The sequence below is a fragment of the Botrytis porri genome (genome assembly GCF_014898465.1).
Source record: "Botrytis porri strain MUCL 3234 chromosome Unknown BPOR_027, whole genome shotgun sequence".
Classification (NCBI taxonomy): Eukaryota; Fungi; Ascomycota; class Leotiomycetes; order Helotiales; family Sclerotiniaceae; genus Botrytis; species Botrytis porri.
In genome coordinates, this window is record NW_024066101.1 from 11,214 (window position 1) to 148,434 (window position 137,221).

Consider the following 137,221-nt stretch of genomic DNA (forward strand, 5'->3'; position numbering starts at 1 on the left):
AAAGCCTTTGATTGTCGCGTTTGAGCACTTACTGATACCATACAGTGGCGGAAATTGGTAATGCGGACCGTAAGGCAGGCCGTAGAGCTAGTGATTCAACAACACAACAATTGCATGATCTTACGCTCGGTACCGGCCCACTTACAGGCCCACATAGTCCAACCAAGCCAGCTCATCGTCCTGCACCACCTACTCCGGTTCAAACGACTCACCCGAGACAGGAGGAATCGGAGGACGAAGAGGAAGAGGAGGATGAAAATGACCCTTTTGCTGATCGCAATGCTCTTGATTGAGCGTAGGTTTTGGATACCCTGTTAGATCGGAAGACTACCATCTGGGGTAGAGGATTGTTGTAGATTGTTGTGAATTGGTCGAAGTGGATTGGTTGATTTAGATTGGCCGTTTTGAAAGCAGATGGGAGTTGTTGTATTGGCAAATCATAGCGTGGATGGAGGAATATCTTTTGGTGCGGTGCCGTGCCGTGCAGTGAGGTGTGAATCTTGGCGATGATGGACTGAGGCTGAAGAAATCATGGATAATGAATGAACGGATGGGCGATAGAATAATTAAGTACGAAAGTTTACCAATTGCATAGTTTAGAACCATGATTACGTTTTAGTACTCTGCAAATTGAATCTCTTCCTTTGATGGCTGTAAGGCTCACGGATAAGTCTCGAAATCTACGGAAGACTCTGGATTTTGTGCATGGAGACTTTGGGATGAACGGGGTGCATACTCAACCGAGGACATTTAAGTTCTCATCAAGAGAGAATATGATAGCATATACTAGGTATGCACTTCAAAAGTTATAAATGGAATTCCATATTCATTATTGTAGATGGAGTTGAGACGAAAGAGAAGAAGTGGGGTCGTGCTATACGGTATTCATTATCCAACATGTAGGTGAAATGTGTGATGAACACTTTATGACTTTCGGTGGAACTTGTACTATACTGCTCCCCTCCAGGTCATCTGCAGCTAAAGTAGCCATGTATAATCTAGTTTAACTCGCCGCTGTGTCTTTGGATAGATTCTGAAAATTAAATTCCGGTCGCAGCTTATATAGCGTGTAAATTCGATGTGAGAGGATTAGGGTATGTTATTTCATTTGTTCGGGACTCGCGAGCACCTATCTCTTCTGGGGTTTGATGAAAGAGCGTATTCTTATAGGACATAAATGCAAGACATGAGTATGATATTTATTATCTACAGTATATACAGTAAAATGAGTATCGGCCTCTCCATGATGTTCAAAGTTATGGATTCCTCATTGAGCTTTCTCGTTGCTCTCTATCTCATACTTATGACTTTTCAATGGCGAATGGTATGGAGATTGGCTGGAATAATCAATAATGTGAACAGTGTGAGGTTTGCAGATGTGATAGCCGTGACCTAAGGGCATTCACTTCGTTCCTTTTGGCATCTTCCCCCCTCAGGGTTATCTCGCTATAACTAAGCCATAGCGATGTTTAAATGAATCTCCATGACTATTAGACTCTAACGACCTTGAATTCTTCCGGATGATGCCCCTTCACTGTCGAGACTCGATGTTGAAGAAACGCTTCTGTCAATCGCTTTCTTCGTATACTGAGCTCACTCATTCTCATACTCAGATCTGTCGCTTGAAAGATTCATTTTGACCAATCCCCCCAAAAACAAAGAAGCGTGTGTTCTAGTGGTGCATTGGCAGACCATTTCATACCTTCACATAATTGGGCATAGAAATGAGGTATTTCACACCCAAAATACCGCGTTCCAATGGCTACTGCCTAAGAATACTTGTAGCAACTAAATATCTCAGACCCTTCTTCGCCAACAGCCCCTTGTCAATTTCATCCCGTGATACTATTTCCAACCCGATCAATCGCTCTTCCCTCCATCAAACTTATTGAAAGAACAAAGTTGGTTCCTGAGACGCATGATAGAGGAACAAGTGTACGTCACACTCATCCAGCCCTTTCTCCACCAACATACACAATCGGCACGGGACTTCCACCTAAGCCGGAATCCGGATAAGTTACCCAATCAAATGTTACAGGGTTGTGGAAATACCTTGTATTCGATGCATATAGGGTCAGCCTTATAGGTTGGACTTACGACTTGGGATGCCGTTCGAGCCTTTTTTGAAGGTAGGATATTCGCCGAGTAGGTAATCATGGTACAAGATTCCTCAGTGGGAAATGATTAAATACTTCGATGCTCGCCGCGAAGAATGAAGGTGGAATCTGTATAATCTTACTTGTGTTCATTCTAAGTAACTTCAAGGGACGAAACCTGTCAGATTTTGAGAACGATAATATATAGATAACGATATCTACAGGAATTTAAGAAGAAGACTTCTGACATTACTTCTTGTATACTTATTCGTTTTGAGGTGTGGTGGGACCTGAGTAAACGCCTGTATCGAAAAGTGACCTATCAATTGTTCCAATCCGAGTGAGCAACCCAACCACACATAAGCCGATATTTCTTCGTTAGCAATCTGCAAATATGAAAAGATCACCACCATCGTTGTCGGCGTCATCGACATCAACAGGAAGAGAAATGGCAATGGATGATTACGAGAGTTTAAAGTCTATCACCACGTTGGATACCCAAAGCAGCGATTCTTCCGATGTCAGAGTTGCAGAGAAAGGGAAAGGAAGAGGTATGGAGATGGAGATGGGTATTCTACAAACAGAATCGACCCCTGCATTTATAGGAAGAGAAAAATCGCCTACTCCATCGATGTTGGTGAGGAGAAGAACGGAGGAGGAATCCATGCGGAACGAGCAGACGGAGAGGACGAGATTTGAGGAAGCGAGGAGTGGGAGTGTGAATAGAGGGAAGGGAGGGGAGAAGAAGGATGGGGTTAAAAGAAGACATTCGAGTAATGAACATGCTAATGTCTATACTGAGTAAGTTATTCCAGAAGCCCTGATGTTGTTGATATTCTCGGCTAGCATCTTGATAGTCAAACTTCGGCAGCAATAATCTCCACATTGTATATGCTAACTTGGAGTATTATAGGTGCGGAAGACATTCAGACGATTGGCTATTCGGAGGATTTTCCATTACAGATGCAGTGAAGAAGATTTGGCACAAGGATGGAAAAGATTCGGGATGAACTTTGAAAGAGTGCGCAATTGAAGGGAAAAAAACAACAGCACAAAGAGTTGCGACAATCGAAAGACCTACGTTGAAATGCTCCGTACACATATCACAATCGAACAGCCAGCATGTCGGCTTTGTCCAGGAGGAGAGAACCTCCGCGGCGTTTGTATTTTTTGTCGAATTCCTATTAGGAAAGGATCTAGCTGGTATTGGTAACAAGAGGTTGTTTTACCCCTCGTGTTGGGTTGGAGAAGACGTGATGTATACGTAGGACACCATGACAATCTGAAGAGGATTTTGGTTCTTGTCATATAGTTTATAATTCCAATTCCATAATTGGTCAATGATTTAAATCCCCATATATAATTCCCTAATTGATGTTTATTAATGCAATATTTTGGTGGAGTATCATAAATTTCACATGAACGCTAAACTTCCATTGATCATGACGCTAGACCTCAAGCCAATTGGCCCTAGGGAAAAATGTTCAAAGCTTGAGGTGATCGAAATTTTGACATCTAAGAATAATCGCAATTTTTCAGTGAAGCAAGTCATCCTCTGCGCTTTACATTTTGAATTGGATTTTTTTAATGTTGAAATGCTCTAGAAACCTTTCAAGAGCCTTTATTTCGAAACCTTTACTATACAAATTCACCCCAATTCGCTCCTATAACTTCTTCGCAATGACTCCATCAGCAGACCAAGGGCCGGATCGCAAAAGAAAGCAACATCAAGGTGGTCGAGCTCCTAAAAGACAAAAGGCTTATAAGCCAAAGCCAGTCAAGGAGGGATCATCTGAGGAAGTTTTAATAGCAGATGTGCGAGCATTGTTCGAGGCTCAGAAAATCTCGAATGCTTCTCAGGTCCCAATCGAAAATGGAAATACCGAGTCTGCGAAGGTCGAAAATGGAGCAGGAAAAGAGGAATCAGCATCTGCTGAAACAGCGCCCGTGGCGGCAGAGACTCAATTAGAAGCAGCCTTACCGGAGAGATTCACAGAGATCGAAGTCAAGGTCGTTGAGATATCATCCACTGGAGACGGACTTGCGCTCCACCCACCTACGAACAGAATATATGTTGTGCCATTCAGTGTGCCAGGAGATATTGTAAAGGCAAAAGTCATTACACATTTCCCAAGAGATAATTACTCTTTAGCGGATTTTGTTTCCGTGGTTCAACCATCACCTCTTCGAGATGACAGTCGAGTAAACTGCAAATACTTCAGCAAATGTTCCGGATGTCAATTCCAGATGTTAGATTATTCGGAACAACTGAAACACAAGAAATCGATTGTTGAGAAGGCATACAAGAACTTCTCACAACTTCCACCGGAACTCGTACCAGCTATTTTGGATACTATTGGAAGTCCATTACAATATGAATATCGCACAAAGCTTACTCCACATTTTGACGGGCCACCAGGTTATAGGAGTAGGTCAAACAGGAGGAGTGATACCAAAGCTGCCTTTGATAAGGTTCCAGAAATTGGATTCATGCAAAAAGGGAAAAGGGCAACTTTGGATATTGAGGATTGTCCAATTGGAACAGATGCAGTAAGGATGGGAATGAAGCTTGAGAGGAAAAGAGTTGCAGAGGAACTCCATAAATACCAACGAGGAGCTACGATTTTATTACGAGAAAGCACCAAGAGAATTTACAAGGGCGATGCGGAATATCAAGAAGATATGGAAACGCCACCTAACACCATTAAAGTCACAAACCCCGAGTACACTGATCTGAAAACTTGCATTACGGATAATAAAGGGGAGTCGACAGAATACATTGAAAACTTCCTTTTTACCAGTATTGCGGGATCTTTCTTCCAAAACAACAATTCCATTCTTCCTGTTTTCACCCAATACATTCGAGACCATGCTTTACCACCTCCAGGATCCTACTCCCCAGACCTACCTAAAATCCAATACTTAATCGATGCGTATTCCGGCTCCGGACTCTTTACCATTACACTCTCATCTCTCTTCAAATCCTCAACTGGAATAGATATCTCAGACGCTTCCATCATATCTGCTCGTCGTAACGCTGAACTCAATAAATTAGATGCATCAAGATGTAGTTTCATGGCAGCGGATGCACCAAAACTCTTCAAACAAGTCACTTATCCTAGAGATGAAACGGTGGTAGTCATTGACCCTCCGAGAAAAGGATGCGATGAGAGTTTCTTGAGTCAGTTATTGAAGTTTGGACCGAGAAGAGTGGTTTATGTCAGTTGTAATGTTCATACACAAGCGAGAGATGTGGGGGTATTGGTTAATGGAAGCGAGGAGGGAGTTAGATATGAGATTGAGAGTTTGAGAGGTTTCGACTTTTTCCCACAGACAGGGCATGTGGAGGGGGTGGCGGTGCTCAGCAGAGTTGATGGGGAAGTCAAGGGTGGAGATGCGTAGATGGTTGATGGCAAAGAGGAAGTGGCTAAAGAAGAACCGGCCGAACCCGAACCATCTAAGGAAGAACCGGTTTCGAATGAGGTCAAGATGTCAGAATAAAAATCGGGTTCCCTAATCGGACTTTCTGCCTATACCCTCAAAAGGCTAGATCTTGATATTCGACTTGATTCTCAGAATATACTTTCAACCAATCAAAATATTCATCAAACGTTTATTTACTTCCCTGCTTGATTTATTACCTGCTTCTCTGCCCAGCTGCTCAAATAACCTCTTTACAAATCCATGTTCTTTAAGATATATTTCTAATCTCCCCGCATATATTGTGGAAACTCCACTCCACTCCGCCTCCACTCTGGCAATACTTCGTTACTTCTACTTAAGTCCAGCTGATAGGAGGAATAATTGTTATCTTTTCTATTTCATCGCATCTCGTGTTGTTCTGTCTTTCTGAGAAATTCAAAATTGTGGGATCGTGGGATTGTCAGATCTTGGATCGTTACATTGCATGCATGGTCTGCTGAGAGGTGGATAGGTAAGAAGTAAGAGGTGAGAGGTGAGGGTGAGAGGAAAATACAGGATTTTATGGAGTATATGCATGCTCAAGGAACTGAGCTCGGGAGTTATCGTAGCGGCGATGCGTAGGTATCTTCGGGCATTGGGCTGTGCTGTGCTTGTGCGTGTGGATATGGGGATGAGAGAATGAACGGGGGCTTAGGATAGATTGGAGATTGAAGTTGGGGTGGAGTTGGGATAGAGATGGAGAGAATAGGAATGTAAACGGAACGTAGAAGGTAAAGATTGAAAATCGGAAGTTGGGGTTTACTCTTTGGGTTGAAGGGATTGGAAACAGAAGTTGAAAGTTGGTAATTCAATGTGGATTGGAGGATGGTTGATATATGTATAGAGATAGCATCAGCTGGTTCATTGATTCGCTGGATGTACCTGCCAAAATAGATTCATTACAGTCATCTATTTGTCTGAATAACCCGAGTACTGGGGATTTTCAAAGGAACCAAAAAGAAAAGGTTGTAAAAGTGGAATGAGGACTGAAGAGGAACTGGAGGGGTTATAGCTGGAAACATGCGTGATAAACGGTGAGAGGGTAGGAGATATACGAATTCATGAATGATACTCAATTTGCTAGAATATAACCTAAAAGTCTCTTTCCGTGTATGGGTATGAGTATAGTGATTATATGGCAATACGATATCAAAGTTGAAAACTGCATCACAATTCGAGTGATGGAAGAACCAGACCACAAAATGACATTCAACTCTTCCCTTCCTTTCCATCGCTCTACCTCGTCAAAACCCCTCATTGAACCCTAACCCCCTGATTCCTTTCTCACACAGTGATATCCTTTCAAGATCACATATTCACTTACTCATAAATCCCATTCCCATCATCAAACCCTCCAAATATATTTCCAAACCCTAACCCTAAACCCTAAACTCCCATGAACCACACTTTTTCTACCATTTTGCCATATTCCCCGTCCTATCCACTACATGCTTTATTCTCTACCACCCCTATCCCAGTACATCCTCGTCTCGTACAGATACACACACACACACAACCCGACATGCAATGCAGACATGCAAAAATAATGCATTGCGCACGTCCTCATTTTTCCTTTCTCCCCCTTCTATTCTTTTCCTCCCGCTATATAGATAGATATATGAATGAATAAATGAGTGAGTGAGTGAGTATCCTACATACCACAAACTACATACCTACATACCATACACCAAACACAATACAACATGTAACACACATTCCGTACCATGCCGTGCCATCCAAGTCGTGACCTTCGAAACGTACGGGCAGAAGGGAGGATGCTTATGTAGCATGTAGCATGTAATATGTACTTACAAGACTCGTAAACTCCAGTCTCGTCGTACCTACCTGCAATATTTGGCGTTCAGACTCGTAAAATTCATATGTATACATACATGAAGCAAAGTGTGTGGATGGGGATTTTGCGGGTACATACTCGTGGGACTCGCTCGGAGAATGCACACTGTACTGTACTGTACTGTACTCGGTGTTTACCTGGTGACTTGAATACAAACGCGAATGCGCGGTGCGTGCAGGATGCGGTGGAGTAGTGGAGTGGATTGGAGGAATGTATAAATACGACTCACGAGAGAGAGAGAGAGAGAGAGAGAATGCAGTGTAGATCCAGAAATATCCGTTTGTCACCTTTCATGCTATTCTTTGTTTCTGTAAGGTGTGGATAAGGATGATGGGGAGGAAGATCATTGTGAGCATGGCGATCATGATGGGAATGGTGAGCATTGATCACTGGATGGAAGCTTGGCTCTTTTAGAGGAGATTGGATTAGCTAGAATGGATGGCCTCTGGATGTTAAAGTGGAAGATCTTGGGAAGGCTAGAAGTCGTGTGCTCACTTCTTTGATGGCAGTCATTATTGGATTGAGTCATCAATTTTGATGATAGCTATGAAGGAAGGTTGAATCTTTGACTTACGCCGTATGCGTTGGATTCGTATATTCACAATAGATTGTAGCGTATAATCTAGAGTATCTAGTACTAGTATTACCTTCTAGCTTTTTTCTGCCTACCAACCATCCATCAACACACTCAGCTCAACATGCAAACATCCTCAAATGTTTCTCTCTTCTCTTCCATCCTTCCTCTGCACCCGAAGAGCCACACCTTGGCTCTTCCTTAAAACCAGCAAAGTAACATCGCCCCTCACCTTGTGCAATACCTCTTCATCAACTCTACTACCTCCCCGACAGCAACTTTAGGAGCTTTCAAACTCTCGGGACAATATTCATGTACGTACTTTAACCTACAGCGCAAACTCCGAAGTGCGTACCTATAACATGTGCATATTCCCACATCACCTAAACACATGTATGTATAATGTACTCTTACGCGGGAAGAAATTGGCACACGGCATCCCTCCCAAGTAACCAAAACGAAGGTTAAAGTTACCTCCCCAAATGGTTCGCATCCATGTTGAAACAGACATGTACGAAGGGCCTAGTTCCTGCACTCAAGGTATCCACACTGTGGATCACTGGTACTCTACGGAATATACAGAATACTAGTCTACAAGACTAGCAGCTTGGCTCGAGAACACACCTACACACTTACATACATACATGATCAAACTTCCACTTCCAAGTACTCGATATGAATCTGCAAAGAAGAAAATTTTTCGCCTGTCTGCCCGCTCCTGCTGGGTCCCCAATAGTCAGCTTCGAGAAGCATGTGGAGATTAGGTAGTTCTCTCGAAGCAGGAGAAGGGTGATTTTGAAAATTTTGTGCAAGCTTGGAAAGTGATCGGTACATGGTGGAGTTGCTTGGAGGGGCAGCGCGTGATACTGTACATATATATATTGTACCGATACCTCTCAGGCTTGAGAGTGGATAACAACTTTGTAGCGCGCGTCCACGGGAATAATGTAGCAGCTGGTACTGGAAGGTAGGTAGCTACCACATGATACATGCCCCTCATTCCTCTTACCAAACGGCAGAAAAAAAGCGCACAAAAGTTCCATGAAAGGCAATGAAAAGGATGATAGATTAGTGGGATGAAAGGTTGGATGTACAACATATCTTGCAGTAGTTCCAAAAGCTTACTTTTCAAAACACACTACTTATGTAGAGAAGCCCAACGCGGCTCAATTTTGCCCAGTCTACTTGTATTTTGTATGAGAGAGCTCGTGGTTTTATTATTTCTCTTGGTATCTAGACAGTGAAAGCGCATGAACGAAGTACTACTCATGTTACGAACACTTGTGAATAATACTTTGATGCAGGTTTTATGTATGAAGGGTCGAGACTAAGAAGTTTCGTCCGAACAACTTGAAAATATGAGGTCGGGGAGGAATAGGGTGCCATGCAAGCGGATAAGAGAAAAACAGTAGATAAAAAAATGGCAGAATTCGAGCAGGGAGGAAAGAGTGGAGTAGAGGGGTAAAAAAAAAAGCTGACGCTGGAATTCAATTTATTACGTTGGTACAACATATTAAATTATTTATGCACCACAAGAATGAAATTTCGCTCATTCAACTATTATACACACAGTAGATTGTTGTGATTTGTGGGTTAGGGTTTGAGTAGATGATAAAAGTGTGGTTTCGCTACATTACGCCTGTTGAGCTACAACATTCGCAAACTCTCTCTCGGCGAGGATACTTGAGGCCATTAGATAGATAGACATCTTTTGATTTGGATTTGAAATCGAAAGTGAAATTGCCTCAAGCTTCAACGTTCCAAACCCAACCCAGACGTTGTGATTTCGTGGTAATCACATACGTTGACGTTGTGGGAGTCAAGGCTAACTCGCCGACGTTGACGAATTCATATTTGACGAAACAAATTCATCCGTTGTGCTGTGTGATATGAATGTGAGTCATTAGTTGTCGTTACAGTTTGTACCTAGGCTGTTAAGCTTAGCTACGCGTAGTTTGTTTGATGGAGGTGTGCTAGATGTGTCACCTCAGTGGTGATAGGTGAAGATGTCACAAGTATCAAAATAGTATTGGATATTGAGGACTGGTGATGGCGATGAGATGAGATGACGATTAGTTGTACAACCCCAATTCGCCTTACCTAGCACGCCTAGGCAATCTTTAGACGGAATGGAATAGACGCTCCGGAATTTGTGTGATGACAACTGGGGAATTTAGGAAGTCTAATCCGAACCTTGGAAACCTATTATTGTGATAGCAACAGTATAACAACGTACTATTCGTAAGACCAAGCGGGCGATGCGACGGTGATGAGGTCCACTATGTGATAGGGCTCTAGATAAGATGAGATGAGATCCAACCATATGAACCAATCATTTTATTCACACATTCCCATAGATCACCCATAGATCACCCTAAAACTCCTTATCACATCAAAAACCACTCACTCATCGATATGTAATATGTAACCTCAGAATTTCTACTCGGTACATCGCCGACGAATAAGAAACTTCGATATCTCAAACTCTTACCATCCATTTCATACACACATACGAATATGGGTAATAATCCCAAGACTTTTCCTCACCGTCTCTTCTTACCCTGACATTGACTCAGCAACAAGTTAAACAACGTTGCATCTGATACTTGGGCGCTGATGACTTTGCACAGTAGACATCCTACTGGGGGCAATTCTCTCAAAAAGCCATGTATGCGATTTGCTGATTGATAAAATTGAAAATGAAAATGAGAATGATTCTTGTTAGTTTTACTAGGCAGAATTCTAATGTGTTGTACTCCCTCCTATTTCTGTCTTCCAGCTCGCCAACTCGCCAACTCGTCGCAAAGAAGCTGGAGGTTATTCGTCTTCGGGAGCATTTCGGTGTTGTAATACAAGGTTTTGAGTTTTTCGAGTTCATTCTACATTCCAAGCTTGGATGAAGGATTCGATAGGGAAGACCTGAGTTTTATCGCGGGTTTCTTGTTCGTGGGGGTTCTTTACGAAATGTCTTAGTTCCAAAGGTTGGAAATTCGTTCTAGAAGAAGTAGATAGAATGGATGAAGCGGAGAAAGGTGGGTTATGTTGAGCTGACTCGAGCTGATAAATCATTATCCGTTTCTTATCCGTAATTCTTATCCATCTACTTGACTTCTTATCGTTGTTATCCTCGTTAGCCCTTCCTATCCTTTCTGTCCTTCCTTTCCATCATTGGCGCGGCAGATCACACTCACATCATCGGGTATACCTAGGTAAGATCTACTTACATAACACACATTAGTACATGTAAGTTTCCATTGGTGATGTGACTTGACCTCGGGCTTGCTCAGGACTCGAGAGTAGAGGAATGAAACAAATAGACTTGAGTCTCGAGGTCCAAGATTATCACAAGATCTACATTCATATGGTTGATCTGTTCTGGCCCCGCGATATACGGGGTAGATGTTGGGGGAACACTCCTTGAACGAATCTGAAACGACATGTTCAAAGGCATGTGTTGTTTTCTTTTGATTCAGCCAGCAGACCTCTACGCATATCAAACCAAGCCTGTTGTGCATTGATACATCCTATTTCTTGATCCGACCGTTTTGTCGCTAATGTGCGTATGGACCCTTAAAATTTAGATCAAAATCAGGGAAGTCACCGCGGAACAAGAAAAAATTCTATTCCAATAGACCTGACATTTCCCCGAAAAGCTTCCGACGAGGCAAAACTTGAAATCAAGATCTATGTATCAAAAAAATTAAGGCTATCAAAGTAGGTTATATTTGCGAAAATACGAGTCATATTCAAAACGTAGCAAAAGGAAAAAATAAGCAATAAAAAAGAGACGCTCGTTCGCACTCGTCAAAGCACCGACCCGTAACCGGTCGGACCGTTCAATTTGCGGAGGCGAGGCACCGAACACCCTACGGTATCTGGCATATGTATGATGAAAGAGACGAAACGAGGATGTTGAGGAGTTGAGACGGGAACCCGGGTGATATATGAAAAATGGGAAAGTGCAGGAGATGTAATGAATGCGAATCTTACCGGGTTCATTTACCTTGTTTCCGGCTTGACTTGAGATTTCATGCTGAAAGCGTTGACAACATCCATGCTTTGAGTTCTATTTTGAGTCTCGACACTTCTTAACCTAAGTCAGCTGAAGAAATATTCTCTGGCAGTGAACTGTCACGTCAAATGTCGAACTCAAAGACCCTGAAAAACTGCGATCAACGAAAATAGTCATCTATCGATACATATCAACACTATCAACACTATCAACACTATCAACACTATCAACGCTATCAACGCTATCAACGCTATCAACGCTATCAATACTCGAGGACCAAAGCGGAAGGCTGGCGGAGCGAAACCGCAGATTCGAGGATTAAGGTTGCACTAAAGACACGAAATAGGAATTTGTGAACGGTAATCAAAGTTTTATGCAAGGTAGATCAATGAAAAACAGAGCGGTGAAAGACGTTGCTTGACGCGAGCAAGACGAATAGAGCACTTCCGATAGGTCTTGTACTCTTTGGCGTGGGGTAGCTACGCTGAAATGCTTCACCGTGTTACCTCTGAACTGTTGACCGAATGGAGATGAACGTTCTAGGCAAATTATTCAATTTTTGTTCCGGTAGGAGGATTTGGCGGTCAGATCAATTAAACTTCTAGAGTAAGAACAAAGGAAGTCATCACCGATTGGGTTATATATTCGTGTCTAGACGATATGATATGTAATGCAAATATTCGTGATGCAGTGGTACTTCTGAGAAGCGAGAATGGTTGGTGGATATATCTGTGCCCTCAACATAAAGGCCCCGTTGAGTGCTACTGTTGCCATGAAGACACGTGCGATGAACTCTTGCAGTTTAGTTTGTAACATGAATAAGGAATAATTTAAAATGTTTCAAACTTTCAATTATTACTCCTCGGTTTTAGTTTGGGCTTTCTCGTTGCCCAAACTCATGGCCAAAGTTCTAGTCCTCATCCATTTTGACACTTTCCCTTGCTTTTTTTTTCTTCTCTTTTTTTTTCTTTGGCACATACATGGTAATGAGAATGCCCCGTGAAATGCCCCCATAGTGCCCACCAAAAAGGCCCTTTCCTGAAGTTTCTTCCTTCATATGCCCCGCGCACATGCTTCCTTCCATCGAGTTTCTAGTTCGTGATCTGTGATTAGTAGCTATAATTGTCAAAGTAATCTTATACACCTGGTAAGGCGAACCGAACATGTGTGCGCACCAACGAAACCGGCAAAATTATGGATAGACTGCTAAGGCTAAATCCAATTTCCTCGTTGCATGTCTCCCCGTTCCCCGTTCCCCCGTCTGTCACATATCCATAAATTGTCAGAGTCAGTCAGTAGTCCAGCCCAGTCGTGCCCCGTTCATCCATCATTTCTCAGTCACCGCCTTGAAAACTCTTTTTTCAGACGGGAAGAATAACATGACATTGGCGAACTAAACAGGTAATCTCCTTGCTTGTTGCAACGTGTTTCTGCCTTCCGGAATTACTAAAAGCCACAGATCTATTTTGCCCCTACACCGCGCGTGGGGAACGAGGTTTCTTGCAATTTTTCTCTATATTGCAAAAATTTATGCGTAAGTGTTGTAAAAAGTAAACAAGGATTGGATTGAAAACATGGCAGCCCACCGCTCCCCAAATGCAAGTAAAATGTTCGTTCGCGACTCAGGCCTGCTTCCGGGAGGGGTCTATCATATATGATTCATTCCAAAGGACGTACATATTTTTTTTATATTTTTATATATATTTTTCTCGTGTGGGACTACATATAATTTACATGGTAACGCTACGCTGTGCTTTCGTACCTACATATAAATATTATTATTTTCGACATATCCCAACGCATGCACCACAGCACAACGGAATGGAATAAAGCAAACCTACCTGAACTAAATCCTGCATACACAACAAAAAAACAAAACGAACAAACAAAATTTGATATTAATATATCAACGGAATTCTCGTTTCATCCATCATCATCCATCATCATCATCATCATCATCATCATCATCCTCGAATCCAGATTCAAAAAGTTATATTACTTGCTGATATCCGCCTCTTTCAAACCAACTATTTTCAGAATACAACCTTCAACACCTCCACTACCAACAATAACAACTACTTCCTCACTCTGACCTCATCAAATCTCATATCGTTACATCTGAAGCTCACTCATCATCCCACGTTTACTATCTACTCCCACGTTTACCATCCCTCAAGCCTCTTTTTCTCCAGACCCCGAGATACTCCGGACTATATCTATCTACACATAAGCGGAGTTTGCCCGTTCGATCCCTCATCCCTTCTTATAAATACTGGGGCTGAGTAAACTACCGAGCTGGCGAATTTTCTACGACTGTGACATCCATTATCGCATATCGATACGGTACTTTGCAGGGCTGACGCTAGACTTATCGTTACATTTCCCAAACGAGTCATTGCACACCCACAGTGTAACTTGATACCGAGATTCCTTTGGTGCAAATTACGAACGGGCTTTCAGGTGTTTAGGCTCCGAACTGACTCGGTCTGAATATCTAAGGAATATTTCCGTGTGGAATACTTAGACTGATTCATATTTATATGTTGAATCAACCCCGGATTTTTTGGATACTTCAGATTTAACTCAGAAACGATCAAGTTATTCAAATCCATACAACTATACGAATACATAAATACAAATACAAACAACTCAAAATGTATTTCTCATACACACCATCTCCACCCTCAACAAGCTACAGCACCTCCGCAATGGAAATCCCCTCCTCCTCCAGCTCGCGTCCACAATCTCCTTCGTGTGCCTACCCATCTTGGCCTCGACGCTCCTCCATGAACTCCAGCGATTCCATCGACGCTCAAACCCAAAACTACTCATATACCTCCTCTGCATTCTCCGACGAAGAACTCTCATGTGGACTCTACACTTCTGTCTTTGAAGAAGAAGATTGTTCACCACTCGCCACGCCCAATATTCGTTCCCCCTCTGGATCGATGTGCGAACCCCAATACGTAGTTGTCGACAACGCAGCACTCATGAGAGAGTTGATCGCACAACACGCTGCTGAGAAGGCAAAGAAGAGAGAAAAGGCAGCTGAGAAGAGCAAGAAGAAGCACGGATCTTCTTCGCGAAAGTCAAGACACAGCTCTGGTGCACACTCGAGTAAACACATGACACCCATCTCCGAGGTTGGTGAATGAAAGACCATTTCGGACATGTTCTTAGGATAGGATCTCTTTTTTGGTAAGTTCCCTGTCTACCAATCCTTGATATCAAGTTTGCAATACAGGAACTAATTATTATGAATAGATCACAATATTTTACACCCCATAGATAGATACACTAGATAGATATCATCAGTTTCAACAGGCGACTTTCGAAACGAACAGATTATAGAAGGAATGATAGAGGCAATTCGATGACATCACCGCTCAGCTGCAACTTGCGTACCGCTTATCTCGTCAACTCAAACGACGGTCAGGATTCGGGATACAATGGTCATTGGATAGAAGACGGAATGGAATGGAATGCGATACCCTGATGGGGTTTCGCTTGGGATTTGGCAAATATGCATGGATAGGATAGGATAGGATAGGCTAGGACATCTCTTCACCGGGAAGATCGATGATGGAACAAGGGATAGGGCACATAGCGATGATGGTGAAATCAGACACCTCAAGCATGCATTGGATTTGATCATGGAACAGACATGGTATGGGATCGTCGGCGGGATCAGCCTGGGATGCATTCTGATTTTGGGACGGCACGTGTGTGCATTCTTGGAACGCATGGATAGGATGGATTTCTTTTGTTTATTGATGATTGATGATGAATATACCCCAAGGAGAGTTGAAGGATAGGATAGGATAGGAGGGAGAAGTCGTTTAAGCATTCGCTTAAGTTGGTTAGTGTATTGGGGACGTTAGTTTAGTTGTAGATCACTATGATCTCTTGATTGGAATGAATTGAATTCTACTTTCAAACTTGAATTTTCTTTCCCTATCTTGTGCTTTGAATTTGTGGGATACTTGTGACATTGCTCGTCGTCATACACATATGCTATAAGTTGATGATAGCAAGGCGTTCGGAAAGTCATTCACGCGAAGGTTGTTATGGGTAGTCATGTGTACTTGGAGTGTTTCTCATCAAGACTAATCGAGTCACTCCATAGTTCTACTGACAGTGGCACGCGATATCAAGAGACACCCAGCACATATCAGCTAGAACAACTAGCTGAATCTCCTTCGAAGCCGAACAACTATCGCGAACATCAAGACACAGCTTTTGATCCGCCACCCTATTCAGCTAGTAACTATTTCTTCTATTGAATCTCCAATATCTATCACAAAAGAACAGAAGTTGCAAATTTAGTTTCCAGTCTCAGAAATCGAAACATGAGATCGACTTCTCAAAACTGAAGTAACACTCCGCTATGCCACTGCCGTGGAGGCTTTTTCGCTTCGCTCTATATCAACACACTGAGATGGTTTCCGAATCATCGATATCAAGTTGGTTGTTATTATTTGATTCTAGGTATATGTGTATGTATTTGCTTGTGAGTGCGAGTAAACAAACGTGATGGCATATCCTGCGGTGGCGGAATTGATGGAATAGTTTAAAGGGACTATCGAGATTCAGAAAAGGAAATATGTTTGACACGCAAATCATATATGATACATATGCTGTCTTGCTGTTGGATCCATTCAAAGTTGGAGTCTCAAGTGAGCCTAGAACTGAAAGCCACCAAGTAGATATTCTACCATTGCGAACTGCGACATAACATGGTCATTTCATGCTGTATTTTGATTACTTGGTATCTAGCTAGGTAATTTTCTTGCGCCGTTCTCTAACTTCTCTTACATCCTCATTTATCAATATCAAGATAACAAGTTTTTTTTTCATTTAGGCCGTTGTCATTCGAACTGATCCCTCAAGTTTCAGACAATGTAAATGAGAATTTGTAATTACAAGTAGACTGACTGACTGAGCGAAATCTTGACATCGACATCTCTCTTCGAACACTCGAATACTCATGTGCTAGAGGAACAGTGTTTGGAAACTGATCTCTCACCGTCGCATTCTATGATACAAACAAGCAAGCACCAATTACTGTCGCAACGGCAAGACATGAAACTACGCATGATCTACCCAGGATTCTCCTACGTTTTAATGGCTAGAGCGCAAATGCCGGACTTGTGTTACGCAAGATGAAAACAAGATGGTGGAGCAAATGAGAACCAGAAGAGGATTGGGATGTAATTTCCTACTTTAGATCTATAATTTCGATGGAATGTATAGTATTAAATCACCATTTAGAATCTCAACGCGCCAAAGAAATGAAAGATGGATTTCTGGAACTGGAAATCATGCGAATAGGAGAGACTTAGTACGAACCCATTCCCGAGGGTGGTGTGGAGAACTACTATCCAGGTACGATTACTTGTGTGTGTGGAGAACAACGCTTGCACTACTGCATCCTTCACTTTAAGTAGCTTCATTCACTGGATAAAACATACTTAATGGATCGAACCGACGGATTGGTAAATTCAGCCTGGACGAAATGCAGTGTGCGATGAATTTGGAATTGAACGAGACAGGGGAAGAGAAGAGGGTGTGGTGAACTCATTAGGACCGAGGAAAAGAAGGTGTGGCTGCAACGTTGCTGAGGGTTTTGAATTGAGAGATGTTGGGGGCGGGCCGTCAACTTAAATGAAATAAAGGATGAAGGGTTGAATACCGAGATGAAGAAATGAGCCTTATTCCTACTTGCCGTGCCGCATGATTAGTTAGAAGTAAAAGGATTTGGCGGTGCACGAGTTGGTGGCAGTGTTAGTCGATTCTTGTGTGCTATTGTCTATACCGAGAATCAACGTTCTTAGTCGGATCCCATCCGAAACGTTGAAGATTATGAGCCACGATGTATGTGCCTCGATTGTACAGTTCGTTTTGTCCCTGCTGTTCTATTGTAAGCTTTGGTTCTTGAGGATTCTAATACGAAATCTTGTGCAATATATTGCTGGCAAGAATTGGTCAGTAGGATTGATTGTATTCAAGCTTGGCTGTGTTACCAAAATCGGTGTCAGCAAAAGGAAAATGACGGAGCAGCTCAGGAAAGGAGCTCGGGAATCGTTAAGGAAGTAGACCTTCTCCACCCCCGCCGGTATCTTTCCCCGTAGACTAAGCAATGATATTGAATCTTGACAAGCTGGGATAACACAAACGATGCCAAGTATCGGACTGTCCCCAGCTATCAATGGACAAATCGGAATTCGAAGTGGTCTGCTTCAAATACATGTATCTATCATTTCTGTAAATCTATCACCAAATACTTACCAGTAGGAAGCAGTGCCTTGGGTTGAGGATGCAGTTAAATGCTGGGCAGGGCGAAGGCTTGACTGGATCAGACCTGTTGACCGGTACTTTGAAGTTGATCCGAAATCGCTTTCGAGTAACTACCTACCTAGGTAAATAATTGAAATCTTAGGCTTACAAGTTATGCGTTTAAGCTTCTCAGCATAGAGATATGACATGGTTAAGATTCTTAATTGCTATTCCTATATGTTTCACACTGTACAAATATATCATCATACATCAGAAGAGGCGGTACAAATCGTTTCGTACCGTTTCGACCTATTCTTCGACCAGTGGGGCTGGAAATTAGATATGATACGGTGCATGCAATACGGAAAATCCTCTCTCCGCAGCAAATGTAGGTCAGATATGTGGTCCTATCGTACATACATACATAACAGTACAGTAGCCGCAGTGTAGTGCAGGAAAAATGTACTGTGCCTTCTTCTGCGGCGAAGGACATCTATGTTATACAGTGCATGTTGAGCTCTTGTAAGACTTACATTACGCAGTAAGTAAGGTAAGATAGGATGTATACATTACATTGAAAGATTGATTTTTGTGGTTCTTATTGACGATAATTTGACAAAAGGGATTCTCGAGATCGACTTGGCGAGAGTAGTGAGGAAGGGAATGGTACAGGAGTAGCGATAATGATAGGAGATCATTTCCTGGAAAATGAGGGGAACATGTAGAGATGGTTCTTCAATCACACTTGGGCACCCGTGTGAAATGTCTCGGTAGCATTCCAAGAGGTAGAAATTGATACCGCATACTTCCCCGATAGCTAGGTTAGCTAGACTCTTTGAGATAGAAGAACCTGGGAATATCCGGAGGAAAAGTTTTCACATCACAAATGTCTTAATATGGATTTAGCAAATCATATACGAAATCAAGCACAAACCCGTCACTTCTCATGCAACCATTATTCGTGGAATGAATACGACATGATAAAAGACTTTCATCCAGACGGAAGGATGCAAGCTGTTATACTTTCAAGCCATCACCTTTTCCGTTGGAGACTCATTTCATTTCATTTGTGTGTAATATGGGATGGGATAGGGACGGGGATGGATCTGTTATCGAATTCGGGTATGCTCAGATTTTCCATCCTCTAGATTAACCAGCAGCAAGCAACAACATCGCTAGGTTTGCACGGATTTAGGAGAGATCTTTTACAGTTCTCACGTACTACCTACCCGAGCTACCCTCTTACGCGAGTTAGATTCTCTCCAAATCCTTTATTTTGCCCCCAAATATAGGAGGGATTCTTCCAAGCAGGGGAATGGGAAACTCGGAAGGTGCTGAATCCATGTTCATTCGCGCAATTGCAATCAAAATCTGGCCACGGGCGATGATCTTTCCGTTGGTTTTATCTCGGCTCCTATTGAGTTTGGACCAGAGATTGATCATGGAGAGAATGATCAGAGATGAGGATGATGTATGGATGGTCGTAAGGATAGACGGACGGATGAAAAATACCTGGAGAGCCGGTTTTGATCGAATTCGGAAGATTGACACGATGCAAAATGCAAGTAACGAGAATTGGATGATATTCCGTGTGAATAGCTTGAATGGATAGACAAACCTAAGATACTACCTACCTACCGAGCTACGTTGGATGTAATCGTACATAGGCTCAAATGTAAAGTCGGAATGAGAATCTTTGGGGGACGATATGTCGCCGAGGAGTATAATGAATACAACGAACTGTTATTGAATTTTTCAATAAAGATGTCTTCTTTAAGTCATTTCGTGGTTGCATAAAACATGCCATGGGAACAAAACCTTTGTTGGTGCCTCGAGTAGATAGATATGACCTGACGGAAATCGGAGTTGGTAACAATGAATTGTTCATATTTAGATATGTGGAGTTTGGTGGGACTCGTCCGATCCTCTCATCTTTTCAATTCTCTTCCAATCGTCTAAATCTTTTTCCTACGATGATTGAAGGGGTAAGTAATGTAAAACGTACCTAAATGTGTCCTCACTTTAGGCCTTTAAACAAATCAAATCACACCCCTAGTTGAATATTTATATAGTAAACTCTAGGTAATGAAAGTATTACAAAATTATATTTTATTTATATTTTATTCAAAATCACAATTTTTTTATTACATTCTAATTTAGAATCCTATTCAGAGTCTATTTAAGTAAAAGCTTTCAATATTAATCTTGAGGGGAATAGCTCATTATCTATTCAATTCGCTTAGAACAGTAAATTATTCTATAAAAACAGTAAGATTTTAGTAAAAGTAGAGTTGACATCACTTACTCATATAACCTCTGTAGTCATTAGTTACTCAATTCATGTACAATACCAAGGTACGAGTAGTCACTGAAAAGTTATACAAAGCCGCCATTCAATTGTTCATATCATCTCAACGACTCGATGGTTTAAAAAACGCCGTGCCAACCATGTACCGTTGCCCATTGATATGGCGATTACCTTCTCTGATAGGATCAACTCTGGGTGATGAATGGCATTCATCTTGCATCTCGTACATATCGCTAAGAATAATCCCGTACTGCTTTGACCAGTAATGGCGCTTACGTGCCTTGCGATGAGAAAACCGTGGAGCATCGTGGAGCAAAGACACAAGGATCACATACAAGGGCCCATCCGATGCTAATGGTATTAGTGGAATGGTGGAGTTACAGAATAAACTAATTGGACGAATAGAATCATCAGATTCAACTATTTTCATCAGTCTAACCAATGAACCTGGAATCTTTCAAAATCTAATATCACCAATGTCACCAATATCACTTCTCATCAGGGCAATCACTCGAATCAAGAGATGAGTTCAACCATTCCTCATCTCATCACCTTGTACAACACAACATGAGCAACATGAATCCGTGTCTAACTATCTCGGAAGATCTTCCTTTCATAGGGTACCTATTCGATATTGGGTACATATTACAGAAATTAAGAATATCCACCTGTAGATATCATCTCGTCCAGTACATATTCAAGAATTATGTGCACCTAAGAATAACTTTGATACGTGACTACCTAGTACTTATCTAGTACAAGGCCTTTCATATCTCTTTCTCACAGCCTCTCTTGGAATAGAGGTACTATACACTATATACTAATCCATGATTCGTCTTACTGCTTTCCAATAGATGTATCCGGCTTGTACCAGGTATTGTTACTATGCCGAGATATTCCATTTTCAACGCAACTCGAAGAGTCAGGTGAGGGTACATTGCACCAAATTGTCAACCCGAGTATCCAATTAATGATCGACCAGACATGATAACGTTGAATCTTCCCCTCTCTTTGGATTACCCCATTGTAAGGTTACCAATTGCTTCTAATTATCTTCACAAGACTGTATACTGTCCCTAGTCATCAAATCTCGTACTATCTCTATTCCGGGTCTTTCATATCAAACCTAATTCTTTTTTCTAATCTGAATTTCTGACATCTGAGTGAATGCAAAATACATTGACCCACTTGCTGTGACCAAGAATACAGTATGTGGTCACCATCACAATCATCACATCTTGCTCTCCTCTATCAATACGTTTCTCAGAAAGGCAAATCAAGTAACGCACGTCAGCAGCCTCGAAAAAGGGTCGCAAAAGCCCTGACAGAATGCATAACGATTTGACAGGGTATAAATGGATTGACAATACAAGCCCGAGCACCATCCATCCATTGAAGGGGGGCGTCAACCCTTGAATAGCATGCTAGAAGCTTATTTACCAGGATTTGCTTTAAGCGGTATGTAGACGGTATAGTGGCTTGTCTTTCTCGACTTCTTACTTGGTACTAGACACATGAGCCGGACCGCGACCGCATCACTTTCCACACCACATTCTGTATCCCATGGTTCGGCTGGACATGCGTATCGAACAAATTCGCAGGTGCCAATTTCTAATTTGGTCTCCGCATTATCCACTGATAGCTCAAAGAATCTTTGATTAGCCGCTCTGTCCCATCGTGCCTTATAAACCCTACAATGCTCTCGGACTTAGTAACGAAAGCTATTAACCACCAAAAAGGCCATATACGGTTATTGTGCTCATTTTCCAGGGTCAATTTGTCTCCATTCTTTTTTATCTTTTTATATAGCGTTTAGTGATCTTTTGCTGCTTTCACTGGTACCCATACAAGCGCCATATCTGCCGTCTTGCGATTCGGTTGGCTCCAGGCATGAGACGAGGATCTTTTTAGTGCTATTCATGTCTTGTAGTCTGCTTTCGTACCACTTCAACTCACTTCAACTCACTTTGGAACATATTCTCCTCATTCCAGTTGTACATTCAACGTTCTTGACTTTTTCCTTCTCAACCATTGCACAAAGAATATTAGAACGAATTCCCGGAACATAACCACGCATCATAGTTGTTCACGGCGACACTGCAGAACGCATCCATTGATTCGGTAGCTAGAGTTACCCATTGCTATTCTTTACCGCCCGCCATATAGAATATCCCATGGGACAACCGATATAGACTCGGGCGTGGATAGTGATCAGCCCTCTGTACTGCAGAAAGCACAACAGCGAGGAAGAACGGCAAGAGGCCTGAGTTCTAGCTGATATATCTGTAAGTGACATTCCCTATTATCAAAAGTAGAAGAAGCATTGGACTCCCAGATTCCTCGGGTCTTCATGTGTTCATGTAGTCAACCTTTGGACAGAAAAATCCTCATGCAGCGGTCCGACTAACTATTCCGATGCTCGATCCACAGATATTGAAGTTATCACCACCATGTCTGTCGCAAGGACCCGGTCAATATCAATGAGATCCGGCCATTCATCCAAAGGCACTGGAGCCACATTGGCCGAAGTCAGTATGCCTCCAATCGCCGTACCCCGCGATTTTGAGCCCTGTGCTGCGACAGCATCGATGTTCTTATATGTGCAAGGAAATTCGGTTGTTTGCGCTCATCACGATACTCTTAAGATTGAAAGACGGTTTTCGAGACACACAGAAGAGATACAACTGTTAGCAGTAGATAATATTAGTGAAAGAGGAGCTGGAAGATTAGTAGTGAGTTACGATGCTGGCCAAACTGCAATTGTATGGGATTGCATGACGGGAGATGAAATTGCCCGATTTGCGAGTTACGAAAATCTTACAGTGGCAGCTTGGATGCGCAACGGAAATGTTGCATTTGGTGCGTATGGCGGGGTAGTGGAGGTCTGGGCTTTGTTGCTGATGAATTTCATACAGGAAATGCTCAAGGAAATGTTATTCTTTTTGAACCGACCACATCAGAGCATATATCCTCAAGAACTTTAGATCAAATTCCAATTACAGCTTTGGCACCAGCAGCGGACTGTAGGACATATGCTATTGGGTATGAAAAATTCCAGCAATACATTTTTGGGCATTTTCGCTGATATAATCGCAGATTTTCAAATGGATCTCTTTTAATCGCAGCATTGCAGCCAAGATTCATAATTCTTCACAACTTGACAACTTCAAGAGGGCCATCTCCGATCGTCACACTATCGTGGCATGCATCATCGTCACGCCAAAAGTCGGATATGTTAGCATCTCAAACCAATGACGGCGATCTACGGGTTTGGAGTATAGCAAAATCACCTACTAGCAACGACACAGCGAAAGTAGTCCGGGTATTGAAACGATCCGATAATTTTCAAACAGGTCCTAATTGGCTAGGCTGGTCAAAAAATGGCCGTATCATTCAGTTTTCCGAAGGGTAAGCAAACCTAGTGCTCTCCCCTTATTTGTCCCCCACATTGCATAAGGCCATGGGCGCGCGCTTAGCAACGACCACTTACACAAGGTGTGATACAGGGAAACATCGTCATGGGACGTTCGAACGAAACAGGTCACTTTCGAGAAAGTTCCGACATTGGATATTGTGAAAGGTCTAGCTGTTTATGGACCTGGAGCAACCCTCTTCACGCTGGGACCAAATAATACGGCACAGCAATTTGATCTTAATTCTCCACCGCAAATGGTGGCGAACGTTCAACATCCAGCCAATTTATTGCCACCTTCTCCCCCTGTTTCTATTGAGGAGCAGAAACAACAGGCCGCTCAAGCGGTCGCAGCTGAAGTTTCAGCTGTGCCAATAAATGTCGACATCTCCGAGAGTGACTCCGATCGGATGTCACCGCTGGCTAGGATTGCTCGACGTGGTGATGAAATTGAACAACAATTACGTGTGGAGGCCATGGAGCCTGACCGCTCCGAAACATTATCTCCCGTATCATCGAGAAGTCGCACGTCAAATTCTACCAGGTCATCTGCAGACTCAAGGCCACATAATACTCGGCATCATGGAAAACATTCTTCAGGCTTATCGACTATATCACGTGGAGGTATGAGTGAAGCAACAACTATGTCATTCGGCTCGTCGATTCATACTGGTACTGCTCGAGAACCTTCTGTTTTATCAAGTAGAGACTCGTATGCTCAAAGTAATACCAGCTCAGCACGATCATATCGTTCTCGACAACGTGGATCTCGGCTAAGACAAGAGGTACTCCGTAGTCCCGATGAGTCAGGAAGTCATGTCGTGGAGCTATTCAAGTATACCAAATCTAGGCTAAGTGATATTCCTTACCGTCAGCCACAAGTCTCAGAAAGTGGCCATCTCACGAACGATGATCTTCGACTCCAAATGCTCAGTACAATATTTGGATGGGATGGAGAAGTCGAGGGATTGATCCGTGATGAGATGAACAGAGCGCCAATGGGATCAACTCATAGAGTTCTTCTTGCTAAATGGATTGGCGATCTTGAGCTGGATATCATGGCTACAAGCTCCGAATCAATGACTTCTTCAGACTGGATGCTTCTTGCCCTAAGTGGGATTGGAGGACAAGCTTCGCAAACCAAGGTCGCTAGAGCTTATGTTCAAAGACTTCTTGAAAAGGGAGATGTCCACACTGCTGCTACAATCATGATTGGTATGGGTGATCAAAATGATGCAATCGAGATATACGTCTCCCACAAACGTTTTATGGAAGCATTGATTTTGACGAGTCATGTTTTTCCTTCGGATTGGTCTCGACAAGCTGCATTGATACGAAAATGGGGTGAGTGGGCTGTTCAGCACGGTCAACAACAATTGGCTATTCGATGCTTTTCTTGCACAGCATCTGAGTCGTCAGAACCTTGGACATCACCCTCTGCTCAAGCTGCAACTTTCACCAATATCCACCAAAGTATTCCCGAATTGTTAAGCCCTCCTTTATCGCCTCCTAGCCATAGAGGTCCACAACGAAGTATTGCGAAGACATCGGCATTGAAATTAATCACTGCGTTCGGAGATAAACAACAGAAGTCAAAGTTCTTTGGTATTGATAATGATAAGACACCGATTGGTCCTGGCCCAACACCAATCGAGGAATCTGCTATTTCTCCAGGTGGTGATACCGCACATACTGCTTTCTTGAGACCAGGTAATCGTAGCGCATATCATACACCAGCCTCTGCAAGAACCGCGACACCTGGTGGTTTTTCACGTCGTCGTCTTCCATCTATTGGCGAAACACCTCATGATGTTATACCTCGTGTCAGATTAGAGCCATTGAATCCGTCAACGCCTGGAGATTCTGGTTCAGACCGTGAGCGAGTTAGCCAATATGCCCGTGAAGCGGAGGCGGAACCATTGCAACTAAGCTCGGCGACATATACTCCAATTACAAAGAATAGACCTACGACACCCATGACCCAAAAGAAGATTGCCAATCCATTGCCATCGCCATCGCCCGATACATTTACTTTGAAGAAGCAAGACGATCGAACGAGGAATGGATCACGACATCGTAAGCCAGATGGGCTACAGATCCAGTGGCCACCGATGGAATCTATAATCACAGGCGATTACATGTCATCTCCTGAACCAACAGTGTCTTCCCGTCACGATCATCTGACTAACCGCTCAATTGGCGACCCTTTGAGCTCTGCTGCTCTATCATCAGCCGCTTCCGTTTCTGCCTCAAGTAATACCAGAAGCCCCTTGAACAGCGAAAGAAGTTTCAGAACAACAAGCCCAGTCTTGCACGGCAGAAGCATTGACCAATACATCAATAGCTTGGACACAGCCACGTATCATAAGAAACAACAACGTAGTCGTCAAGCTAGCCGAGATCGAAGCGGGAGAGCTCGCAGCAGTAGCCGAAAGCCAAAGGCTCGAGAAACTTCGGAAGACAGAGAAAGAAATATCATCCAATACATCAAGCCTGCAAAGCGTTCGCCAACCTCGCCTATTCCAATGTCGCCTGAAGATCTGAGAGATCTTGGCGCCGCAATCTCAGATAGCGAAGTCATGATTCAGGATAAGCAATTCAGAACGGATAGTCGAACGGGACTTAAATCATCAAGACAAGCAAGCCGAGTCCGAAAACAATCTCCTGAGCCACGCAAAACATCTAGCCGTCAAACAAGTCGCAACGCCAGTCGCAGACCAGCCAGTCCTGATACTAGACTAGGCGGTCGAGATGCCCGAGGCCGAAGCGCAGGTCGTTCTGGATCAGCAGTCCGTTCCCCTTCCTCTCCACTGCCATTTTCTCCTCAAGCAAAATTCTACCAGGAAGATGAGGTTGCTGACTTCGAGGACTTGAGGGCGGCAAAGGCAGATCAACTTGCGTTCAGATTGAGAAGTAGTAGTCGTATCAGAGAGCGTGGTACAAGTGCTGTTCGAGGGTCTTCACCAAGTGGAAAACGTCGTGAGAGATCTACAAGTCGTAGACCATTGGAAGGTCAGAGGTCGCCATACTTATCTAGAGATGGTACTGAGTCTCAATCTCACTTACGAACACAGTCAGAGTCAGTACAAAAGAACCCTCAACAGCAAAAGATGGATCCCAAAGATGAGCGAGCATTAAAGCGAGAACAAGCTGCACGTGAACTTGAGGAAAGACGTAAGTCTTTGGCTCAAAGACCATTGGCGCCACCGATTATTCACCCAGGAGAATTAAGCGGCTTGTCACCACTAGCTTATCGTCCCTCTACCAATTTCCCTGAGCAAGGATCAGCAGCGTCGTATTCGCCTCCCAAAGCAAGTCCCCAAGCTCCTAGAAGCCAACAGACTACACCAAACAATACTTCTCCAAATAGCGGTTTTGGTTCAGCTCCAGAGTCATCTGTGCAGATTGGTTTGCCAGCAACGCCAAGAGCTATGCGCCATCCTAAGTATGATCCTGAAGGTAATGGTGCAGAGCGTATTCCACAAGTTCCTCAAATTCCGAACAGATATGATGCGGGCTCATCACAAGCATCAGCAACATTGAGCGCAGCAGTTTTCAACAGTTCATCTGATAGCCCGCATGATATATTTGGACCTCTTCCAAAAACTGTGTACCAGGCATCTCAACCACCTCGTCGTATGCCACCCCGATCTGCCTCAGCTCCGATCCCAGAAGAAAATTTCTACAAGCCAAATGTGATCCCCGCAGGTTTACCACTACATCCCGCATTTCAAGCCGCAATTCCATCCAGTTCTTCAAGACGTACACCCGATACCAGAGAAAGAATATCACCAACCCAATCTTCTCGTAGACAAGTTTCCGGAGACCCCCATGGCGAGAGCGGAAGTAGAAGTGGAAGTCCGGTTTACGCAAGTGGACCTGTAAATGTGTTGACTGGAATCGATGAAACTATCGAGGCGAATCAGACAATGCCTATACACCATCCAAACAATGATCTGATCCCTCCACCACCACCGCCCCCACCAGCTCCTCCTCTTCTTCCGCAACTACAACATTTGGCTCTGCCCCCACCACCGCCTCCCGCTCCATTGTATAGACCAAATGCAAACACCAACTCTATGGTATCGGGTGTATCGTCAGGCTCTGGTATCTCTGGCGTCTCTTCCGGCTCCGGCGTCATCGAAATAGTAATGGACGACGAACCAATTCCCATGATTCCCAAGAGCAAAACTCCCACCATCTTATCCGCATCAACAATGAACTCTGGTTCCATAATGGAACCACCTCCGATTCCACCCACTCTCGAACGTCGCCGCACATCATCTGTCTCCCACATATACACACATAACCGCGGTCGTTCCGAGACGGACAACTCACTCTCGAACCGATTTTCGCGAGCCGCAGAGCGTTTGAGAAGCGCTAGCCGCGGTAGGAATAATTCGAGTCCTGTTGTTGACAAGGGAGTTACAAGAAGTCCAACCGAGAATGGTGGGAGTCCATATGAGAGTATTCCTCCTCCCACTTGGGCTGTACCACCTCCGCTCAATAGGAGTGTTACAACTACTCCTTCGAGTGGAACGCAGATGGAGAGACATCCTATGGAGGTGCGAGCTGCGTACCAAGGGAATATGGAAGGTGGAATGATTTGATCATCTCTATTTCTTTCACATCATGCGGCGTTTTAATTCTGCTTTCGTTTATATTCTTCCTTTGACGTTGAAATCGCTTCAATTTTTTCATCTTCGAATCTCGATACCCTTTCTATTATTTCTTCAATAACGCCTTTCATTCCTTCTGATTTCAAGCGCAAACAAACGCATAACGGCCTCTATTTCACATTCTCATAACATTAATTTGATAAACGAAAAGGTGGGCTGGATTGGAAAAATTGTTCACATAACTTTCTTGACCGTCATTTACAAGATTACATAAGAAGCAGAAAGATAAAAATTTGGCTCAGGCTTATGATGGTATTATGAGTCTTTATAGGAGATGCAACAGGCTCTACTGGTTTGATGGATATTCGTGGTACTTTTTTGTTGATGAGAAAGAGAAATTGTTCATAATACTGTATATCTACTTCTGCACTATCCTTGAATATATATTTACTTTTGCAAACTTATGATCTCTTCGTTTGCCTTTCATTGCAGTTGTTATGGGCTGGCATGGTATAATGCTTCCTGGTCCACCCTTTTGGCACTTGCAATTCTTTTCAGCCTTTGTTTCGGTGAGGAGTGGAGGGCTAAGTACCACCATGTTCCATTGATTTGGAAATGAGGTATTGAGAGGGCCCAATGAACAGATTGAAGAGGTTTAAGACACGAATTGGGGCTGAAGGAGAGCAAAACGAAGGCAAGACAACATAGACACAGGGGCAAAAAACAAAGATGGAAAATTGAGGGAATACGGACAAGAATTTGAACATAATGGAAGCACAATACCTAAGGTAGCTTGATACAAGGCAAGAAATGTATAAGACATAAGTATAAGCTTGGAAGTGGAAAACGAAAATGACATGAGGAAAAGAGTACGGTTAAACAAATGGGCGTGGTCTTTCTTATACTTCTTGCCTCACAGCTGGTTCATCGTTTGCTTTTGTCTTTTCTCCGAGACTGAGTAGGAGAGAATCTTTGATTCGAGGCTTTATTTGGATTTGCTAGGGTTTGAACTTTAAGACAACGCGTTGGATATGAATTGGCGATCTAATGATAAATATGACTTTTACCTGCAATGTTCTTTGCGATGTGACGGGAAGTTATATAATGTGGTTGTGATGTTGATGACTGAAATGCGTGTGCTGCGATAACCTCATGAGGGAGTCATAAAGTAATTATCTACTTGAACCCTTTGGATTTCAAGGGGACAGGAGATAGGATGTAGACAATCGAGCTCTTAAGGGATGTAGTTTCAACCACTTGGGATCACTTGCGACCCCACGCACAAAATTACATGCACTGATGAATATCTGAGTACATAGAAGTGGTAGTTATATATGTAGAACAATATTTCCAATTCAGAAGAAACAAAACTTCGTACATTGTCACTACCAGTATCAGATGGCAGTGTAGTATTCAACTTTGAATAACGATTGGAACGACATGTTAAAATTTGGGTATAAGGTTTCAAGTTTCTAGGACGAAGTCAACAAAGCCCCTCCCCAAGACCCCTGCAATGCTAGACACGTGACCTTCCAAAATTGTCCGAGCGACTAATTTTCTCACCAGATGAATCTCGAACTGAATCTCGAAATCCAGGAATTGGGCTCCGAAAAGACGTGCAGTGAACCTGCAACACCCAAAGCACCTCACAATGAGCGTTTCCCGTTCAGCGCGATGTGTCTTCAACGCGCCTCTCCCATCCCTCCGACCACTAACCCGACGACAAAATTTCCACGCCTCGACCCCCCTCCCCGCAAGACGTCGTGCCCGTTTTGCTAGTATAAAACAATCGGAGCTCGACGCTGCTCCCGCGAAGGAACTCTACCCTGGATACAGCGACAAAGAGAAAGCTTTGTTAGGGAAACGATATACCCCAGAGCAAATTGCTGCTATTGAGGCTGCGGAGGAATCGGTCGATGCAGATGATCTGAAAAGTCATGGAGTGATACGGACGGATTTGGGGAGGTTGAAATATATGGATGATTTGAGTATGACGCAGCCGGTAATCGACAAGAAGATCATGGATTATCGAATTGACCCAAATTGGACGCTGGATCAGGACAAAATCGGAGACGAATTCGTGGCGTACATGGATAAGGTTATGGAAGAGAATCCTGAAGATATAGATCCTGAGGATCCGGAGTGGGAAAAGAAACACAGGCCGAATAGATTGGATTCGCTGAAGGCGCTACAGAAGGAAATGGGCGATCCAAGTACTTTTGCGATTGCCCCGCAGGTTCCTGGAGATTTCACAAAGGACCCGGGTCAGGCTGCGGAGATAGGGAGGGAGGTGGACGAGGAAGATGAGGATAATCTCGATCCCAGGGATCCCGATGGAATTTACACTAAGTTGCGCCACCAGACTGGACTTACCATGAATGAGATCCTCGAACTCGACACCAAAATCCTGGTCAGCCATCGAGTCGTCAATCAAACCCGTCTGGGTAAGATTGACAGTATGTACGTACTGGCAATCGCAGGAAATGGAAAAGGCAGATTAGGCATAGGAGAGGCAAAGGGCCAGGAACCGGAAGATACGAATAATAATGCAAAGATTGCGGCCATCAAGAATATGCAACCAGTTCCGAGGTATGAGGAACGAACAATTTATGGGGATGTCGAAGGGAAGGTTAGTGCCGTTGAAGTTAAGCTTATGGCCAGACCTCCAGGTATGTTTCTGACTTTCATATTCGTCTTCTCACATACTGAGCTCTTTACAATGCGGGGCAAGAAGAGGGGCTAATTAGTTCTTAAATGGCAGGATTTGGTCTTCGATGTCAAAAACTTATCTTTGATATGGCAAAGGCAGTAGGTATTCATGACCTGTCAGCCAAAGTACCACGCTCGAGAAATAAGATGAATACTGTCAAAGCCACCTACCAAGCATTAATGAAACAACGGATACCGGATGAGATTGCTAGGGGAAGGGGAAAGAAACTTGTGGATGTGAGGAAGGTATACTATGGAGGAAAGGTATAAGGGGTATATGATGGGCAAATACATTGAAGTAAAGAGAGGAATATGTACATGTATATTACATATTGTATGAGTACTACAAGATGGATGCGGAAAATGAATGTGCGTTTGCATGGACTGGCGTAATGCTGGGAATGAGCACAAAAGCATATGGAAAAGCAAACATGGTATCAATTCATGATATTGCATTGGGGAAAAGATCATAGATAAGAAAAGATCTTGATATGCAAGTTGCATTACACATATTATGTGCGGGTATCTTAGTCCAGAACTCCTAAACGACAGATGAAGCAATTCCTCCCTTCCGAGTTTCTCTCTGACAAGTGTAATTCGTGATATCTCGTAATGATGCACTCTGCCATGCCATCAATGGCGTAAACGTTGCGGCCATAAGCTGATCTGAAACTTCTCTCATCCCTATGTCAAATCCGATTCTACCCTCCCATAATACATTCAATTTCCCACATATCGAGCCACCTCAGCACATTGCTCAGAAGTATTGAATGCGTAAATAGTTTGGTCTTAGTCAAAATTCCACCCACTTTATTCATAATCCCCCTCCTCACTCCCCTCCCCTCCACCATCACCATTCCTCTCCTCACTAATCTGTTGCTGCAGCACAATACTATAAACACTCGCTTTCAACAACGTAAATACTAAACTTGTTTTCCGCTCCAACTGGCGCAGATTATCGAGGATATAGGCTGTGGGATTATTGGACATTGTTTCGAGAGTGTGCGCGAGCTATTTTGGATATTGGTGAGCTTTGTGAACCATATTATAGAATTGGGTAAGGTGGGAGGGGAAGAAGGATGAAGAGGAAAGAGAAGAGGGAACAAACAGTCTTCATATTCTCTGCCAAGCGCTCATACTCATCCAACAAATCTTGCTCTGTAGGTGAGAGATCCTCATTTGTAGGGAGTGGAATATTGGATGCGACTGTCTCCATGGTTGCGACTGTCTTTTCAATTGTGATCCAGTTGCAATTGTAACTTGTGTTTAGACGATCCTTGGTTGTGAGAGTTACAGATAATTTGGCGATATCTTGGAAAGTGTGCGGGCCAGACTTCCGTGAAGAGACGTGGTTTGGGGAAGTTCTATCGCTGGACTTGATGTCACGTCGTGAAGTTCCAACGATTGTCAACCCCGCAATTACAATGGTCACGTGAGTATGAGGCTCAGACTTGGCTCTGTGTAAGGAACAGCTCGAAGGCATCTAGGGTCCCCTGGAGATGTACACTATGGTAGATTCATTGATGGCCTTGATGTCTTGACTAAGAGTTAGCGACATGGAGTTGACATCGCATCACTTGTTAGATCAGAAAGTATCAGACAGCAATAGTCGATTGTGCAACAATTTAATCAATTTTCATCTACTACATCTCAATCTACGTAACTTGAGACGTCTTATTTCGCAATGATCGCTTCAGTCATTCTCCCAAAACTCCGCTTGCTCTTCAATCCATGTATAGTTTTCATTCCTTCAAATGCTCTATCTTTCCGACCACTTGTCTAACTCCTTACGATCCTCCTGGTCCTCCCAACAAAGCAAATCTTCGGACAATGCTTGGACCTATCTCATCATACTCTGTTTGATATTAGTATAATGAACTTAATCGACAGGAGAAAAAAAAGTATAACTTACCTGCTTTAGTGTGACAATAAGATCTGAACTCGGGGGTTTGACCCAAAAGACTACCACCGAACCATGGACCATGTCGTTGTCTCTTATGGGAAATGACTTGAACTTCCAAACCTCCACTCCTTGCGCCACCACTTCGTGCTTCGCTGGCTCTAATTCTGTCATCCACCAAATGTTTGATATCACGTTGTAACCTGCGACCAAAATCTTTGTATAATGTACTTCCCCCAGATAAGACAATGTTCTTGTACAGTCCACGACGAACATCGATAGGCGAAGATTGAATGACGCCGTCGACCACTGTTGGAAGTGGAGTCAAGAAATCGGAGGAGTGAATTTCTGGATTGAAGAAGATTTCTGGTGCAAGGAATCGTTCGTAACCAACATCAACAGTTACTTGACGCCCGCCGGGCTGGGTAACAGTATGCTTCTCGAATCTCGTAGGGTCGCGGTCGAAACGGCCAAATTCCTTAACAATATCTGGGCAAACGTAACAGTATTTTTCTTTGATTTCGCCGGCAGTCTTCAATGAGGAGTCCGGTTCACCTCTGTCTCGAAGTAAGGATTGAATGAAGTATGTAATGTCTCGACCAGCGATAGGAATTGATTTAATTGATGATCCAATGACGTATCCTTCTGCAACAGGAATTACGTGTGTTACACCGTCTCCAGAATCAATCACGGTTCCAGTCAAGGATCGATCAGAAACTTTAGATGAAGTCCACGATGCGGCCAACGCGAGTACAGCTTGGACGGCAATGTATAGACCAGCGCAATTGAAGGATTCGAACATAATTTCGGCAGTATTCTCACGATTCTCGGGTGGATTGAGTGGCTGGGAAATATCGGTAAGTGGGAATTTCATACGGACTTGAGGAATGAGCACATACCGGTTCTGTTAATAGAAAGTAATGATCTTCTGGCTCAACGCGGAGATATTTGAATATCGAATTGGACCAGAATCTTTCCATATGATCCTGCAGATTTCATGTTAGCCTTTTCGCCTCGATCATAGCTTTTGACCTCCTTACCCAGTTATCAATTTGTCCGTGACGAATTGGATAGTTTATGCCATAACCTGCATTCATCAGAACGATTCCCAATTCCATAGATTCTATAACTTGTGCGCACCTGGTCCACTTGCGGCTGCTAATGCCTCGTCTCCGATAAAGAAGTCCAGATCTTCAGTTCCACGTTTCATTGAAAGATGTCCTCCTGGCCCAGCACCACCTATAAGATATGAAGGCTTGTTGGCAACTGCAGGACGCCCGGATCCTGAACCTGCACCAGCTCCTGCGGCATTTTTTGTCGCTATGGCGGTAGGGAAGACGAAGGAGGGAGAATCATTTCCAGCGAAACCTATAATTGAGGTATTATTAGTTGTGTGCCTATCTTCTCGGTAGAAGAGAACAAACCAAGCTTGGAGTAACCGGTACCGCTATCGTTAAAGTATCAGTAATTGTTCAAATGGATAGCATCCCTTTACTCGGGACACGGGGATATAGAATGCCTTGTGGGGATCTCGAACGTACTTGTCCATGACAACGGCCGGAGTGTGAGAAGCCATATTGAAATAAAGCTGCGCAATGCAGACCCAGAAGTGATGAGAAAGTTATGCGACAGCTTTAGAGATTGTAAATAACTTGTGCTGATAAATAACAGCTGGTATTGACCGTTGGCGTTTGAATCTAAGCTTCAAGATGACGACCCATACCTAGTGTAGGCGGTGCGGACCTAAACGAACTAACCCCACCAGTGCCAGTGACAGCCAGTAAAGTACGGTCAAATTGAGGATCACGTGCACGGAACATAAAGTTGATATTCCTGACTTCACTGTCGTCCCCTCGCTCTTCCTCACGTTATGGGAAGATGATTGAATCTACTAGGCTATCCAAGGCGTACGGGGAAAGAAATATGAATTAATCCCTTTCTCGAGAGAGGAGAGATTTGAATGGGTGAATGAATGATCTTTTGATTGAATGAGATCGTTTTCATTATCTCGTAAACTTTTAAGTGAACAGCTCTTTCCCTTTTTATCTCCAACCTCACTGCCTGTTCAATCTTACTATGTAATAGTGTACTAGGTACATATTTCAATGTCAACAAGAGATACTTCTGTTCACTCTACATCCTAAGATTTCTTCCTCCTCAACTCTAAACATTACCACCGCGTCTATCATTTCTTTCTCTAACGAAATCACACACTCAATCTCTTTCACGCACATACACATTCACATACACTCGTTTTTTCGAAACATATTTCATAAAGCTTTACCTACGTTGTTGTTTGGATCCCAAACGTCTCAGCCGTTCTCTTGTATCTCTGATATTGATTCTACCGCCCGAACATATCTTCGAGGTTGACCGAAGTCTCTTGTGACAGAAAAGCTTTCTGTTCTTGTATAGTAAAGGACACCCATTGCAATCAGAGATATTCCTGTGGTATGCCCTATAACTGGCTGTATATGTGATGGTTGATAGCTGATTTATGTGCAGTTTCAATAATTAAATTGTTCTTGATCTAGATTGCGACCTCGACAGAAACAGCGTTAGTGAAAAACGACATCTCAGACGGCTCTCATCAAGTATCCTTCTCGTCATCCCGCCCTTTCCTTCAAGTTCTTCAAGTTCGTCAATTCGAAATCAGAAATCGTTGCGGAAACCACAAGTGCACGTTCTTACTCACATATCGGTTCTCTCAGCTGGGACTTCCTGCCAGTGTTCCGCCCCCCCTGATACAATCTTCGAGTATCAATATATTCATATTCACTTGAATATAAACGTTTCACCTTTACTCCTCACTTAAGAGACTTCATGTCTGAACTCACGCAACGATCCACTTCTCTTTCTCAACAATCTCTGTTCGCTAACAAAATTGACATTGCGCGAGAGCGTCTTCGTCAACTCCGTCGCGAACTCTACAATCTTTCCAATCCATTTCGCAAGTTTCAAAAATATAACATCGAAATTATCCCGTCCCCATTCTTAGATCGCGAAGGTCCATGGTCAGAATCCCCACCATTAATAGCTCCGACTCCTTTTTACCCAAGCATGCAGACCAATAGCATGCCTGCCATGAGTTTCAATCCAGTAATGGATGGATCAGCGGATACCAGAAGACACCGTCCAGCACAACCTCAACCCTGTGTATCTGCGATATTCGTACACGCGGGTGCAGGTTATCACAGTACTACGAATGAACACATTCACTTGGGAGCTTGTAATGAGTATGCTAACTGAATCAAGGATTGAAGCCTTGAAAGTTTGATTAAGGCGTGTAAAGCTTTGCTGACTTTTATTTAGTGCTGCTCGCGCAGCAATGCGAATTCTCAAAGCCGGTGGTTCAGCTGTTGATGCAGTCGAAGCTGCGATCAAAGTCCTTGAAGATAAGGAAATCACCAACGCCGGATACGGCAGTAATTTGTCAATTGAAGGTATAGTTGAATGTGACGCAACAGTGGTAGATCATTTAGGTAGAAGTGGTGCCTGTGGCGCAACTGCTCGTAAGTCAATTGTCATGTTTCCACGTCAATCTACTGACCAACACTTTTGCTCCTAGAAATTAAGAATCCTGTTAGTTTGGCAAGATTGATTTTAGAAGCTTCAAGTCGGCCGTTGTCTTTACGAAGAGTCCCACCCAACCTTCTCGTCGGGCAAGGAGCGACGGATTTCGCATGGGAGCATGGAATACCAGTTGTACCACATGATATGATGTGCTCTAAGAATGCGCGGGAAAGATATATTCGTTGGCGTGACGATTTACGTCGTGCCGAGGGACAAGGTCGTATGACGCCATCAAGCACTAATAGCAGTCAAGCTGCTGACGATGAGGCTGCCGCTCGGGAATACGAAGAACGCGTGAGAGCAAAACAGCGTCGGGACCATACCAATGCACTTATGACTGGTACATGGAATGAAGGGCAACCTGATTCTCCTTCAACGACATCCCCAGGTCGAGCATGCCCTCAAGAATCTGGTCCATATTCTCCACGTCCTGGTACTCCTCCGAGCCGAGGCTATTTTCAAATGAATGCACCAGGTCGTGGAGCTTCTCGCTCTCCAGTCGGAACAACTCCCGCGAAACGTGCACGACTTGCAGCACTTAGTGATGGCAGTCCGGGACGAGTTCAATCTCTCCTATCTCCAAGTGTTACTACCAGTGGTGTAACCAGCGAGCCGGGTATATCTGCAAGTACTGCTCCATCCACAATCGATAGGCCATCTAGTACAGACGGTCATCTCTCTCCAACAGACCAGGAAAAGGTTATTGAGATGCATGCTGCTTCACTGGATCTAGCCCAAGAAGGAACAATCGAGTGTCCTCATGAGTTTACTCCAGAGCCTTTTACTCCTAAGAAGGCTGACGTGGACTTGATTACTGATACCGTCGGAGCTATCGCCATTGATATGTATGGCCATATTGCTGCGGCATCTTCATCTGGTGGAATTGGGATGAAACATCGTGGCCGCGTTGGACCCGCTGCTCTTGTAGGTATTGGTACAGCTGTGGTACCCTGCGACGAAAGAGATGAAGACCAAGTATCAGTTGCTGCCGTTACCAGTGGTACAGGAGAGCATATGGCGACTACCATGGCTTCGCAAAAGTGTGCAGACAGACTCTACCACAACACCAGACGTGCTCGTGGTGGCCAGGATATGGAAGCTAATGAGGATGAAGCCATGGAATCATTTGTCCAAGCAGATTTTATGGGTCATCCTGGTGTCAGTGGAAGTAACTCAGCAGGCGCAATCGGTGTCATGGCGGTCAAAAAGACACAGTATGGATATTTCCTTCACTTCGCTCATAATACCGACTCATTTGCCTTGGCATCTTACGCTTCGAATGAAAAAGATGCCAAGTGTGTTATGTCTCGTCTTGGAGATCATGGAAATGTTGTTAGAGGAGGCCGAAAGGTTAAGATCGACAAAGATTGACTTCCAGCATCACGTCTCACGCGAATCACCAACCTTCTACTTTAAGGTGCAGAACTTGGTACTTGCGAATGGTAACTCGATTCATCATATCACTCATTATTTTTACAGGCGTTGTTGTGGAGAGAATGCACTATTGCTTACGGAGAAAGGTACCTTATGATTTTTATGAATATGACCAACAAGATAACATTGAAGAATGGAATCGAATGAACATGATGAAGAGGAGCCATTGCTAAAACGAACGAAACATCACATTGCCCTTGACCTAAAACACTTTCTGCTTGGAAACCAGATGGGTTGTGACAGAGGGAAAGGGGAAGATGGATAGAGATGATAGTATTGCTTATGCTCTATTGCTACGCCATTAGAAGGCGATATCTGATAACCTAATAGAACCTAAAGTTACTCTTGACTTCGAGTGAGATATGCTGCAATAACCCCCAAGCGTGATGCTGGTGTTTTGTATGCATAGATTTTGTAGTTGAGCTTTCTCCTGCTTTTGCTCATGTGATTTGCCATTATTTTGTGAATCCCAATACAGTTCATTCTGTTCATCCTCTTCATCATCATCGTCATCCAACTCGAACTTCAAACAGTATACCGGAAACTATTGGAAGATGTGCCATACCGGCGGATTCCCCCGCCATAATTCCATCAGATTAAATTCCACGTCATGTTCTTTAGGTAGCTGACGCAAAAATTACAGGATGATCATCTGGTATCTCCCTTACGCAGAAATCCTGAAAGCTTCCAGCTTACCGTCCCCAAACCCCTTTGTCCATATCTCCACCCCCTACCCTCTCAAATTCTCTAGAACAGCGATTATTGTTTCGACCGAGTCATCAAGGCTGAAGATCTTCCTGGTCGTCGTATTTGCGTCTCTTCTTATCCATTTGATTGAGATCAAAAGCTAGATAGCTCAAATATTTACTCCCCAGGCGCAGGAGTACCCCTAGCACTACCCGTTTCCACACCTGCACCATTAATCTTGCGCTTCTTCTTCTTTTTACGTGGGACAACGGCAGGTTTGGCACCGTAATTTCCGAGGGACAGGTGCGTGGAGCAGGTTAGGCAGATGGCACCTTCGGGGGGCGAGCAGAATACTAGATCGAGGAGAGAGAGATCAGTCTGGTCCATTGTTTTGCAAAAAGGAGGGGGGGAAGACATACTGCTCAAACATATACTGCATACAAAACCCACATCAACCACCTTCCTATGACAAAAGCACGCAGCTCTAAAATCTACCACTTCCTGCGTTGGCGCTATTAAATCCTTTCGACTTGTTTGATCGGGCAAGAATGCCATCATTAGATATTGTAATAATCCTTGCGGATTTTTCAAATGCATGTATATCCCTCTAGTAGTATCACTAGCTTGTTGTAGAAATACAGTGTCACCAGCGAGTTTCAATATATCGATTGGAATCCGCATACGCTGTGCGGCGAATGTGGTATTCATGATTGGGATATATTGATGTGCGAGATCACCAGACACGGAGAGAACGAGGATTCGAGATTGTAACCCGGTGGTAGAATCTGAGGGGGTGATATCGGAGGTAGTGGGCTTAGAATCAGCAGCTGAGACATCGCTGTAGGCTGATAATTGTTTGTTTATATATGAAAGGGCCAGGGTAAGGGCACCGGCCATTTGCGTAGTAGTTGTGGTAGATATTTCTTGCTCAGTTGTACTATCTATTAAGTTTCGTACAGAGTTTAGGAGGGTGTTTTCGATGAGCGCGAATTGTCTGTATTTGTTCGCGTCATCGGGCGGACTATGAGTAGTCGAGCCTCCCATTTCTGTATCTTCAGACGGAAAAGGCGGTGCTGGGTAAAGCCACACTGCACGATGACAATGGCTAGCTATTATGGCTACTTGATTGGCATTGTTGACAGCGAGATGCGCGTTTACGAAGACGAGGAGATTGGCTATCGCTTTCGAGAGAGGAAGAGTAGATGAGAGGATTTCCCACGCGTGCGGATTGGTATCTAGGATAATGACGAGGCATGAAGGAGAAGGACCTGTTTCTTTATTAAGATGACATGTAATTGCCACAACAATTGTTTGACCATACCTTTGACGCCTCCTGTGAAATGATCTGTACCATCTATACCATCCATGATGAAAGCCTTGCAGGCATGACAGCGTGATAGGGTCGAAGTCCAAAGAATATATTCGTTTTCCCGAATTTGTATGCGACTTGAGATACTACTACAGTTCAGTAGATTGAGTCCCTTTCCTTGCTGTTCGAAAAATCCATATAATTGCGATTGGTATTAATTTCTCTAAAGGCTGAGAGAGTTGATGGAATTATGAACAAGGCTAGATGATCTTCATCCAGGGTATAATGCGGAATGCGGGTACGGCCACCCTTGTTGTCGCCTGATCATGTGATGCGACCGTTTACAGTACTTACCCAAAGAAGTGGTTTCACAAGGGAGGGGCATTTACTCGTACTTCGTATAATTTGGAGCTTTCCCCTCATCTTCATCTTGACCATCAACTTGATCGTCATCTTGATCTTCCTATTCATGATTTCGTTTCCATCAAGCTTCAACTACATTTGATACTTCATCATCATGTCAAATTCATTTGACCAATCCTTCGAAAGAAGAGGCACTGATCCAAGTGTTCCTCATGCTACAACTGCCGCAAATGATTCCCTTGAGGATCAAACACTTCTCTTACTTGCCCGTTTGACAGAAGGTGGACAAGAAGATGAGGAAACGTGCAAGGAATTGAACACTCTCACCAAAATTCTCAGTGATGATTCCAGCGAAGAAACGAGATCCAAGGAGCCACACAAAGCTCTTTTCCAATTGATCGATCAAGATATTCTAGAAACCATCCTGGGTTATCTTGACATGAGACAGTCTCCTTCGGTCCGAGGTCATGCGACTTTGACCACTTCTGCGTACCTTAAAGCTTCGGAACAACAAGGAGTTGATTATCTTTCTCATTTCTTTTACGATCGAGTAGGCAAAGGCACATATGACGATTTGATTCTAGCCTTCTCCGTTGCAGCATCGATATTTCCCGTGGTTCCAGATGTCATTTCTTCATTTTTCCTAAGTGAGGGTTTCATTCCTAGTCTGGGTACCTTGATGAAGAGGAAATGGAAAAGTCGAAAGGTTGAACAGGCTGCTCTAGAGTTGCTCAGTGCTGCTTGTATGAACACCCCTTGCCGAGAAGCCATCCAAAAGCATTGTACAAAATGGCTCGAAGAGATCGTCAATAATACTCCACTCAAAATTTCTGAGATCCCTACATCGCCTATCGATAGCAATGCAGAAGATGGCTCTATACAACAGCGAATACATTCCGAGCAGGTTAGAAATCTCGCCACTGTTGTCTTGGCCAAGATTCAGGTATGCTTCTTACAATTTTACCTGCATTATCAATGACACACTTTCATATTTAACAAATTCCCTCTTCAATCAATTGTTCTGACTGACCGCAGAAGTGAAGGCTATTTCTTCAGCACCCACTGCTGATTCCGGGGAAGGAGATACTCCTGGAAGTACAACTATTGAAGATCTTTCAGACATGTTTAAAAACATGCTTTCTACAGATACATCTCAGCAAAGCTCGATTGAAGGTCTCGCTTATGCTTCGCTGCAATCAAAAGTTAAGGAGAAGTTGGCTTCAGACAAAAAGTTTTTGGTCAATCTTGTCAAAACCATGAAGGATGCCCCGCCCAAATCACCGGCAACTTATGGAGCTCTCACTATTTTTGCTAATCTTACAACATACCAACCTCCCTTGACAGAAGAACAAAAAAAGCTAGGCCAATTGAAGGCTTATGCTAACGCATCAAAATCTGCCCTTAAACCAGATCCTCTCAACGACGATGATCACGTTACTAAGAGATGTCAAAACATATTCGATGCCGGTGTTATACCTGTTCTTGTCACCCATAGTCAACATGGATCAATAGCATCTCTCACACTTGTCACATCCATCATTTTCTCACTTTCCAAGATAACTAAGATTCGAGGGAAAATGGCCCAACAAGGTGCGATTAAGCTCCTATTACACGCGGATTCTATATTTCCCTCAGATAATATACCAGCTCGAAGAACAACAGCTCATGCCCTTGCCCGTATCCTCATATCAACCAATCCACAACATGTATTTGGCGGTACCAATCCTCTATCACTTGTCTCAGCTATTAAACCTCTTCTTCTTCTCCTAGAGGATGACCCAAAAGCTGAGCACCGCGATCTCCTACCTGTGTTCGAGTCTCTCCTGGCCTTAACAAATCTCGCTTCTACAGATGATTCAGCGCGTAACCCTATCATTCGACTGGCTTGGCCCCAAATTGAAGAATTGCTTCTTTCCAATAATACCATGGTAACTCGTGCAACAGTAGAGCTTATCTGTAACCTCATGCAATCACCAGAAGGCGTTGCGAAATTCGCAGATGGCAGCAAGCAAGCTTCACAACGTACACATATCCTCTTGGCCTTAACGGATGCCGATGACTTCGCGACCCGAAGAGCAGCAGGTGGCGCGTTAGCAAGTCTTACGGAATGGGACACTGCCGTAACAGCTATCTTGGACAGGGAAAGAGGAGTCAATCTTCTATTAGCTCTGTGCACGGAAGAAGAAGAGGAAATTAGACATAGAGGTGCAGTTTGCATTCTCAATATACTGACGGCACCTAATAAAGTTGGGGAAAAGGGAAAGGAAATGGTGAAGGAAAATGCGGGATTGGAATGTCTGAAAGAGTGTTTGAAGAAGTCGAGGGGTCAGCAGGTTTTAGAAATTACCGTGGAAGCGTTGAAGAAACTCATGGGTGATGGGGAAGAGGCGAAGCTACTGGAGGGTTAAGTACTTAGATAATTGCGGGTAGTATTGTGCAATAGCAGAATATCAAATAGACTCTCAACATCCATCTACCTGGGATAGATTGCACTCGTGACTAGTTATTTGTGAAATTCCTGAGGATGTTCTACATCGTAGATACTTGCAACATTACACATTTATATTCATAACACCCGGGTCTCTTGAGTCTTAATCATTCTCGAGATTCATTCCATTCCTAAACTTACAAATTTCCATCGCACATAGAGAAGTTGTATGCTGAATTCAGTCTCAATCTCAACTGATATACCAACATGGTTCCATCTCTACGTAGTGGATACTAGATCCGCATAACGTTAAAAAATATCAACAAGTCGTTGTGATTATTCTTCTTCAAATTGACAACAAAGATTCCCCAATCACGTTATCTTCTTATCTGATATCTACTCCGAGGATGTCCCGATTAACCCCACACCTTCTACCAATCACATCGCTGGATATATCTTACCCTATATTAAATTAAAAATCTCGTCTTACCCCCGACTGTAATGGTCATAAGGTTAAGGCGAGTTCACGTTCCCTCATCCGTCTTTCCAAATTCTTCAGTCTAACGATTGGAGGCCACCAATAGTGCCCAGTCCGAACACCACGGTGACAATCCACTCGTGTGGGAAACTCACGATGCTGTGCTTGTCCTAAGCAATGAAGATGATTTCTTGAGGGAGGTTTCACTCTGCAGAGAGCTCTTCACCGTGGGGTGGCGGTGCAGGATTACATTCGTTGTGTGGTTTGGATGGTGGATGAGGCTTGAGTTTCAACTTTTGCCTTTTTTTATTGTTCGTGCTGGTTTTGGGAATTTTTAGGGGAGTGGTAATTGAATGTACAGATAGATGTTCACAATGAATTATTTAATGTGTGTCGTTTTGGGAACTTTCGAAGCTATCGCGAGATTGGCCCACTTTTGTTATGTTTTGCCCCATGCAAAGTTTCTTCATTAAGTTATACTCTAGAATTTGCAATTTATGACGATAGTCAACTGAATTCTTACACCCACTGCCCTTGATGATGGTTATTATTCAATCTTTTATCCGCAAGCTAGATTTTGCCCTTTCCTTGCTAGGTAAGTCGCAATCATTATATTGATTCTCGACGAGCAATTAATGGGGGATGAACGTATACAGTAAACTTCCCAGAGTGCCCCCTCTACGCTGTGGCTTCAATTTTACTCCGTAGAAGAAATCACAGTTGGAATATCTCTAACCCTTTCAACTTGTTTATATCCTACTGTCATTGAATTCTTTTTCTCAATGAAATAGCTCGAGTTCACTTACACCATGTCAAACAAAGCATTTAAGAGACATGCATAGTGATCAGCATAATCTTGATTTGCAAAATAGAAAATGAGAAAGGACATTCTAGCCAATTTGAACCACGCTCGTTCTACCGGCAAATTTCCAAGTCCTCATGATAAACGCCCTTTTAATATTGATACTCCGGCAATACAAAAACTCCCTACTCAGCTCCCCGTCCTATCCCATCCCGTGTGCCATCTTCTTCTTGACTCATAATTCATCATCATCATCATCCGTCTCCGGAAAATATCCTTTACAAGATGTCTCCATTTCCATTGATCGCACGATGGTTTTCGGAGCAACATCTGTTGGTGGCGGTGGCGGTCCCATAATCTCCCGATCTATCAGACTATCTTGTTCGCGCATCATTTGGCTTCGGGACATGAGTTGTGATGAACGAATTAGAGAGTAAGGGGCGGGTGTTGAAGAGGGGTGGTATGATTCTTGTTCACCCTCGTCTTTTATTGGGTCGTTATCTGGAATGTGATTGACTTCATTTTCTTCATTTCCTGTGTGGTGATCGTTATCCTTTTCATTATTTACATCACTTTCATCTTCATTCTCACCCTCGATCTGACTCTCAATCTCGATAACTGCACTCTCCCTCCTCGCCGCCTTAACAGGCAAACTATCCTCTTCCAGTTCATCCTCATCATCACTCTGACATTCAATCTCAATAGCCATTCTCTCCCCTCTTCTTGACACAACAGGTGTCAAACTCTGCACCGGACTACTTCCACGCGAGGAAGAAGGAATAGATTTTGCCGGCGACTCCGGAATCATCTCTGGAATAGGAGTTTCCTTTCGTTCATGTCGTAGACGACGTGGAGTAACAGGTGTTTGAGTTTGTGTATAATCAACCGTCGAAGCTTGTGATGGCCTTACAAATCGACGTTGTGAAGATGGTACATGAATTACAGGAGTTTGAGTTGCGATTGGAGGCGAAGAAGGGGGCGACGAAGGGGGTGAGGCAGAGGGTGCTTGTATATGTGAGAATTGTTGAATGTTATTCGTGATCTGATCTAGTACCTCTTGAGATTCAGTGCTCGTACTTGATTTTCTGTGCAGTGTGGATGCGGGTGGTATATTTTCGACAGCCGAGGAAGATTGTGTGAAAAGAGGCGGTAATAAATTCGCAATCAATTCCCCTAACACTGCTGGTGGTACCTTGTTATATTTCTGTGGGGCAGCTTTGAACCATTGTCGACTCTTCAATTCTTCCAAGGTCATGGGATTTGCGAGCGCATATAGTTCTAGGATTTCATACGCAAACTTAGAACGTTTTTCACCCTTGTTAAACTCGCTGTTACCAAGTCCATCAAGTTTCGTTATATCCCCGGGTGCTTTGGGCGGACCAATGACGGCCATATGAGTAAGAGTCGATCGGGGTCTGGTTTGATAAATCCAAATACGGGATACAGTAGCTGGAAAACCATAAGATCGAAACTCGTGGTTCTTCTCACGGGATATTATGGTTTCCACAGTGGTAGGATATATAGAGATGAATACATCAGAAGAATCTGATCGTGGTGCCATAGCATCCAGATGTTGTGTGGAGAGGCGTTGGCTTTCAGGATATTGACTTTTACCAAACTGGGTCTGCTTTTGGGTATATTGAGTTCCAGTGCGGCGAGTTTGAGTCTGGGTATGCTGCGTAGTGGCATATTGGGTTTTTGGTAACTGGCTACTGCCATAAGATACAGTTCCGGCCGCGTCGTCACTTAATGGAGTGCTCTCCACGATATCACTTAGACTTGACGATGGCATGATCCGCTCAGCTTGGAATTGTGTCTCCGCTCCTATATCCCCGTAAAACGTTTCTGGAAGTTCCAACTCCTGCTCAACGTCTCCTTCTGTTTGTCTGATAGTATCATCCGCTGAGCGATCCTCGTCTTGTTCTGGCGTCTCAGCTGTGTTCTCAATTGAGCCTCGTACATTGGTGAGATCTTCATAGCCAGGAATAATCCCCGGTGGGGTATCTGCCACAACCTGCGATTCCTCATCTTCTTCGTCCTCCGCATCCGAATCCAGAATTTCGAATTTCATTTTCCTGGGGGCGGGGGTCCCCAACCGGCGGATAGGCGATGGCGAGAAGTCACGCGAAGTGGCATGCTCCTCTTTTAAGGGAGTATCCTCTGCAAGAGATTCCTGACTAGAATCTGGTATGGCAAAGCGTACCGTTTTGGCCGGACTCGAATGCTTCGAGGGGGTTAGAAGAACTTGACTTTCATCTGTCCCGGTCTCATAAGTATCCTCAATCTTCAATTTTGGTATCCTTTCGGCACTGGTGAATGTACTTGATCGTAGGGAAAAGGGGACTATAACATTTGTAGATTGCTCCTTGAGTGGCGACCTTTTCCGTGCGGAACCTCTAAATTGACTTGACATTGGTGTAGCCGGTGATTGTGATGATGGAATCTCAAGAATCTTTCTATGTCTTGGTGTTTGTGGTGGAGGCATTAATTGAGCTGGATCAGAAGTAGCAGGGTTGGAAAACTTTCGCGGACTTCGTCGAAGTGGTTGAAATGCTGGAGAGCTGGATACTGGGATATCATAGATTGATGGATCGTCTTCTGGCTCTTCTGGTTTTCGTGCTCCGGAAAGTGGCCAATAATCAAGTTGGGTAATTGTCTGCGTCGAGAAACTAGGTGTCCTTCCTTCCTCTCCTAGAGTCTTCCGTCTGTTCTTTGACACTTTTTTCTTCTTTGCCTTCGTTTCATCGCCCATAGTCCTCCGTCGTTTCGTTCTCCGTTTTGAATCTTCTTCAACATAATCTCCTTCACTATCCTCAATGTCATCTTCCATCTGCTTTTCCAGTTCTTCTCTTTCATGCAATTTTACCCAATCCATCTGCGTAAGTGTGTCCTGATCCTCGAGTTTGAGCTTAGATTTCTTGCCATAGTTCCTAGTTATACGCTTTTTCTTTTCTGGAAATGTGGTTTGACGCAATGGTTCGACTGCTTTGTATGTTCGATTTGCAGGCGCACTACCTTTTGGTCTGGGCTTCTGCTTTGGAGGCATATTTCTTCAGGGTGGTAATCGTCGTTGTCTGGATTGTGAGATTGTGATGTATTATATTATATTGCATAGCTAGGCCATGGTTGCCTCAACGCGTCACCTCGCGCTCGCGTTCCTCATCTCTTATCTGTTATCGGACGCGACATTTTTCACGTGACCATTGAGTAATTGCAAAAAACTTGGCTGACTAAGCACGCCTTTATGAGCGTCCATTGATGTTATTACTCTTCAGTTTCCCCACGTCAAGATCATTAATTATTGAGCCTCATCGTTCTCGTTACAATATCATATTGACAAGATGGCGACAAGATTGATCGAAAGATTTATACCCGTGATATGTCGGACGTATGTAAGGTAAACCTATTAAACGCGAGCTTGGGAATGACTAGGACTCATCCAATACCGATTTGTTCGGGTAATCGTCAACAGTGACGTTCAGTGACATTCAGAGATTATGGTGGCTCTCATGTGGTGCAGCTGCCAGCGCATATAAGGTTACATTCGCAACGACATGGTATGCAGAAGTTGTCGTGGACCTTGATCTTTCCCATAGTGCAACGGAGACGTCTCACTGACTACAATGTATCACCAATCGAGACCCATTGCTATCGATGTCACTTCGTCGTAGCGATCATCAGAATTTATCCGAGCGAGGAAATAGTTCTAGACATCCTTTCCTTTTCTTCTACAGATTGAAATGCGTGTTCGGCTACAGTATTTGACGAATTACCTTTCTCAAGTGCGGAAGGTCAGCTTCCTTGTTTCTTTCCTGCGAGTATCATATTATCCAAGAGGCTTTTGCTGTCTTAAGAACGGAGTCTTGTACCAATTAGTTCTTTCCGATTCTCGCTTGTGTGATACTATGGTTGGCGATCTCACGAACCCTTGATATGATATATCATTCCCCATCGGTCACCCCGCTTTGACCACAACCCCCAAGACTACTCTACATTCATCACTCTATCTTTACGCCTTGTGCATTCTTTCATGATATGCATCTACGCCTGGATGATCACCTTTGTCACAGTTTGACACGCATGACCTGCTTCTCCTAGGCCAATGCTAGATAATATGAGGGTGCACCGGGCCTAGGCATTTGCGTCACTGACATTTTTATCTAGATGAGATGTGCGATAATCGTAACACTTCTCCCTTTACCAGTCCATATATTCTTGTCCCCTCAGTAGCCGAGATATATGACTCATCTAAGAACGTGCTACGACTCAATCGTCGGCTCTATATTTCTTCTGCATGCTGAAGCAGAATCCGCAATATGCTTTCCCGATACATCTGCCCTGGCATTCCATGAGCTCATACACAGGGCTGTATCATTCGAACAAAGGTTATATGAGCAGTAGGTGTCGGCGTTTGTATTACCTGTGCTGGTTCGAATGAGACATGCAACAAAACCCAAATCTTCCCAAGAAATCTGCACATCATGACTCTCATCTCGATTGATGCTGCATGACACGCTTGTCTGTACCAATCCTAGATGTGTATTTATGGACCTCATGCTCAACAAACCCGTGTTACATGTGTTGTTTCGACTGAGATGTGCAACAAAACATGCAGCAAACGACGATATCCCCCTGGCTGGCCAAGGGCTAGTGATGGGGGCATGCAGTGAGACGCATACATACTTCCAGGATAATAATAGTGGATCTCAGTACCGCATGCTATGTTCGAAAGTTGTGTTGCTTGCAGTCAATTCTTAAGAATGTTCATCAGAAGATAATTTTTTATATACCAGGCCCAAGAGGCGCTAAGGTCTGCGTACCTCGGCTGTTTCCCGAACCAATGCTAGCTGTATACGGTGAGCACACGGTGTATTGTATCACCTGTGGTTCTGGAACTCAGATGTGCAACAAAACATGCTAAGATATTACACAACTCGGGGCATAGAGGATGGCGTGCGGTCAGTATGTAGCACTGGTGGTGCAAAGAGACACTAGGCTGTTAGTATACGTGTCACTGAGATGATCCGAATTTCAGAGACCTGTCCTGTGCCACATCTGGTAGACTGAGAAGTGCAACAAAAAACGAGTCACCTTTTCATCTCGTGGCTGCATCAGTCCTACCAGTGCTGGTAGGACCAAGACATGCAACAAGAGAGGAATTCTACTTACCCGAGTCCATGGATATGGGAAGGATGATTTTCGACACATGTGGCTGTGTGCAAAGGCAATTATGATCCTTATTGATCAAATTAGGGTATGGTATATCCAAAATGCTACGTTCATGCTGGCCAGATTGTCAGTATCTTTGCATCTAGTGATCAGAGCACTTCTGTTCCCATTATCATAAATTTATATGTCACCATAGGACTGCAGTCTCACAAACTTTCATCGTAGAGCTTAAACATTGAATTTCTTGTTTCTCATTACTACTATGCACGCTCAAACACCATACAGGTAGTTTAATCTATAAATTAAGATCCTGCAAATCCACTCCCAAAAGCCTATTGATCCTTAGCTTCACGCCGTTAACCATTCCTTTCCATTTCAAATGACAATCAACCCAATCACTTGCTGGTATCAACCACATATCGTCCAGCAATCTTGCCCTCGTGCATCAAGTCATAGACTTTCTGCAACTCGCTCAAACCGCATGTCTTATATGGAGCCTTAATAAGACCACGTCTGAAGAACTCAATAGCCTCAGCAGAATCTTGTCGGTTGCCAACGTACGATCCCTTAATAGTAATCATTTTGACAACTGACTCGAAAACAGGCGCACGAAGATAAGCACCAGCTGGGAGACCGATAGCAACGACAGTACCGCGAGGTCGAACATACTCCGCAGCTTGCTGGAATGGCTTCTCATTGACCGCAACCAAAATAACAGCATGAGGTCCCAATCCATCGCGTGTGCAAGCCTTTACATCATTGACCAGATTGCTACTTGACATAAAGTCAACATAATGCTGCGCTCCCAACTCTTGTGTCATCTTTTTCTTCTCGTTACCTCCGTCAATTGCAATGATATCTAATCCCATAGCTCTAGCATACTGACAAGCAAGGGAGCCTAAGCCGCCTCCAGCACCAACTATCGCTACGGTTTGACCTGGGCGAACTCCGGATTCTTTAAGGCCTTTGTAAACGGTTATACCAGCGCAAAGAACGGGAGCGATAGCTTCGAGATCGCATTCTTTTGGAATACGCGCGACGTGTGCGGCCTTTGCGATGCAGTATTGTTGAAACGTTCCATCGACTGTGTATCCTGAGAGAAGCGCTTTGGCGCAGAGGGGTTCGTCGGATTGGTGACAGAAATCACAGGCGAGGCAACTTCCATTTAACCACTACACTTCAATTAACACTTGCCTTCCAATTTCCCAGTTTTTCCATGGGAACGGAAGGATAGAGACAACTTACCTTGACACCAGCATAATCACCAACCTTCACATCTTCAACAAGACTACCAACGGCAACGACAACACCAGCTCCCTCATGTCCTCCTACAAGTGGAAGCTTCGTGTCTATTGGCCAGTCACCATTTACAGCGTGTAAATCAGTGTGACATACACCCGAGAATTTGATGTTTACGAGGACTTCATCAGGACCGGGCTTTTGGACGGGGATTTTCTTGTAGACGACGGCTAGAGTTTTAGGTTAGTTTTGAGGTCAAAAATGAGAAACGCGGAGGAGGGGGATGAGATAGCAATCAGGAAGGAAGGGATAACATACGTTTGCCAGTTTCTTCAACTACTTGTGCCCATTGTTCCTTGGGAAGATTCTCCATGTTGATATTTGGGATGATGTAGATGTTTTTACTGAGATTGTTGAGATTGTTCTGGGGAAAATATGTAGGTACAATTGTTGATTAATATATTAATCGTATGTTAATAATTGAATACTAAATAAAGAATACGTTTTAGACACTTGGGAATCAATGAATATATAGAAATCCAAACGATCATACGATGGTAGTTATCCAAGCTCTAGCCCCTCCAACAAAGGTAACCCCACCTGGGCACTCCTATGAAGGTGTAATGTCTCAAATACAGTCGCGCATTTAAAAGCCTGCGCCTCTTTGTTCGTTTAGCTGATGCTATTGGATCATTCTCAAATTGAGTTTACAGCTCGGATTCATGGAAGGCACTAACCAGAGTACCTATGTGTAATTCACCTGCGAAGTGGGTAGATCATCGAGGTACCTCTTATTGTTGGACACGGCGACACCCTAGAGGCCGGGATTCACGGCGGCGGACGTGTGGAAAGACACCGGTGAGGAGCTAATAAGGACTATCGTTATCCACATGACAGACGCATTGTGCATTGGCAGCCATTGCTCCTCTTCCCGCTGGAGAGGGGAAATATACAAGAATTTGCTCGGAAGGTTCAGAAATGGCGTGGTTTCGCCGTTCAATTTACTTTGTGGATAAGCCACTATGTCATTTATCATAGAAACCCTTGCCAAACGTCTTGTACAAGAGCTACCAATACCACGATTTTGGAATATGCTATGGAAGCTTTCCGTTCTCGGTCAGAACAAGGTTTGTGGTCGTCTCCGCATGAATGCGGGGAAAGATGTTTTGACAATCCACCACGTATTCTCTACAACAATATGCATAACTAGTTTCCCCAATTTTTTTCAAGTTGGACCCCCTACTTTCTGGCCACCCCTCTTTTAGGCCACTCATTTACACTAAAAATCGCTTTTTTAGCTTATTAATAACCTTTTTATTTATGAATATAATTTATTAAAAGTTTATGTTTATATAATTCAGATCATTTTAAGCTTACTCTGAGAATTTCAGATTTTTAGGATTTTCTGAGTGGAAATCTAAAGCTTCAAAATATCGATTTTTTAATTTGTATAGGAATTACATACAAATTTTACTTTTTTAAAAAAATCTTTAATAACTTTTCAATCAAAATGACTAAAAATAAACTAAAAGTTTTTATTATTTATAATATAGGAGATTTAAAAGAATTAGAAAAAATTTAATTAATAAGTATTTATAGGAATACTTTCGAAATTATAGGGATTCTTTTCCTTACTTAAATTATATCTCTATTACTATTTATTTTTCTTTATTTTTCTTTATTTTTTATATAGATTCAAGCTCAGAATTTTTAAAAAAAGTAATTAGTGTCTTTTCATCAAGTATAATTAAAAAGTTCTTAAAGATTTAAAACCAATTTCAAATTTATATATAATTCTTTTACAAATTAAAAGATCGATATTTTAAAGTTTCAAATCTTTACTCAAAAAAATCCTAAAAATCTAAAACTCTCAATATAAGTTTAAAATGATTTGAATTATATATATATATATATATATTTTCGATAAATTATATTATAATTTGATATATATATTAATAAGCTGAATAAGTACTTTTTAGTATAAAACAGTGACTCGAAACAGGAGTGGCCAGAAAGTTGAGTACCCGACTTACTTTACATTCAGATTTCAGATTATAATAATGATTGTTCAATTTTTAATCCAATTTAAGGTAATATTTTATATAAGAGATAAAAGCATGCATATAGTAAAGTCGTACATGTAGTTGGGATATCGGATATCGGCTAAAAATAAAAGTTGGGGAAATTAGTTATGCATATCGTTGTAGCTTCCAGCTCCGCGTGTCACATCAATCAGGATGCGGGGATATGGTCACGAGTGAATGAATATCTCTAGCCCTACAAACCTAATTGTCTAGTAAACTTTACCTTTGATCCGAGAGCTACATGGTACCTTCGGTCTCCGGCAACAAGATCATTAGTGATCAGGCCGGTCGCGATAACAATCATGCTGCTATATTTTGCCTCCCGAAAGTCTCCTACTTCAACTACTGCGTATATGGGTGATTATTAGATGTGATGCGACGTTTTTTAAGTGAGCTGTTTGAAGGTGGTCTGATTTCTCGGTATTGTTTTAGGGGCTTGAGACGGTTGAAAGACGGCCCAATCTATGCTTGGTGGTTGGGCGAAGGAATGCACGATTAGTGTCCAGGACGCTGTTGGACTACCTTAGAAGTGGGGGTTTGGGGGGCTTGGGGGGCTTGGGGGGGGTTCCCACCTCTCGCAATGAAAATTGTATATCGTCATGTACCAACAATTTATTAATTGAAATAATCAACTATTCGAGCGGTTTTTTTTACATATAGCGAAGAATGCTAATCCCACACAATTTATCAACGAGGCGATACAGTGAGGTTAAATGCTAAAAGCTCGCGAAACACAATGTGGTCAAGGGGCCAGAGTGAGATGTACTCACTACCTACTTGTAGGACTAGAGGAACATCTCGTTGCAATTCATTCACAGCAACGATTTGTCCACTTTGAAATACGGCTAATTGGCGAAAAGGGATCCAAATAGATGCTTCCAATGAAAGGCAAACCCGTAATCTGTTATTTCCAAAATACAGATGCCATTCGGAGAAAAAAAATGATCGAAGTGCAGATGTACTCCCTTGGGAGCAGTCTCATACACGGTAACTATTCAAAAACGAAAGAGCCATTCAAAAATAGTTATAAATTTATACGATCTGCGTATGGGAAAACAAAATGGTTTTGCATGATAAACAACGCCAATGAGTGGCCAAACTGTCGGAGAGTTTCATTAACCTCAAGTGTGTGTTCTTGCAACGACAATTCGATTCAATCTTTTGTGACGCCGTCATGGGTTTCCCATTAATCAGCACTTTAAGAAGTGCCTTATTGATCGCTCGAGTGCTAAGGGATCGTTCACTATTCCAAGCTGTTGAATAAGTGTTTCCGGTGTCTCCTGCTTTCAGCGATGCAACATGTGGCGTGAGGTGCGATGACTGAGATTTTCAGAGCTCCCATTTTAACTTAACGAAATATTGATTTTATTCATTTCTAATCACCTGGATTTCAGCCTGGTAGAGAGTTCTATGTGATGATATTGATTTCACCTCGACCTTTCCCTGTTCGACTCACAGATTTCGTTCGTTACCTTTAATCAAACGCAATCTTACCGTAGAACAAGTGTGATATAACGAGATTTGAAGTTTTTTACAATTCCTGAAACCCATTATTAACGGTGGTATGCGGTGAAATGGGTGTAATAGATCAAAGCTAAAGTTGAGTGCCACTGATTATGCTAATTGGCGGAGTGCATCGAAATTCACACTTGATGGGAATGGCGAAAATGATATTGAGGACTCTTTGCATCAAGAAAGAAACTATGCTAAAACAAAAGCTTTGAGATTATCCAACGCCATAATGTTGAGAGCGGACTCGCTGTATGCCAATCTCTGTTGCGGTATGACTCAATCACCACATTCAAATCGTAAGTTCACTACTCCTGTTTTTCGTAATCATGGGTAAATATCCTCAAGTTGCTACCAATGTCAAATGACTCTGGTGAAGTCACAAACCCACTCAGGCTTGTGTAGTATGTCTCGAAGAACTTCAGATCATCCTCACGTCGCTGTCTTCTTTTGGTAATATAATTCTCTATGGATGGATGCAATGTCCTATCTGATGTAAAGCGATGGGCCAAGGAACTTTTGGAAGGACAGGACAGCAAGTTTTCCGTGGTTCTAGATTCAACCTAAGTTTCCCATCTTGTACAGGGATCCACTGCAGAGATGTTCTGGGTCTCGACTTTTCCGGGTTCATAACTCTATGTTTATGGAAGCTTCCATGTTGCGAAGATATTCTGGCCAAATATCAAAACCATAACTGTGTAGGGCTGGACGCATAAGTTCAACTAGCTTAGTTGTTTTCCATCGAGTCGCAGAGTCCTGTAGAGCTTCCTCGCATGCACAATTGGGCAATCAAGACAAATGGTAGTGAGGTTCTCACAGGGACAGTCACTCAACGAATGATATTCTGCAAAAAAAGACAATCGATATGCGAGGGACACAGTATTCTTGCAGGGTCGGCCTCACAAGCAGCACGTTTCTGGAACTTGAAGCCTTTTGTATGTTTCTTGCCGGAAAAAATGAGAGACTTCGCAATTGGCTGATAGCGGCTCTTTTCTCCAAGTGGAGACTCACATTTATGCAGATGCTCCAAGAAGTATCGTAGAGGTATCTGAGACATTTTATTGTTGGCAAGGCAAATCTTTTAAAGCGTATTAAAGGTCCAGAACTAGGAAATGGAGAGCAACAGTGAGTGCTTCGTCTTCTAACTAATAGTGGTAAGTGTAGAACTATACTCCTTAAAATGAACGGAGACCCACATCTCTTGATTTCCCATGAATAGCTAGCCCTATTACCCATGGCTTTGGTTATCATTGAGGTTTCACTGGATTCTTCCAGGGCATCTTAGGAAAGTGATGTATCTGGGTTCAATATTTACCTGGTTAAAGAGCTCAAGATAAAATAAAATCACCATATTCGAGACTTGAGAGCCTGTGAGTGTACAATAAAGACACATCAGCAACTTGGTATGGTTTAATAAAAGGAAACAAACACACACATACAGATGGCTCACAGGATTGGGTGTCAAAAATAGTCTAATTTATTCCAGATTCGTTTGTATCAGTGAAAGATCAATGTTTGACGAAGTGAAGACAAGAGGTCTAGCAAACTTGAATCTTCACTTAATACCAATATAGCACACAGCCGGACCAGTTCGGCCCGACTCTCATTGGCCATAAACAGTTACAAAAACTTTCCATGGGCAGAATAGCCGAGTCTTCCTCTGCCCTCTTGGATTTTTGATACACAAATCTTAATATTTTCTTTGGAGATAACTTCTCGAAACTTCCACTTGCCTTTTTTTTTTACCACAATTTAAACCCTTCAACTTCAACTTCTTTTGTTGCATCCTACCAACTCCCATTTATTCTTCAAGATGTTGATTGTTCTAGTAAGTTTATAACCTCTTACTATCTCTTCAAAGATCTCTAGGAATGTCCCATCGACTTCTATAAATTGAAAGTCTTACAAGCTGCATATCAAAAATCGACCATTCACAGTGGTGCACGATGGTATGGATCAAAGAGAACTATTCTATGAATAACAACCTTCTCAAGTGTCTACACTCTGGATTACTGTTGTTTTCTTCTCTTTGGTCCATCAATTTTCACCGAGATTGCAGATAAAATGGACCTGAGCAGTGCCGATTATTTGATTTCTCATATCGATCTGGGACAATTCCTTTCAGGAAGACTTGTGATCAAAGATCAAATCCTTATGCAACAGACAGTTGAGGGTACAATGATGCTAACGTGTCGCAACGCAGGACAACTATATCAACGCAAATAAAAATCCAAGCCTACTTCGATTACACGAAGACTTTGATTTCTCGTGAGGTGCCGAGCGAGTCAAAAAGATAACATAGTTAGTTATCCCAGGTGCGTTGCTGAAGGCTGTAGGGGTGTCGTCCCCTCACCTTCGCACCACCTTCAACAAGGGCTGCGGCCGTCGAGCATCGTACATCAGCACCATCAACAAGCTTTTCTGAGGTATGCATCGCTTCTCTCAAACTAAGTGTTCGTGATAGCTGACATGATCTACGAGAACAGTGACCAGCTCAAGGGCCGAGAACTTGGCCCATCTATTGATTGGAGCTCGCTGAACCAAGTCATTGAGCCCGCGCGGTGTTTGGATCGACAAGTCCGGCGGCAGAGTATAGGCCGCAGCAAAGCGTGCGAGAAACCATGAAACTATATGTCCGCTTATCTTCCCATTACTCAATCTACCTACCGACATGGTACTTCTGTAACAAGCTGGCTCTGAGTTATGGGCAATACTCTGAAGCGCTGTACTTTCCTGGGGATAATTGTCATTAACACGGAGAAATGCAGACATTTCTTGATATAAACCGAGATCCGCCACTGTCTGTCGTTGACACCCGAGCTCAGCAACATGCCTTGATATCAACCATACTAAGAAGAAGAGAAAGCCAAGAAAAAAAAGCTCTACCAAGAGTTGAAAACTTTCTATCGGATATCCAGTTTGACATCTGTTCACATGCGATATCTGATAGTATATTTTCAATTTTTGGTAGAGCTTTCTTTCTTGGCTTTCTCTTCTTCTTAGTATGGTTGAGATCAAATCAATTCTTGCCGTTAGTTTGTATACGAATGCTGCTAGGGGCGCCAGTTGAGGTTCTTGTCAAGGTAGCAATCCCAAGAGTGAGTCTTCTAATCAACTATAGATATCAAATCTGACTGAGCAGTAAAGTATGCTCGGATGACCAATTTATACAAGAGGGATTCTGTGGGAAAGCTTCTGTCGGCAGATCCACCCAGCTCAGCGGAGACTCCTGCCAAGGTAGCAAAGCCAAGAGCATGCTTGGCTTGTGATAGATATGGTACATAAATTCCGATTTTCATAAGACTTGTTTATTTTGGTAAAGCATATCGATGTTGGTGGCAATTAATCTGGCCAAGCTGGCTTGCGTTCGTCGGAATACTCCACTACATGTAAGTTTGGTCAAGACTATCAGACTAAATCAAACAATGAGCTTATACTAACGACTTTTAGTATCTATCCATCCAAGACTTGTCCAGAAGGAAAATTTGAATGCCTTTTAGAAAGGTGACGAAGCCCAGAGCCAAGAAGGTCGAGGCTGCTAGGATTGATCCAGAAGTCGCTAACAATGATGGTGAGGATGCTGACGCTGATAAGGAGTCAGTCCATAGGGGTGCCTACTCCCTCAATGCTAGCAAGTGGAGGACCGTCGCAAGCCAGAACATCGTCTACTTCAGCTTGTACTCACCTCCAAATTCGAGGGTACATGCTTGGATGCCGAAAACTTCGACTCTTACAATTAGATTTTATAATAGAGCATAGAACAATGACAGTAATCAGCTACTGCGTATGTGCCTCTTGATATGTGTCTGTGAGTACTCTAGATCTTCAGATACTAGATTCAAAGAATGTTTGATCAATGTGCATTTCACAATTCCTCTTCAAATTCCCACCGCCAAACACAAGACCTCTAAAGCTATGCGTGTATTCTCATATACTAATGAGAAAGTCGCATATCTCACTAAGAAAAGGAACACCGGGGGTTTCAGATATATCAGTTCTATGTGAGAAGTATCTAGAGTATCTAGTTTTGCAGCTTCAAGTCTTGGTTGCTCTTTCCAAACCAGAAGCGTCAGCGGGTTAGAGAAAGAGAACTCTAGGGCAACAAAACCGGATCAAGAAAAAGAAAATCAATTCTCTGCAATAGCAACAGAAAAATTGGTCCAAAACTTTGAGCCTGCTAGTGTCTAAAAGACAAGATAGTTGTATCTTTTTATAATAACCCATTTTGTCCGTCGTTCTTTTGGGTGGATATGTGATTACATAAGCATTGGTCGCACAAGCAACACTTCAAGACACATTCACTTCTAGTAATATAAATACGACTAGGATATTTGGGAAATCAACAACAATGCTACCGACAAATAATTCTTCCTCAAGTAGGGCCCCTAATCAATATTGGATGGTTGGAGAAGATTTGGGGCAGCGCCACTATCATCAAACCCAACCACAAATGCATGGGCAAAATCCTCAACAGCGAAATTTCCAGCAGCAGCAGCCATTCGAGCAGAACCGACAACACGTGCAAGCGTATCAAAATCAAGTACCACCGCCACCTCCTTATTTTCAAAATTACCCCTATAATCAAACTCAAGTCCCATATCACATGGGCAATGATAGCAGAACCTCTGCGCCACAACATCCAGGGTATCATCAAAATCAGAGCCCATCAGAATATCGGCCATTCACTCCAGGACCACCAAATATGGACCATTCAACTCGAATGAATTCTGAACAGCTAGCAGGAAACTTACCGTCGCATGCTGTTGCTGGAAATTTGGCCCAGGTGGTGATCAGATCCCCAACCGCACCTCGGCGGGGACGTCCACCAAAGAATCTTTCCGACCCTTCATATCAAAAATCTCAAAAGCCAACGATACCGAAAAGACGAGGCAGACCACCTAAGGATCGCACGGCAATATTTGGCAGTAATGACTCAGACTCTTTCACGGCAAAAGATCAAAAGCCCAAATCCCTTAAAAGTCAAAATCCCCAGTCAGATGACAATCCACCAAAGAAACGAGGTCGTCCACCAAAGCAGCCTTCCCCTGAAGTAGATCTTGAACTCCCGAATCCAAACTTTCTTGTTTATGACTGTGGGTGGGATAAGTGTCCTGCTAAATTGCACAACTTGGCTACGTTGAAAATGCACCTCCTTAAAGTTCATGGTAAGAGGGAGAACGAGAAGTTTCGATGCTTATGGAAAGGTTGCACCGCTGCTACAAAGCATACTGAAAGTGGATATCCTTTGGCATCAGAATCAGCAATAAGGAAACCACGGGAGTTCGAAGACGAAGATAAGTGGAAAAGGCATGTTGAGAAAAAGCACATAATCCGCTATGCTTGGCATATGGGTGACGGGCCTATGAATTCATTAGGTAAGATGCATTTCGTAATTTTTATGCAACACAAGATGACTAGCTCGGAATCCATCTAAGATTATGAACGTCAATCCTAATAACTTCCCACTAGATGGCCTCCCGGGACCCAAATCTCCAACAGCCCCGTCATATCTGTTTGATAAAAATGGCAATCAAGTCACTCCTTCAGTTGACGACCAACAGATTGAGGATGGAGACCCCAAGCTGAATAGCAAAAAGAGGTTCAAGCGAGTTATCAGCGGTCTTGATTTTGTCTTGAAGCCAGTTTATACCTCGAATTTCACGTCACCAACTAAAGCTGGGGAAGGTGAGGTCCATGATGAGAACGACGAAGTGCATAGTGAAAAGGAGGATGAAAAAGCTGAAGAAGATGGAGATGAGACTGATATGGAGGACATTGGACCAAACTTTTAGATATTTTGACGGGGAAGGGGAAACTCGAAATGAGCGCTCCTCGGTGATTGTCGGTTCAGGTAATTGCATTTATTGATTTTTATGATGACATAAATCATCTGAAACGATCGGGTTTGTTTGGTCGTTAATCATTATGGATTATTCTGGGGTGTAGATACTTATTTCACAGCGATCGAGTCACTTGCCCTGGGTATTGTGGACAATTAGCAAAATTCTTCTGATTTTCACATTCATGTTGACTCTGTTCCAGAACGACCGATTCAATACAGCTGTTGTAGACGCAGAGGGCCATTCATTTTCTCTACGAATACATATATGTTATATCTGCCACGAGACGGGAAGCGCTTAAGCTGAGTGTTTTTGTGGACCGAAGAAGCGGAATATATATGTATGGAAGGCGAAATCTGCTCAAATTGTATCAAATACTCTGACAACATCATTGATTTGGTTCTTAGTAGAAATTCTAGCCTTTGATGCTCAGTTGTGTCAATGGAGTGTGCGGACATTAGATCTTTGTCATAACTTTTTCAACACGATAAATGGAAATGAGGCGTACCAAACGAAATGTTAATCGTCTAATTGCCAAGAAACTTATTGGGACATTGAAAATTGTCACAAGCACTTAGTTGTACCTCAGGTTTGAAATGTGGTCTATTCCGACACGTAAAGTTAATCTCGACGAACTTCAATTTTCGAATCAATTATAGTATCTAAAAATTTCACGACGTCGAGGTACCTGCGTTCGACATGCGAGCTATCTGTCCATCTCATAGCCCGTCTCTTGTCTATTTCAAAATTTGATACCCCTCTACACCCCTCCAGTTGAGTTAACAATAGCCAGTACGTCACTTCATCAACACAGCTCACAACGCTCTACTGATAATTCCATTCCACTCAGGTTACCTATCTGGCCATTTTTTCTTTGTTCTTTGGCTTCGAATTTTTTCAAAGAAAGAGCTGGAAAATGTGATCCGGAAGGAGCACATAGAGTAAAATCCTTTGTCTTGCCTTTGTCGTTTCCTTTCTTCCAATCTAGTTACTTAGCGCATTCTCAATCTTAATGCACTTATATCAAGTGAAGTACCTTCTGCCTACTTGAAAATTCAACAATAGAACTGCTTCAACTCTCAAATGGCCTGAATAATATTGATCAAATTGCACCAATTGATCCAGCCTAATAACTCAGTTCTACGACACTGAAGTTTGCAAAATTGTCCGACCAAGCGACACACCCACGAAGAAACATATCATCTCAGAAATCCGCAAAGACATTTGAGCAAACACTGAACTTGCCAAGCAGATCATTAAGCATGGCAACTCAAGAATCAGTGTCTGCAGCTGATCGCAATTTTCTTGAGTCCTCGTCCCGGAAAGCCTACTCCGCCAAGGCTTCACTGAGAAAATCAGTATCCGCCCCGACCTCACCCCAAAAGAAAATTTCTGAGGAAAATAAGCGGAAGCCCTTTGATTTCCCGCGTTCTCGAAGTTCTTCAAGTTCTTGGTTCGAGGAGTTCTGGGCTTCGGAGACTGGGGCTTTGGTTCAGGAGTTTTGGATCAGGGCCCAACAATGGCATCAAGCACATGAGCATGCCATCGGTCAGGTAATTATTGCGTACGTTATCTTGTTCATCTTGATAACAACTTCAAACCAAGCAACTTCGAGAGAAAATTTTGAACTCCTGTCCAATACGATAGGTGTCGCTGGCGCATTCTCAGAATCGATTGATAATGGATATTTGTTCGAAGCTATCCCCATTGAACTTCGAAATGCGGGTGCTGAATTAAGAGAATATCATGATTCACATGCGGATTCAAGTCGTAATTCGAGACATCATACGCGAGCGGTTGCCAACTTGCTATCTGAATTGGATAGGATAGATTATCATTGGAAGTCATTTGAGAATAGTAGGGACAAAGCGGTGACGAGTGTCAAGGAAGAGCTGCAAGCTTCGCGTGCGATCTTTCAGGCGGAATTTGACAGATTGGGAGGACCGAATAGACAGTGGTGGACAGGACTGGCGAAACAATCGGTGAAGAGGATATCGTTGCGCGATCCGTGGGAATCAAAAGTGCATGTCACAGAAAGCAATTGGATGAATGGTACGATTGAAATTGAAAACTACATCGACGTCTGGCGAAACAAAAGAATCCCGGAGCTGAGATATAAATTTACCTCCTTGCGGGGTGGTAAGACCGGTGGCTTGCCAGGATTAGTCAAAGAAGTGCAGGATAGTTGGCCGGTGAAGAATTCGGGACCTAAAAAATTTAAGATCGCACCAGTATATGAACTAGAAGAGGCAGGAAAGAAGGCGATCAGTCTCTTGGCGCATGCGGATGGAGTCTATAAGTCATTTTGGCATGCGCTTCAAACTTTGAAAAGGGGCGGTACGAAGAAGAAGTGTGCATTTGGGAGAGGACGTCTGGAGTTAATATTAAGGAAATATGATGAATCGATCAAGAAATTGGAGGCGGCGGAATGGGCAATCAGGGAGAGGCTAGGTAGTAAGTATTATTAGGGATGAGCTCGCTGCCGGATGGTCTGTTGGCTGGGTGGATGGGAGGTGGTTTTTTGGTTTGCGACAGGAATTTCATTTGCGGGGAACGAAGGGATATTATTGATCAGAAAAATGGCGTACTGGATATGTGGATTGAGATATAATAATTGCAGTTGTCCTTTCTTCGTATTGATTGGGAGAAGAAGTTACAGTTGAATTCCCTTATCTAGGTATGGACAGAATTACGTGCAGAGCAATGTTTCCAGCGGTGACAATGATGTAAAATCAAAAGCATCGCTAGATCAACATTGATGGGGTTCAACGTCATGTCCCGAAAACGATGATCTTTGCTTCTATCAGCAACATGATTAGTACCCTATCGCGAAATGAAATGAACCGATCTGACCCGTGATTTGATTTTCAACAGCGAATCTCTCAACTAATTATGTACATCCCATCAATTCCCACAGACTCCATGATCCCTTTTAATGATGGAAATGATAAATGTATGCCTATGCGCCTGCCCCCATTTCCAAGCATTAAATGCCATGTCGTTAGTAGCCCCATCATGAGATAGAAGAGCTAGTATTAAAAATTGTTGACCTTTCAATGAAACTGTTTCATATACCCATAAATTGAGTCGAATATCTCATATTGCATGTATGCATGGTGGGACATCGTATGCGCGATATTTGTAGATATGTACCCCCTCCTCCCCCCTCCTCCCCCCTCTGACTGATAAGATTCCATGTCCCAAGCTCAAGATTTACTTGAACGGAAAATCCGTGTAAATAAACGGGACCATGACCTAGACCTAGGTTCAAAACGAGCGAGGAGCCTACGTTTTCTGAGATCACAAGAATGTCTGTTCCATAATCTCAATCCCTTTCCACAGTTGTAGCAAAAATGAGCTCCACAGAGGCACCTATGCAGTATTAATGATTAGTTGCAATACACAAAGCCAGGAATACGGACATACGTCATGAAATGACAGCCATCAATTATGTCTACCAAGGCCCAGCACTTGTAACATCTTTGCCAATAGTTATCTCTCGCAAGATCAAGGACCTCTTCTATTGACGCATCCTTCAGACATTCCCCAGAGTGTGCCTTCGACTTACACAAAGTATGTGTTTTCACATTGCACTTGGGACATGTACCTATCTCCTTGACGATATTTGAGGGAGGAATAACAGTTGAACAACGCTTGGACGAGCAATAGACCTTGTATCGCGTTTTGAACTCGAACTTCTTTTCTTCGAATCTTTGCACAACACTGGGTTTGAGAAAGGAGCTGACACTGACAATAGGAATTGCTATACTGCAGCACCGTGGAGGGAAAACCGATTGATCTGTTAATGCCAATTTGAAGAATCGTTCGAGACAAGTGAGACAATAGTGGTGACTGCATGGGACTTGAATGGCATTGCTGGTGACATCTTCACAGCTCGTGCAGATTTCCTGAAGAGCCGATGAAGTTTTCGCCATGATTTTAGTGATCAATTGTGCCCTGTGGACTAGTCCCTAAAATTCATGTAACTGATTGTTCAAGTAATTGGATATAGGAAAGAGTCCTATAAGAACGTTGAGGTGCTAGTCGAGAAGATGGTTGGGGCTAAGGCTGTCAAGTCTGCTGCTGAAGTGCAGATGAATTTCTCTTGGGTTTGTGTTATTGAATGTGTGTATGCAGTGGAATTCATTGAAAAGTAGAGGAGTTGAAATGAAATATAAACCTGAGCAGAATCACAACGCATCATATACTTAGTTCGTTTAGCTGGACAAAAGCGGGTCTTGCTGAGCTACTTGACAGTTGACACAAGCCAAATCAGTTAAACAATTGATCTGCACCAAAAGTTGACACTACAACCAAAAGACCCACCGGTCACCAAAAACGCAATGTCTCTATCGGAATTGTGAACTATATCAATGTCTACATAAGGTACATAGACGCCATTTCTGATAATCGCTGAATGTGATAACCGAAAGCTTCGGAGATGATGCAGAATTGACAGCTACTGCATGTAGACTAAATAATGACACAATTAGAAGTAAGGACTGATTTTAATCCTGTTTCTAACAATGGTTGTTCAAATTTCCAACTGGATTTCGTGAACGAGTTTGTACTTCAACCGGAAATAATTTTGAGCTTTAAGTGTGAGGCAGGTAATGGAATTGCAAAAGCTTCATTAACATCGGCAGTATCCATGGAAGCCTATGTGATCTAATGATTTTTTTCACGTACCCGGTTTAGCCTCGGAAGAAATAACCCTTCGCTCTCGATACTCTTTGCTGGGGTAGATTATCCCGATGGACTGCTTCCAAAACCCAAGTCAGGTCTCAACTTCATATGATACTACGCATAGTCTTCCAATGGGATTTTTTACGAAACAAGTATATGGTATAATGGAAACCACAATCATAAATCGGCACCATATACACTCCTTTAATGCTGCTCGACGTACTCTTGTGGTTGAACTTTATTGTTTGTTCTCCTACAGTCTTAAATGCAAGTGACATCGGCACTGCCAGTAGCCGGAACAGCGAAATATGTATCTGAAATCATTATAATAAATATTCATATTCGAGCGAGGCGGCAAGTTCTTCTCAGATTGTGATCGACAGGAACAAACTCAGTATTGAATATTCGACAAATCTCTGAAGTGTGCATTTTTTACGTCTAGTGACGAATAGTTCGGAGAGAAAATATCCAAGGAGATCAAGTTCTGACTTCTAGCGGCACAGAGCGAAGAGTATATCATTACCAGTACGAAGCTACTTGAGGAAAAAATAAATCAGGATCTGCAATAGTATGGTCTTGGGATCGGAATATTACAGCTCGATTACGCGACAACAGGTTTGTTCTAACTAAATTCAGCGCGGGGGACTAGATATAAACTTTATTCCGTAGCTATACTTAGCTTGTACAAGCTGCAGAATCTAAAACCAAAATTCAAATTCCTAGATAATTTCAAGGGAACTTTGAAGCTTTGAACTACCAAGGCCTCATCTCAGCGTCCTTCACGGGATTGATGAAGATACCTAGTAACGTCATCAATGTATCTATGTTGGTGCAAATTTGGTTTGGTGATTATTAGGAATTGAATATTCCCAAGAGAGTGCAACATGAACTTGATAATTCCCCCTTTGATGGAAGTTCCTTCGTCCCAGCCATTAGAAGACATACTTGCCAACATGATTGGAGTGCAGGCAAAGAGAGGTGTAGAGATGGAAGAATCGGAAGAAAACTTGAAGTTATATCCCCTTGTCGCACGAGCCAACACACCGCCACGAATGGAGGGGCTTGAGGGGTTGAGCTTCAGCCTCGCGTGCTTGCCCAATTGATTCAACTTTATGTTTCAAAACCCAGCGCATCCATTTGAGCCAGCAAGGACAATTATTGACACAGGTCTATATTTACTTGAGTTACTTGAGTTACTTGGCGTTAATCGTTATTTCCATTCATCAGATTCTCTCAAAATGTCCTCACAAATAGAAACCATCTCTGCCTTTGTAGAAGGAGCTCCACCAGGAGAGGTATGATCTATCCTTTGTACGAACCCAAGCTCTTTGCCAACTAACATTATTCGAAAGCTCGCAGATGTCATAGCTGGTACGAACTTTCACGAATGCCTTTCTTCTTTGCATATTGCCCATCATTAGACTAAGTCCGGGAATCCTACAGATATCAAGGCTTTGACCATCGATACACCAAATCTTGTCTCGGAACTCGGTCCTGCATTCGAGAGATATAATGAGGAACAGTTTGCTACAGTCAGACTTCCTGGAAGCAGTCAAAATGTTAGTTTCTTGATGGCAGATCAAATCAGCACCCCGTGAAGGAGGACTGACGGTTTCATAAGGTTATAATCAGTTCGTATAATTCTCTGGGGGATGGAAGATACTATGATGTCGAGAGTTCATCTAGTTTTGTTTTCGATCACACTACGCAGGTATGTATTCTATTCACTCCTTCATGTGCGAAAGTCGGACTGATAATGGGATAAAGAAAGCGAGTGCGGTGCAAAGTTATGTCCTAGAGGGCAGTCAAGCGGATCTTGTGTAAGTACCCCTTAGCAGTGCATAGTCTTTGTTCTGACACAACGTAGTAAGTCGATCCTCAAGAGCTTGGGTCCGCACGTAGCAGAGCATTTCCCGAATGCATCATACGGGGCTTTTCCCATTGAAAACGATTCTAAGATCGCAATACTTGTTGTTGCTAATAAATACAGCCCGAACAATTTTTGGTAAGTCTTCATATGCGTCATCTTTATAAATATATCGGCATCTAACATCATGTAGGAACGGTCGCTGGCGCTCGTTGTATATCTATGAAACCTTGAACTCCTCTCTCACTGGCAGCATCAAGGTCGATGTTCATTACTACGAAGATGGGAATGTTCGACTTCTTACTACCAAACCCATTTCAGCAACAGCATTATCGTCGGCTAGCAGCATTGTACGAGAAATTGCCGGCGCCGAAAAGAAATACCAGGAAGAGATCAATAAAGGATTCAATAATTTGAGCGAAGGAGCATTCAAAGGATTAAGAAGACAATTGCCCATTACCAGACAAAAGATTGAATGGGATAAGATTGCAGGTTACAGATTAGGGCAAGATATTGGTGGTGGAAGTTCTAGACGATAGATGTGAGATATGAGATGAGAGGAGATAATAAAGCAGGTGAAGTGGGGATTGACCTGATCTGATTGTTAGCAAAAGAGCATGCGATGACAAGTTGAATGGAAAGTTTTCCGGATTGTGATATAAATTTGTAGAGTGGGTTACGTTCATCTGGAGTGGAATTTGGGACCATGGTCTTTCGAGGGTCTTTTCAGCACTTTAGGTATTCATCGCCCACTCTCCTCTTCTCTTCTTTTCACAAGACTTCAAAATGAGCATTCGCGGATCGGATAGCAAGACAACCGTCCATAGATGATACTCAACTGGCAAGGGAAGAATCAAATATCAGATTTATACTCATCTACTCTATAACCTTACTCAAGAATCTCCACGGAAACTCGGAAGTTGTCCACTTCCTTTCCAAATATACTTTCCAGAATACCCCACTGCCCCAAATCTCACACATGTTAACGCTCCCTTCATGTCACTCTCTTTCTCACGTAATCACCAATCATGTTCAACTTGATCCTTCATCTACCGTAGTATCACACCGTAACGGCTCATCAAGTCGGAATCAACTCAAAGCACCCTCATTCCGCGGAGTACCTTTCAATCAGCCAATGAGCAATAAGGAAATACGTGCTGAGCAATTCTTAACCGAAAATTGATTAGCGTTGATTGGCACAGAGTCAGATCGGCCTCCGAGCTTTAAAGTTATTAGTCCACCATACCAGATATCAAATAGAGCCTGTGCTATGATTTATTGAATTAGTTGTTGTCTCATTTTTTGTGAATTGCGAACTGCCAATATTTCATCGTACTACCCTTAACTTATTCTTTTGTGCTTCGGATTTCGGAAAAGAATTATTTGTCCTTTATTGTACAAAAAGTCTACCAGGAATTCTTCGCAGACGAGGGAATTGAATCGAGAACGATTTACGAACACGACACCACCTTTCGAGGATACAGAAAAAGAAGCAATATAGAAGGATTTCATACTTTACATACAACAGACAAGATGTCAGAATCAAAGGAATACACATATGCTGAGGCAGCCGAACATAAGACTAAGAAGGATTTGTTTATGGTTATTCATGATAAGGTTTACGACACTTCGGCTTTCGTTGATGAACATCCGTAAGTTTACTATTATTTGTCTTGTTGAAAATCGTCTTCTGCAGAAGGTGGGATGAAGAGGGGCAGGAGGATTCGAATATGAGGGGATGGAGAGGGAATCGCAGTGGGATGTTATGCTTCATTGCAGATGAATTGAGATGAAGAACTGAATTGTACCGGAGACCGAATGCTATATTGTTAGGATAAGGGTTTATATCTGATTATCTCACTCTATATTCTCGATTTTAGTCCATCTTCCTCTGGCTCCGCATCTGCCTGCGGTCTCCCAGTTTTTGATTATCCCATAGTCTTTGCAGAACTCAATTCTACATTGCTTCAGGCCAGATTGCTAACTCGCATGTTTCCATAGTGGCGGAGAAGAGGTCCTCCTTGATGTTGGCGGACAAGACGCGACTGAAGCTTTCGAGGATGTTGGACACAGTGACGAGGCAAGAGAAATCCTTGATGGTTTACTTGTTGGTACTTTGAAGCGCATGGTATGGTTTCCCCCCATTTCTATCACCTTTTCCTCCCACTTTTCTCACCCCCATTTCCCCTCATTTTCCCAAATAACCCCCCAATCTCCAATTTCGAGTCCCCTCAGTCACATGAGTCCTCGGCTCGATTTATTATAGAAACTGACATCCCCCTAGCCAGGTGACCCAGCCCCAAAAGCCCAAGCAGCAACCGCCTATCCACCTTCCACCCAAGGCGAAGCCGGTATGGGCGTCGGCCTTTACGCTATCATTCTCATTGGTGGACTTGCGGCTTTCGGTGCTTACAAGTACATGTTGGCCCAACAAAGTGCCGTTCCAGTTCAAGCTTAGATACCCTTTGTAAGCTCGAAGATTGGGAGTTGGGTGCAAGGAGCATGGAGTGGATATACACCAATGTTACTTTTTGAGAAAATTAGAGCTGATGGGCGGGGATGTGTAATTTGATATGAAGAACGTGCAAGCATACAGAATCTTTGGCGTGGCGTATTCAACATATTGAAATTTGTTCTTCATTCTTCGGATGTAGAGGCAGGGTTTGCGAAGTTTCAAGACAGACCTTGTTGTTCTCTTACGTTTGATTCAGCAGGAGATTCAAAGGAATGGATAGTTCGTAATAGATCGTTTATTTTACCTTATTCTGAGGTGTTCTTCTACTTTTAAGTCTGGGTTGAGAAGGAGATTGGAGTGAGATATAAAGACTGATGTTGGTGTTTCTCTTTGACATGATATTGAATGTAGAATTTCGCACGTCATGTTGAGAACATGTGTATGCATATATACAGTGTGTCAATGCTATCATAGGCTGTGCCAGTACACTAATCTTCCCCTCTTCCATTTCAATATATCAAACCACTCAATTGTCCATTAAGCCCAGCACATGGTACATGCATATGAGAAGAGAGTCCGAACCGAAATGATATACAAAGTGTACTGTTGGATTCTGGGCTTGTATGAGCTTCAGGTATACTATGGTATATGATTGAATGCTATATTATCGCTTGTCTACTATTTGCAAGAACGTATTCCAGATCCCTGATATCTGTCTCTCGCCAAATTGTGATAAAAGATGGAATCTCCCTACAGATATCTAGTGCTCGCTGTCGCTCTACTATGGGCCGAGTGCGTATCTGCATTGGTTCTGGATTTCGCAGTTTTCTTGGCCTGGGTCGTGCTATCCGTCCATCCTCCCATGTAATGAACTTACGGATTTCTATTTCGTGATATCCGCCTCCATGGAGACCTTAAGCATACATCCCATCATCGCCATCGCTTTCTTCGTCCTCACCCCTCTTTCTTCTCTCCTCCTCCTCCTCCTTCTTCCTTTCCTCTCCATCAGCCCCGAATCCCAAGCCCTCTACGCCCCTCCTCATCCTCTCCCTCTCCCTATCCGCCTCCTTCCCCCTCTCCTCCCCGTCTCCGACCTTCTTCCTATCCAAAGGACATGTCCCATTCAATCTCAACCACGGGCCCACACACTCCAAATCAAACTTATGAGTTTCATGACATGGCAATACAACAACTAAACAATATTGATCGTCCAGAAACTTTTCACCGCAGATCGGACATGTTTCGTCTGCTTTTAGGGAGGAGCGGGGAATGCGATCGATAGTATCGAGGTAGGCTTGAGAACATCCGGAGATGGTGGTGGGCGGTGAGTCGATTTGAGATGTAATGGAGGAGATAAGAAGGTCGAGAAGAGGGGCTGTCGTGGAGGAGGGGTCATTGGTGCGGAGGGTTAGGAATTGGTCTTGGAGGAGGCGATAGGAAGCTGCTACGTCGACCTATTCATATAGATTAGCTTTCGAATTGACCGAAGGGTAGAGTATTGATTTAGGTAAGAGGGTAAGAACATACGGGAGTAGGAACAGCATGCGGATTGTTGTGATGCCAGGTTGGATCAGTAGTAGAAGTCGAAGTTTCACATTGCGATAATTGGTTGAAGAAGGAGGACATAGAGGGACGACGACGAGGCCGAGACGACTCCGCAGACGCTTTTATGTTATGTTCGACTATTGTGTGTTAACAGGAGCTCATCGTAATATCAAAGAAGCTGAAAGGCGGGGCAAAGAGGATTGGAAGCTTACCTTCATAGGGATTCATCTTGGAGTTGGGCTTCAGACTTTACCGTATAGTTTATGTTGTTTAAATTAGAAGGATTTGAAATTAAATCCAGACAATAGGATTATAACGATGAGGGCAGACAGGGAAGTAGATATGCTTAGAGGAAAGGTAGGCAGGGGACGAGACGCAAGCCTTTTCGCTTAGAGCCGAGGCTGTGATGCGATGCAAGGCTGTGGTGTGAATCTCAGTCTCAGTATCTTGAGATTCTTTTACGAGGACAAGACATTTTCGCGTTCCGATTATTTTCCAGACGACGTGGAGGCACACGTAAACGCATCAAGATTTCTGAGTATGTTAAAATCATTTTCTCTCGAGGCAATTCATCTTACGCGCTCTTGACCAACAACTGAGCAGCTCCATTTACCTAGTATGCTTCAAAGCAAGTCACGTTCGAATTTCCAGGAAACAACACGTAATGATGTCATTTGGAGCTTGACGATGAGGTTTACCTTTCGAAGCCCTCTTTGAATGAGATCTCGCACTGTTACTTCCAGTTGGATCTCATCCCGTTCGTGTTACCAGGCGGTTTTGCCCCCGTCTCATAGAAATTCACTTCCTCCCAGATTAAGCCTTGGACTGTTGGCAAGGCTGCTGAGGATGCAACTTTAAGGTTGTGGTCTCAAGGGTACAATGTTGAGCGGTACGTTGTCCGTGAAGTTCACCAATTCTCCATTATATCAACAGATTATTGTGGGAGTGATGGTAAGTAAAGCAGAACGAAGGGTCCCATCTCAAATCTTTTTGGCTTGGCAGTATTTCCATGTCATTGATCCTTTCATACCGTTTTTAAAGGGATTTCTGGGGCCTTATATCACATATCATAGAGATGGCATTCCTCTTGAATAAGAGCGAAGTCAAAGTCTCGGTCCCGCAGAGACATCCCCACATATCTATCTATATTGTGGCGAGGAAAATTTCACTCTCCACTCTCCACAAATCAACGACAAGTCTTTTCTTATCAACAAATCCAGACCACAAACGCTATGGGGGTAATCCTTCATCCGATAGTCGGATTCGCAATACCGCTTTTCGCAAAATCTTGAAAACTTGCCTAGCAAGCGTGCGATTTGATCACTCTCGGGGTTTGATACAGCTTGATCATGCAAGCAAGACGTAGAATTTGCCTCCGGGATGATTGTCACCGCCCCTTCTTTCAAGCATGTCAAATCGTTGACGCCTGTCAAACGTCAAAAAGGTTGTATCTAAACGAAAAAATGACCAGCAAGATGAAGGGGCGCTTGTGAAAAGCTTGACTCAGATCTACAACAAACGCGGGTCAGTGCCGATTATCCGTTAGAATTTCTCCCCTGTGAGTTTCTTGATGGCGAACTCAATAGTTCTTTAAGTCGAGGTCGAATATTTCGATATCTTTTACGTCGTTTGTCTTCCCCGTACATTTTCCTTTCACCAATAATCATCATCATATTACTTCTAAACTATCATATTTCATTGGCTGCGATGATGACAGGGCCCAATGGCCATGAATTGGTCCGTATTGAGACGAATATTCTCCCCAAAGGAAAACTAATAGTAGTTTTCTGTGGATTGGCATTTGCTCTCCTCATCACTTTTATAGACCAAAACTCCATTGGTATAGCATTACCAACAATCGGAGCTGATCTTAATGCCGCAACTACAATTTCTTGGGCAGGCACTTCAAGTTTGATTGCCAATACAGTTTTCCAAGTACTTTATGGAAGAATATCAGATATCTTGGGAAGGAAAGTGGTGTTCCTCACTGCTGTGGGATTATTGGCGCTAGGAGATTTACTTTGTGGGTTCGCTCAGACAGGTCCTCAACTTTATGTTTTTAGGGGCATATCTGGTGTGGGGTCTGGTGGGATCATGGCCTTGGCTATGATGATTGTATCAGATGTGGTTACTCTGGAGAATCGTGGAAAGTAAGTTTATCCTAGCTATTACATTCAAAGTATCCAATACTTCGGACTGCTGTTCGACAACCAGGCGCTTATAATGATTGAAAGAAAATCAAGTTCCGGACTGAAATTAGTATCTCAGACTATTTGAATGTTTTGGCGGATTCAAGAATTCAAAGTCCTTGACTGTCGGGCTGTGGTTTTGAGCATTGGAGAATAAATTCTGTGGGTCATTAATTAACGAAATTCAGGTATCAAGGGATCTTAGGATCATGCGTCGGTTTGGGTAATACCATTGGACCATTCTTGGCAGCCGCTTTTGTTCAAAATTCGACGTGGAGAGGCCTATTTTGGTGTATATGTCCGCTAGCAGTGCTATCAGGTATTATGGTAGCAATTACACTCCCTCCAAGTAAAGTCCATGGCTCTACAGTGACCAAAATTCGAGTCATCGATTACCCAGGAATCGTTCTCGTGACCGCAGCCATCATGCTTATTCTGATTCCTGTCTCGGGCGGTGGTACTTATTTTGAATGGTCCAGTCTCATGGTGATTTCCATGCTCACCCTAGGTGGTATCTGTCTAGTTGCTTTCCTTATTGTGGAATGGAAGTTTGCCGTTATGCCAATGATGCCTTTGAACCTTTTCAAAAACCCTGCTGTCTTCGCCATTCTCACTCAAAACTTCCTCTTTGGTATAGTTTATTACTCGCACCTCTATTACCTCCCAATATTCTATCAGAACGCACGCCAATACTCACCTCTCATGTCCGCCGCACTTACTATTCCATTCGTCGCCACCCAATCCAGCTTCAGTATCGTATCTGGGCAATACATCTCCAGGACTAAACGCTATGGCGAGATCATCTGGATTGGGTTCATACTTTGGACTCTAGGATCAGGCCTTGTTCTCTTGTTCTCTCGGGAGATACCTAAGTGGAAGATAGTCTTGATACTCTTAACCGAAGGTGCAGGAGTGGGATTCGTTTTCCAACCTACCCTTATAGCAGCACAAGCACATTGTACCAAGCGCGATCGAGCAGTCGTTATCTCCACCAGGAATTTTCTACGTGCGCTGGGTGGTGCAATTGGTCTCGCGATTTCCTCGGCTATTTTCTCGAATTCCATTAAGTCCCGTTTGAATACGCTAGCAACTCCTTTACCAGCAGGGTTTAAAGACACAATTTTAGCATCAATATTGAGCGTCCCGAACTTGGATGTATTGACTAAGGGGCAGAAAAATGAAGTATTAGATGCGTATATGGGAGCGAGTCGAAGTGTGTTCTTACTTTGGGTACCGATTATTGGGGTTTGTTTTTGTCTTTGCGTGTTAATTAAAGATAAAGGATTGCAGAGACCGGACGAAAAGCCGATTGTTAGAGAAGAACAGCAGGAGGAGGGGAGTAGTGGGAGTGTGACCGGAAGTGAGATTGTGGTGGAGCACGAGGCTGGTAGGGAGAGGGATTTGGAGAGTGGGGAGGGCGAAAAGGTTGTGGGACCAGACAAACATTGAAATGAGCCTTCAGTTGTGGAAGAAAAAACCTTTGATTTCCATTGTTGTTTGGATGGTTAAGGTAAGGGAGTCGCATACCCCGATTTGGCATTGAAAGGTGGAAAAGGCGACGCTTGGATGATTAGAACACATGTAGACACACGATATAAGACTAGACTAATTCAATCATGAGATAATGACATAGGGCACGAATACCACAGTCTACAACTGATCTTGAACATAGACGATCGACGATGCATTCGTTGCTATGCTGCCTGATTTTTACGAAATATTTTTCCCGTAAAGAATTCCAGAGCCGAATTTTCGAAGAATTTCTTGCAAGTTCGGAGGCAAGTAACATCAATCGCTCGGCGCAAAATCCTTTTCAATTGTATGGTCTCCCTTCCTCCATGGCATATCTTCTTTTCTTTGATCATTGCTGATCCTCTCCAGGGCTCATATATTGGATTATACTTGTACATTGGATGATCCTCGTTCAAAAGAGCAGCGGCGAAGCTGAGTTTTGTGTTGTTTGTAGATGAACGTCCAACGTTTGTGATGATAACATTTAGCTCCACAGACGCACTTGGGATCCATAACAAGTAGTTGAATATTATATCGAGAATTTCTATCAAGTTTAGTTGAAGTTTCAAATATGAGAACGGGCTGGATCACACCTTGTGGAAACCTGAGAATATGATGACGGTGTGATTTCGGGAGGTTCCAGAAGTTTTCGCCAGGATGAATTTCTAATATTTGTCGGTTATTTTTGTTTCGAGAGGGATCTGATTTGCATTGCCTATTTGAAGGCGATATTTTGAATGTGTCAAAGGCTGGCCTACAATGAATGTATACCCATCGACATTAACAATATATGTATATTCTGTGGTACCACGACCATTATTATCGCTAGCAAGTTGAATGTCTGTACTCGGTACATAAGCCGATGTTACTCTTCTGCTACGTTTTAAAAGAGTCACTTACCAGCGCCAATTATATAGACCTTTCCATCTTTCCATCTCTGATAAATTCTATACCCTCAAACCACTTGTTGTAGACGTGTTTCTGTACAGCAGTCTCATAAGTGTCATCAGGACTTAGATTCACAGCTTGCGTGTTCCAACTCTGTATTACATCTTCGTGAGACAGAAGACCGTGGAATACTGATGATGAGTTTGGGTAATAAGGGTCTCTAGTATCTACCGCTTGGCCAGGATCGACTAAATACACCTTCTGATTTTTTCTTATCTGTATGGATGGAACCGCCGTCTTCTTCCAATGGTCCGGCGCTGTGTATAGGTGCTTCTTCATGATCCTGTCTTGATTTCGATCTTTCGATAGAATTCGCCATCGGAACTGCAAATGTAAGTTATGTATCGTAAAGCTTGACAAGGTAATGAATTGACTTATGAAAGATAGCTATCCACTTATACCGAAACTTGTGGGAAAGGAGCGAGAATTATATGTCCTCAAGGTAGCTAGACCTGATTAGACTCAACATCCTCGCTAAAAACAAAGTCGGGTAGATTTGATGAGTGTTGATTAGAATCAAACCACTGATGAAATTCACTGACAATAATCCTGACTCATTTCTAAATAACATTTAAAAATTACCTAATTCTATACCAGCAGAATTTCCTTCTCCATCAGGAGAAAGCGAGGTTGCAGGGCTATACTAATTTTAGATTGGAGGTAAGTATTATCAACAAAGTCGTCCGAGACTTCAAAGTAGCACCACATATCAATCACTTCTACAATATGACCGCAAATTTAAATGCGATGCTGAATCACAATTTTTAGAATGTTGGTAGAATAATTTCACAACACAAAATTTCAAGACATGGCACTGTCATTGAGAGGTTGGCACGAGTCCAAAAAATCAGCGCTATCAATAGTATTTGAATAACGAAACCTCCGGGGGTGACGATAGAGACAGCTGAACAACTCACTACCAAATTGTTGGAATTAGATGTATGAAGTAAATTAAGAGGATTGAAAATTCGATGAGAACAATTTAGAGCTATTTTAGAAGACTCTATGGGCCAGTCTTAGGCTGCACAACGGGTACCCGCGGGGCGGATAATGATCTTGACAGATAATCCGCGGATAATCTGTTTATAAAGCAAATAATTTAAAATCTGGATAAATAATCTGTAAGTTATCTGCAAATTATTTACAAATTATTTATATATTTGTAAATAATTCATATATTTATAAATAAATGGATTATCTATAGGTATATGGATAATTTGTAGATAATTTATAAATTATCTATAAATAATTCATTATAATATAAAATAAATAAGATAAAATAAAATTAGAAATATAGAATAATTAATATATTATATTAATTTTTATACTAATCACTTTATTTATAATTATATATTTATTATATATTATTATGTATTGTTAAAAAAAATAGAAATTATTATATAGATAATATTATTATAGAATATTATCAAATAATAATATTATTAATTATATGATTTTCTCAATAATATTATTAACAAATTAGATTATTTTATTCAATATTAGAATTACTTTTACTATTATATATTTTCAATATATTTAAATATAAATTATAATTCCTCATCAATATAGAAGTAATTCATTATCATTTTCTATAAGTAGTATATAAGCACTATATCCTTTAATTAATTATTTATTTTATATAAATAGTGTACAAGTTTATTACTAATAATTATTAGCTTTTTATTAATAAATAAATATAAAAATCTACTTTTAAATTTAATTATTATAGTAAATTCTATAAGTCGGGTACCCTACTTTCGGGCCACCCCTGTTTTGGGCCACTCTTTATTATTAAAAATCTCAAAAAATGGAATTTTTAACTTTCTTATTTATGAATAGAATTTATTGAAAATTTGTATATATATAATTCAGAACGTTTTGAATCTAATCTGAAAATTTTAGATTTTTTAGATTTTTCTGTATTGAGATCTAGAGCTTTAAAATATCGATTTTTTAATTTATATGAGAATCACATACAAATTTAGAACTTTTATAAAAATTTTGATAACTTTTTAACAACAATTATCAAAAGAAAACTGTATATCTTTTTGAAAGTTTTGAGCTTAAATCTATATAGAAATTCAAAAAAAAATTCAAAAAAATTAACAAATATAAAGATATAGTATACAGTGAGTTTGAAGTAGTATAAATAATCCCTGTAATTTTGAGGGTATTCTTTTAAATATCTATTTATAGAAAGTTTTCTTTTTTTTCTGAATCCTTCAAAATAAACATGTTATAAATTTATAATAAAATTCTATAGTTTATTTTTAATAATTTTTATTAAAAAGTTATTAAAGATTTTATAAAAATTTCAAATTTGTATGTGATTCTTATACAAATTTAAAAATCGATATTTTGAAGTTCTAGATCTTAATACAGAAAATTCCTAAAAATCTGAAATTTTCAAGTTAAACTAAAAATGATCTAAATTATATATATATAAATTTTCAATAAATTCTATTCATAAATAAGAAAGTTAAAAATTCCATTTTTAGTGTAAAAAGTAGCCCAAAAGGGGGGTGGACCGAAAGTAGGGTATCCGACTTAGCCTTTTATAAAGTTTTTAAGGTTAAACTCTAAATTTAAAAGGAATTATAATTATATATGATTTCTTTTATTAATTAATTAAATAATAATTTCAAAATAAGAAGTTCTATTGATTTTTAATATTATTGAATTTCTTAAAGTATAATAATTATATATATTTTAAAATCTTATATTAATTATTATATTAATTGTTTAATTTATTATTAAATTTAAATCTTTTTTTCTTTTTGTTTATATTATAAATATATGATTTTTTAGTTTGTAACTATATTTTCGTATTATTCAAAATAAATTGAATTATATTTAACTTTAAAAAAGATATATTATGCTTTACTAAGAAATTAATAGCTATTTAAAAATAAATCAGAATGATTTAGTTTATTAATATCAATTATAATGTAAATAGCTTAGAAATATTAATAAAAGAAGAATAGACTGAAATATAAATATAACAAATTAGAGATTAGAAAAAGTAATATTTAAATAAGAATTAAATCCTTATTTTAAAAGTAAGCGAATATATATTTAACATTTCCCTACTTTTAAAGACTTTAATTTATTCCAAGCCTTTTCAACCTTTAATATTAAATTCAATTTTTATATTAATCTTTATATTAATAATTCAATATATCTTTCAAGTATAAAGCTTCTATTGAATTATTTAATAATCCTTATACTATTAAAGTTCGAAATTGGTTAAATAATCGAAATAAATTTGAAATTTAAATCGAAAAAGCTAAAGTAAGTAATCAAATAGTAATTACTTATTGATTGAATATTATTTATTAATTAAATAAGTGAATTCAAGTAAGTAAGTTTAAGTAAGCTTATATAAAAGAATGGATTAAAAATGAAATAATCTATAAGTAATAAACTAAAATAAGCTTACTTTTTCCCTATTAATATTAATTTTAATCTTATTAAGAAAATAATAAATGTTTATGTATTACTTTTTCTTATTTCAAGCTCATTTTTTAAATCTAATCTTATATATCTGAAAATTACTATTCTATAAGGATTAAAACTATTTTTATTCCTTTAAATATTTTTGAAATGAAATAATATTCATATTATCTATAGCCTTTTTAATAATAATGTTGTTTTATTTGATAAGTTCAATAATGAATAATTCCGATCAAGGCGCGACTATAAATGATTTTGATTGAATAAATTTTAGGAAAAGGTTAGTTTTATTGTTACCCTCACCAAGCTCAATGTATTTCCAAACTTTAAAAGTTTTACTCTTTTTTTCTAATTTTTTATATTATTTAATCTACTTAACACAGTTATTTAGAAAAACACCCTTATAATTCTTTTTATTATTAAAAAGAGCAACTAGCTTAACTTTTGTTATAAAGATTCGGGTTCGAAAAGAACTTTACAAGAAATCAGTAAAATTATGTTATAGAAAGAAAGTAAATAATAAAAAATGATTATAAGAAAATAAAAGTATAATATATATGTTCCAGTTTTGTAAATTTATACAAGCTATTTAAAAATCTTTTAAAAGAATATTCTATAGTTTAAATGTTTACCAGGCTTATAATTAAAATAAATTACATAATATTATAAGAAGAGTTGAATTATATTTATTATTTTTATTACTTACTACTCAAGAAATAGTATATATAGGAATTTTAGGTACCTATAGGGTTCTTACCAGGTTTGAAAAGGTCTGATTTCTCATTATGTCATATGATATATTATATAAGCATAACCTTCGGCTCTGGCCGAGATTCCTCTAGAACCCAACATTCTTCACATAAATACTTGATTTTATTATTAATACTTAAAGTAGAATTAATAATATAGATTATATTAATAATGACTTTATATTCATTAGAAAGAGATAAGGTTAGGTTTTGAAAGAGTAATTTATTTATATATAAAGTACTGACTGAAATGTTTATAGATAAAAGCTTTTATTAAAGATCTTTAAGCTTATCCCAAATATTTATAATAATTATATCAAAAATGTTGTTAGATTGAAAAGAGAAGATCTTGATTTTGAAAAGGTACTTATTGACTATAATATTATTAATTCTGAAGTATTTAATAGCTAAATAATTTCAAAGTTTCTTTATTATATTATATTCTTTTACGAAAGTTTTATTATTATTAAATAATAAGTAATAAATATAAAATAATATATTAGTATTATTCTTAAAAAAGGTGGTCTTTTTATCGATATTAAATTAAATCTTTATAATAGCACTACTACTATTACTGAAGATTTGAAGTTCTTTGAAATCCTGAATTAAATCATCAATTATTATAATCCATATATATTTATATAATGTCTTTTCATATATATAAAACCAGCCTTTTTCTTAAAGTTGAATTCTTATTTCATAAATCTAGTATTCATGATTCTTTTAAATGAAAAGGAGGGATATGTTTAAAATAATCCCTGAATTTAGTATCTTTGTTTATTTTAAGGTTTTACAAGTAAAAAACTTATATTGATAATCTAAGCATATTTAATAATAAAATGAAAAAATAGAAGAGGAATTGTTTAAATTATATTATTCTGATTTAGATATATTAATGTTTGAAAGGAGAAATTCTCTTTAAAATAAAGTAATTGAAAGTAATGAATTTTGATTTGTAAATAATGATTTTTGAAGTAATATTAAATATTATATAATAAGTAATACTTTTCAATATCAAGTCAAAATAAATAATCTTTTCAATAATAACTTATAATTTTCTTATTTAAAGAAAAAGCATAATATAAATAATTACTTTATTATTACTATTTAATAATCTATTTACTATATATACTTTATATATTAATGTTATATTATATAAAAGCTTTTTATTATTAATCTTTACTTTAGTAATGTAAACTATTTAAAGAGCTTTCAGCCTTAGTCTTATTATAGAGCTACTGGGCTTATAATTTATTCATAATAAAGAAGCAGGCTAGTGAAATGTATGTAATATTGACTATATAGATTAATTGTACTAAGGTAAAATCTAACTATAAAGTGGAAGTGATATATACACAGTAGCTAAGCGCACGTGCCACAACTTTCAATATAAAATATATTTTATAAATAATATTCAAGCTTTAAAACCAAGCTCCTTTTTCAAATAAAACAATATTCTAAGTTTCTCAGAATTAGTCTATTTAATCCCTAGCTTTCTTATATATTTGCTTTATTTATATTATAATAATATTGAAGCTTAATATAATAAATTAAAAGTAAATTTAATTTTAGAAATTATTAATTAATAATATTGATAATTACATTTTTAATATATACTAAATCAATCTTAACTTGTCTTTTAATTCTAATCTCTAAATTCCTTTAAAAAAAGTTTTATATTTAACATGGTTTATTAGTAAGTAGATCATATTAATGAATAGATCACTTTCATCTCAATTTACACTCTTCTTTTTCAATACACATTTTATCAACAATTTACAATAAATTCGAATAATCAAAAAGCTCGTATACTCCTCGTTATCGAAACTATTCAGAAAAATAAAAAAATAAATATTCGAAAAACTACAAAGATATATAATATCCCGAATACGATATTACAATATAGAATCAAAGGTTTTACCCCTTACTCCAAATATCGATCTAAATCTTATAATCTTTCAGAATTAAAAGAGAATATTATTTCTAAATATATAATCGATATAAATTCGAAAGGTTTTCCATCTAAACTCAAGGATATAAAAGATATAGCAAATTATATTCTCAAATCAAAGGGTACAAAATGCATTAAGAAGCTCTGAACACATCGATTTATAAAGTATTGAATTGAATTAAAGATATATTTTAATTATGTTTATAACTTTCAAAAAGTTTTTTATAAGAATCCTAAACTCTTTAAAAAGTGGTTTCGATTAATTGTAAATATACAAGCGAAATACGACATTTTAAATAGAGATTTTTACAATTTCGATAAAACAGGTTTTATAATAGGGATTATATATACAATAATGATAGTAATTAATACTAAATGAAATGGTAGAAGCAAGGTAGTACAGCTAGGCAATTGAGAATGGGCTACAATAATAATATATGGAAATAAAAAGGATGAAATTATTCCCTTATTTTTAATAGTTTAAGAACAAGTTTATCTCTTCAATTAATATACCGAAACGAATCTTCTTATGGAATAAGCTATTAAACCTATATCTAATAGGTGAACAAATAATGAAACAGGTTTAGAATAATTAAAACACTTCGATAAGTATACTAAGAATCGAAGAAAGAGTAAATATCGAATATTAATACTAAATAGATATGAAAGCTACGAATTAATAGTTTTTCAAGTATATTACAAAGAGAATGATATTATATATTTATATTTATTATTATATTTAAATCATTTAATTCAATTATTTAATATTAATTATTTTAATAATCTGAAATGTTTATATAATAATTAAATTGATAGATTTATTAAAGTATATATTAATTATATTTCGAAGATTGAATTCTTTATAACTTTTAAAACTATATATAAAAAATCAATCACTTTTTAGAATATGAAATCAGAATTTCAAGGAATAGGTTTAATCTTATTTAATTTTAAAGCTATACTCTCAAAATTAAATATTCAAATTCATATATTTACCCCCCCCTCTTTCAATCTAAATCAATAAATCTCTTAAATTCTTTATAACCTAATTAAAACTCTTTCTCAATCAACATTAATTAAATCTTAAATAACTTATTATCAAATAAGTTCCCCTACACTTATATTTGAGATTATATTAATTCTAATTAAGAGTACAAAAAGATTAACTTATAAAAATATATTTTTAAATATAAAGAATTATACACTTTGAATAGTAAATGAAGTATTAAGTAAGTATCAATATATAAAAAAAACTTAATTACATTAAAAAGGAGTATTCACTAAACAAAAGACTTTTAATATATTATATCAACAAAAAGTTGATATTCAAATTCAATACAACAAGTATCAAAAAAAAGGTAAATTTAATAAAAAAGCATTTTCTATTCGATATTATAATAAATATAAAAAAACAGGTTATAATATAAAAACCTATTAAAATAATATAATAGATTCTAAATTATTAGAATCTTCATAATTTCAATCAATTGATTTGATTATTATTAAATAATATAGTTTTAAAAGTGTAAATTGAAGTAAAAATAACCCATTCACTGATATGACCCACTCACTGATAAACCACGTTATTATTTCTTAAATATAGAATTATTTTCTTTAATATTAAAAAGATACTTTTCAATTTTATAAATTTATTAATATATAAAACTAATATTTAAAGACTTTTAAACTAATATTTAATTTATTAATTATTTCTTTATATCAGGATTATCTTTTACATATATTATATACTTTTATTATAAAATAAATAATCATTTATATAGTTTTAAAGAATAACCCTTTAAATTCTATAATCTAAAACAACTTATTAAATTAAATGTTTATTTATTATTATATATAAAACTAAATTAATATTAACTTTGATATATATTTTAAATATAATATAAATAATAATATATCAAAATTTTAAATCAATTGATTTAAGAGTTATAAAGTTATTAAAGATTTAAGGTGGGAGGTTGCTTTCTATAATGAGCTTTTTTGAGATGGTTCAAAAGAGGGGTGGCTTGAAAGTGGGGTACCCGACTTATATTTTGATTTCAAAATGCTAAATTTATCATTAACCCCAGAAATTGTACAATGAAAAGTCTCCGACAGGCCTATAATACTCCATGAAGATCTGATTGTGAGTGTGTTTCATGCATAAGCGTGATTAGTACAGTGGGCTTACTATATAAATACAGGGGCTTCAAATCCACCTGCTATAGCACAGCGCAGAGAGGCTTTCACGAGATCAACAGTCGGTTTGCAGGCGTGGAATGATTCGTTATTATGCGCGACTACATCAATAATGACACCGTAACCAAGTTTTTTAGGCTATCAAACGCTATGAACACTAAAACGATTTTTAAAATGCACTACTGACACCATGAGCTTTCCCAGCGCACATCCAAACGTTTGGTAGGACTTCAAATCATACTGAGCTGAAATCATATCGCAAATCCTGTTACTTGGGGTTTCTTTCTATCATGGTCACCACCTTCATCATATGTCGTCAAAATTGCGTGATGTCATTTAACACTCCACAGTTCATTTAGAAGCGTGAGCAACAACGAATGCCGCAGCTGCGGTTGCATCCTCTCCGTAAGTTAAGTGAGCTGGAAGAATGATATCCCCAGCTTCACAGATGTTATCCCCAGTGTGACAGATCGTGTCCACTTTCGATGCGTCCATGTTTGGGATGGCTTGACCTTTATCTGTTCGTCGATGTATCAGCATCTTCTCTGCATTATTTATCAAGGAGGATCTCTAAAAATCCACATACCTGGATCTCCGAAGATCACGACAGAGCTAATCCATTTCACAGTTGCTGCAGGAAGTAACGCAAGTGCGTTATGCACGACTTGGCCTCCTTGAGAATAGCCAGATGCCACAAGATTTGTGTTTGGGCATGCTGCGTACGCGGCCTCAATTTCTGATGCCCTATATTAAAGTCAGATGCCTGGTGACGATATTTTTTTACATATCACAAAATATCGGGTTGTTCATATCATGTTTGTTCATATAAGTAGCAAAAGGAAAACATACATTGAAGCACTTCCAACGGGATCACCGCCAGCAAGGAATGTCGCTACGCTAGCTGCATAATCATTCACACCTTGAACTCTGACCTTAGAAGATCCTACAAGATTTTCCAGTGCCATGAAGAATGGCGGACCAGTGACGACTCCTGTGTTTCCCGGATCATCTGTTCCTCGGGCGTAAATGACAGTATAGTCAGTGCAAGCACCGCCTAATTCATTGTAAGTATCACTGATGCCAGTGAGCTCCGAGATGAGGTTCTGAAAGTCAGTGATAACACTTTCAACCGCTCCGATTGCGCCATTGACTGCTGGGAGATGGTTCAGGATTATGGTGAGTATAGTGTTGAGAGGGGTATTTCTCTTCTCGTTGTGAGCGACAGGTCGGGGGGAGATGGGCGCAGCCGCAGCCAGACTGGCAGACAGAACGGTAAGGAGAAGATTAAGCTTCATGGTGAAGTCGCAACACGTCAAAGAGGATGATGAGACTGTCGAGTGCCTGGAAACGAAGGGGGAGGGGAAGGAGAATGAGAGAAACACGAGCTGGGCTGGAGAAGAAAGACATGATGGAGGTACAATTCACCTTTTATAATGGCTTGAAAGGAGGATAAATCGACGATTCAGTGAATTTTTCTTCTCTCTCATTTCTACGAAGTACAACGGAGTAACTGGATCATGGGTGTGTAAACGCGGGGAAACGGCGAGGGCACCACTGCGAATAGTTACTCATCATTCTACTCGTATACAGGCACAGATTGATTTGGATTGGTTTGGTACGATCGGGATAATGTCAATCAGGAACAATCTCCGACGACGATTGGCAGTAAGCAAGCTGTCATGTCATGGAACTTCTTAAAAAAAGAACACTCGGGGCAACGCAAAGTGTAGGATTTCATGGCATATACCAATTAGGCTTCAACGCTACCAAAGGGTAAGGGATTGACGTGTTTAAATTCGTTGAGGAAAATTGTTCTCATGACCATGTTTGGTGCAAATGGATCTTTTTTGAAGGATGGGGTTAGATTGATTCGGTGTAACTCTACGGGTACCATATGGAGTCGCTCAATTGACAAATTAAAAGCGGTGTTGATTAGCAGCTGTGACCAATTGAAGTTAATAAGAAATCAATTATTATGCGCCGTGGCTAATATCTTTATTTGGCTTAGGTACTAGTTTGTGCCATTCATCTATTTGTGCTACATTGGCAATTGAACACGCTTTCAGAGCTTTTTTAGAACCAAATACTAGGTATCTTGACAAGAACTGAACGACTGCCGTTTGTCGCACAGCAACGGCGTTGTGGAGAAATCTGGGGAAGACTTCGGGGGATAGAATCTGCAGCTGCGCGAAAACCCAACACAACCAACACCACGCGACCTAATTCGCGGGGTGTAGTATTTCCGACCTTCCATAAGAATCGAATTTAGCATGTGAATCCACTTACTTCTTTCGCTTCTACAGAATACGGTAATGGCAGCTTGGGGACCGCGTGGGGCTACATTCTAACAGCCACTATTGCTAATTAGGATATATGTCCGCGCCCGGCGGTCAACCAATGACGTGGAAACTAGTTTCCTGGCAAGGCTGGATTGTAGATTTGGACAGGATAGCATGAAAGAGCTGCAAGTGAACGAGAATCGGACTCGTTTCATCTCTTCATGAAGTGCATTTATCCAGAAATCCTGCATTTTTACAGCTTACAAATGTACCGAGGAGCGACTCTCACATGTAATACCGGTAGATGTTTAGCAAGTCGAAGGGGCAGCAACGAACTATATATGTGCTTTGACTGACAATGAATTCATCGGATGGCCTTCAGAAACTCTGCATCCTGCAGATGCTTCTCGATCCCTTTCTCATTTATATGTGATGAGAATCAAATCCATCAAATCCACTTTCTCGCTTGCAGAACAAAGGTGTGTGGGGCGTGGAAATTATGATGGGTGTGAAGGCCAGAGGATGGCCCTCACATTAACTCAACAACGAAATTTTGCGAGATTGAAAGTATCCTGCCGTCCCAACAAGTAGATTACAAAAAAGCATTCTCTATGCGCCGTAGAATATTCATTTCAAATCGGTCCAGGCCTACTCAATTTCCTCAATTCTCGGTTTCGTAACATTTGCATTCCTGCTGACTGGGGTAATATTCAAACCAGCCAAGTTCTCCATCCCACCACCACCTGCTGAGCTTCCAACCGGGATGAGTGAATTCATTTGCCATGACTCTATTCCCTCGACGACGTCTTTTGCATGCTGTCTAACCAAGCCATCATTATCCGTACCCTGAACATATCTCAATATTCTCGTCATATCATCCAAACTCTGGCCTACGAATCCAAATCCTAATTGTCTACCTTCAGATCTAGCCTTGTCCAATGCGCGTACAAAACTCATGACGAGAAGAATGGCAGATCGGCGAAGAATACCCTTCTCAACCTCTGGTTCCAATGTGAGTATATGAATGCTGAGATCTACAGACATAGAAATTGGTTTATGTCCGATACCTGATACATTACATTCTATGGCCTCGCCGAGAATTGCCAAAGCAGATGAGCGTGTCCGTATATCTTCCGTTCCACGCTTGCTTTCCCAACCTGAAACTATTTGAGAAAGTAATTCATATTCGGGATGGTCGGCATCCGGTTCAAGAATCTCGTCTAATTGTGGCACTGGGCCATCCCATGCCTCTTCTGCTTCGGCTGTCTTCTGTTTCTTGAGTTTATCGCGTTTGATTTGTTCGGCCTCGCTTTTAGGTCGATGGCCTCTGCGACCAGCAATCGAAATCAGACCTTCGCTGACGGTTTGTGCAATACTACCTGTAAAGTTTCTTGGCGAGGATTGAATGACTTGGAGTAAGGCTTCCCCAAGTCTCAAACGTGCGTCAAGATCATAATCCTCATTGCCATCTGCATAACGCTCAATAAGATCTTTTAATACAGCCCTAGGGTGAATTTTTGAGAGGTCAATGAAGCACCTGATAGCACGGAGATAAACGTATTCTTCGGAGTCTTGAAGTAGCGATGCGAAGAGAATGAGAAGCGCAGGTATGTCCAAAATCGAACTACGAGCACTAACAAGGCTCTGGATTAGTTCAATTCCCTGGACTCTTACTGGAGGCGGAGATTCAACAGAAGTTAGATATGACAAAGCAAGATTATACGTCTTTCGGTCTTCTACTGCCCGACTGGGAATATTTTCGGATAGTGACTCGCTTGACTCATGAAGTGCATGGCGAAACTGTAGAATGACGAGAAGATTTTGTGCGGTTTGTGTTACTTCTGTAACTGTTCTGCGCCCATAAATTCGGAGAGAGGATTCGATCCTTTCTAAGAAAGGTTCTATAATAGGGTTTGGCCTGAAGTTTGGTGATGTAAGAATAATGTTTAATAGACTTAAAGCAATAGAGACAGTTCCCTCCTGATCTTCGGAATCTGAATCTTCGGCGCCTGCTGCGTCGGTAAGTACCCCATCAACTAGCTCCACTATCTGCTTAGAATCTTGAACAAGCTTCTCTGGCATTACGTTGATCATTTCTTGTAACAACTTTGCTTCAATGAGCTTTTGCTTCGCATCTTCTTCGCCACTGATCAACGTAGAATGAATTAAAATAGACGGAGTTGTAGAAGTCCTTGCTTGCGAGAGCCATTTCTGACACAACATTAAAAACATTTGAGGTACCTGTGAGTCAGAATCAGGAAACTCGTTCAATAGGCCAATGAACTTCTCTACTGCTGTATTGATTTGGCCGATATCAAGGTGTTCTTGATTCCTCTTGTTAGTTTCTGACTTTTTTTCAATCTGAATATCACTATCATCTTTTGATAGACGATAAATCCAGCTCGTTTTAGCAGGCTCTGATCTGCCTTGAAACAGAAGGTCCTTCAGAATTTTGGAAAGTGCGCCTTCGCTAGGCTTAGAAGTCGTTGACGCTAAAAGCTGCAGCAAAATCTTCAACAGCTTTCCTGCACACGCACTAGAATCCCCGCCATTATCTTTGTTTTCGACGCAAAATAAAGCCCACAGTGGCAAGAGAATCGGATTAAGAAGTCGCTTTGTTAGTGATGGGTGAGGATGTGATGTTACTATAGTAAGCAATCTTCGTAGATTTGTCCTAAGATCCTTTGCTGTGATAAGAACTTCTGGCATTCCAAGTACTGCTATCTCTTCAACTTGTGATTCTTGTGTTGTGGATAGGGGCATAAGGGCTGGGTCAATTGATCCAATAATTGGCTCGACCAATGATTTCCATCCCGGTGCGCCTGAAGCATTTAGCATACGTTGAGACAAACAAACCATCCGCCTTACCTGGGGCACCGTAAAGCTTGCGACCTATTATACCAAACCCAATAATGTAAGAAGCAGCTTTATCCATTTCTCGCTCTCCTTTTCCATCCAGAATATCAAATAATTGAGGGGCAATACCACTGAACCATTCCTCTGCTGACATTCCTTGTGGGGGTGAAGATAAGAGTCTTGATGCGGAGCTCATGGCTTCATGAGAAATATTAACGGAACGACTACCAACGGAATCCGATGCTTTCATACTCGCATTGCTCGGATGAATTGAGAAGACAAATTCGATCGTATCTTGTACGCCGCGCGGTCTCAAGGGAAGACGGGCTAAAGTTTGAATCAAAGGTCCTCGTAACCAAGGCTGCACTCGGTCTGGTTGAACAAGAAGATTCAACACGGGCATGAGTTTCAAAGTAGAATTACTGTTGAATCATTAGAACTTCCGTTAAGAGATATTGAAGACCTTCTACCTTTCAATTAAATCGTTAAATTTATGTCGCGATTGAATTCTTTTGGTTTCGGGAATCTCTGGATCAAAAGCTGCCTTTCCGATCTGTAGAAATTGATCAACCAAACGCGGTTGTGCAGTCCTATTGCTTTGTTTCTCTGACATAATTACAATACAATTGGCAAATGATTACTCGCAAATGGATGTACCAGAATTCATTTGGTGGATGCCGTCGATGAAAAGAAGAATTTCAGATCCCGTGATCTTGATATTTTGGGGATGCGATTGTGGCTAATGACTTGTGGCAAAAGTGGCGTAATGCTATATTGGCCGTCCACCTGATCATACCTAGGTAGCCACCGACGAAGATTCGCGCGTAGTCCTCATTTAAAGTCTCAAGAAGAGTTTCACAATCAAACACCCTTCAATTTCCAAGTGGACTTCTGGTCATCAAAGACTCTCTTTTGTATTGTTTTGTGGTATTCAAAATCTGACATCCGAGGGGAGTGGAGTAATACTGTGTCTATAGACTTTTCAATATTGCCTCTCATCAGATCTCTGTAAGTTGTTAGTTTACCATCCGATTGTTGCATTGAAATGCACATATCTTGAGAGCAAATCCCATGCCTGCATGTGCTCCGATGTTGAGAGTTTGTTTATTTTTCAACAGTAGTAACTAATTCTCGAATTGATTGTCTTTTTTTCATTTATTGATACGCTGTGATACAATAACAATCGTTAACTATGGCTACACCATTTCTCTAGGATATCAACGCATTATCCCATGATGTTTTGTGCCGTCTTTCCATTCATTATCAACGCATCTCGCGAATGAACATTCACCATGCCATCTTTCTCGTTCTCTATTCTCCCGTGTTGGCTACCAAATGCTTTTTTTTGACCAAGTCGACCTTTATATTTCCGTTCCTCATCATCTTATTTCTCGCCAAATGCTCCATGGCCGAGACCATATCTTTTGTCAAAGTCTCATCGGTGACGGTAGACTCATCCCTTGTAACTGTTGCTTGCTGCTCCTCAAACTGGGGCAAATTGCTCCGAGTTTCCGAAAACGATTTGCTTTGTGGTGGAATACTTCTCATGACTATCGTCAGCTCCTCTATTTCGGCCAACAATGGCTTCTCCTGCACATGTTCTATTTCGATACAATCATCCTCCTCACACCAGCCCTCAAAGAGCTGTTTGTTCAACAAATAATGCCCAATACAAAATATATCGATGGCTACTTTCCTCACTTTCTGAAAATCAACCATACTGGACCTCACATCCTGCAAAGCTCTCATGGTTCCATAGTCCGTCTTAAAGTATATTGTGTCCTGGTCTCTCAAGAACTTAATTCCTCTTCTGAAGCCGGCACCCAACCTTTCCTCAACAACTTTCCTGTCCACGTAGATTGGATCCTCCATTCCATCTTCTCCTATGAAATCTTCAATGAAGTCAAAATCTTCCGGGTGCTTATCGTTAAGACAGTAATCCCACATGCCTTCCACGACGTCTCTGCTTTCACGAGACACTATTTCGATCGTACATTGACTTCGCGGATTGACCTCGGTCCATCTCAAAACAGAGGATCCCGTTGGCTCAGGGAATATCGTTTTTTCGCAGTCTATGTTCCATTGTAGATTTTCTACGCTTTCGGCGCGAACTTCGATTAGGCGAGGGTGTTGAGTTTCGAGGAAAGCTTGACGCCAGATCATGCAGCGAATAGTGCGAGGAAGAAGGGAAAATTTGTGGAAAGTGTTTTGGCTTTCAGGCAGAAAAGATTGTTCTGGAGTTCGTGAGGCATGTAAAGACGAAAAGGGTGACATGAGTGAGAGAGTGGAATGTATATCCGACTCGGACAAGGTTTGGGTTAAGGATGCCATCTTTGTTGTATGAATAAGGGTTATGAATTATGATAGTATGGAATGATTTGCTGTTTAAGTGGACGAAATAAAACAACAAGACAAGTTGTCTTGCAAAGAAATGAAATAAAGAATTTGGCTTGTGTAGTTCCTGCCCTGACACACTCTAGAGAAGAAAGCGACACACACAATTATCCAAATGGTATGGATAATCGAAATTACCTGTTTGACATGTAATATGATTGACAATAGTGCCTCGAATATGATGGGTATACAGGTATTCAACTTTTGACTCTTTATTTTCAAGGTAAGTAAACAAAGGAAAGTAGAGAATGGTCAAACAAATCACGAACAACTAAAGGGAAGCAAAGATGTAAACTTCATTCATCACTATTTAAGTCCCTCAGACTGTTGGATGACAGGGAGTTAAATGTCAGCACTGTAGTGGGATTCTGCTGGTCAAATCAGGCTATGCCACACGCTACAGGGTATTGAATTACTCTCTACCCCTCCAACCCCTCCAACCCCTCCAAATCGAAGAAGTTGAGCGTTTAACCTTCACATTTTTGTTGATACCTTGTGATACCAAGTTAGGATTTTACCAACATCAGAGATGGCACTTAGATTCTTACCGAGGTTAAATACCATCACAATACTGAGCCTCCAAAAGCGGGTGTTCTAGGCGGTCCGATAATTTTACCGGGCGGTTGCTCATCTGAACAGGATGCAAACCCCGGATCGGAACCACTTCACCAACAACGTCCCGGGTCAAACATTGTATGATTGTGGTACAAAATATGAAAAAGACGTTTCAGGAACCCTGTTATTGCGTAAGTAAAATAAGATAACCTTATCCGCTCGTAAAACCTTCATGTACAACATATATTCCTGCTGATCGTTTGCCGCGATTCCTTCGGTCCTAATTCAGGGCATATCCGCCCACCAGGCTCTTCGTGTTTCTATGCCAATAACCACATTACCCGACTCAAGCATTGCAAACTTCCTTCACAACTAATTGATAATACCGGAAATTTAAAGCCCAATAAGGATGAATTCAGAAATCCGCAAACGATCAGGCAGGTGTAGCCTTTATCAGTTCGTCCACTATTTTATAGCACTCCTCTGGATTCTCGAACACTCTCCAGACATCCCTTGGTACACCGTCAAATGCTTTCTCGAATCTTTCGGGCTCATTTTTCTGGACAATACCAATGGATGCTATGTCCGTTACTTTGCGGATGAGTACTAATTTGACCCAGCCCGGGGTTTTGCGACATCTTAGTGGTTCGTTAGCAAGGTCGAAGACTGATATGCGAGGATATAAAATTTATTGATTGGAACGAGAAGGAATATTGGAGATAAAATTGAACAAAAACTTACATCTCCCCATAAGCTTCTGGGTCACTCTGCGTACTATCGCCCACAAAAATCATCTTCCTCTTCGGCAACCATGTATGAATCTTTTCTATCTCGTTGACTTTGTACTCCTGTGTGCCCTCTGTCAACGTCTCTAACAATCCAGATAAACTCAAGAAGTTGGCATCCCTCAGTATCATAGTTCCTTGGGGATAATATGCCCGACGGAATTTGCTGAGAAATGAATAGAGGGTGTAAGGAGAGGCAGATAGATAGAACCAAGGAGCTATGGAAGCGTGTTTAGGTGTAATGATGGTTTGTATGTGTTTGAATAGTTCTGGCATTCCTTCAACGGGCATCGGTTCAGATAAGAAGGTAGAGCGTAAAATGTCAATTGGAGAACTTGTTTGAGTTATTTTTATTGAGTCGTCAATATCTGTACAGAGTTATTATAAACCCTTTGGGATCCCTTCAGTTTTCGCATCGTCCAGGATATTAAGGTCATCTGGGATTCTCAGACTCACCAGAAATGACTGCCCACCCTTCAGGTTCTGCATAGACTGTCTTCATCTGCAATATTCCTTCAACTTCCAATGGGGCTTTCGCCTTCCATTTTACGATTTCGCCGTCTTTGCCATTCCGCAATGTCCGGGTATCGCTACTAATGCCATTTCGACCACACGGTCCAAGTTTTAAATTTGCGACCCCTTGATGACCTGAAGAAGTAATATTGACAACTCTTCCAGGTCGAACATCCATCAAGAATGGTCTCAATCTTTCTTCCACAATTTCATCTTCTCCTCTATCACCGTCACTCCCAATTCTTCCCACGATATCCCCAATGATTTCTGGTACATGTCTTGCACTTTCTCTCTCCCATACTGCAGCTACAAATTCTGCTTCCCACTTCCCGGTTAGGTGATTTCTATATGCCGTATTATCCAATAACCAAACCGTATCGTCTTTGGTTACTGCTTTAGGAAATGGATTACGTGGCCCAAGGTACGAGAGAAGATTGTCTATGAGCGAGTTCGTGGATGCGCGAGGGAGATTTGGAAGGCTTGATTCGGTTTCGGGGAAGTGGTTGCTGTTGCGAGCTTGGACTTGGAGGGACGTTGTGCTTCGACGGGAGATCGTCATCATGGTGTTAGTGGGTTAGCTCTAGTTTAATCCTCTTTGTTGTTATTTAATGATTGAGATTATGAAATGCGAAGCTACCGGTATACGTTTGGTAGTAGTACGTTTGGTAGTAGTACGTTTGGTATCGCTTCAATTATTCAATGAAGCCAGATAACAAAAAGCAGAAGGTACGAATCCGCAAAAAGAGTTCTGAAAAAAAGATAGATCAAAAAAGGAACCCATGAAAGCAGTATAGGGCTGGTATTTAACCCATAGCTCTGCCTTATTGTGCCCCGTCATTCTTATTTACGCTTTGAGGCTGATGATCACCCGCCTACTACTTGACGAGATTGTCTTTAGTTGCTGGGCATAACGTTAAGATTAGCGCTGCGCCCAGCAGCCTAAATATGTACAGCCATCAAACCATGGGGGAGGCTGATGTAATATGAGGTGTGATGAGGTCAGGGGACAATGGTGAAATGTCAGGCACGCGATGAATTGATTCGACCATTTGGTGATATGAACATAGCTTGGCTGATGGTGGCGTTCGGTATGACTGTACCAGATCTTAGGTGACAATGGCAGTATGTAGGGCTATGAGTAAGAGGATCTCTTGTACTCTAGGCAATTCGTATCTCACAGAGTGTGTGGTTGATGGACGGCGTTATTCACAATAGTTTGTGTTCAGCTTACTTTAGGCCCTGAAGTGGTGGGGCATTTTTGCGCAACATTGCTGGTGAAGTAAATGAAGGGGATGCATGTGAATTACCGAATTATTCCAAGCTTCTAATTCAATAATGTCTAACGACATTATAAATGCATCTGCACCCATTCTTCGAGATATCATTGTATGTCAAGATAGGAATTTAATTGATATATTGAACTTGATATCGAAGCAAAAGTCATTCAAATTTTTTGTTGATGCTGGAGTTTTGTGGCGCAGTCATCGTCTAGAGGTGACCCGGGGTCGTTCATACTGAAGCACGGAATCATACATTTACCTAGTATCAGTTATTGCTATACCGAGCATATGATATCGCATGTCAGAATTACAAGAATTACAAGAATGAATTGCAGTATTTACGTCATCGCTAAAAATATTGGCAGCTGTCCACGTCTAGCACCAATGCTTGCAGCCTTTTGATCAGCTGGGCAGCTTAGACAATTGACCCCGGGGTCAATTCAAAGCTCAACGCACACTAGACATATAAAAGATACACAAACGGTTTAGAACTCAGGTAGGTAAAATTCAATGTTCAAATCTCAATGGTCGACTATTGATACCAGATCACTTTCCCAACGAAAAACACATTAATGTATCGATTTAAGACCTGACATCAAATTGCTTGTTATTTTCTTCGATTCCCCAGGGACGCCATGCCATGTAAACACATCAATCTAGAAATGCAAATAGCCCAAAATTACACCATGTAAAAAGCGTCTGCATTCATTCAAGGAGCCGTAAGTGCAGGTGGATAATCAGGAGGATCCGTCAGATATCCCTGGAGTGCTCCAATTCCGGGCGAAAAGAAATATTCACCACCCCTTTGAACCACCCATCTATCGAGTTGAACGCGTGCTTCTGTAGGATCTTTACCATCTGGAAGACCGATGGAGCGGGGTGGATGGTGATCGAGTCGCTGGCCTACAATAGCATCAATTCCTGGACCATGCTCGCCAACGAATTTGTCCTTGCGGTCTGGGAAGTGGTGATTGCTTGCCCAGCGAGTAGTCAAGAAATTGAAACCATTTCGGATGTCGCTTTGGTAACACACAAAAAGAAGTCCACGTTCATTCTCATCATCGGATTTTTGTACAGCTTTCTCTTCGGGTGTTACTTCGCCTCCATAAGAAATACCGCGGCGTATGATGACAGCATGGTCGTGATCCAAGTCTCCACGGGGTCGCATTTTCCGGATGTGCGCTGCAAAAGGACATTTGTCATGTTTTTGAACGGGATGGAAGTCAAAGTTGTTAGATTGGAAGAGTTTCTCATCTTTGGCTTCGTGAGGGCTCTCGTCGACAGGTGTTCCTAAGGAATAAGTCAGGGTTGAGCTACATTTTGGTATATCAGGACTCAAGAAACATGCCATTTTTCCATCGACCCATCAGGTATGCAGCAAGCTTCTCCTTGGGATCATCAGAGGTTGCGGCATGCGGTGCATTGTGTTTGTTATCTTCTAACCATCTGATGATGTATAGGATTAGTTCACGATAACATGAATCGAAGCACAGTAACCCACTTATCAAATTCAGGGACAAGCTGTTGGAGATCCCGGAAAACGAGAAAGCTTCCATCTTCTGCCCAAGCCGGCTGATTCATATCATCACCCTCGTGTCCTGCAAGAATCAATCTGAGAGGTAGAGCAATCTTAAGTCAGTTGAAACGATCGAGAGCAACTAATATCAAGATAATCTCACCCTGATTTTACGGACTTGGGCTCCTTGTCCTTGGGTGTCACCTCATCTAAGCCTTCTATCAAGGGTTGACTGATTCCATCCTCGAAGCCAAAACTAATGATTCGACACGTTAGAATTTTCAAGCATTTGTTGTAGGTGTAGAGAATACTAACTGCTCTTTGCCTTTATCTGGGCGGGTTCGGCCTTGCCTGGTAAAAGTGAACTCAACTGCTGGGTCTTTGCTGATCAAATATGTGTCGCCATCACCGCTTTCATGTTCCTTGAGGAAATGCTCTTTAACGCGGTTCACCTGGCAAGCCAAATCATCCTCCTTACTGGCTGTGACTAGAAATACTCCATCAATCAAGCGATTTGGAGATGGTTTGTACTGGTCTCGAATCTCTTGCGGGTCATCCCAGCCCTCGTTTACAAGGTCATCGTACATGCCTTTGCCGAACAAGCCACCTCTGAGCTGGTTCTTTTTAAAGATCTTGTACAATTCTCTATCCTTCTTCACAGCACCCTCATTAAAAGTGAATTTCCCCAGCTAGCAATTCGTTAGATTCAACGTTCTTGACGGCATGCTTGAGACTTACAGCGGCTAAACCTGTTGAGGCAAAAGCAATATTAACACCGGGCAGAGGCTGAATCTTAGCGGGTCGACCTAATTGTTGTGCTTGCAATTTTGCTGCAAAGATTTTGTCCTTCATATCACATGCATCCTTGGCGCTCGTAATCTGGCCAGCTTTTACAAAAGATCTAAGCCGCTGCTTGAAGTCATCTGCTTTCTTGATCTTAAAGAACATGAATGTCTGGAATCTTTTTGGCAAGCCGGGCCTAGACGAAAATGGAGGTGGTCAGTAAATATTTTGAAAGTATGAGGATACCAAAGCTTACCAGATATCACCCTGGATATTGGTCTTTCTAGCTATCAAACTCATGGTTGCCAATAGCACAAAAGCTCGAATGGGAGCGTCTAGATTAAAAATACTTCAAAGACTGCAGACGTAGAGAAAGTATGGCACGCTGCGATGAATGATGCTCTTGTTCGAGGATATCAACAAAGTTAAATAGAAAAGTACAGCACAAGATGCACTGCTTTTAGATCTACATTGGTTTGAGGTATATAGCAACTGCTCGTGAGCTCAGTAATTGATAATTGAAGGGTGTGGATCACTTTGGAAGAGCTGCTTGATGATCTTGTAGCAATTTTCGTCAACAAAATCTCATGATAGGCATATGGTAATTGATCCAACGTTACATCAAATGGACAACTACAAAAGAATACGCGTTAGATCACTACAACCTAGACTACTAGAATAGAGATCGAATCTCAAGCCAAACTATTGATTCTCTTTTAGAGCTGAAATATGGAGATACGTGATGGGCAAGGTATCATAGGACAGCTCTTACGGGATGATGGTCGATCTGTGAATCTTCACCGGACATCGTCGGATTACTTCATACGGACAAAGCAGTTCAACCAGTATCGAGCATTACAGCGTTAAATGTCGGTGCGTTAGTGACAATGACAAGCGCGCCATCCCCACGAACACTATTATCCTGTGTCCTTACGTGATACTGCGGCTGAAAGATCAGCAATGTCTTTTGCAATCTTAAAGTGGGGTAGCCATAATGACCGAAAGAGTGTCAACCAATACTGTATTGATACAGCGTATCTATCTTTGACTCCGTATGAGGTCTGCCGATTAAATTCAATTAACCGAGCTGAAACCTAGCACCTTCTGAGAAATTGGTTTCTCGTTCAAATCAAGGTAAAATTTTTGAGAGGATTTTATAGATGATTCGGCCAAGTAACTAGCTTTCATCTTCAATCTGTGCCTCTATTTCCGATGTTCCCGTCTTTACGAAGATTAGGCCTCAAAGGCAATAGGCTTAAGTTGAGTCAGGTGAATTTTTACTGTATAATAAATTGGTAAAGAGTAAACAATAGTCAGGAGATTGAACCGAATGTATTGCAAGTATCAGATAGATAGATACTGGATTGCTAAAAAATCAATACAGCGTAAGAAATTAGAACATGCTTGTTTAGAGCCCTTTGATGAAAGTTCAGAGGGGGAATACCGGCAGTTACGGAGCAGTCAACGTGAAGCTCCACCATACTAACTTCATTTATGTTAGAAGACGGCTTGCGATACAGCTGAGTTGTGGAGAACAGGCCTAACCGAAAATCAAATGTACCTTGCTGGACCCATAGATCTTCGACGTCATCTATTCGTCCTTAACGATTCCCTGCTATGATCATCATGGAGTTGCTGAATAGCTGAGAAGCTACCAATGACTGTTTTGATATATCTCATCTCTGACGAAGAAGAGAATCAACTAAGCCTGGTAATCTGCAAGCTGAAAACATACTGGTATGAATCGATCAATTTGCCGGATAAGTCGGAGCGTTGTATTGACTGACAGAGGTTGAATTGACTGTGCATCTTGTCAACATGGGTCAGTAAAAGCTATCAAACTTTATATACACATGCGGGAAATCTACTTCGACGACACGTTGACTGCATCATCACACAGGGAGTTTGAAGCTTCGTTAGACTATTGACCTCCTTTTCACCCACGTAGTGAAGATCCCTCGGAACGCTAATCGTGAGCCTTTGCAGTCGTCCAAGTTCTAAACGAGAAGTCACAATAGAAGCTAATGAAATCATTATTTGACTACTTATATACATATTCTCTCCCTCAGGTAAGCTCAACAACTACGAACTGTTCTTAGTATTATACTGCTTTTCTTGAAATTGTTTCAGTACCGAAAATGAAGCTACAGTTGAGGGAACTACTCCTTGGAGCTTCCTTGGGCGGAGTTCATGCTGTCAGTAACTTCATGACAGAGGCGATAAATTCAGAGCGCATCTCTGGTTATGGACCAGTCGACAAACCCTCATGGGAACCAACATTCACCGATGAATCACGTCCCCATCAAGGAATCCGAATCCCCCGCGAAGAGTGGAAGTTGGAATGCAGCAGTTCTGATGCAAAACATCCGTGTCAAAGTGCGATTGATGGAAGTAATACAACTTCCTGGCGTAGCGACTTGAGCTCAGATGGACACAGCTTGATAATAGACCTGAAGAAGTACTACACTATCAGTGCGCTGGTCATCCTCCCTCCTATTGATACAGGAGATGATGGCCTCATTACTCAACATGAAATATACGTCAGCAATGACAAGAAAAATTGGGAAGAGCCTATTGCATATGGAATGTGGCCAAACACAAACAGACAGCGACTATCCGCGTTCGAGCCTACATCCGCTCGATACATGAAGCTCAATGTAAGCGCGGAGGCGGACATCTCGTCCTGGATAGGTATCTCCGAGCTCAATATCTATGCGACACAATACACCATCCCTCGAGATCCCAAACTAGGTCTCTGGGGTCCGACCCTTGATTTTCCAGTCGTTCCAGTTGCCGGGGCTCAAGAGGCCTCTGGAAACATTGTTTTGTGGTCATCATGGGCTTCGGATACATTTCACTCTACACCTGGTGGTCAGACGGCAATGGCTCGTTGGAACCCGTTAACAAATGTAGTCTCAAAACGGATCGTTACCAACACAACGCATGATATGTTTTGCCCCGGCATTTCTATTGATGGTACCGGCATGATGGTTGTCACTGGCGGCAATGACGCCTCGGAGACTAGTCTATACGATTCTTCCTCTGATCAATGGGTCAAGGGACCTCCAATGAGAGTACGTCGTGGATATCAAGCATCCACAACTCTTTCTGATGGACGTATCTTTGTTATTGGAGGCTCCTGGTCTGGAGGCTCGAGTTTTCCAAAAAACGGAGAAGTTTACGATCCCATCGTTGGAAACTGGTCTATGCTTCCTAATGCCACTGTCAAAGAGATGTTGACTGATGATATGGAACGTCGATGGAGAGCTGACAACCATGGCTGGCTCTTTGGATGGCAGAACGGAAGTGTTTTTCAAGCCGGTCCTAGCCGAGCTATGAATTGGTACTTCACGGACGGAAATGGCAGTGTTGAAGCAGCTGGGAATCGTCTAGATGATGAAGATTCAATGTCTGGCAATGCAGTAATGTTTGATGCAGTGGCAGGAAAGATTCTTACCATCGGGGGGTCTCCGGACTATGACAAATCTTGGGCCACAAGTAATGCTCATGTCATTACTCTGGATGGACCAGGAGTATATCCAGATGTTAAACCGGCTGGAGCTGATGGTATGATGCATTCAAAGCGAGTTTTCCACACGTCCGTCGTTCTGCCCGATGGAAAAGTTTTCATTGCTGGTGGTCAGACATTTGGCGTTGCTTTTAATGAAGAAAATGTACAGTTTGTACCTGAGCTGTATGACCCGATAGCCAACACTTTTACTGAACTATCGGGAAACAATGTCGTTCGTGTTTACCACACACTGTCAATTTTGTTACCCGACGGAAGGGTTTTGAATGCAGGTGGCGGACTGTGCGGTAATTGCTCTGCCAATCACTATGACGGCCAGATATTTACACCACCTTATCTCTTGACAGACAATGGGAAACTGCGCGATCGTCCACAGATCATCTCACAAGTCCCACGTCAAATGAACCTAGGCGATGAGCTGGATCTGACCACGGATGTTGCGATAAGTTCCGCCTCCTTGATTCGCATCAGTAGTGCAACCCACACAGTCAATACTGACCAGCGCCGCGTACCTTTACTTCTGAGAAAAGATCATTTACGCAGAAATCGATATTTGACCTCTCCTCCAGCCGACCCTGGTATCCTCATTCCCGGATACTGGATGTTGTTCGTCATAGATGAGCGTGGAACACCTAGTATTGCGCGGACTATCTTTGTTACCACAGAGAAAGCAACTGGTTCTAGAAAAGAAACGCAGAGCCAATGGGGATTTCTTGAATCCTACTGGCGGGGTTGGAAACCAGCACTGATCGCCCAATTTTCACGTCCAGGTCGAGAATTAGTCTAAAATGTCATTGGGAGCTCTATATCGAATTGACAAATGAAAGTTGTAACAGTATACATAATACAACAGTTAGCATGAATAATGGTGTTACTTTACCGGGTGTATATAGTCAATTCATATATCGAGAGTTTTGAAAACAAAATATAACCACTCGCGTAGAGAGTGAATTAGAGATGTACTAAAAATCCTTTGAAAGACATGCGTCGACATATTTTGATTCAAAATTGATTTGAAAGAAAGGCTTCCGTGCAGACTATTGACATTCTCCCATGCAAGTAGATAAACAAATCATTATTTGCACAACTGGAATAGAAGAAGTCTATTCACTTCAACGGTCGGTGTGGTTGTTTCCAGTTTATTGCTGGTGTTGGTGGAAAAAACAAGGAAGGTGAATCTCCACAATTATCAACAAAATTATTAAAAATCACCGCGTCAAAGGCGCGTGAGCGTGCAGCTAACCTTATCGAGCAGGCATCACCGGTGCAATTTAGGTACCTCTGGCTTTATGTAGGAGTTACTAGACACATCATCGGAACTATCAATGTGTACCACTACTGACGATCGCAATATATCTACTATTGGTGGAGCATGTTTAATAGTAGCAGATTTGTTATGGGAGACTTTCGTTGCTCATTAGATCAAGGTAGTTGCTCGATGGCGCCGATTACGTTCATCTTACATGTACAATAGTTGGATCCCTCTTGTCAAGCTTTCCGAGGACAATTCCCACCGAAGAACCCATGTTCGCAATTCAAGGATCGGTCCATGGCTCAAAGGTTAGCTGTGTCCGCCAACCGCAGACTCAAAATACAAATGAACAAGAAATAGTGGTTGGTGCAGCAACGGTGAGGAAGGTGAATTGAAGTACAGGCACATCCGTTATTGATGAAATTGCTGTGAGCAGTCAACTTCTGATTTACATGTCCGCTAGAAGTAGTGAATTGGTGCTGCAGGGGTAGCGATGGTGTCAGGTGAAGAATCTCCAAGTCTTGTTGCGACTATGCTTATCTCGAGTCCTATAAGTCTTGCACATCTTTCCGCGCAGCTATTTGATTTGATGCTATTCCCTCTCAAGCGGGGTATTCTATCATTTGAAGACAAGGCTCTTAAACAGTTAGTGACTGTACTGTCGTTACTTTTGTATGGTCTAATTCTTTTCCATCAATATTCATGTTGGCCTTGTCCCCTTGTGTCATTTTTGTTGCGTCTATTCACCGTTCACAAGAAATGTACCTCGTACTCAAATTTGAGTCAGGCCTAGCGGTCATGATGACTGGAAGCAAGATTCTTTATCGTGTTATTACTTTCCTTCCATGCTCAATATGTAATTGCTTTTCCCTTTTACATAAACATCAGCAAGTTCAGAAACACTAATCATCTATCAACTAGAACTAACATTTAACTTGCATTTGCACACTTCTTATCCACTCGGGAAATCTTCACCGAGAAACCATTTACTCGACCTATTTCACTTACATTTCACTGCACTGCACAGAGTGACCTCCAACTTCAAACACCAGCTAAGCTAATAAAGCTCGCCTTCAAGATTCCCAACAAGACCGCGTGTGTATTTTCTCCTTCCTGCAGTTTTAGCCTCAGCTCATACTTGAAAGCCGCTGTCAATCCCATCGCTGTGCAGCTGAACCATCCCGCCATTTTTAGAGTTCTCGCAGCAGCCATTTTGGCTGTTCCAACAGCCCTGTCCCTTCCTGGATTATTCGATAAATCTCAACAGCTAACATCCAAGTTTACTTGCGATCAACTCTCTAAAAATTCATGTCTCTACACCTTCTATGCCAATCAGAAATCTGCGATCACCACAATGGTAGATAGTAATTGTACCGACTATGGTCAAGACCATGTTATTTTCAATAGGACTGAAGGGGTTTTTGGCATGGACGGTGGACCAAAAGCTCTAAAAGATCATGTCTGGGTGTTGTCAAATTTTACCCGGTTGAATGCACCAGAAGCAGTGGTTGGCTTTACATCACCGCTACTACCTGAACTTCAGTGGTTGGACAAAAGTTACAGTGTCTTAAGACTCTTGAACGCAAACATTGTTAAGCCTCCAATTGTTTCCTTGGGTCTAGATCCGAGGGCTTAAAATATTTACGCGCTAGAGATCCCGTGTTAGACACGAGAAGACTTGTTCATTTTTGATGGTAACTACGTATCAAGTTGTATGAAGATAAACCAGATCGTGTTCTCGTTTTCGTTTTTGCTTTGAAGAGTGGCAATGGAATTCGGGGGTAGATGGATGCGTGAATACAATTTGTATGTAAATAGAGGTCTACCGGCGCCCAGCGGCACATTTATGATATGAAAAACTTTATTTTTACATGAATACTCCTATGAACTGCGTTGTACATTTCTCTGAATGCATATCAACAGTTCGTGAATATGGTCTTACTCAGTGTATCACTGGAGCAAATACAGCCACAATAGATGAAACCGAGTATCCAATGATTTTTGAAGATGTCAGCTTACTTGTTACACGTACAAAATCAAAATGCGAACTATAAAATGAAAATTCACATTACACATGGAAACCTTAGTCAATTTATGTCAACACGAAGTAGCATAATCATGCAATATCTGCAAGCACTTTCCATAATGATTCATTGTCACTAATTTGTACATCAATGATTCTGAATGGATACCTGTACCTCTATTCCTTCATTCATGGAAGTTCACGCAATCCTTGTCTTTTCCGACGTAATTACCGCAACCACAGTCAACACAACCACAACTTTCTAAAAGTTGCTTTGGCATCCAACAACACGTTCTTTGACGTTTCTCCCCAAATTTCAGAGACCTATCATACTCAAAACGGCTGCAAGCCCGTCAATATGCAACTACGTTTTTCTGTCCTTTTGTGGACATTATTGTTCCAAGGAGTCATCTCTATTCCTACCGTTTTTTCTTTAACGTCTAGAGCAAATAAGTGCTACGAGGACTCCTCAAAGGTTCTCAAAACCCGATATGACCTGCGATCAGCTGCCTGAAAACACCTGCTTCTACACCGTCACCACTTTTTTGAAGCCCGAGTCAGCAACCACCTCGATCACGGATTGGAATTGCGTTTCATATGGCGAGGATCAATTTGTCTTCAAAAGGAAGAAGGCTGCGTTCGGTATGGATGCTGGGCCCGTGGAAGTCAAGGGTCGTATTTGGGTTGTCTCAAATCTCACTCGTTTGAATGCACCAGAGTCGAATATCGGTATTAGTAGTTGGTACACTGGGTCTTGTAGCTTCCCGCAGCTCAGGTGGCAAGGAAAGAAATATCTAGTGTACTTGTCAGAGAGTATTGAAGACGCATTATTGAGTCTCGTGCCTCTCACAATCAAAAGCCATGTTTATCGAATTGAGATACCATGCTGATACTGAGAATGCCTGGCTATATTTTATATTAGCTTTCCACCTAATCTCCGGGGGCTACAATACGCATATTTGAGGTACATATGTACAGCATTTTAAAGAAATTCATTCGTTGATATTTAATTCCTCTCAATGTGACTTGAATCTTGCTTGTGTACCCGGTAATTTTCAACATAAATCAAATTTTGTCAGCATCTTGAGTTCGTAGCAGTCACTGAGAGAGTCCCATAAGTTTTGACTATCAGATCTTGAATACCTCCACGTATTTTTTCTCATATTCACTAAATATCTTGTCATGTCATGATTCAACAATGACTCTTTCTCAATGAGTTCATGATTTATGGCCTCCGAGTCATACTCGAGTCCCTGTTTTCTCGACAGCACACGATATCTGACACTATGACTCCGTTAGCTGGACAAGTCATCAATATCATTGTTCTCGAACAAGTTAGCCTCTCTACTCCTGTTAATTGCTATATCCAACCTGAAATACAATCATATCTAAAAGCAAACCGACTGTACTGCATCTCAAGATTTACCACAGCCAACTGCAAATGCACCACAAGGTGAATAACAAACGGCCTCACCTCATTATAATACATCGTCAATACAGCGTTAACTTCCAAGCCACAAATACAAGCTATTGGTTTCGACAGAACCCTCCTCCAGCCAAGTCGAGGAATTCATCACATCATGTAAGTTTAAAAGCACTTTGATCATTTCAAAGGCTTCATAGCTAATGTTTTGTTCGAGTAGATCAACATGAAACACATCATTCTTTCCCAAGTCTTTCTGGGTGTTATTTTCTACGTCCTTGGATCTCCCCTTTCTACATCATTGGTTCGCTCGCGATCAAATTGTGGCAATTCTGATGTCAACACCTGCACTGTCGAAGTTTACATCCCCGTCAACAAACCCAATCAAAACACATTTGATTTTATAGTCAAGCTTTTCGATTCAAATTGCGATACAATGTGTGGTGCTACTTTTGTACATCGTAACACCAGAATCACATGGGTACCATCCTGTCTCAAAGGTGGAAACATGACCGTTCAAGTTCAGGGAGATGGAGAGCTGCAGCCAATCTATCACAACGGCTCTCCAATATATATCGGAATTGTGCCCGATGGAAACGATGTCATAGTAACACACCGCGATACGTTCCAATGCCCAAAATCAAACGCTGCTCTTGCAATAAGATCGGATTCTAACTCTGAAAAAGGCTGTGAAGAGGCTTAACATCCTCCACCCGTCTACGACTCATGTTATCAAGCGTGGAGACTTACACATACTCCTGCAGTCGGAACGGTCATACGGGTCATTAAAGGACGGCAAAGCTTAGCCAGCTAGCGATGACGGTTGAAGATGAATTTCAGTCATCGAGTGGGGTTCACTATTTACCACATATTGATTGACTTCACTAGATCTCAGATACTTAATAATACGTTGATTTTTACGCGCTCCAATTCTTACTTCAATGACTGATATTGACAGAACGTTGTGAAAACTCATTAATTTGGACAGCTATATCAAATTTTTCCCTTCATGTCCTACTGTCATGCTCTTTTTACTTCACTCCAAGTTTCAAGTCATCGATGACTGGTTGGTATTCTCCATTGTTGTCACTTGTGTATGCATGTGAGTCTTCAAATATCTTCTGACTCGATAATCAAATCAATCATATGGATAATAAGACTCACCCAAACTTTTGTCCTTTCTCATGTCACTGCAACACAGCTTCAACTACAACCACAAGAACACAAGAACTTCAAACAACTACATTTTATTCCGAATAAATTTCATTCGACGTCTCTAAATTGGTCTTTGTGAAAAAAATCCTTAGAATCTCGCAAAGTAAACGGAACAATAGACGTACGCCGGTCAATATAAATTTCAAGCGAGTTTAGGTCCTTCCATAGACAGATATCGACAATTTTTTGTACTTCCAATTCGAGACCTTTCTCCTTTTCATTCACATTCCAAGGTCTGTATCGAAATGAAGCTTTCGTTATTTGTGATAACTAATCGCAGATATATCTAGCCGATATCCTCCTGTTCCAAACCGTCATCATCAATATGACCTTTCTTCCGCTCTTCGCAACCACGATTCTAGGCTCGTGCATCATTCTGGTTGTATCTGCCATTCCTCAACATGCCTACTTCCCTCCTGGCTTTTTCCATGAGTCTTGTCCCGCCAATGCAGACGACAATTCAAAGTGCAACATGCGCCTCACCGTAACGGTCTACGACATAAATAAGGGTAAAGTGGATCTCAAAATTACGGGTCCTGAAGGTTGTCCACATTGCGGCGTTGAAAACATAGACAACGGTATTCCATGGGCAGCTAAAGATAACAAGCCTCGATGCTTTGACGATAAGGGAACTTGGGATCTTACTGTGGGTAGAGACGGTCAAGTCCCAGCTATTATCATCTGGGGTGGTGTGAAATATCCCGTCAACAAGGTTGATGCAGGAAATATGAATGATAAGGCAACTCAAATTACAACTTACAACATGCCGTTTAAATGTACAATCTGATAGGAGACGAAAATTGGATGATGCATTGAGATATAGACAATATGTCTTATACTTTTTAGATAGATGTTATTACGATGATGTTCAAACGATTCGGAAATTTTGTGAATGACTACCGTGAAAGCAGTGTGGAAAGATCTGGAGTGGAGGAATCTCAGATAATTAAGAAAGGATATTTGTCAAAGTCTTAGTTTACTCGAGACAATACCGAACGGAGTTTTCAGTTTGAATATCAGAATTATACTTCATGAGAGATCGGGGTGTTTCTTATCTTCTAAATACGTACATTCAATCCACAACCGGTATTTGAGATCGCTAAGATAGAAGTCATTCCACGAGATTTGAAGAACTTGGCATTTGAACCACTTATAGGATGGATAAGTCAACTACCCCACTTTCCGACCACCCCCTCTTTTCGACCACCTCAAAAACCACACCGCTTTGAGTAATTATAAAATTTATACTTTGAATAACTCAACAATGCTTTAATCAATTGATTTGAAATTTTGATATTATTATAATTGTGATATGAAGAATAGATATACCGAAGAAGATATCGCAGAGGCTCTTAGAGCGATTACAAATGGAGCAAGCATACGAAGAGCTAGCTTGGATTATGGTGTTCCACGTACCACACTTCACGATCGAATATATGGTGGAGTTTCGCATCAAAAAGGCGCCCAAATACTTCAAAAGTTATCTCCAATTCAGGAGAATCGACTAGCAGAATGGATATTAGTACAGGAAGCTCTTGGTACTAGCCCTACACATCGTCAAATCAGAGAGATGGCAGAGCACCTCCTTATTGTACGAGGGGAGGATCCCTCACTTGGAAAGAAATGGATACATAGCTTTTTTCGAAGGCATCCTAATATTGGAACTAAGAAGCAACATCAAATCGATTCTGCACGAGTTTCAGGTGCTACATCTGATATTATTAAGAAGTGGTTCCGGAACCTCGCAATCCCTGAAATCAAGGCTATTAAGCCGGCCAACAGATGGAATATGGATGAAGCAGGTATAATGGAGGGTCAGGGTCTTAATGGACTAGTAGTAGGAAGCACTGATCGAAGATTTATTCAAAAAAAGCAACCTGGATCTCGAATTTGGACCTCTTTTATAGAATGCATTTCAGCCAATGGAAAAAGCATTACTCCCCTTGTAATATATAAGGGAAAATCAGTTCAACAACAATGGTTTCCAACAGATTTGACTCTATTCAAGGGTTGGAACTTTACCGCTACAGAAAATGGATGGACTACAGATGCTACAGCTTTAGAATGGCTGAAAAAGATCTATATCCCTCAAACTACCCCTATTCAGCCGGAAAATTCAAGACTCCTCATTTTGGACGGACACGGAAGCCATGAAACTACAGCATTTATGTTAGAATGCTTTAATAACAACATATATCTCTTATTTCTCCCACCACATACGTCACACGTACTACAACCACTCGATTTATCTGTGTTCTCACCCCTAAAAAGTGCATATCGAATCGAACTTAATAAATTAAGTCTATTATCCGATTCCTCACCAATTGGAAAGCGCAATTTCCTTTCTTGCTATCAGAAGGCTAGAATAGAAGGTTTAACTATTCAAAATATCAAGTCTGGGTGGCAAGCTAGTGGTCTTTGGCCCAAAAATATGGCTAAACCTCTTATGAGTCGACTTTTGCTTGAAAATAGCAATAGAGAGGTTTTATCACTTAATCCTGAATCTGATGATGATCCTATTCTTCAATGGAATATATATTCATCGTTTATTCAATGGAAAACCCCTCAAAAAGGAGCCGATATCAGAAAATATAGAGATATAATGATTCAAGAGAAGGAGATCGATTTGCCAACACGAAGATTACTATTTCGCAAGATTATAAAAGGATTCGATGCTAAGGATTATGAACTCTTAGAGGCAGAGAATAAGATTAGAAAGCTAGAATATCAATTAGATGAAGCATTACCTAGAAAAAGGCGAAAGGTTGTGGTATCTCCAAATTCGAAGTTCGCAGGGATTAGAGCTATAAGGCGTACACAAATTGAAGCTGGAGATCGTGAAGATGAGGTAGATGATAGCTCTAGTGCTATAGAAAGTGATTCTACAGGCGATTTCATTGAAGTTCAATAGTTATTGAGTTATTAAAGTTTTAAGTGTAGATAATATGAATTTTTAGGTGGTCGGAAACAGGGGGTGGTCGGAAAGTGGGGTAGTTGACTTACTCAATAACGATTTTGTGCTTCCAATTCACTTCCGATTCCAGTAAGATTCAATCGCTACTTCTGCAGCCAGAAATTATGCAGTTGCGACTGCAAGAGTAATGATAGAATGATAATAGTCAGGAATTCTATTATTCAACAAGACAATAAAAATTGATGTTTTATTGTTGCTAAGAGTAGAATTAAATGCACTGCGCGATCAAATTCCGAAGTATTTTTGGACCCAATTGAACACATAGTTTTTGGAAAAAGAAACACATCGATCTACAACTTTCCCACTTGATACCATGCATAGCAATATTCATCGAAAACAAAGGGAATGATTACCTACCAATGCTTGAGCGTAGATAGGTTACGCTTGAATTTCGGAAGATAACATTTGAAGCTGTATGATAAAAAGAGCGGGCTGTGAAAGTCCACATCCCCCCATCCCCAAAGGGAAAAGCCTGGATTTATAACACAGGCTTGGAAGTCGAAAAGACAAACGACTTTGATTACTGGATAGAAGTTTTCTAGGGAACTGTAAAAATCCCAACTTTGAGAACGATCCCGAATTTGATGACAAAAACGTACACAGCAATGATGTCTTTACCGGGGCATCTCTAGAACAACAGCACAACACAACAAGTCCATAATAGTCAAACTGTCAGAACGGTGTTTGACTGACGGAAAAAATGAAAGATTTCCCTTCTTTCTGACAGAATAATGACATTTGTTACTGGGGACAAAGGATACCGTCACTATATCTTGTCTGTAACAATTGTTCTTGATTTGTTTGTTTGATCGTAGATCAATTGTCTTTGAATACAGACTGAGAACATATAAACTGGTTTTAGTATAAATACCTAGTTTCTCATATTTTGATATCCAAATATTTTGTGAAGACAGATTTAATTGACCTACTCATCTATCACACAACACAACATATCAAAATAGAGACATATCATTCACAGCAGAAATTATGAATACTATGGATCCCAACTGTTGTATTGTAACAGAAACTCTTTCTACTATCTGTGGACATGTGACAACGGTAATCGAACATCACCGAAGTTGTGAACTCATTCAGTTTGACCCGTATCGTGCAGCAGGATACGACCTTAAGTTTCTATTAGAATATCATCCCTGGACAAAAACTCGTATGGCTAGCGCCCCCGTCGCAGAATGCAAGTGTATTTCTTGTGATGCTATCGAGAAAGGAGCTTCATCTCAACCTTTTCGTCCACCTCCCAACACTTGGATTTCTGACGTTTTTTACAGAGAGATTTCCTTTGCACTTTCCTTAAACATGATAGCAGATAGAAGAAAATCATGGGAATCCTATATTTCTGACCAAACTATCCTTTTTCAAAGACAGAAACGTTTTGACGATGTTCTTGAAACCGCACAGCAAGATTTGATAGCCTACAACGCAAGTTCTGGGGATGCAGGAGATGAACAAGCACTTTACCATTTAAATTCAAACGTGGAAAAAGCAGAGATAATCAGGAGTTTCTATGACCATCATCAGAATGAATATTTGTTGCAGTTTAGAGGACTCAAGAACATGTCGATGAGATTTCTTTTCGATCCTGCGCATCCAACCCATCTCACTTTTGGTCTTCTCCGTCTTGTCAAACCCAAGGATATTCCCGCTAGAGAGGTCTGCGGAATATGTAGAGAGATTATGTATAGTGAGAACCGTAAGTTTGTCATGCGACTATTTTGCGATCAGCATCTATTTCATGAAAACTGTATAATTCCATGGTTCGAGACAGGTAACAACAACACGGTAACATGTCCCATGTGCCGAACTACTCTAGAGATGTACAAACCTCCGAATGTACTTGATCACGAGTAGCCGATGTTTAGAGATCTCAACTACCTCTCAGAATATTTTCTCGAACTCTACTTTCATCCGCAATTTCATGTATGGCAGTCCTTCATTTTTCGCCCCCTTTCATCTTCTCGGTAAGTATGAATCTATGGATCTCAATTTCATTTCTCTTCAATATTTTTTTTCGCTCTCTTTGTGACCTCCTTAATCCCATTTTCCCTGCGTTCGAGTTCCTTGTGACTTGCCTGTGTCTAAGTGAGAATGATTCCTGTGTTTTAGACTGGCTAGGCTGCGCACAAATTATCTATACTCATGGATTATCTGCGAATAATCCGCTTTATAGATTATTTATTAAAGATTCTACCCACTCTATAGATTATTTATCAAGATTTTAAAATTATTTACTTTGTATGGGTAACCTGTGAATTATTTATAAATAATTTGTGGATATATAGGTAAATAAATAATTTATAAATTATTTATATATAATATTTATAATTAATATAAATATTAATATAAAAATATAAAATGTATAAAGTATATTAATTATTTATGAATTATTCAAAACTTATTATTAATATTCAATCTTAATAATAATTTTCAAGCTATAGAATTAAAATTATTAGAGGGTAGGCAGAATCAAATAAGAATATAATTCAGTTAATTTTGCTATTTTTTGGTAAAATTATAATAGGTATATTATAACAAAAAATACTATAAAATCTTTTTTACAATAAAATGAAATTTAAGATCTATTTCTTTATTTATTAATAAATATGAAATAAATTTTAATTAGTTTTATTATTTTTTTTAATTATTTTTAAGATTTTTATATTAACTTTATTAAGTTTTATTATATAATTGTAATCAAGTAAGGGGTGGTAATTAATACTCTTTATTTTTTATAATCTCTATATTATTATTAATTTAAAGAGGGGGAGGAGTTTTGTAAATAATTAATATTTCTTTGAATTATAATATAATAGTAGGTTATAAGTATAATTCAAAATTACGATGATAAAGTGATGATTAAAATAATAATTAAGATTAATAATAAGGTAATGCTAATGGTAATAAGCTAGTTGAAGTTGAAGATTATTTTCTTTTATTCTGATCTTTATTTTATTAAATTCTATTAAATCGTTTTGGTAGGTTAGGCTCTATATTAGGAAGATATTATAAATCTATATGCTTTCTTATAATTCTTTTTTGATTTTCCCATTCCTTTTGAATTTCTTAATTAAAAAGCTTATTCGTCATAATAGTATAATTAAGCTCTTCAATAATTAAATCTTCTTTATTTACCTTATACTTTAAATAATATAAAAGTAACATTAAACTATGATGTTACGGGAGCTGCCTCTAGGGTCACGTGGAAGTGTCTAGAGATCTCTCGAGGTGGTTTAGACTAGACTTCAAGTAGGAATTCAATAAGGTTGGTAACTGGTTGCAATTCTCGTAACTATAGTAATGAAACTAATGATTGTTCTTGAGCACGAAGCTCTACATTGTAATGAAACCCATTCTTTTATATAGACCTTCGTTCTTTGTTGTCCCATTGATCCCATCGTGTCCCACCAGGTGGGAGCAGTGGGATCCAGTGGGAATCTCTAATCCCGTGACTTTCTGATCAGGTGACTCGGTATGTTGGATGTCGTCGTAACAAAAGTTTAATATTATAATAAATGCTAAAATATTATTTTATTTTTTAAAGATTTGTTCATAATATTTTATTAGCTTTTTAATTATAACTTAAAGCTTATAAATATTAATCACATTTTTCAAGTTTTTCAAAGAGTTCTTTATAGATTCGAAATATATATGTAATAATAGAGTTCTTAATTTTATTAAAATTATTAATGAAATAATAGAATAATAAAATAATATTTATAATATATTTACATTATACTTATTTATTATGATTTAAATTGAATATTATTATATTAAAGATTATAATAATATATTGATCATATGTATATCGTAAATGTAACAATTAAACAAATATTAAATAAATTGAATTTTATTAAATTAAATATAAAAACTTTTTTTTAAATTCTAATTAAAAAAAATTAAATCTTTTGTAACAAATTAAACTTATATTGATTTTAATAATAGCTTATTATACTTGTTTTAAAATTAATATAAAAATTAATATAAAATAGATATATATATTTTAGCTAAAGTATATTAAATACTATACTTAGTAGTTGTAAGATTAGCTTTCTCTTATTACTCTTTTCAATTACATTGAAGCTCATTATTAATAAGTTTAATATAAATTACAGAAAGTAAACCCTTTAAAACTAGTTGAATAGAATAAAATAAATAAGGGACTTACATTAACGTGATTTATCAGTGTGCGGGTCATATCAGTGTGCGGGTCATTTTCACCTCAATTCACTCTTTCAAACTCATATTATTCAACAACCATTGAATCAATTGATTAAAACTATGAAAATTATAATAATCTAGGATCTATTATATTATCTTGACAAGTTCTTGCATTATGTCCGGTCTTTCCGCATTTACTACAGCATCGACTAGAAGATGCTTCTTCATTAGAATTCCTCCCTTTTTGACGCTCGTCGCGTTGAATCTGAATATCAACCTCTTGTTGAGATAATATATCAAGAGCTTCTTGCCCAGTAAGTACTCCTCCTTGACGTAATTGGGTTTTTTTCGCGCGTCGACGCTTGCTTAATGCCTCATTTGCCTTTCGAAGTGTACGAATCTCTGCATTCAAAAGTGTATTCTCATGAGCTAATCTCTCTGTACCTTTAGCTAGAGCTAGTACAGTCTCAAATATAGGTGTAGGGGAGCTTGATTGATGTCGGGTTATTCGAGATTTCACTAAAATTGATTGAGAAAGAGCTTCAGTTGGGTTGTGAGGGGTTTGAGAGATCCATTGATCTAGATCGAAAGAGGGAGGGGTAGGTGTACGAATTCGAATATCTAACTTCGAAAGTACGGCTTCAGGGTTAAATGGTATTAAACCTGTTCCTCGAAATCCTGATTTCATATTCTGAGAGATGATTGATTCTTTATATGCAGCTTTAAAAGCTATAAAGAATTCAACCTTCGAAATATGATTGATATGTGCCTTGATAAATCCATCAATTTGACCACCATATGAACGTTTCAGATTGCTAAAACAGCCCACATCAAGTGGTTGAGTTAAATGACTCGAATGCGGTGGTAGACTTAAGCATATAATATCGTTCTCTTTGCAATATGCTTGAAAAGCTCTTGATTCATGGCTTTCATGCCCGTCTAGTACCAACATTCGATACCTGCCCTTTCTTCGGTTCTTAGTGTGCTTGTCGAAGTGTTTCAACCATTCTAAACCTGTCTCATTGTTTGTCTATCCATTAGATATAGGTTTAATAGCCTAATCCGCAGGAAAATCGGTTTCGGTATACCAATTGGAAAGATGAACCTGTCCTTGAACCACTAGAAATGGGGGTATAGTTTCACCCTCCCCATTGCCACATATGATTGCTGTAGCCCATTCTCTATTGCCTGGTTGTATTGCCTTGCTTCTGCCATTCCGTTCAGCACTAGTTACTACCATTCCGGGGCATATTATACCCATCATAAAGCCCGTCTCATCGAAATTGTAGAAATCGCCATCCAAAATGCTGTATTTCGCTCGCATATTCGCAACCAATCGAAACCACTCTTCAATAAGCTTAGGATCTTCGCAGAGAGCTCTTTGAAAGTCATAAACACGACTAAAACGCGTCTTTAATTCGATTCGACGCTTTACGAATCGATGCGCCCAGAGCTTCCCAACGCGCTTTGCACCCCTCGATTCAAGAATATGATTCGCTATATCTTCTACATTTCTTAATTTAGGTGGAAATCCTCTCAAATCCATATCAATTATATATTCAGAAATGATATTCTCTTCTAGTTCTGAAAGATTATAAGATTTAGGTCGATATTCGGAACGGGAAGTAATACCATTAATTCTACGCTGTAGTGTTGTATTCGAGATATTATATATCTTTGCAACCTTTCGAATACTTGTTTTTTTGTCTTTTTGAATAGCTTCGATAGCGAGGAGTATACGGGCTTCTTGATTATTCGAATCCATTGTGGATTGTTGATAAAAACGCGTATTGAAAGAGAATAGAGTGAATTGAGGTGAAAATGACCCGCACACTGATAAATCACGTTATAATAAATCGTTTTAATTATTACTAATTAAGGATGAATTTAGTAAAAAAATCTTCTTCTTTTTCTTATTATAAAAGACCTTTATATATATTTACAAAACTATTTAGAATTTTAATGTTTTTATAAAGAGATAATATAGGTTATTAATTTATATTTTATATTATAATAATGACACTTTAATTATAAATATTAATAAAGAAATAGAATATTAACAATGAATGTGGGAATAAGGTATAGATTTTGAACTCACCCCTACCTATATCTATAAGTCAAATAATAATACTAAAAGGGTAGAACAAGAAGTATATATTAAAGTGATTATAATATAGAAGGGAGTTGGTTTTCCTTTAGATATTTAACTAGAGAGTGTATTAGCAGCAACTTATTTATATAATATTAATTCCTTAAAAGTATTAGATTGGAAGTTTTCGAATAAAAAATTGAACTTATAATTTTATGAATACTTTAGACATTATAATTCAGTAATTATTCAAAAAGTCATTTCTAATCTATAATTAGATTGAAATGGAATTTATATATACAAATATAGAGTATATTTATTCTTTAAAGATAAAGAAACTGGGAGATATATAAAAGACTTCAAAATTTACTTGTATAAATTTATCAAATATCTTATTAAATATATAAATAAGAATATATATTATATTTAAATATTATAACTTAAATAAATTATTATAATAAAAAATGTAATATTTAATGAAGATACCTTCTTTTTATTAATTAGAGATTTTGATAGTAGAATAGATATTAATATTATAAAATATATTATCGAATTATTAAAAAATAACGAAATCGAGGAATAATCTTTTATAATAGAATATAAAGATTAATTAATCTTTAATAACTTAAATAGAAAATTAGTAAATTTGGAAATAAAAAGTACTTTATTTATTAAGAAGTTTGTTTCTAACAAAAGTTTAAATTTAGGAATGGGTAAGGCACAAGTACTTTCGATAAGATTGATAATATCTGAGTATACTTTAAATCTGATTAGCATTGATTGGAACGACTCCATAGTAAGAAGAATTATTTTGTAATTATCAAAACACAAATCTTTAATAATTTAAAATAATAAAAGGGATTTAGGGGAGGAAGAGTAAACTTTTAATCATATGAACATTTTTATACATTTAATTATAAAGCTATTATTAATAATCTATAACCCAATTATACTCTTATTTTGTAATGAGAGTTTAAAACTAAAAAATAAATGTTATAAACTAGTTATTCACATAAAGAAACCCTAAACTACAGCGTCACAATCAATACAACCAGTTGAGAGGGTCTGAATTAGAGTTCAAACTATTACTAAAAAAAGATTAAAAGTTAAAGCTATATGAAAAGCTATAAAAAAAAAGGACTAATTTGTTAGTCAACTTTACTTTCAATATGATTTTTGATAAAGAAATTAGAATTATCCTAAACTCAAAATTCTTAAATATTAGAATAAAAAAGAATAAGTTTATTAATCAATTTGATATAATCAAAAAAGGAAACTTCTATACAGGAATACTTTTATAACAATTGAATAAGAATAAAGCATTATTTTTCTTAGCATTCTTTAATAGTATTATTATATCTAATTAGTTTAAACAAATGCTTAGAAATAATATCAGCTTGAAAGACAAGGTATTAATAATTATATATGCAATTATTATTATATTTACATAATAATTTAGAAAGAGAAAACTAAGTATTATATTTAAAGTATCTGACTCTAGACTATTAGTTATTTTTACTTTAATATTGAAAAAGGACTTTTTAAATCCAAGTAAAACCCTATCAATCTTGTATATATATATAAGTTTATCATTAAAAAAGCTAATGAAACATATAAATCTAGAGAAATACACTTTCGAATTACATTTCAAATATATAATGAAATTAGAGATCTAAAGGCTTGAAAGTATAAACTACTGGAGAATTATTAAAAAATTTAAGGCCTAAATATACTCATTACCTCTAAAATAAATGTACAATTATAAATTAGACTTAGACAATTATTTGAAAAGGTACAAGATTAAATTAATAATATATAAGGATTTACAAGATGCTTTAACTATTGAGACTACCTTTATTGCCATCTTAGTAGCAGCATCATTTCAAATAATAATAACGCTCATCACATAGAAAGACTTAAAAGTGAAGTAATTTGATATAATAAATATATATATAAATGTATTCAAATTAAATACCTTTAAACCTATTGTTTACTTCTTATTAAATGGTTTTAGACAGCCGAATATAATTGTAAAGGTAGACCAGACTCTTTATAGTTTCAAAAACTTTATAACATTTTGATATAAAGAATTCATATTAAAGCTAAAACATTTAGGTCTAAAGAATAATAAAAAAGATCTATATATTTATTACACTAAAAATAGAACAATAAAATTATTGTTCTTTATAAATAATTATCTTATAATATATATAAAAAAAGATGAAGAAAAAGTCTATCGGATAATAACCAAATTCGGGTATTACTATATACTAAAGGAATTGAACAATATTAAATAGTTTTTAAAGATTCGAATTATAAGAAATAGAAAACTGAAAAAGCTATAATTCATTTATAATACTTATATTAAAAAGATTATAAAGAAATTTAATCTCATAAATGAAAAGTGTTTATCAATATTTTTATTTTATTACAATTTATTCTAATACAAAGGATAATTACTCGAAAAGAATATTAAAAGGTTTTAAAAATTAATTGGATTTATTTTTTATTTTATTATTATGATCTGAGCAAATATAGTATTTATTATAAGTAAATTATTATAATTCTTAAAGAATTTGAGCTCTACCTATTTAATAATTATAATGAAAGTAATATCTTATCTCTAGGGCATTAGATTCTTATTAATTAAGTATATCGGGAATAGTAATAATATAATACAATATATTATAACATTCGATTCTTTATTTACTAATAATTCAAAAATAAAACAATCATTTTAAAAGTATATAATCTCAATGTATAAAGGTTTAATAATATGGAAAGCTTTCCGCCAAAACATTATAATCATATTAATAATGGAAATAAAACTTCTTAATATTAAAAGGATTATAAAAGAGATTATAATATTTAAGAAATATTTTAAAGAAATATGATTTAAAATAGTATTTATTTAGATCTTCTATAATAATCAATAAACTATTTGCTTAATAATAAAGAAGAACTATAGAATCCGAATAAAGCTATATCACATTAATATTCAGAATATATAGCTATAGTAAGAATATAGAAAAGAAAGCTTTATTATTATTTATATATTAATAAATAAGATGCTAGTTGATAATTTAACAAAAATACTAATTTAATAGAAATTCAAGCGTTTTCGATTATTATTGAATTATTAAGATCTTTATAAACATATTAAGGAGATTGATTAATATATACTAAATCCGACTAGTATAACTTTATAAAAAGTCAATAAAGTTATAAATATTAGACAAACTTATTAATATTAGCTATATTACATCTTCTTTTATTTATACTTACATTTTCTTTTATTTATAAGTATAATTTATTATTATAAATAAGCTAATATTTCATTTATTTAAAAATACAAATTCAAAATATATCAACTAAATCTAGAAACATTTATTTAAAGTTTATTAAGCTTATCATTAAAATTATTTATTATTGTAAAACTATATATTAATATCATCTAAAAATTAATAGTATAAAAATATATAATAGATAGGAAATAAATGAAAAAAGTTTTATAAAAATCGATAATAATAATAAAATAAATGAATATAGAATAAATTATTTAAATAAAAAGAATATAAAAGAAAAGTATATTAAAAAACATTTAAAAAAGAATATTTTCGATTTAAAATTGAAATAATTTAAACAAAATTGAAAAGAATTTGGGAACAATATTTATTTGAGTAAGGATAAGGAGGTATGTTTTTTAGAAAGAAGGAATAGATTAAGAGAATAGATTAATAAGAATAGGGCTATTATTATCCTGAAAAGGATCCTAGTTATTATCTCGAACCTAAAAGGTGAAAACTCTTTGAAAAATAGAAGATCTTTTAACAATTATTAATAAGTTAGATAACTTAATAAGTAATATATTGATTAAATCTCTACAAAAAGAATTAATTGTATCTTTGAATTCTGGAGTAGATTCTGACTTATTTATATAAATAGCTATTTGGGTGTATATCTTTCTTATATCTTCTATAATTGTATGAGAAAAGAATAATATCTTTATTAAAGTAATTATATTCTAATGAACAATGGAATTTATTTGACTAATATTAATATTACTTTTGATCTTAATAAAATTTTTTTTAAAATACTTATATAAATTCTTCAAATAAGTTGTTTTATAAACCCAATAGCTTTAACAAATAATAGAATTATTATAATCAAGGTAATTCGAAGACTTACTTAATATAAAATATTTAAAATAAAAAAAGTAAATTAAAGAGTTTGTAATATTAAAGTTAAAATTGATTTAGAAAATGGTTAAAATAAAAATAATATAAATCATTTATTAAAGCTTAGCAATACATTTCTTCTTTTTAAAAGAATATCTTTTCTTTTTAATATAATTCAAATCAGAATTTTTAATAACAATTAAAAACTTATAGCTTCAACTAACAGGATTAATTATTCTTTTTAAGAATCGATTAAGATTGAATAAGTATATCTTTTTATTAAGTTTGTTATTAAAAGGAATAAGGTTATTAGGAATAAGAACATTATCCTTATATCAAATAGGAATTTCCCTTTTTTTAGGTATATTATTATGAATATTATTATTACTATTATAATATTACTATTATAATATTTAGCTTCTTTCTTATATTCATTATCTTTATATCAATTAAAGAGAAATAAGGAAATATACTAAGATTAATAAGGCGAAGATTGTTCAGAGTTAATTATAAACAATCTAACGTTATTCATTACAAAGGAACTATTACTAGGAAATTTCGATATATATTATAAAGTAAGAAGAAATGAGATAGGAATTAAAAGAGATTGTATTCTTTTCAATTTCTATAAGGTAAGGAGTTAATATTAATTAGAATAATTAAAGGCTACTGGAAAGAAATTATACTACTACACTAATTAAAGAAGATAATTTGCAGGATATAGTTATTAAAGAAAACAAATTAACGAAGGTTAATATTAATATTAAAATAATTAAATATCAATATAAAAAAGAAAAAAAGAAAAATTAATTATTATATATCTTCGAAAGTACTTGTAAATTAATCAATTTATAACATTATTTACTATACCAATATTACAAATACTTTTCAATTTCATAATAATAAAAATTATAAATAATTATATAAAAACCAAAAGTTTAGGTACACCAAAAATGACTATATTTTAATACTTTATAATTAATAGTCATATAGAAAAATAATGAAATTCAAAAAGAAAAAAGAGATTAAAAATAATATATATAATAAACAGAGTTATATTAAATATAAGTAAACAAAGAATATTATGTTTATATATAGCTTTATAATATAATATAGTAAATAATAAGCTTTTCTTAATAATAACGAATAATTATATTAAGCTATAATATAACTTATACTTTATATTATAAAGAAATTAATAAAATATAATTATAAGTATTAAATAAGAGTAATAATTTTAAGCTTTATATCAATACTTCAATATATAGGAACTTATAAAAGTAAAGAGTGTATAAAGAATGTAGAGTTTTAGAGAAATCTTAATTGAGGTTGAAGATTATGCTTATATAATATATTATATAACATAATGAGAAATCAAACCTTTTCGGATTTAATAAGGACTTTATAGGTACTCAAAATCCCTATATATACTATCCTTCAGGTAGTAGACAATAGGAATAACGAATACAATTCAACTCTTCTTATAATACTATGTAATTCACCTCAATTTACAAATCAAAAAGATAGAAATATAAAACTCTAAAGATTTAATATATTTTATAAAAAGAAATAAATATATTCTATTTTATTATTAATATAAGATTAATACAAATTCAGAAATCAATATATCCATTATTATTTTTGAATTTTATAACAAATTTAATTATTTAATTCTAAAATGCTTTTAGTTTCATTATACTAAGTGTTTTTTAAAATCTGATTCAAAGTATAAATAAAAGAGAAAACAATTCACCTCTTTACTATAAAGAGACAAAAAGTATAGAGAGTATAAGGCTTATATTACTAAATCAAGCTTTAATACCACTGAAAGTATTATCAATAATAAGTTTAATTTTAAGCATTGTCATTTCACCAAAAAAGTATTAATAAGGTATTTCTATTATAATAATACATTAATATTAATATTACTTTACATATATTTGATTAATATTCTTTCTTTAAAAATCTAACTTATACTTTATAATAAAAGATAATAATTGATAGAGGAGCTATATATTCAAATAAACAAGGGATAGTAAATATAATATATAAGAATGGAATAAGAACATTATTAGTTAAGATATTATATATATTTGGATTAGGGGTCAATTTACTCTTAGTCAAAAGAATTTATAAAGTAGAATTTAAAAGTACATTCAATTTCAAAGAGATATATTTTATATTAGAAAATAATAAGAATAATAAAATTATTAAAGTTATAATAAAAGATAGAATGTATATTATTTCATATATAAAATCAAAATATAAAGATTCTATATTCTTTATACTTTTTATAAAGATTATTAATAATATAAAAGAGGAAGTTAAAGAATTAATCATAATGAAGAAAGAAAGATATCTTATTTAATATAAACATTTCAATCATCTCAATCCTAATAAAATCAGAAATCTATATAAAGTATATACTCTTATAAAAATAACTAATAAAATTCTAAGTCAATTAAATATATAAAAATCTAAGAAATTAAAATTGATTTATTTTAATATTACTAATCTTTTTCTAAGATTTATTTAAGGATATAGATACTTCCTTCTTATTATTAATAATATTATAAAAATAAATTGAATTATTCTATTAAAATAAAAGAATAATGTGATATTTTTATTGCAAGTCTGAAAACAAAAAATTGAACTCGCTATAAATATAGTTATAATTACTACTAAAATCAATAATATACCAAAGCTTTTTCAAATCATCCAGAAATAAAAGACTAATATATAATCAAAGATTATAATAATTATATCATTTTATCAAAATAATTCAGCCAAATATAATATATATATTATAAAAGTTAATATAAAAGTAATATTAAAAAAGCTTATTTATTATTAAAGTTTTAAAATAAAATTATTAAATATAATATATACATTCAGAATTATATTAATATTAATCCAAATATAAATAAAATCGATTAAAGTTTATTCGAAATATTTATAGGTATATTATTAGATATTGATATATACAAAATTTAAGAAAGTTAATATTATACTTATATTAATTTTGAAATTATTTTAAAAGGATAAAGGTATAATAAACTTTATAATATAATAAAAATTGGGATATTCCTAAAATATTTAAAAAATATTATTAAATATATAAAGATTTATTTATTAAAGTTAGATTATATATATTATTTTTATTATATTATAATTAATAAAAGTTATAAAGAAGGGAATCTGGATTTCAAACTTAGAAACTATATAATCAGATTATAAGATATTAAGAATATAGAATCTAATTATAGATTTTATAATAGATCTAAAAATATTCCTAAATTATTATCTATTCTAATTAATTTATTAATATTATTAAATATAATAATTATAAACTTAATAAAAGTATAATTGTTAATACTAAAATGAATAAAAATTAAGAGAATATTATACTTTAATAAAAATAAACATAGAAATATCTAATAGATGATTAATAATTTATTAAAACCAATAAAGGAAAATAATAATAAAACTAAGGTTATTTTATTTAATATAATTTTATCATTTAATTTTATATTATTGAATTCAAATTTATTATCTAAGGTTATATTATTTAATATTATATTATCTAATATAACTTTATTATTTATTATACTTATATCTATATTTATTTTTATACTATTAAATTCAAGATGTAATCTTAAAAAAAGGAAAAGAAGTGATAACGACAATATAAAAGGGTAAAGAAATTCTAAAATTATTTGGATTTTACTTACCTTGTTAAATAAATTAGTAATAAAATCGATTGAATATATTATAATTTCGTTATTATCATCGAGGTCCTCCCCCTGAAAACCATGCTACATTAGTTAGCAACAGTAACAAAAAGGATATAAAAAACGATCTACAGTAGCACGATATATATTAACAAATTAAATAAAAAAGAATGTAATAGATTCTATAGCCTTAATCTATTATACTTACATAACAGCTTTAGTAATGGTAGAAGTGTAATACAATTCCTTAATTACAATGTGTATAATAACCTTAGATGTATTGAAGAGATTGTGATATTTGGAAGGAATCTCAATGGACTAATTAATATTAATAATATTAGTAATAACAGGTAACTTTTTATAAACATAAAGGTTATAGATAGCTATAAAGATATTAAGGTCCCAATTGTTATTATAAATATTAGGATTATTTATAATCCTTTATATACTCTTTTTATAGATAGTAATAGTGTATAGAGTAGTTATTATAATATTTATATAACCTATAAAAATCTATACCGATAAGTATTTTATTAGTTAAGAACTCTTAAAGTTAAGATTTGGAGACGAGATACTTATATTATAGTATATACTCCTTCTAATACAATAATAAGGGTACTTCCTATAAGTACAAATATAAGTTATAATAGGATTATAAGTAAGTTGATATACGTATTTGATATAATACTTATAAAGTAAGTATATAATAGAATGAAAATGAAAAAGAAGTCTTTAAGTATTTATTCTTTTTTTAAAAAACATTTTAAAAGAGTACTACTGTTACAGGAGCTGCCTCTAGGGTTATGTAAAAGTGTTTAGAGATCTCTCGAAATAGTTTAGATTAAACTTCAAGTAGGAATTCAATAAGATTATAATTGATTATAATTCTTATAATTATAATAATAAAACTAATAATTATTTTTAAGTATAAAGTTTTATATATAAAGAAACCTTATTCCTTATATAGACTTTTGTTCTCTATAGAATTATAAGGCTTTGTTCTACTTGAATTCTTTAAATCTTATAAATCTAAACATTTATTCTTCAATCCTCTAGATTCTTTAGGTCCATCACGTGACCGTTTGGCCATGTGACGCGGTATGTTGGATACCGTCGTAACACTTAGGTCCTTATATTCAGATCTTTTACTAGAACCCACTTTTATATGTATTCAAGATTATATAATACAATAACAATTCAAGCTTCAATAATAATAGTAATTCTATTTATAAATTCTATAAGCCTAAGCTTCCCATATTTATTTATTTATTTATATTAATTAACGTCTGTCTTGAACCTCCCTAAGGGTATTTAGACGTGCTAAGATAAGGGACTATTTGAGCGGCGTGATCGTCGCAACCGAATTTAGCAATTTAACTTCAATGCCAGGGGCTGTTCGCTCCTCTGCAGGTGCGATCCACTTCTGTTTCCAGAAGGGTACGTCTGATCCGGGTTCTTGTTAGGGTAGAGCTTGGTTCCCGGGTGGATAGGCTCGTTGTGGGCTCCGATCCCTATGGTGAAGGAGAAGAAGTGGGAGTGGGTTGCTATTTGTTTAGCCGAGCGGCAAGGCTCTTATATTGTATATTGGGTTTGCGGTTTTTAGGGGTGTGGTATATTCGAGTGATCAGTTGAGTGGTAAGTTTATAAAAGGGGCGGCGGGCTTTGTTGAAAAGATGGTCGCTTTCTAAGGGTCCTTTAGTAGTTAGGACAGATCTGAGTGTAGAACTCTGAGTCGGTAATCAGCTGAGTGAGCTTGCTAGGTGTGTGTAAGAGTTTCTTGATATATGTGATCGCTTGTTTGTTAGATTGTATTTCTACAGGGGCCAGGGGCCAGTCTGAACGTTTTAGGTTGTTTATAGTGCATTTAAAGAAGTGATATGGTTCCTTAGCGCTGCCGCATGAGCAGTCCAGCTTGTTGTTTTGATGACCAAATCGCTGATGGTAAGCGGCGTAGTCGCCATGACCTGTTTTCATAGCTAGTAGTCGGTGAAGGACTGCTCTTGGCAGAGTTAGTTCCTTCGGCTCCTTTGTGTTGTACTTGGGAGACCATTCTTTATAATTAGCAGAGAGAGAGGGATTCATCTCTTCCCACCACTCAGTCTCTGCGCGTAGGCGCTTTTGGCGAACGATCGTCCGGACACCGCTAATTGTTGGTAGCTTGTCGATCGCCTGGTCCATGGGTCCAATTGCGCCTGCGTTTGCTAGGCGGTCTGCTTCCTCATTCCCTTCGATCTCCATGTGACCAGGTGACCACTTCACTCTAATGTCAAGTTGTTTCATTGCCTTATGGCACTTATGGAAGGCCCATTGCGTTGTGGGCGGCGCGTTTCCGCGAACACCCCAGATGACCGATGTACTGTCAATACACATCCAGATCCGGCCACTCGGGGGATCTTTAAACGTGCTGATCAGGTGCTCCAGCCCTCGCCACGCTCCGATCGCTTCTGCATCGAACACATGTGAGTCGCTCCGGATCTGCTTGGATCCGGAGGCTAATTGAGTGCCATTGTGATATATTACATATCCGTATCCGACACAGTGTTTACGATCAATGGTTTGTTCTGATCCGTCGGAGAAGATCGTGTAGTCCTCAGGTGGGAGTTGCAGCCACCACTCTTTGAAGGCTTGAGCTGCTTCCTCTTTGGTTAGCCCTTCCGTCGGATCCGTTCTGCAGCCTATCGAGAAGTGCGGGCGAAGTAACTTCGGCCGTTGGGTCTCTGGGATGAGGAGGCCGAGCCGTTGGATTCTTGTAAGGGGCCTTCTAGCTGTGCCTGCTCCTCGCCCGCGCTTTCGTACTGTGGGTTTCAGGCGGCTCACTAGCAGGTGCTGATTGTCGACCGTTTTTAAGCGGAGTGCGAATCGCAGCTTGGCGTGTTCTAATGCGACTATCCCCGATGGCAGGCCGGCTTCTTTGATAAGAGCTGCGGTCGGTGTAGTTTTGTATACCGGGATCGCTCCTCTTGCGGCGGTATTGATCACTTTGTTGATGTAGCGGAGATGGCCTTTGATACCTGTGCCTGTGCTTGCTTCGCTTTGACCGAGGCTCGGTTTGAGTTTGCCAGCGTACCATACTTCAGTGCCGAATAGTGCTACTGGAAGGACGCAGGTGATCACTGCTTTTCTCAAGTAGGAAGCTGGTGGCCCATGCAGAGTGCGGGCGATCGACCTGATGTGCGAGGCTACTTTCATGGCTTTCGCTGTGCGTGTTTTGACATGTTGTAGAAACGAGAGCCGACGATCGAAGAAGACACCAAGCCATCTTAGAGTGGGTTGAGTGCTTCCACTCGTTACAATCGGTACTGGAGTGATTATCAGATCCGGGTTAACGACTAGTGGTGGGTTGGTGGTATCGTGTCGTCTGGTTATATGGAGTAGCTCGAATTTCTCTGAGGCGAATAGGATTTTGTTCTCCTTACCCCATCGGATGATCTGTCGAACGCGTCGTTGAAGGATCCTGGCATTCGTGGAGAGATGCTTGGAGGAGTGATAGATCGCAATATCGTCAGCGTAGCCAAAGCGATATTTGGTATCTCGGTTGAGGAGCTCAGCGAGATATAGCATATAGAGTATAGGTGATAGGGGGGACCCCTGAGGAGTACCACATGCTACTGGGTATTCCTCTGTTGTGATGCCTTCGAGTCTTACTCTGACTTTCCTATTTGTAAGGAACGAGTCTATTAGTTTGAGCAGCGGAGTTGGCCATCCTTGCTTGATCATTCGGCTCAGGAGTCGGCGCTTTAGGAGAGCGTCAAAAGCTCCTTGAACATCCATTGTAACAATCGAGACCACATTACCCGTTGCTAATGAAAGCTCCGCATCGTGAGTGAAAGCCGCCGTTAGATCAGTACCTGATCTTCTGGGGAGCGCTCCGCAGTGCTGCGGGCTGATTACCTTGTGTCTCAGGGCTGTCCAGGATATTTGACTAGCTATATACCGTTCGAGCCCCTTACCGATACAGGAGATCAGGGCTATCGGTCGCCACGACCGCGGTGACGTTTTGTCTTTCTTGCCCACCTTAGGGATCATTACTACTTCCGCTAGCTTCCAACCTTCTGGATAGTAGTTTAGAGCTAGGCAAGATGCAAATATCTCCCGGATCAGTGATTTGACGCTCGGCCAGCATGCCTTGAGGATGCGCACAGTGGCTCGATCCACTCCAGGCGCAGTGCAAGTAGCTCCTATGACATGTTTTTCCACTTCTTCTGCAGAGATCGTTCTTTTCCAGGGGAGTATCCCTTTGTGTGCTTGATTGAGCAGCGGATCGTTTGGTAGGTCGTCGTCTGCCCTGAAACGATCCAGAACCGCTGTGAATAAAGCATCTGCCTTCTCTTTTGTATCGCAGATCACCCGCTCGCCGATTATTAGGGAGGGGGATTTCGCATTACTTTCGGGGGTTAATTTGTGCCATCCCATAACCCGATAGAGTTCTTTGTCGTCTTTGACTCCGTCGAGACGCATTGCCCAGTAGGATCTCTTGGCTTGTCGCACTACCTTTTGTAAGAGATGAGTAGCATTAGTCTTCCTTTCCGGGTCTGATCCCCTCCGTGCTTCTATGTGTGCTCGGTGGGCTTCTCTGCACTCGTCCGTCCACCACGGCGAGGCTTTTCCTACCTTCCGATCAATCTTGCCGATTGCTCGGATCGCTTTTTCTAACGCATTCGCCAGCTCACTGACGTGGGTTTCAATCTCAGTTGTAGTCTGAATGTCTACATCATTGAGGTGAGCTAGCTGGTTGGCCATTAGTCCATCTAATCTAGGCAGATCCACTTCCTTTATCCGATAGCGATACTGATCCCACTCTGTTGTTCCACGATTCGTCAGAGTAGTGACCTGGGTAGCATGATCAGATCCACAATGGAGTTCTTCCAGTACCTCTGTATAAGCGAACGGTATGTTGGAGAAGGTCAGGTCTATCACGTGCCCTCTTGCGTGAGTGGGTATGCCTGGAGTACCTATAAACTCCATGCCCTGCTCGTCTGCCCATGTTGCGAGCTGTGCCCCCTGGTTGGCTGTGATCACCCCCGGTTCCCACAGATCGTGCTTTGCATTAAAGTCCCCTCCTACGACTGTACGCTCATTTGGAACCAGGTGTGTAATGTAATTAATAATATCCAAAGTGCACGGAGCTCTATAGACATTCAGGATCGAGTATCCATTGACTCGTATCCAGAGTAGGTCTCTGTTTCCGAGTCGACTCATTTGCTCTACTTTCAGGTTCGCGCTTTTTCGTATATATGTCATGACCCTAGGGCCTTGCTCGTTCTCCTCCAAGTCTCCTCGGAGGTTCCAGTTGTCGGTCGGCTGATATCGATCGTATGCGTTGTGATTTTGTGTTGTTGAATTCCAGTATAGTCTTGGCTCCTGTATACAGATCACATCTAATTGAGCCTCCGCTGCTAATTGTAGTAGTGTGATATGATTCGCGTGTCCCCGGCCTGCGTTCGCCCAAGCGATAGTGAGGCCTTTGTTTCTTTGAGTGTACCCATTGATTGCATCACTCATAGAGAGGGTCTAGGTGCAGTGGCAACTGTTATAGAGTTTTCTGTATCGATCATCTCCAGGTCTATTGGAGTGAAGGCTTTCTCTGCTAGCGCTTCTATATTGAGATTCCGTTGGCTCTGGTTACGAGCTGAGCGTGTGCGTAATCCGGTTGGTGCGATCGGCAGACTTGTACTGAGCCTGCGTGGGCGCTTGCTGAGGCGCTCATTCTCATATGCTATGATCCTCGCCCCCGAAGTGATCGGGGTTTCTGCGGTTGTTACGATAGGAGACAGAGGTGATTCAGAGGTATGTTCTGCCTCGTCTATATCTGCTCTGTGCAGCGTCTCGTAGTCTTTTCTGCCGACAGCTCTGACTGCGGCCAGTTCCTTTGCGGTCAGAACGATCCGTCGCTTAGCATAGACCCTAGGGGCAGCTAGGCAGTTGGAGTGCCAGCGCGGAAGGGTCCGTGGCAGTTGGCGCATTGAGCTGCTCTAGTACATTGTTGGTGTACGAGTGCACCCTCGTGCTCAGTGTTTAGTTTACCGCATGTCGAGCATCGTGAGGCTCTGTTGCAGGTGAAGGGGTTGCAGTACCCTAGGCAGCCAGTACTGTGAAGTTGAATTTCCCGGGGTTTGTCTAGGAGAACCGAGTAGGAGCTACTATTGAATAGTCGGAACCGCGATACTGCAGTATTGAAGCCAATGATCCAGGTGGCTCTTTTAGTGATCGGGTTAACCCCGCTACGTGCCAGTCGGTAGTTGACCGGCTGCTTGCCGGTCTGAGCTGTGATCTCTTCTTTGATAAGCTCAGTAGGCATAGGAGCAGGAGCTCCTTCGATGTGATAAAAATCGTGAGGTACTTGTGGGACTGCATACATGAACCACTTCTCTAGTCTGCGCATGCTTGTTGCATGAAGGGTCTTAAGCACCCGCTCAGAGTTATCTGCTTTCATGATCTTCTCCCGGCTGGCGCTAGAGCTGCATCGTAGAGTCCAGCCCGTATTATTCCTTTGAAGGAAGGGGATCTCTGCTAATGTGAGTCCAGTAACTGCCTCTTTTATTCTGAGTCTTAGTAGGAAGGGATTTGTCTCTGAGAGCAGAGCTTCCCCATTAGCTATTATAAGGATCGTTTTCTCGATCCGGTCATTCTCCCTCTTGAGTCTGCGTGCTTCTATACGCTCAGTGTTCGCTCCTCCAATAGGAGCAGGGCGTCCTGTGTTGGTGGGGGCCTTAGTGGGGCTTTCTGCCTCAGGCACTATCCGAGTTTTCAGTGCATCAGTGTAGGTCTTCTGCTTATTGCTTTCTGTTCGTGAATGCTCTGTTGTGAGCCCTATCCATTGATCAGAAGTAGCCTTTGCTGCTCCCAGCAGTGTGGAGATGATCGTCCCTTTAATATTCACTGCGAGTCTATGTTGTTGACCCTGGAAGCCTTGTGCAAGCTTATCCGCTAGTGCTGCGAACGCCTCGATCACCTCTCGCTTCTCCCGTTCTGTCTTATCGATCCTTTCGAATCGATCCTTAATTACGCCAAGGGCAGAGCCTGTGAGCGATCTTATAATTGGTGGAGGGGCAATGCTTGCCCCTGGGGTAATGGTACTTGATTGAGGGGGGATCACCTCTTGGGTTAGGGAGCCGCTCGGCGCGCCGGGGGCGCGCATCACTAGCGGCATAGGGGAGCCTCCTGTGAGGCCCTTAGATGTAGTTGATTCGTGATCGTTTCAGTAGTTGAATGATTTCTTTTTTTTAAAGATTAACCGATGACTAGATGATTGTAAGCTTCCCATATAGTACTATTACAGTACTATTCCCAATCCAGTCTAGTCAATCCCCTGCTAAGCGCATAACCTACAATAAAAACTTTCAAAAAGATATATAGTTCTCTTTTAATAATTATTATTAAAAAGTTATTAAAGATTTTATAAAAGTTCTAGATTTATATATGATTCTTATATAAATTAAAAAATCGATTTTTTAAAGCTTTAGATTTTAATATAGAAAAATCCTAAAAATCTAAAAATTTCAGATTCGATTCAAAACGTTCTGAATTATATATATACAAATTTTCAATAAATTCTATTTATAAATAAGAAATTTAAAAATTCCATTTTTTGAGATTTTTGGTGGTAAAGAGTGGCCCAAAACAGGGGTGGCCCGAAAGTAGGGTACTGTTACGACGGCATCTAACATACCGCATCACATGATCAGAAAGTCACGGGATTAGGGACTCCCACTGGATCCCACTACTCCCACCTGATGGAACACAATAGGATCAATAGAACAACAAAGAACGAAGGTCTATATAAGGGAATAGGTTTCATTATAATATAGAGCTTCGTGTTCAAGAGAACAATCATTAGTTTCATTATTATAATTACAAGAATTACAATCAATTATAACCTTATTGAATTCCTATTTAAAGTTTAATTTAAATTATCTCGAGAGATCTCTAGACACTTCCACATAACCCTAGAGGTAGCTCCTGTAATAGGTACCCGACTTAATTTATATAAGAATTATATATAAATTTAAAATTATTTTTAAATCTTTAATAACTTTTTAATTATAATTAATAAAAAGAATTTAGTTAGTTTTTTAAGGGGTTTGAGTTTGAATCTATATGAAGGTTTAAAAAAATCAAAAAATTAATAATTATAGAAATATAATTTAAATAGAGAAAAATAATCCCTATAATTTCGAGAGTATTTTTATAAATACTTATATATTAAAGTTTTTCTAAAAAACTAAAATCTTTTATATTATAAACAATATAAATTTATAATGAAAATTTATAATTTGTTTTTAATAATTTTTATTGAAAAGTTATAAAACTTTTTTTAAAAAAGTAAAATTTATATATGATTCTTATACAAATTATAAAATCAATATTTTAAAGCTTTAGATCTTCATTTGGAAAAATCCTAAAAATCTAAAATTTTCAGAATAAGCTTAAAATGATCTGAGTTATATATATATATATAAATTTTCAATAAATTCTATTCATAAATAAAAAAGTTTTTTTTTGTTAATTTTGATGGTGAAAGATGGCCCAAAAGAGGGGTGGTCAGAAAGTAGGGTACTCGACTTAGTGAGTAGATCTTGAACTACTAGGTTCTTAGGAACATAGCGAGCGGGATACACCAGCACTGTGCCACAACATTCTTCTAAACTATGTCACAGGAGTATGTTTGCAACAAAACTTCAGAGCTTCTGCATTTCTGATTCATTCATTCATCTGCATACACCTATATTCGGTAGGCGACGTATTGCTGCAGATTAGCAAGTCACTTTTCTGCAGATAATCACATTCGCAATACGAGCGTGATACAACATCATCCAAACGTTCACCATGGGAAGGATAAACTACAAAACGTTCGCCGAGAGCAGACCTACTCCTCCTGAATGTGGGATATCTGACGATTCAATCACTTCCTCTGATAATTTGTCAGAATCTCAAAAGAAGGAGTTACTGGATTCCAATCGGAAAGCCATGTTATTTATGTATTGTCGGAGGGGAGCTCTTGTTGTGATAGGTGCCTTATTCATTTTCCTGGCTGTTTTTATCCCAGTCACTAAGGCTCAACAACAACATCACCACCACCGAGATACATCCGCAACTTTTTTCCATGAACCTATTCAGCCTCCTTCATATCCTCTTGCAGTGAGGAATCCTTATCTTTCGGCCTGGATCCCGAGTTCCCTCGCCACCAACGTTAGTTCTGGAAATGCACAATTCTGGGCAGGCCAAAATTTGATATGGAGCGTAATTGCACGCGTGGATAACGTTACGTGGAATCTTTTCGGGGTAGCTTCTCCAGGAGCTGGAACAAGAGATGGGTCTACAACGTCGGCGAAATATACCTCTACACATTCGATTTTTAATTTAACGGCTGGGATTGTAACTTTCAGCTTGGACTTCTTTTCTCCCGTCAGCACTGGGAATTATTTGAGACAGTCCCTTCCCTTCAGTAAGTTCCATTAAACGTGACCTTCATATGCCTCCTGAACTTTGACATTGATACTTTTGTTGATGTTTAGATAGGTTACTTGACAATATCTGCTGAGACTACTGCCGCAACCAATATTCAGATATATTCAGATATCAGTGGTACTTGGACTGGCCAGACTGCATCCTCATTTTGGACATTCACGAAACAAAACACCACCTCAGCATTTTCAATCAAAGCCAACAACCGAGCCACATACTCAGAGGCCTCAGATCAAGCATTATGGGGTGAAGCCATCTATTCATCTCAGCCCTCATCCACTTCTACTCTTACTTGTGAATCGGGTGATAGGACCGCTGTCCGCAAAGTCTTTTCAGAAACAGGAGCCCTCTCCGGGGCTCTGGGTGCCTGGTTAGTAGATGGAGTCACAGGAATCTCCCACGATTTGGGAAGTGTCACAGGACCATCCTCTGTTACCTACGCTATCGGATATGTAAGAGAAGCTGCAGTTAATTATTTAGGAACACCATACATTGGATATTATCGTGCGACATATCCAAAAACTATTGACGCCTTGGAACATTTCTTTGAAGATTATGACAATGCATTTGTTGAGTCTCAAACCATCGATTCTGAATTGTCTGCAGCTGCAACTCAAGTCGCTGGTACAAATTACTCGGATATCACAACCTTGTCATTAAGACAGGTATATGGAGGAATTGATTTGGTGATTCCAAATGCTACACTGGATACCAACGACGTCCTCGCATTCGTCAAGGAAATTTTAAGTGATGGGAACGTTAACACCGTGGATGTAATCATGCCCTTATTCCCGGTTCTGTATGTTACAAACCCAGAATATTTACGTCTCCTCCTTGAACCAATACTACAATATCTCGCTTCCGGTCGTTGTACTCTTCCTTATGTAATTCACGACATTGGTTCCGCCTATCCCAATGCCACCGGCCATGATAATGGCGTTGCAGAAGTAATGCCAATAGAAGAAACCGGAAATCTACTGATACTCGCTCTCGCTTACCAGAAAGCGTCCAATAACACAGCTTGGGCAGAGAAATACTACCCACTTCTCAATAGATACGCGTCATATCTCCCGTCAACTTCCATCAATATCACTCTTCAACTCTCTACCAACGATGCTGCCGGACCCCTCGCTAATGAAACCAACCTCGCAATCAAAGCAGCAGTTAGTCTGAAAGCTTTTGCTTCTCTAGCCGGTGAGACCTATTCGAATTATTCGACCATCGGAGATGCGCATGCCACCCAAATATACACAGATAAATTAGGAACTGATGCGGATCAAACACATTTCGTACTCAATTACCCAGATAATGACAATTCCTGGAAAATCCCCTTCAATCTCTACCCGGACCTTTTGCTCGATTTGTCAACCTTCCCAGACGCAGCATATACCATGCAAGAGAACTACTATCCAACCATTCGGTCTGATGGCGGAGTAGCTCTTGACTCTCGTCAGGCATGGGCGAAATCCGACTGGAATATTTGGACTGCAGGTACAACAACAGGAGCGGTGAGACAATCGTTTGTTGATGATATTTGGGCTTTCATTAGCAACGGAAAGAATAGTTGGCCTCTGAGTGATAGATGGACAGTCAAAGTGGATGGAAGTACGGAGGAAGGAATTGAAGAAGCGTTGAGCGCTAGACCCACTGTTGGTGGTCATTTTGCTTTACTCGCTTTGGAATTGGGAGGGAAAGGGCTGGGAAGTAATTGGAATCCATGATGGGATTTATACTTGATGGATGAAATGAATGAACGATTGGGTATGGTTAGTCAGCAGTCAGGGTATTTGTTCTGTCGTTGAACACAAAGATCTAAATGTGCATAAATCGACATACAGCTGAGCTGATAACACTTGGCTGGATCTTTATATAGGGACCGGAAATGATATATAGTGAGATAACGGTCACATGTCGCTAGATGATATGGTAACTATAAAACAATAATAAAAATGCAAAATAGAGATGTTTATTCTTGTACATACTCGGCGAAATAATTAAAGATGTATAATATAAACTAAAATTGAATATAACTTCTATAAATTTTATTTTAATTCAATAAAATATTATATAGTAATTTATATATATATTTTCTATATAAAAACAAAGTTTTGTAAGATTTGAATAAAAAATGAAAAAGATATAATATATTAAAATTAATAAATTAATAAAAATAAGCACAATTTCATAACGTAACGTATGGGGAACTCGGACATATGGGGAACTCGGACACTTTTTCAATTATTCTACACGCGATCTTGTTCTACGAGCCACACAATCCTCCAATTCCAATTCCGAATCACTTGAACTATTCTCTAGCTCTTCTTCTTCTTCAATCTCTTCTTCTGATTCTTCAATTGGGCGTTTGCGTGGCCGTCCTCGTGGCTTTTTCTCCTTCGGTTTTTCCTCCGCCTCACGTACCATTTTCAATACTTCCTTAGTACTAAAGACAAATTGACCTTGTAATTTGACTCTTTTGCCTTTAGTTCTTTTCTTTCGAGTCTCAATTACCTCCTGAGCATCAGAGAGCTGTTTCCGAAGTAGGGCTATCTCAGCATTTTGAGATTCTACAAGCCTAGTCATTCTCTTGGCATATCGACGAGTTGGCGATGCAGGAGAACCACTGCTTGCTAGAGCTGTATTAAAGATCTGATTTGCTTGCCTTAGTTCTGTTCCATCTGGAGGAGAACTCCTGAGTATAGACAAGTCTAGGTCTTGATTGGGGGTTCTCATTTGTGGAGTAGAAGGTTGCTGGGAGGAGTTAAATGGTAATGAATCGAGTACTTTTCGTGGGGCAAAAGGTACTAAACCAGCTCCTCTCCAGCCAGCTTTAATATTAGAAGAATTCAATGCTTTTTTTCTAATATTTTGAAAGAGTTCTACCCATTCAGCTCTTTGGATTCGCTTTACACCAGCTCGAGAATATCGATCGACCTCTAAAGCATGATATCGTTTCATTGGCCCATACACCGCAATATCAAGTGGCTGAAGCAAGTGAGAGCAATGAGGAGGTAATATAAGTAAATCAATATCATTATCTATACAGAAAGCAATAAAGCTACCTGTAATATGGCTTGAATGGCCATCCATGATCAAAAGTCGAGGTCGGTCACCTGACACTTTCTTGGATTCTGGTTCGAAAACCCTTTTTAACCATTCTAATCCATGGCTATTTGAGGTCCATCCATTTGTACTAGTAGAGAACTGCCAGCTTTGAGGTGTGTCCTTTGGAATCCATGCAGAATTCGTATTCTGAGCCTTGAAAATGACCATAGGTGATAGAGCATTTCCAGCTGCATTGACACATTCAAATGCAGTTATCCATTCTTGCTTGCCAGCTGTAACTTTCCAATTCGATTTCTGAGTAGAATCGACTATAATGCGCGTACTTTGAGTACTTCCAACTCCAAATCCGGTTTCATCCATATTATACATATCATCTAATTCATACTTTCGCTCAATGAGACGCGTGCGAAACGCGTCAAACCAAGCCTGAATATTCTCCGGAGTTGCTTCTTTAGCCCGATTAGACTCTAATTGACGTGAATAGCATGTTTTAAGTTCTGGATGTCGTTTTTGGAATCTATAGATCCATTCGTGGCCTATAGGTGGAATTTCTGTCGAGGTAGGATTTCGAGATGACGCGACCCGAACGCGTCGAAGACGAATTTCGTCGGCCATTTCCTTCACCAACATAGGTGTAGCAGGGAATCCAGTGATGGTAAGTCGTGAAATCCATCGTACAAGAGTATTTTCTTCTGCGTTTGAAAGAATTTGAGCCATTTCGTGGGTTTGGGAACGTGTTTTCTTCCCAGCCAGCCTATCAGCTAGGGTAGACTTAGGGACTTCAAAATGCTCTGCAGCCTTTCTAATTGATTTAAATTCTTTCAATTGAAGTGAAATTATAGCCTTTTGAAGCTTCTCTTCAATTTGAGCAGATGTAGAAGGTGATTGGGTATGCATAATAAAAGTTATTGCGGTTTCAAGTTGGTGATGGGCTAAAAGTGTCCGAGTTCCCCATATGTCCGAGTTCCCCATACGTTACGTTAATACATTTTAAATTCTATTTATCTTTATCAATTTTAAATAATTTATTTTTATATATTAAAATCTAATTGAGAATTAAATAATATCTTATTATATACAAAAAATTCTTTTAATTCTTTAAAATAAAAAGGTTATTTAAGATTGAAGTTAAATAAATGAATTAAATTTTCTAATTTTTATACTTAATATCTTTAATGTTTTTGAAAATAAACGAATTTACTCTTTCAAAAATAATTTTTTTTTTTTTTCAAATATAAATTATTCTTTCAATTATAAATAAATCTTTATAAAAATATATACATTAAAAAGTAAGATTTTTATTTAATAATATATTCAAATTTCGATATCAAAAGTATTAGATCAATTGAATTATTAAAGATCGAAAAAGTATTTATGAATAAATACTTTTTAAGTAAATTTAATAGGTTTAATTGCTTTTATTTTAATCATTTTAATTTTAATTTTTTAGAAACTT

At 39.5% G+C, this 137,221-nt stretch overlaps 35 protein-coding genes across 35 annotated transcripts in view; 24 read left to right on the forward strand and 11 right to left on the reverse strand.

The window, feature by feature from the left end:
- EAF01_011909 (uncharacterized protein) overlaps positions 1 to 619 on the forward strand; it is a 2,795-nt gene extending 2,176 nt beyond the window's left edge. The window contains exon 5 of the mRNA XM_038920167.1: positions 46 to 619. Within this exon, the coding sequence (XP_038764309.1) occupies positions 46 to 293 (248 nt within the window). The 3' untranslated portion in view covers positions 294 to 619. The remainder of the gene's footprint in view (positions 1 to 45) is intronic.
- A 1,871-nt stretch (positions 620 to 2,490) lies between these two features.
- EAF01_011910 (uncharacterized protein) lies at positions 2,491 to 3,106 on the forward strand (the record flags this gene model as incomplete). Its single annotated transcript, XM_038920168.1, has 2 exons — positions 2,491 to 2,897; positions 3,010 to 3,106. 2 exons carry the CDS (start codon positions 2,491 to 2,493, stop codon positions 3,104 to 3,106), a joined length of 504 nt encoding a protein of 167 aa, XP_038764310.1.
- Positions 3,107 to 3,776: 670 nt separating this feature from the next.
- On the forward strand, positions 3,777 to 5,498 carry EAF01_011911 (uncharacterized protein; the record flags this gene model as incomplete). The annotated part of the gene is made up of 1 exon (XM_038920169.1): positions 3,777 to 5,498. One exon carries the CDS (start codon positions 3,777 to 3,779, stop codon positions 5,496 to 5,498), a length of 1,722 nt encoding a protein of 573 aa, XP_038764311.1.
- A 9,155-nt stretch (positions 5,499 to 14,653) lies between these two features.
- EAF01_011912 (uncharacterized protein) lies at positions 14,654 to 15,154 on the forward strand (the record flags this gene model as incomplete). The annotated part of the gene is made up of 1 exon (XM_038920170.1): positions 14,654 to 15,154. One exon carries the CDS (start codon positions 14,654 to 14,656, stop codon positions 15,152 to 15,154), a length of 501 nt encoding a protein of 166 aa, XP_038764312.1.
- A 7,879-nt stretch (positions 15,155 to 23,033) lies between these two features.
- EAF01_011913 (uncharacterized protein) lies at positions 23,034 to 28,605 on the forward strand (the record flags this gene model as incomplete). Its single annotated transcript, XM_038920171.1, has 4 exons — positions 23,034 to 23,442; positions 23,499 to 23,625; positions 23,680 to 23,991; positions 24,090 to 28,605. The coding sequence occupies 4 exons, from the start codon at positions 23,034 to 23,036 to the stop codon at positions 28,603 to 28,605; spliced, it is 5,364 nt and encodes a 1,787-aa protein (XP_038764313.1).
- Positions 28,606 to 30,265: 1,660 nt separating this feature from the next.
- Positions 30,266 to 31,593, forward strand: EAF01_011914 (uncharacterized protein; the record flags this gene model as incomplete). Its single annotated transcript, XM_038920172.1, has 2 exons — positions 30,266 to 31,283; positions 31,376 to 31,593. 2 exons carry the CDS (start codon positions 30,266 to 30,268, stop codon positions 31,591 to 31,593), a joined length of 1,236 nt encoding a protein of 411 aa, XP_038764314.1.
- Positions 31,594 to 32,133: 540 nt separating this feature from the next.
- On the reverse strand, positions 32,134 to 34,927 carry EAF01_011915 (uncharacterized protein; the record flags this gene model as incomplete). Its single annotated transcript, XM_038920173.1, has 9 exons — positions 34,765 to 34,927; positions 34,648 to 34,670; positions 34,364 to 34,591; positions 34,264 to 34,310; positions 34,123 to 34,209; positions 33,236 to 34,067; positions 33,115 to 33,178; positions 32,432 to 32,780; positions 32,134 to 32,334 (listed from the first exon to the last, which is right to left on the reverse strand). The coding sequence occupies exons 1-9, from the start codon at positions 34,797 to 34,799 to the stop codon at positions 32,134 to 32,136; spliced, it is 1,866 nt and encodes a 621-aa protein (XP_038764315.1). The 5' UTR covers positions 34,800 to 34,927.
- A 197-nt stretch (positions 34,928 to 35,124) lies between these two features.
- On the forward strand, positions 35,125 to 38,485 carry EAF01_011916 (uncharacterized protein). The gene is made up of 4 exons (XM_038920174.1): positions 35,125 to 35,674; positions 35,729 to 36,459; positions 36,536 to 36,735; positions 36,792 to 38,485. Exons 2-4 carry the CDS (start codon positions 36,047 to 36,049, stop codon positions 38,165 to 38,167), a joined length of 1,989 nt encoding a protein of 662 aa, XP_038764316.1. The 5' UTR covers positions 35,125 to 35,674; positions 35,729 to 36,046; the 3' UTR covers positions 38,168 to 38,485.
- A 609-nt stretch (positions 38,486 to 39,094) lies between these two features.
- Positions 39,095 to 40,284, reverse strand: EAF01_011917 (uncharacterized protein; the record flags this gene model as incomplete). Its single annotated transcript, XM_038920175.1, has 3 exons — positions 39,095 to 39,270; positions 39,337 to 40,185; positions 40,239 to 40,284. 3 exons carry the CDS (start codon positions 40,282 to 40,284, stop codon positions 39,095 to 39,097), a joined length of 1,071 nt encoding a protein of 356 aa, XP_038764317.1.
- Positions 40,285 to 40,743: 459 nt separating this feature from the next.
- On the forward strand, positions 40,744 to 42,997 carry EAF01_011918 (uncharacterized protein; the record flags this gene model as incomplete). The annotated part of the gene is made up of 2 exons (XM_038920176.1): positions 40,744 to 41,532; positions 41,633 to 42,997. 2 exons carry the CDS (start codon positions 40,744 to 40,746, stop codon positions 42,995 to 42,997), a joined length of 2,154 nt encoding a protein of 717 aa, XP_038764318.1.
- Positions 42,998 to 44,532: 1,535 nt separating this feature from the next.
- EAF01_011919 (uncharacterized protein) lies at positions 44,533 to 47,343 on the reverse strand (the record flags this gene model as incomplete). Its single annotated transcript, XM_038920177.1, has 1 exon — positions 44,533 to 47,343. One exon carries the CDS (start codon positions 47,341 to 47,343, stop codon positions 44,533 to 44,535), a length of 2,811 nt encoding a protein of 936 aa, XP_038764319.1.
- Positions 47,344 to 49,673: 2,330 nt separating this feature from the next.
- Positions 49,674 to 51,238, reverse strand: EAF01_011920 (uncharacterized protein). The gene is made up of 3 exons (XM_038920178.1): positions 51,024 to 51,238; positions 50,712 to 50,935; positions 49,674 to 50,638 (listed from the first exon to the last, which is right to left on the reverse strand). Exons 1-3 carry the CDS (start codon positions 51,076 to 51,078, stop codon positions 49,862 to 49,864), a joined length of 1,056 nt encoding a protein of 351 aa, XP_038764320.1. The 5' UTR covers positions 51,079 to 51,238; the 3' UTR covers positions 49,674 to 49,861.
- Positions 51,239 to 56,111: 4,873 nt separating this feature from the next.
- On the forward strand, positions 56,112 to 56,923 carry EAF01_011921 (uncharacterized protein; the record flags this gene model as incomplete). The annotated part of the gene is made up of 4 exons (XM_038920179.1): positions 56,112 to 56,126; positions 56,502 to 56,566; positions 56,614 to 56,724; positions 56,785 to 56,923. 4 exons carry the CDS (start codon positions 56,112 to 56,114, stop codon positions 56,921 to 56,923), a joined length of 330 nt encoding a protein of 109 aa, XP_038764321.1.
- A 422-nt stretch (positions 56,924 to 57,345) lies between these two features.
- Positions 57,346 to 57,798, forward strand: EAF01_011922 (uncharacterized protein; the record flags this gene model as incomplete). Its single annotated transcript, XM_038920180.1, has 4 exons — positions 57,346 to 57,396; positions 57,446 to 57,575; positions 57,655 to 57,687; positions 57,749 to 57,798. The coding sequence occupies 4 exons, from the start codon at positions 57,346 to 57,348 to the stop codon at positions 57,796 to 57,798; spliced, it is 264 nt and encodes an 87-aa protein (XP_038764322.1).
- On the forward strand, positions 57,788 to 58,486 carry EAF01_011923 (uncharacterized protein; the record flags this gene model as incomplete). The annotated part of the gene is made up of 3 exons (XM_038920181.1): positions 57,788 to 57,997; positions 58,058 to 58,082; positions 58,332 to 58,486. The coding sequence occupies 3 exons, from the start codon at positions 57,788 to 57,790 to the stop codon at positions 58,484 to 58,486; spliced, it is 390 nt and encodes a 129-aa protein (XP_038764323.1).
- A 160-nt stretch (positions 58,487 to 58,646) lies between these two features.
- Positions 58,647 to 60,630, forward strand: EAF01_011924 (uncharacterized protein; the record flags this gene model as incomplete). Its single annotated transcript, XM_038920182.1, has 2 exons — positions 58,647 to 59,673; positions 59,768 to 60,630. 2 exons carry the CDS (start codon positions 58,647 to 58,649, stop codon positions 60,088 to 60,090), a joined length of 1,350 nt encoding a protein of 449 aa, XP_038764324.1. The 3' UTR covers positions 60,091 to 60,630.
- Positions 60,631 to 61,400: 770 nt separating this feature from the next.
- Positions 61,401 to 62,606, forward strand: EAF01_011925 (uncharacterized protein; the record flags this gene model as incomplete). Its single annotated transcript, XM_038920183.1, has 1 exon — positions 61,401 to 62,606. One exon carries the CDS (start codon positions 61,401 to 61,403, stop codon positions 62,604 to 62,606), a length of 1,206 nt encoding a protein of 401 aa, XP_038764325.1.
- Positions 62,607 to 63,334: 728 nt separating this feature from the next.
- On the reverse strand, positions 63,335 to 64,073 carry EAF01_011926 (uncharacterized protein; the record flags this gene model as incomplete). Its single annotated transcript, XM_038920184.1, has 2 exons — positions 63,335 to 63,510; positions 63,557 to 64,073. 2 exons carry the CDS (start codon positions 64,071 to 64,073, stop codon positions 63,464 to 63,466), a joined length of 564 nt encoding a protein of 187 aa, XP_038764326.1. The 3' UTR covers positions 63,335 to 63,463.
- A 1,989-nt stretch (positions 64,074 to 66,062) lies between these two features.
- On the forward strand, positions 66,063 to 67,230 carry EAF01_011927 (uncharacterized protein; the record flags this gene model as incomplete). Its single annotated transcript, XM_038920185.1, has 7 exons — positions 66,063 to 66,119; positions 66,177 to 66,195; positions 66,268 to 66,383; positions 66,446 to 66,535; positions 66,592 to 66,644; positions 66,692 to 66,829; positions 66,885 to 67,230. The coding sequence occupies 7 exons, from the start codon at positions 66,063 to 66,065 to the stop codon at positions 67,228 to 67,230; spliced, it is 819 nt and encodes a 272-aa protein (XP_038764327.1).
- A 994-nt stretch (positions 67,231 to 68,224) lies between these two features.
- On the forward strand, positions 68,225 to 69,149 carry EAF01_011928 (uncharacterized protein; the record flags this gene model as incomplete). The annotated part of the gene is made up of 3 exons (XM_038920186.1): positions 68,225 to 68,343; positions 68,693 to 68,819; positions 68,976 to 69,149. 3 exons carry the CDS (start codon positions 68,225 to 68,227, stop codon positions 69,147 to 69,149), a joined length of 420 nt encoding a protein of 139 aa, XP_038764328.1.
- A 911-nt stretch (positions 69,150 to 70,060) lies between these two features.
- Positions 70,061 to 70,919, reverse strand: EAF01_011929 (uncharacterized protein; the record flags this gene model as incomplete). Its single annotated transcript, XM_038920187.1, has 3 exons — positions 70,061 to 70,600; positions 70,674 to 70,828; positions 70,904 to 70,919. The coding sequence occupies 3 exons, from the start codon at positions 70,917 to 70,919 to the stop codon at positions 70,061 to 70,063; spliced, it is 711 nt and encodes a 236-aa protein (XP_038764329.1).
- Positions 70,920 to 72,401: 1,482 nt separating this feature from the next.
- On the forward strand, positions 72,402 to 75,136 carry EAF01_011930 (uncharacterized protein; the record flags this gene model as incomplete). The annotated part of the gene is made up of 4 exons (XM_038920188.1): positions 72,402 to 72,841; positions 73,069 to 74,390; positions 74,502 to 74,699; positions 74,762 to 75,136. The coding sequence occupies 2 exons, from the start codon at positions 72,402 to 72,404 to the stop codon at positions 74,327 to 74,329; spliced, it is 1,701 nt and encodes a 566-aa protein (XP_038764330.1). The 3' UTR covers positions 74,330 to 74,390; positions 74,502 to 74,699; positions 74,762 to 75,136.
- An 8,904-nt stretch (positions 75,137 to 84,040) lies between these two features.
- EAF01_011931 (uncharacterized protein) lies at positions 84,041 to 84,984 on the reverse strand (the record flags this gene model as incomplete). Its single annotated transcript, XM_038920189.1, has 3 exons — positions 84,041 to 84,207; positions 84,276 to 84,433; positions 84,539 to 84,984. The coding sequence occupies 3 exons, from the start codon at positions 84,982 to 84,984 to the stop codon at positions 84,041 to 84,043; spliced, it is 771 nt and encodes a 256-aa protein (XP_038764331.1).
- Positions 84,985 to 85,718: 734 nt separating this feature from the next.
- Positions 85,719 to 89,437, reverse strand: EAF01_011932 (uncharacterized protein; the record flags this gene model as incomplete). Its single annotated transcript, XM_038920190.1, has 3 exons — positions 85,719 to 88,790; positions 88,837 to 89,246; positions 89,295 to 89,437. The coding sequence occupies 3 exons, from the start codon at positions 89,435 to 89,437 to the stop codon at positions 86,617 to 86,619; spliced, it is 2,727 nt and encodes a 908-aa protein (XP_038764332.1). The 3' UTR covers positions 85,719 to 86,616.
- A 698-nt stretch (positions 89,438 to 90,135) lies between these two features.
- EAF01_011933 (uncharacterized protein) lies at positions 90,136 to 91,155 on the reverse strand (the record flags this gene model as incomplete). Its single annotated transcript, XM_038920191.1, has 1 exon — positions 90,136 to 91,155. The coding sequence occupies one exon, from the start codon at positions 91,153 to 91,155 to the stop codon at positions 90,136 to 90,138; it is 1,020 nt and encodes a 339-aa protein (XP_038764333.1).
- Positions 91,156 to 92,206: 1,051 nt separating this feature from the next.
- On the reverse strand, positions 92,207 to 93,633 carry EAF01_011934 (uncharacterized protein; the record flags this gene model as incomplete). The annotated part of the gene is made up of 3 exons (XM_038920192.1): positions 92,207 to 92,411; positions 92,515 to 92,926; positions 93,015 to 93,633. The coding sequence occupies 3 exons, from the start codon at positions 93,631 to 93,633 to the stop codon at positions 92,207 to 92,209; spliced, it is 1,236 nt and encodes a 411-aa protein (XP_038764334.1).
- Positions 93,634 to 95,060: 1,427 nt separating this feature from the next.
- EAF01_011935 (uncharacterized protein) lies at positions 95,061 to 96,950 on the reverse strand (the record flags this gene model as incomplete). The annotated part of the gene is made up of 7 exons (XM_038920193.1): positions 95,061 to 95,641; positions 95,700 to 95,797; positions 95,853 to 95,963; positions 96,031 to 96,123; positions 96,183 to 96,556; positions 96,606 to 96,846; positions 96,907 to 96,950. The coding sequence occupies 7 exons, from the start codon at positions 96,948 to 96,950 to the stop codon at positions 95,061 to 95,063; spliced, it is 1,542 nt and encodes a 513-aa protein (XP_038764335.1).
- Positions 96,951 to 98,788: 1,838 nt separating this feature from the next.
- Positions 98,789 to 100,966, forward strand: EAF01_011936 (uncharacterized protein; the record flags this gene model as incomplete). Its single annotated transcript, XM_038920194.1, has 1 exon — positions 98,789 to 100,966. The coding sequence occupies one exon, from the start codon at positions 98,789 to 98,791 to the stop codon at positions 100,964 to 100,966; it is 2,178 nt and encodes a 725-aa protein (XP_038764336.1).
- Positions 100,967 to 101,963: 997 nt separating this feature from the next.
- Positions 101,964 to 103,067, forward strand: EAF01_011937 (uncharacterized protein; the record flags this gene model as incomplete). The annotated part of the gene is made up of 3 exons (XM_038920195.1): positions 101,964 to 102,076; positions 102,498 to 102,526; positions 102,577 to 103,067. 3 exons carry the CDS (start codon positions 101,964 to 101,966, stop codon positions 103,065 to 103,067), a joined length of 633 nt encoding a protein of 210 aa, XP_038764337.1.
- A 745-nt stretch (positions 103,068 to 103,812) lies between these two features.
- On the forward strand, positions 103,813 to 104,344 carry EAF01_011938 (uncharacterized protein; the record flags this gene model as incomplete). Its single annotated transcript, XM_038920196.1, is given in 2 exon segments — positions 103,813 to 103,892; positions 103,909 to 104,344. 2 exon segments carry the CDS (start codon positions 103,813 to 103,815, stop codon positions 104,342 to 104,344), a joined length of 516 nt encoding a protein of 171 aa, XP_038764338.1.
- Positions 104,345 to 105,103: 759 nt separating this feature from the next.
- Positions 105,104 to 105,580, forward strand: EAF01_011939 (uncharacterized protein; the record flags this gene model as incomplete). The annotated part of the gene is made up of 1 exon (XM_038920197.1): positions 105,104 to 105,580. One exon carries the CDS (start codon positions 105,104 to 105,106, stop codon positions 105,578 to 105,580), a length of 477 nt encoding a protein of 158 aa, XP_038764339.1.
- An 837-nt stretch (positions 105,581 to 106,417) lies between these two features.
- Positions 106,418 to 106,879, forward strand: EAF01_011940 (uncharacterized protein; the record flags this gene model as incomplete). Its single annotated transcript, XM_038920198.1, has 1 exon — positions 106,418 to 106,879. One exon carries the CDS (start codon positions 106,418 to 106,420, stop codon positions 106,877 to 106,879), a length of 462 nt encoding a protein of 153 aa, XP_038764340.1.
- A 525-nt stretch (positions 106,880 to 107,404) lies between these two features.
- EAF01_011941 (uncharacterized protein) lies at positions 107,405 to 109,003 on the forward strand (the record flags this gene model as incomplete). Its single annotated transcript, XM_038920199.1, has 1 exon — positions 107,405 to 109,003. The coding sequence occupies one exon, from the start codon at positions 107,405 to 107,407 to the stop codon at positions 109,001 to 109,003; it is 1,599 nt and encodes a 532-aa protein (XP_038764341.1).
- A 1,050-nt stretch (positions 109,004 to 110,053) lies between these two features.
- On the forward strand, positions 110,054 to 110,932 carry EAF01_011942 (uncharacterized protein; the record flags this gene model as incomplete). The annotated part of the gene is made up of 1 exon (XM_038920200.1): positions 110,054 to 110,932. One exon carries the CDS (start codon positions 110,054 to 110,056, stop codon positions 110,930 to 110,932), a length of 879 nt encoding a protein of 292 aa, XP_038764342.1.
- Positions 110,933 to 132,063: 21,131 nt separating this feature from the next.
- On the forward strand, positions 132,064 to 134,423 carry EAF01_011943 (uncharacterized protein; the record flags this gene model as incomplete). Its single annotated transcript, XM_038920201.1, has 2 exons — positions 132,064 to 132,682; positions 132,757 to 134,423. 2 exons carry the CDS (start codon positions 132,064 to 132,066, stop codon positions 134,421 to 134,423), a joined length of 2,286 nt encoding a protein of 761 aa, XP_038764343.1.
- Positions 134,424 to 137,221: the final 2,798 nt, after the last annotated feature.

Coding starts and splice junctions, on each gene's coding strand:
- EAF01_011920 (XM_038920178.1), bottom strand. CDS start 51,078: ATGGAGAATCTTCCCAAGGAACAATGGGCACAAGTAGTTGAAGAAACT. Junction 50,936..51,023: donor AGTTGAAGAAACTGGCAAAC/GTATGTTATCCC, acceptor CTAAAACTCTAG/CCGTCGTCTACAAGAAAATC. Junction 50,639..50,711: donor GTGATTATGCTGGTGTCAAG/GTAAGTTGTCTC, acceptor ATTGAAGTGTAG/TGGTTAAATGGAAGTTGCCT.
- EAF01_011916 (XM_038920174.1), top strand. CDS start 36,047: ATGTCTGAACTCACGCAACGATCCACTTCTCTTTCTCAACAATCTCTG. Junction 36,460..36,535: donor CACTTGGGAGCTTGTAATGA/GTATGCTAACTG, acceptor ACTTTTATTTAG/TGCTGCTCGCGCAGCAATGC. Junction 36,736..36,791: donor TGCCTGTGGCGCAACTGCTC/GTAAGTCAATTG, acceptor TTTTGCTCCTAG/AAATTAAGAATCCTGTTAGT.